Below are 117,500 nucleotides of genomic sequence, written 5' to 3'. Positions count from 1 at the left end.
ATAACCGACAGCAATAATAGACAAAAGTGCGGGAATGTTAATGGTCTTATTCATGATTTAAAGATGTTATGTTATAATATTTCCTGCACACTAAAGACTCATAGAATTCAAAGTGACATGCACATGAGTAATACACCATGTTGACTTCATAGTCTAAATAGCAAATGAATCAGGCTAAATTTGACACTAATGGTAGATTGACGTTAAAGTAAATTAAAGTATGGAGTTGTTTGCTACAGAGGCAGGTGTTCTGAATGAGAAGTCCTTCCAAAGCGTCTTACAATGAAAAAATTATGTACTTTGTATGGAACAACTAAATCTAGTTAATAATACCCTAGGATCGCTGGTGATCCCAGGGATTCTTCTTGGGAATTCTCAGCCGCAGAATAAGTGACAGCAAGCTACAATCTATAGTCAGCAAGTCAAGTGCAGTATTTCATTTGTTTTTTCCACTCACCTCAAGATGCCCGGTTCACCTCATCACAGATTTTTAGTAGGTAGTAACATGATACCGTACGCGCATGCTATTGGCTGACAGCACTTGGAAGTGCTGTCAGCCAATAAAGTTCTGTACCTATGCCTGGGGTGTCTCCAACCTTTCAACCGTAGGCAGCTGTGATAGGCCCCAACAACCCCCATGACCCGCAAAGTGGACAAAGCAGCTGTCTTATCTGGAATATGTTTTCTCATCCTCCTTCTGCCTCATCTGAATTGAGACTTTGATGCAGAGGGAAGAACATTAACTGTCCTCCATGTTCTTCACCACCCACTGAGACTGCAGTGTCACCTATCCCATAACGCTCTGTCACACAGATAAAGCAAAGCAACGGGGGGCTAATTAAGATTAATATGGGGTCTTGTGCTGGATGAGTCAATGCACATTTTCGTGTGAAAGCTGGAAAAGGGAGATAACCATTGGAGTGTGAGGCCACACCGAATGAAGTGAGGTATGAGAGAGTAATTCAGTACAGCACACAGTCATAAAGCTATAATACTGATGTCGCCATGACATTTATTTCATCCCCATAGACATATGGGGCAACATGCACATGGGCAACAAACTGCAGTTTTAATGTAAGATTATATTTGTGCAATTTGTCTGACTATAACTTTTCCAAAACTGAATAGACATGTTACTATAGCTACTGTATGTCTTCAGATGTTATGATGCATGTAGTTTATTCTTGTAATCATCAAACTAGCAAACAGCAGGAAAACTGCAAAAACAACAAGGTCCAGCTGACACCAACTTCACCTTCTTCAGAGAATTTTAACACCCGTTTGTTGTGTTACAGCCAGGAGATTCTCACCACACGAAATAGTGAGAAAATGTGAAAGTGAAAAGTTGGAAGCCTGTGATACTGAAAAAAAATGTTTAAAAAACATATAATAAAAAACCTGATTAAATATTGTTTTGGTTCTTAACAACTTTTTTTAGATAATGATTTTTCAGTGCTGATGTGGGCCACTTTTGTGCTATATTTCCAAAAGTATTAAAATATTGATGAGTCCCTTTTAACTTCAAAGTTTCTTGTTCAATGCCAAATTATTATTCTTGGAACTAAATCTTATGTCATCTTCCTGGCACGAGTGGAGCAGTATGTTCAGCCAGTGAAAGGATAACTGTATGGGAGGTTTGTTCTCTTCAGCTGAATAAATAAATGAATGAAGACCAGAAAACAATGAGCTTTAATGAGGCGTAGGAAGCAGGTATTCAGTCTGATCTCTGTTGTAAGATAACGAAACAGAAACAAATGGTCAGGCTGTAACTGTGAAGATGCTGCATGTCATGAAATCCAAATCAGATCGTATGTCAAATATAAAACTTGCTTTCAGCTTGTCTCGTTGGGGGTCGCTACAGTCTGTCATCCTTTTTACATTTTAGCTCAATACTCATATTTGTTTGGCAAAGTTTTTTATGCCGATGCCCTTCTTGCACCCTTACAATTATCTGGACTTGGGGCTGGTATACATTTGACGCTGGCCTGTACATCAGAAGGGCTGCATTGAACCCTGGGCAGCATGCGTGTTTAGCTGAGCTAAATCCTTGGTAATAGCTAATATTTCACATAGAGATACATAATTCACAATAATTGACGGAAATGGCCCAAACAGATGATCTGGAGTTAGAAACACATATTTGCAGTAATTTACTTTATAATTGACAGTGTAGACTCCGTCATATTTCAGCTTTTTCTTGCTTCTGCATCCAAAGTTATTGTGGGATCAGTGTCACATCCTGACAATAAAAATAAGGTACTTTTCCTAATAGTTCATTTTTTGACAGAAAGCTTTCTCCAGAGCACCATCATGCATCTCAGTGCATGACATTCATGATAGTGGTAACATGATGACACAATCACAATGTCTTTCTTTATGTAACTGTGTGGTGAAATTAGAGGAACTATTTATAAAACATTCAGAATGATATTTCTGTCTAATAACTACAAATTAGGTTCTAATGGCAGATTGATTCATTAATAAAGGAAGTGTCTTTGAAGCTGTTGTACTCTGCCACGTCTCCCTATTGTCCATCACTGTTTCAGGCTGGCAGCCACACAATCACACAGAGAAAGCTTTAGTATGGTTTCAGTTCACAGACTCCAGATCACTTCCCTTTTCTACACAGGGATTGACACACAGGCGTCAGACATTCACGACAGGCAAATCAATACTCATCTGAGAGGTGAACTGGAGAAGACCTTTTTTTGTGGAATGGCTCTGTCTCACTCCCATCACATCCTTCCTTGCATTAGGACCAAACAATATCCCTGAAGTGCAGAAAGATCCTTTGATGATGTAAGAGTGGAGAAAATAGTAAGTGTTCATTTCATTGTTCTCATGTTTCAGATATAAGGAAAACCTCTGAGAGTCACAGAGCATGACTGGGGTTTTGCATAATCACCTCTTGCCCAGAGTCATTGCAATGTGGTACACTTTGATGTGAAGGCAGCCACAGAGATCGTACATCTCCTCCAATCACATTGACTTCATAGTTACCCATTTCCCCAAGGAGTCTTCAACACACGGTAACACAACAGCTCATTATGTGCTGGAATATAGCCTGCCCTTGCTGGTGTGTGTTATACTTAGAAAACAGCTTTCCTATGCCTTTACATTCAGATATGACTTAGTGTTTAGCAGCAACACCCCTGGTTCTCACAATGAAATACTTTGAGTTGAACATTGCATGAAAATACAATGTATATACTGGTAATACTTTAGTCAAGAATGCTTCAACTTTGAGATTTGTGTTGCTGTCTATCAGGCGTTTTTGTATCTGCCCTTTAAATATCATCTTCAAACAGCCATCATGGTACCAATCAGACAGAGGGGTAGGATAGGGATCACAGCGCTCTGAGTATGGCACAGGAAATGTAGCTCAGACACACTGAACACAAACAGAGAACTGGCTCACATCATTGTTGTCCTGTTTGTTGTGTTGTTTGCCAGAAAGCAGACAGCCTCCATTTGGCAATTCTACTGATACGGAGGAAAAACGTGGCCATATGTTAGGAGACACGAAAACAATTAGCTTTCCTCATTTTATGGGTTAGGCAACACTCTCCTCCTCCCATATGTTTTATAATGCTGATGTAAATACCAGGAAAACGGTTTGATATACTGTGTTAGTCTGTATTAGATCCAGACAGAAAAGAGCTGCAGCAGCTGTGTTTCTACTCTACGAGACTAGAATCCCACATCTCATAACACACACACACACACACACACACACACACACACACACACACACACACACACACACACACACACACACACACACACACACACACAGCTACTTATAGGAATATGTTTCACAATTTCTCTGGTATATCATTTTAAAAGGGTATTTCCTTTTTGAGTCATGGTATTTTTTACCTGAGAAGGAATAATATTTATTGACAAATGCAGTTGAAAACTTATTAAAATTCAGAGAGAGGTGCTTCATGAAACAAACTGTAGATAGATAAAATATGCACTTAAAATGCACCTTAAATAAAAACAACACATGACAAATAAGCAGTGAGGAAACACAACTCATTCTTTAAGTCCCCACAGTAGAAATTGGTCATTTGTTGTTCACCCTTTTCAACCTGGGGAGCTAAAAGACAGATCAGGAATCTGACTTCTTATGAACAGATGAATTTACCCAGCCTCAGACGTTTTCATAACTCATACTCTGAGTGTTAAGATGTGATGTTGAACAAGGCATTTCATCCTAATGACAATCGCATACTGCTCATCGAAAGCCTTGGAATGTAAGGGAAAATGTGGACGTTGGTTTAAAGTCTGGTTGCTTAGTGAGAACCTCATGTGAGATTGAACAACGAGGTCTGGGAACGACATGAGGGGCTGTTCATTCAACCCGGTCATCTATGAGCATTCATCTCATGCCCTTTGTTATTCCATCTGAAAAACTGTGGTACCACATTTTAATTTGCAGAGGTTACAAAGGATAGGTAGATCAAATTTGTGACATTCTTAGCTCACCTTAGGTTCACAGCTTTGGAGGTAAAACATCCCTGTCCATTTTAAAAGGAACATGTTCAGGATTTTCATTTGTCCCACAAAATTGTTCCTTTGTGCCTCTATTGTAGTGTTAAACATTAATAAGCCCCTGCTGCACTGGTTTAGCTTCTGCTGTACCATTAACATACTTTGTAGTTTATTTTGAGTCAATCCCACATACTCTGACCTGTTGCACTCAAAACTCTCTGCAGCACCAAATGTTCACTGATGCTAAAAATTACAGTATCCTGCTGTTTTACAAGTGGAACAATATCTTTAGTCGTTTTAAATTCATGGATTTGAGAGAACATTAGCTACCTTTTACCAAACCACTTCCTTTAATTTCAAATATCTATATGTGTCAGCGACAGGTAATAGATACAGACTTTTATTACATTTTCTAGATGGAAGGCAACTCATCCCTTTGTTTCTTACTGCTAGGCCCAGTTAGCTTGTAAATTTATGTTTAAATTATGTATTTGCATCCCATCTTTTAAGATTTAAGAATCTCCTATACTCAAGTAAAGGAAAACATTATACAAAACATTATACAAATTATTGTTCGTGATAAGGTTAGAGATAGGATTAGGAGAGATAGGATTAGGATTAGGGTTGGAGTAAGGTTAGTGTTAGGGCTAGGGTTAGGATTACAGTGTTCTCGTTTACGTTCTTGTGTCTTTGACGCACATTTTTTGACAGGGACGCAAGAGCAGTGTGCATCCCTGGGACGCAAGCTTTAAATGATCTTACATTCAACAACAATTTTTCCATTTCTCGAACCTGAATTGTCACTATATTTTGATCTTGCACGAGTTTCTCATCTCGAGACACACCAGCATGCCTTAGAGTCCTGTTGGGGTTCTCTGTCTGTTAAAGTGCTTTGAAATGTCTGTTGCTGTGATTAAGCTCTATACAAATACAGTGGTACCTCTACTTATGAATGTCTCTACATACAAAATTTTCTACTTACAAAACGCCTCAACAGGAAAATATTGCCCCTAGTTGAAAGAAATTTCGAGTTACGAAAGATAAAAATACAGTATGGGCTGATACTCGCAGCTCCCACAGGTTCCTGAACGCAACGTTCTTATAGCTGCTCTGCCATTGGCTATTACCTAGCATCCTGGCATCCCATTGGCTAAGAATGACCTCTGTGAATAGCTAGATAGGTGTCTATGCAGCGTCCTCGTCCTTCGGCTCTCGACCCACGAGGTGTTCTGATAGTTTTACATGAATATATTAACTTTTAGAGTATTCACTATGGACCCCAAGAAAGTGACGGAGAAAAGAGGAAAAGAAAAGATGAAGAAAAGGTTTTTTTTGTCCGTACAAACAAAGCAAGAGATAATAGAAAATCATGAAAAAGGGATGCGTTTAGTTGATCTCGCCAAAGAATATGGCCGTAATGCATCTACAATCGCCACGTTATTAAAACAAAAGGAAGTTCAAGGAGTTTAAGGCATCGCATGGGTGATGGAGAAGTTCAAAAGGAGGACTGGAATTCACTCTGTTGTTCGGCATGGTGAGGCAGGAGCGCATGAACCAAAGAGGGCAAAAAACAAAAACAGCAGTTAAAAGGTAAATGACCGTCATTATTATTCTTTACTCTATTCTTTGTTTTTTACATTATGCACAACTCTCATTTATTGTGAACTCATCTAATTGTAACATGTATTTGTTACATGTTTTGATGCATTTTTGTGCTTTATAAAACATTTATGTCTGAATTTTTGTGGACTTGGAACGGATTAGGGCATTTCCATGGAAAACGCGTCTCTACTTACGAAATTTTCTACTCACGAAATTTCTTCCAGAACCAACACATTTTGTAACTAGAGGTACCATTGTACTGTAATAGTTGATTGATTGATTGATTGATTGATTGATTAATTGATTGATTGATTGATTTTCACTATGTTTAAAAAAGCTGCAAAAGTTGGAGAAAAGCAAATGACAATGAGTGCTTTCTTGATTAAAAAAACAATCAAAAGTTAATGAAGAAAATGAAACAAATACTACTAACAGATATCACTGAAATGTGTGTGGAGAAGGCACTATCAGCTTGGTGCGTTGTCCACAGGAGAATACAGTATATGAGGTAAAGGCGAGGAAAACTAGCGAGTGAAAAGCAAAAGTTAAAAAAAAAAAAACTGTATTAAAACAGTTTTTTAATGACTACCAGGCTTTATTATATTCCTTTTTTTCTTTTTACTTAAACTGTTATGATGTAATTAATAAAAACATTAAATTAACAGTTTAGTTTTTATATTGTACTATTGGAAAAACCTAATCCTTGCATACGCTTCTACCTTATATTCTGTTATTACTTTTGGGATCCATAAATGTCATGTTGGAATGCCCAAATTTTTTTGAAGCGCATCCCAGGTATGCACTACTTTCTTGAGGTAAAATTAACTCTGGGATTAGGATTATACAAACTGATACCAATTGATATGATAACAATGGACCCCTAGTGTCAGCAACTGGAATTTATTTTCCTTTATAACTGATCTGGACCTATTTTTCATCTAAATTTAACTTCTTGAATTTCACAGATACATGAAGTATTTTACTGAAGCATTTGCTTTCTAGATATATGTTAAAATCTTCCAGATCCTGGTTAGAAAGCAGACCTACAGCCATTCTGCATGGTGGTGGAACACCAAGAGTTTTGCCTGAGTATTGTTATTTATATTGGCTAAATATAATTTTTAATTATGCTGCTAAAATGTAAAGACATTATCCACTAAAGCCACTAAGCCATACACAACTTTTGACCATGGAAAAGAAAAAAAAAATCCCCATTTCAACATTTAACAAGTGAATTTAACCCAAAGGCTGTTAAAATTTGTATTGAGATTTATGATCTTCTAAGAATGGAATCTAATAACTCTGATGATCTCTGACTATTTTATCCAGATCTAACATAGAAATGTACCACCTGTAACATGCTCGGATTACTTCATGAAATAAATCATGTAAACCTGATTTTTAACTAAACAACAGGACCCTCAATCAACAAATAGGGCAAATGTGACACAGAAGGGGAAGGGAAACATGAAAAAATGGAAAAGATGGAGAAAACTGAAGATACCCATCAATTAGCATGTTCGCACACAAAAGTCAGATTATTAAAATGTTATGTTTAATATGGCACTGTGAGCATGTCTTTATGATATTAGCATTTAATTTGAAACACATTTGTGCCTGGATACAACCTCACAGCCTTCCTCATAACAAGAAAGAAGAGGATCAAATTTATTTTAATAAGATTTAATTTTACATCAGTAGCCAAACAGTTGGTGATTTATGAGATTCTCAACCTTTACTGAGCAATTTTATCATTTGTTGTTCGGAATGGGAGTATCCTCTAAAACAGCAGAATGCTTTAATTAAAGCTGGTGCAGAATGCATGCACACACAAACACATTCATCTTGTCATCATCCTAATGCAAATGAAAATTAAAAGGAATGCATGCCACAGTAATTAGCATAAGTTAAAACATGAGAGTGGGTGGATGGAGTTATGTACAGAGGGATTATGGAAATTGGTCCCTGCCAGTCAAAAGGCAGCAGAGTTTCCATACATCACTGTCTGATGCAATCAACCCGTCTTTGTCCATTTTTCTTTCCAGCATTTGTTTTTTAACCTTTGTCTGAGCAGAACTGAGTCTCCCCTCCCACAAATGACCACACACCACACATTGTTGTCATGGTTACCAGGTTATGTCTGGCAAAATACAATTTGTGCCAGAGAGTTGTATTTATAAACTCATGACAAATGTTTCTTGCAGGAATGTGTAAGAGCTCATATTTTGGTTCCTTTTTGGTTTGTAATTATGAATGATTGTTTTGTTTTTGTGCTCAGTTTGTGTTGGACATACATATTCTTTAACAAATCAGGATTTTGTCATGTACTAATGTATACCAAATGTACATATAATCCCTAAAGATCAGTCTATTGCTCCTTGTACACAAACAGCATTTAACCTCCAGCTACACACATATTCTCTTTCAAGTAATGAAACAAGTCATAAATGTTTTCAGCTCTCTAAAATGTCATGTAAATCAGCAGGTTGTGTAATGTGTTCAACACAACCAGCCGCTGCCAGTGCAGGTGTCGTGAGTGTGTAATTAAGTGTGTGATTTAGCCTTTGGATTCACGTCACACAGCGCAACCTGACTGACACGTATGATTGCATAAAACTCTTAAAAGGTGACTCACTGTCGTGGCTCAGCACAGCTCAGGTACATAAGGAAAAATGGTCAAGTGTGTTTAAGTGATCCCACTCAAGCAATCGAACTGACACAAAACAAGGTCAGTGAGGTCACCGTGACCAGCAGGAGAGAGAATGGGAAGAAAACACAGAGAAACAGCACATAGATTTGTTTAGACTGAAATTAGACTCAATATCAATGATCCACAAATACAGAAACAAAAAATAAAAATGAAAACGTAAAATAAAACATTTTGAAAAATGTACTTCAATATGAAAGCAGCGTGGATAAGTGTATTTTCCAAACCACAAATCTATAAAAAAAATCTTTAAAGCTGCACAGATTTCTTCTCAAATGCATTAGAGGATTACCATGGAGGAGCAATGAGCGAACACCGATGTGTCATCTTTCCAGTCCCTCTCACTTGCCACTGTTTCCCCTCCATCTGCTAATCTATGCATTGTTACGAAGGAGGTAGCCGTGCTTTTCTCCTCAATCTGGAACGACATGAGCAGGCACAAGTGAGTCAGTATAGATAATTCAATCAATAGAAAACCACAGTCCCTTTTTACATCATCAGCAGTAAGAGAGGAGGGACACAAAGGGACTCCACATTCAGAAAACATTCATTCAACACTGCATTCTGCTGAAGAGGATCCACATGCTGTGAATGAAAACATCAAATTCAAAGGCTCACAGAACCGTCCCACTGGTCATATTTATTCAATGAAATGTCATGCTATCATTATTAATTGCATTCATATACTGGTGGAATTATATTCTATGAAATTATATAATCTGATTTGTGATCCCAGACTGTGAATCTATTTTTAAACTGTTGTTTTCCTGTTGTTACATCGTTAAATGTCCCAAAGCTAAAGCCATAGCCGGAGGGTCAACCAGGACAAAATAAAAACATCTGTCTTGGCCAACGAGAAATCCTCACCTAACTTTAGCCTTAGTTTCAGAAAATGCAGCTAGAAATAAACCTTTTCTGAGAAGGAGAGGACAAATTCCAGTCATTCAGGACTCATTAGTGCTGTGTTTTCAGCTACGTTGGCAGGAGGGTTGGGAGATCCCAAGGTGACACCCATGGGCAGGTCACTCCGTCCCTGTGGTTGAAACTAAAATACTCAACTGATGAACGCTTCACACATCCATTCATGGTCCCCAGAGGATGCATTCTACTCATGTGGGGATACCTGGACTTTTCATGTGTGCCAGTCTCATCGGATGCTGATCTGAAAGACTGCATAGGAAGTCCTGAAACATGGAAAAGGTGACAACATGGAAAGGTTTGACCTGAACCCTAAATGTACTAACAATTCAGCTGCTGTGCTCAAAGAGCATCACCAACCCACAGTATATGAAATGGGGTCCTGGGCCAAAAAAACTTTTTATTCCTTTAATTTTCAAAGTATTCCCCTGTAAGATGCTTGGATTAATATTTGGTTTCTAGCAAAAAGCATGAAATAATAAAGACATTAACATCATCAGTACTTTGTGTTACAACTTAAAATAGTAAAGTAAGATGAGCATGTTATCACTACCATTTGAGCATGTTACCTTGTTGATATTACCATTTAGCTCACAGCAGGGTTTTGTATAAGCAGAAGGGCAGAAGTGAACATTTGTGAGCAGCAGTATGGTTTCATGCCAAAAAAGAGTACTACAGATGCAGTATTTGCTTTGAGGATGTTGATAGAGAAGTACAGAGAAGGCCAGAGGGAGCTGCATTGTGTTTTTGTAGATCTGGAGAAAGCTTATGACAGGGTGCCCAGAGAGGAACTGTGGTATTGAATGAGGAAGTCTGGAGTGGCAGAGAAGTATGTTAGAACGGTGCAGGACATGTATGAAGAATGTAAGACAGTGGTGAGGTGTGCTGTAGGTGTGACAGAGGAGTTCAAGGTGGAGGTGGGACTGCATCAGGGATCAGCTCTGAGCCCCTTCTTGTTTGCCATGGTGATGGACAGGCTGACAGACGAGGTTAGACAGGAATCTCCATGGACTATGATGTTTGCAGATGACATTGTGATCTGTAGTGAGAGCAGGGAACAGGTGGAGGAGAAGCTAGAGAAGTGGAGGTTTGTCCTGGAAAGGAGAGGAATGAAGGTTAGCCACAGTAAGACAGAGTACATGTTTGTGAATGAGAGGGACCCAAGTGGAAGAGTGAGGTTAGAGGGAGAAGAGATCAAGAAGGTGGAGGATTTTAAGTACTTAGGCTCAACAGTCCAGAGCAATGGAGAGTGTGGAAAAGAGGTGAAGAAGCGTGTCCAGGCTGGATGGAACGGGTGAAGGAAAGTGTCAGGTGTGATGTGTGATAGAAGAGTTTCAGCTAAAATGAAGGGAAAGGTGTACAAAACTGTGGTGAGACCAGCAATGTTGTTTGGTCTAGAGACAGTGTCACTGAAGAAAAGACAGGAGACAGAGCTGGAGGTAGCAGAGATGAAGATGCTGAGGTTCTCTCTGGGAGTGACCAGGAAGGATAGGATCAGGAATGAGTACATCAGAGGGACAGCACATGTTAGAGGTTTTGGAGATAAAGTCAGAGAGGCCAGACTGAGATGGTTTGGACATGTCCAGAGGAGAGATAGTGAATATATTGGTAGAAGGATGCTGAGTTTTGAACTGCCAGGCAGGAGGCCTAGAGGAAGACCAAAGAGGAGGTTTATGGATGTAATGAGGGAAGACATGAAGGTAGTTGGTGTGAGAGAAGAGGATTCAAAGGACAGGGCTAGATGGAGGAAATTGATTCGCTGTGGCGACCCCTGAAGGGAAAAGCCGAAAGGAAAAGAAGAAGGGTTTTGTATAAGCACAACTGCACCACAGCTGACTTCTACGCCTCACATCCACCAAAATGTTTGTTAGACAACAGTTTAATGTCTACATTATCCTAATGTGTAGACGGTATTGGGACATTGAATCCCATCTAAAGTATTTATTTTTAACAACACTTCTGTTGGGATCTCTAGCACGCTGATATGGTAATACATGGGGCAGCTGCACCCATACCTGGTCAATCAGAACAACCAGAACCGTTCAGTTGCGCTCTGATGTGGGATCTCCCAACCCTCCTGAACTTTCTCATCCGTCCTTTCCTGAAGTTCTTCTCTCAAAAAAGCATGTTTCCTTGCTGAATCCAACAAACATACAAAGAAATCTGTGTTGTGCTTACTGTTTGTCAGAGACATCAGCAGAAGAATGATATGAATATACATGGTACACAGAAAACTCTCAGTAGATTGTAAATTATTTTTCCAGCAGTACTATTGGACAGAGAACAACAAGCCAGCGTTCCAATGAATAAATAATGATGCTTCAAGACTGAGGAACATATTGTCTCTTTCCTTTGCTTCCAACTCTGAAAGAAGTTACCCCAGAGCTTCATTAACGACCCCAAGTGCTGTCTATGGTGGAAACAAACAGATCTACAGTTTAGGTCTATTAATAATGGGTTACATATGGTTTCCAAGGAAAATATGCTGACAGCACTTTGTCGGTGAAATTATGTCTTTAGTCTTTTTTCCTCTGTGAGATACTTTCTTTCTTTGGACACAATGATCCTTCTTCCAATGTTGCACCACAGCTCAAATAATGAACAGGACCTGTAATGAAAGTATTTTATCACAGATTCTACTGCATCACTCAATAAAGCAAAGTATGTCAGCTTCAAATATATTTTTTCTTTTATTTGCTTTGGTGCATTCAGAACAAAGCCGGCACAGAAGTAATATGATGATAAATGTCTGAAATATGGATGAGAAACTACTGATAGACAGCTGTCTGTGGTAATGAGAAACAAAGCCTGGTATCCAGTGAAATCACTGGGGTAAAATGATTTAGTGAACACATTTACTAAAGAAGTCTAAATGCTGCAGCTTTCATTAAACAAAACTCAAGTGTTCCATTGCATCACCATACCACTATCTTAATTCATCTTTTTCAGACAATATAAGCATTGCTTTTATTGTCTCCTGAGAAGAAAGAAGACTATCTAAAATAAATGATGAAATATAAGTGATTATTTGAAGGGAAATTCTATAGTCAACATTTATGTATAAATATTTCAGAATTGCATTCGTTTTTATTACTCTGAGTGGATTAAGCGTTTTGACTATCATTTCTACACTTGTTTAGTATACTTTAGTAATCCCTGAAGGGAAATTAAGAGCGCACTCTAGTTTGAACACACACATGCATATATGTTGGCATGTACAGGCCCCTGTAACGCACACAAACACACACAAGGGGGCCTGTAGGTATGCAGGGGAGGTAGAGTGGTGGGCAGCTCCTACATGGTGCGCCCTAAATGAGCAACTTTGTAAAGAGGGATAGCACCTTGCTCAAGGACGCCTCTGCAGTGCTCCGAAGGTGAGCTGACACCTACCAGTGTCAGCTCATACTCCGGGTGACTGGGTGGGAGCGGAAATCAAACAGCCGATCTTTGGAACATTGAACAACCCGCTCTACCGCTCCGATTTTTTTTTTCCAGTCTTCTGTCAGAGTATTTTTTAACTAATAACAGGAGCAAATTATTTGGAATGACAGCCATCCATTAGGTCTGTGAACCCGTCCCTTATTCCAGGGATCACATTCCACACTTACAATAGACTTGGACACGGACATCTTTCTCTCATGAATGCACTAGGTCTATTCACTCTTCTTTCTTGGAGGGATTATGTTATTATTATGTCTGTACTATATTTTTGTTTTTAGTACCTCCATCTCTCTATGGATGGAAAATAAGCTGTATTAAAATGTCGTTTGAAATGTTTCGGGGAATGTTCCTGTGCATGCAGATCTAAGGCAACAGTTCTGCTTGCTTGCTATATTTTTAAAAGCTATCTCATTTACATGTTCCTGCGAGTACACACTCAAACACAAACATACACACGCAAGTACACACACAAATACACACACACACACACACACACACACACACACACACACACACACACACACACACACACACACACACACACACAGCTCCTCCGAGAGCTGCCACCTTACTGTGGCTGGGGAGTTTGAGTGCCCGAATGATCCCAGGAGCTATGTTGTCAGGGGATTTATGCTCCTGCTAGGGTCTTCCTTGGCAAACAGGTCCTGGGTGATGGGCCAGACAAAGAGCAGTACAAAAACCCCTATGGCAAGAAATACATCAAGGACCGTGGCGTCACCCGGTATGGCGCAACTGAGGCCCCACCCTGATCCAGAGGGAGTTTGCGTTGGGGACCACAGGATTTCATCACTGCTTTTTGCATACTATGTTGTCCTGTTGGTGTCATCAAACCTTGACCTTCAGCGTGCACTGGGAAGGTTTGCAGCCGAGTGTGACGCGAGTGGGATGAGGATCAGCACCTCTAAATCTGAGGCCATGGTTCTCGACCGTAAAAGGGCGGTGTGCCGTCTTCAGGTCGGTGGAGAGTCTTTGCCACAAGTGGAGGAGTTCAAGTATCTTGGGGTCTTGTTCGTGAGTGAGGAAAGGATGGAACGTGAGATTGACAGACGGAGCGGGGCAGCTTCTGCAGTGATGTAGTCGCTGTATAGGTCTGTTGTGGCGAAGAAGGAGCTGAGTCGTAAGACAAAATTCTCGATTTCCTGGTCAATCTACGTTCCTACTCTCACCTATGGTTATGAGCTTTGGGTCATGACCGAAAGGACAAGATCCTGGATACAAGTGGCTGAAATGAGTTTCCTCCGTAGAGTGGCTGGGCACACCCTTAGAGATAGGGTGAGGAGCTCAGTCACCAGGGAGGAACTCAGAGTAGAGCCGCTGCTCCTCCACCTCGAGTAGAGCCAGCTGAGGTGGCTCGGGCATCTGTTCTGGATGCCTCCTGGACGCCTCCCTGGGGAGGTGTTCCGAGCATGTCCTACCGGGAGGAGAATTCGCGGAAGACCTAGGACACGCTGGAGGGACTATGTCTCTCGGCTGTCCTGGGAATGCCACGGGCTCCCCCAGGAGGAGCTGGAGGAGGTGTCTGGGGAGAGGGAAGACACTGGAGTCCTTCTTCAAAGCCCTTGGAGGTCTGGGATGGTTGGTTGGGGTGGTCGAACTTAGTGATCAGATCCTTGTCCAGGATGTGCTGTGCTGACACCCACCAAATCCCTCTCAACCAATGAGATACTGGAGACTGCTCTCTAGACATCAGGACTTCAGGCGCTAATGGATGGCATAGGTGGGCCCCCCGCCGATCATACCAAGGAGGAAGGGGATGTGGGATTGTGGGGACCAGTGGACTGTCCTGGACAAGCTTAATCATAGAGACATAGAATGTGGGGTAGATTCACATGGACAGGGGTAACATTAACCTAATTTCTACATGGTTAATGATCTTTGGGGTCTTGAATAGCCCGGTAACCTAGGTGCCAGCTTCTTGGACTTCAGCCAAAGAGGTAAGTCCTGAGTGAAAATCCAAACCTTTTGACCCACTTGGTAGGTGGGGGTCCTGGTACAATGGAGATTTGCTGTGTCTAAGCAGCAGTCTGCAGAGTACTGGCTTGTGTCCGAGTCCTGTTGCAAATGATAGTCAATATAGGCCCAGAGGGTCTTGTCCTTTTCCATAAAGAAGCACCCCACACTACCTGTTGCCAGGGCATTGCTCATATACAGTATGTTTCTATAGACTTCCTGTCAGGGCCAGAAAACAAATACAAATGGCCTTTGGGTGGAGTATATCTGGGCTGCAGGTCAATTGCACATTCATATGAGTCGTGGGGAGGTAGAGACGTGGCCTTGGTCTTACTAAATACCTCCCAAAAGTAAACTGTGATATTCCACTAGGAGTCCCATCAGAAAGAAAGAAAGTCCACTTTATTATCCCTCAACGGGGAAATAGTCTTTCTCACGATACACTACAGTTGCATGCAGTTACATATGAGTTAGATCACGCATAAATACATAGTCGAATACAGGCCCCTGAACACAACTAACTGGGGGCCTGTAGGCATGCAATTAGTAACATCACACAGTAAGCAGAGGCAGAGTGATAGGTTGCGCATGGGGGATCGTGCCCCAAACAAGCAGCTTGTATGGGCGACAGCGCCTTGCTCAAGGGCGTCACAGCAGTGGTTGGGGGGCTAGCTGACACCTCCCACTGTTAGCTCACATTCCGCAGGATGTCCTGGCGGGAGCGGGACTCGAACCACCGATGGCTGGGCGATCTGTCTTCAAGGCGTCTGCTCTACCGCTGAGCCACTGCCACCCCAATGATCAGACCCGGGATAGCAGTAAGAGATATGGATTACATGTTCATGCATGTATGTTTAATATAAGTATATACATGTGTGTTTGTGTGCGTGAGTTACATAGGATGATTAGTGTCACTGGAAAAAAACAACGTCTATATTTGTGAGATAAAAGTCCGAATTCTGAGACGTCATCACAGCAACACCACCGGCTTCATCCTCATGTCTGGATCGGTAACGCCTCATCATGGATGACATGTTGTTACTGTATGTCAGGTGCTGGGAATAAAGCAAACACTTCACCTGCAAATTAAAATTGAAATGTGTGGTTTATTATTTTCTATTGTGTGAGCAATAGAGCCTGAAAATAATTTTCTTAGAAATTAAAATCTACTTTGTTCGGTGGCACCAGTTCTAAATGTTCCCAGTCTTGGGATCTCTTTCTGGTTGGATCCATTGTAAAGTCATTATGACGCAAACTGTCAGCAATCACAATGCTAATGAGATCAATCCAAGGGATATTGACACCATAGGCAGCACGCCGCGCTGTTTCATCCATTTTAACACATCTGGGACTGGCTGGTGTTTCGGATCACTCATTGATCCGGACCACTAGACTGTTTCAACTGGTGAATGGAGTGCCAGTGTGTCACCTGGTGAATGGGGCACTTAGTGTTTCGGGGAACTTGGTGTGCCAAACGTCATCAGTCACATGGTTTTTTCATGTTTGAAGCAGGCTCCGGAGCAGTGTTTCACATGGGAACGCCCACCGAGTCCGGGGTGTGTATCCGAGCGCCGGAACAAAGAGGACATCACTACCTGAGGCTTTTTGAACCAACTTCGTCTTTTATTCTGTGCTAGATTGTTTTCTACTCCTCCCACTTTCAGTCTTTTCAGTGTTTCCTGGATTTTGCTAAAACTATGAATGAGAACTTCTCTGGTGTTCTGCATATGGGTCTTTACCCCATCCTTGACAACAATCCATAAATAGATTTTCATGAAACTTGGCACACAGGTTGGGCATCTGAAAAAAAGATCCCATTTAATTTTGAACAATATTCAGTAGAAGTATTTAAGAATTTGCCTCATTTTATCCTGTGTTTTTTAAGATACTTGAAGGATTGTCATGAAAATAGATGACATTGACTTAAGCATGGAACAAACATATTTTGGAAAAGGTGAAAAGGTTGCATTATTACAGGATGTCTATTTTCTGTCATTTTTACAGAACACGTTTTTACTCTTGGGACTTGGTGGAGGTGGGCACTCTGACTGCTGTCCATTTTGAAACTCGCTCATTGGAAATGCACAAAGCAACAGTAAAACAGTAAAAACTGTTGCTTATGCTTGGAGAGTCCCGTTGGGTTTCTATGTCTGTTAAAGCGCTTGAAATGTCTGCTGATGTGATTAAGCGCTATACAAATGAAGATTGATTGATTATCACCCTGCTCCTGAAAAAGATGCAAATGTTGGAGAAAAAGCAAGTGACAATGAGTGCTTTCTTGAATAAAAAACAATCAAAAGTTAATGAATAAAGAGAAATAGATATTACTGACGGATACTATTCAAATGTGTGTGGAGAATGCTCTGTCAGCTTGGTGCACTGTCCACAGGAGAATACAGTATATGAAGTAAAGGCAAAAGGCAATCCATTGAGGGAAAAGCAAATGCGAAAAAAAAGTATTACATCTTTCTTTATATCTAAAACTGTTTTTTTAAATAACTACCAGGCTTTAACATTTTGATAAAACTAATAGATAATTTTTACAGTTATGTTATTAACAAAAAAAATTTAATTAACAGTTTGTTTAGTTTTTATACCGCTTCAAAGCAGTGATGTATTGTAATTGTGTCCACCAAATATCTTCACAACTGTTGCAGATAGAAAGGTGAAACAAAAAGCACATTACTCGGGCAGCAAAGGGGATGAAAATGAGATGATGACCTTGGCCTTGAGAAAAATACGTCAAGGTCACATTTCAACTTTTTATCTATAGTCAAAGCTAGTGTATAGCTTTGACCTATCCTGAAAGGTTAAAGCTATGCACTTGTCAGGTACTACCTTTAGGGTACCCTGACATACGCTTAGCGGGATGTTGCATTCTCTGACTGCCTTATTACTTTCAGGATGGACAAACATCATGTTGGGATGCCCAAAATTTTCTTGGAGCGCATCTTAGGGATTCACTACCGTCTTGAGGTAAAATGAACTCTGATAAATTAGCTGTACGCTTGTAGAGGACTTGACAGATTAATATAAATGAATTAAAACGGTGCTGTGTCTTATTCTCTTAGCTTGCCAATACTGTCATTTTGCTCCAGCTCCCCTTTATCACAGATCAAAAGTCATGTCATCCGTCAGTGATACATTAAATGTGGTGGGACACTGAGTGTCTCTATCAATCTCTATCATTCAATGTCTAGCTTAAAGCATGTGACCGTAATCAATTTAAGGCAACACCACATGTAATCTGCTTTATTTCTCCTGCCGCCCCTCAGGATCACACACCATGCCAACCTTATTACCTGAATGCACTGCAGGCTCATATTAGACTTGAACTAATTTAAGCAGCAGAGTGAAAGGCAACTTAAGGAGGAGGACGAGGAGGCTTGTATGCTTCATGGTAACAGCCTCAGCTTTAATCTTCTGAGACTGAAGCGTGTCACATGAGGCAGATGGACAAATCCATCTGTGGGTAAGCACTTATTTTGATGTGACACAAGAGCCACGATCCTACAGTTTTCCAACTAACCTTAAATGTAGTGTGGTTTTTGCTTTCTTATTTAAATAGAACCATCATAACTAAACATAATAATGCATCCTTGACACATTGTTTTAACATTACATTCTCTGTCGACACCTCTCTAAAAGTTTTGCAGAAAAATGTGAGGGCTTAACCTTCTTCTCTTTCAGGAAGAATTTGCAGCCAACTACAGAGACATTCGTACTCCTACCCTTATTCATCATGCTGCTGGCATGATGACAGAATCACAGCTGCCTCTATCGCCCTGCCTTTCCTGAATGAGGAAAGGCGTAATTAATTTTAGTTTATGTAATAGTCTAGGTGAAAGATACATCTTGCGGATGCACAGGGACACATCATCAGTGATGTTATTACCTAGGATCAGGGTTTCGGATCTTTCAACATCAGACCCCTTCAGCCCAGGCGACCCGACCGGGGTGATCAATCCCCGGCCTGTGTCCCAGCAGCGTTTGCCCACGGATCTGCCTTCTTAATCCAAAGCCATCTTGTGGCTTTCTCTGCGGCTTCAGTTGCGGATCTGATAGCCTTCCATTTAGCCTCTCCGACCAGTCCTAGCCGCGAGAACACTCTGCAGAGTGAACGCCCTGCGAAACCCCAGCAACCCACCTCGATGGGCTCGCAGATTGTTTCCCAGCCCTGCCTCCTGCACTCTTCCACCAGCTCCTGGTACTTGGCACGCTTCCTCTCATTGGCTTCGTCCATACGCTCCTCCCAAGGCACTGTGAGCTCCAGAATGATCAGCTGCTTGGTGGAATATGGGACAATGATCGTATCTGGTTGAAGCCTGGTAGATGCAATCCTGGGAGGGAACTTAAGTTGTCTGCCCAGGTCCACTTCCAGTTGCCAGTCGCTGGCAGAGGTGAGGAGGCCGGACTTTGCCCGTGGTGGTATGTTGGGCTTCTCTCCGGCTCTGTGGAATGTGATGGTCTTTGGTTTGTGGTGGCCTTTGCTGGTGTTGATGGCGGTGGCGATGCTGTCAGCAACTGCCCTGGGCATTGTCAACTCTGGTTGAAAGAAAGAAGCCAGTGCCCATAGCCCTGCTGCTATGGACCCCACCAGTGCCTTCTGCCTCAGCCGTGACTCAGCCACATCTGGGGCCATGCCTGCGTTCCATTTCCTGCCTGTCTGCACCTTGTTGCGAGTTGATGCCACCTTTGGATCTCTGGATTCTCTGTATTGTAGTGCTTCCCGTGTTCTGGACACCATGAACTCTTCAGTGAGACAACTGAATGGGAGCTGCAGGATGTTGCTGGTGCCATACAGAGCAGAGCTGCTCAGGCTGCGTGGTAGACCAAGCCATCTTCGCAGGTAGCAGCTGATCTTTCAGCTGCTACCTGCGAAGTGTGACTGTTGTTATCGGTACTGAGTACACTAGTAGAGGCCACAGGATCCGGGGCAAGATGGAATGCTGGTAAATCCAGGTCTTGAACCTCCCTGGAAGGCCAGTCCTGTCAGTCCGGCTAAGCCAGTCCTCAAGTTCTTTGCTGGTTACCTGGATGGAGGCAGAGTCTTTGAGGCTATAGTCAAAGTACTTCCCGAGGCTCTTAACTGGCTTTTCTGTGATGGATGGGATGGTGGCTCCAGCCAGTGAAAAATGGAACCTGTCCACTACTTTTCCTCTCTTGAGCACTAGAGACCTTGATTTTGATGGCTTAAAACTCATCCTTGCCCAGGTGATGAGCTTCTCTTGGCCTTGGAGAATCCACCTGCTCCCTGGTACGGATGTAGTGGTGACAGTTAGGTCATCCATGAAGGCTCTAATTGGGGGCTGGTATACTCCTGATGTTGTCACAGGGCCCCTGCACTCTACCTCAGCTGACTTGACTATCATGTTCATGGTGAGGGCGAAAAGGATGACTGAGATGGTGCAACCAGTTATAATGCCTTTCTCAAGCCGGTGCCAATCTGATGTACCTGATCCAGCGGTGACTCTTAGCCTGAAGTTACTGTAGTAATCCAGAATAAGGTCTGAGACTTTGCATAGGAACTTACAATTTTTAAAGATTATTATTACAGCATTTACACAAATTTTGAGATTTTGCCCTTAAATATTGATCTCATCGCTCCTCACAGAATAGTTTACATTAATAAATTTAAACTCTGTCTAGAGCACATTTTATGAAAAAGAAAAAGGTCCAAAAAACCTTTTTGATTTACCAGCCAAGTGGACTGATGAAATAACCCACCAAGCGTATTTTTTACCAGCCAAAATAAAGCATTGTCTTTTTGTGTTCATTGAGATAAAGTATTATATGTACGTAGAATACAAACTAAAAGAAGATTCCAGAGCAAAGTAAATATTTAAATAAGTAAACAAATAAATAAATAAATAAAGCAAACATGCAAGACTTTTTTTAATTACTCCATAATCTTTGGAGATAATCTGAGTGGGTCTAAAGACACCAACATGTTGAAGTTATGTCAGTGGCTACACTCATGGTCACGAGTGTTTTCTCATTTCATGGTTTGATTTCCAATGATAAACGAGCTGTGCCAATGCTTTCCAATCATCACTCTTCGACATACCGATCTCTAGGGACTCCTTTATAACCAAATCTCCACGACTTGTAAACTTGAAGGTGTGTCTCGTCCTGTCTTCTTTGTCCTTTTGTTTTAATTTTTCAGATTTTTCTACTCCATTCTCCATGGCTATATACATGCTACTAGCAGCAGACCTGCGTGAAATCATGATATACCTTCTCTATCTCTGGTTGGATGATGTGAACCAAACGAGTCAAGGCCAAAACCAGTCAGAGACGGAAAGAAAGAGCAGCTATTGCTTGACGCTCGTCTGCTGCTGTGTTTGTGTGTGTGCGTTTGTGTATGTGTTTAAGGGACACGAGCGTCCCAAAATGCCATTTGATGTATCTTTTGTAGAAACGTTTACCCGCCAGAGTGGCAGATAAACCCCACAATTTAGTTGTCAAAACAGAGATTTGAGTGTTTTGGAGCCTGGTAATACTTCAAAAATCCCTTAAACCTAAAAGCAAATTTTGTTGAGTGTCATATCAAGCAGACATTCCCAGTTCCTCCAAACTCCATCACGTCTTCAAACTCCATTCATGTCTTCTTTTCCAGTAGTTTGCTTCTTTTAGAGGAGAAATCCAGCACCCTGTTTCACTTCACAGAAGAGAAACTGTACTTTTCATAACCTGCACTCTTCCCCTGCCCCTCACTGCCTGTTTGTCACTCTCGTCAGAACCAACTCCTCTCACCTGTTGCTATCGTTGCCTGAACTTTGCAATCAATCCTCCATTTATAGCACTAACATACACTTCCTGTCGGATTGTTCCTTGTTACCCATGAAGGACTATCCAGAATTGCTTTGCTGCTTTTCTAGTTCAAACCCTGTCCCTTTACAATTATGTCGAGATGCTAGATTTCTGTCTCTGTCCTTGACCCCACCTCCCCCGCCATACCTTATTGGATACTGTCTGGTTTTCTGTTCCGCATCTTGTTGATCCATGCGAGTGTGTAATAAATGTTGTATGGACCTGTCTGAGAGTGGGCATAGAAATGCAAGGGGTTGCTGACTGTTCAGCATGAATTTCTCCATCCTCTTCTCCCTGCAGCCACATATCTTCACCTAAAAGGAAGTTAAAATGGTGTAGAACGGAGTGGAATACTGCAGTGCAGTGTGACACATTTCACTTGAAGGAGTGGCTTATATGAAAAATTACGTGGCTTCCTTTGATCTTCGTTCCTTTGACAATTGACACCTTTTAGGTATGGTCACCCTGGGCTTGCACTAGGAGGTAGTATGACTAAGCCACTGTGGCTCACTGTAAAAGAATTGAGCAAGCCACAAAAAGCCACATTCTGTGTCCAAGACAGCGGCGCAGCGTGCGGATGAACAAAGCTCATCGCAGGGGGGCGTGGGGGGATTTATTTATGCCTTAAGGAGGTTCCATCAGGGAAATTAATTTCTCCGTCGCACACCTAAAACACTCTATTCTCATTTTCTTTCGATCGATCGTCCTCGCCTTGTCGTACACCAATTTGCGGGTTTAGCTTGTAAAAATAGAATCCTTTTTTTTTCATTGGATGAGAGGAGGTCATGACGCGGGTGCATATTTAATGATTGGGAGCCTTTGGGTCACTTCGGCTTTTTCCATCGGCATGAGCGCCGATGAAGAAGAAAAGAAGAAGTTTTTTTTTTTTATTTTGCAAAAACACTTTAATCTCATTCAAACATTTTACAATTTTACATTAGATGAAAGCACTAGAGTGCTTCAGAAGAAGAAAATTTTTTGCAAAAAATCTTAATCACATTTAGAACATTTTACAATTTTTCATTAGATGAAACTTCAAAAACACTAAACACTCAAAAACACTAAACACCAATAAACAAAAGGAAATACAGTATAAAAATTAGTGCATTATAACAGGAAGTTTGCAAAAGTGAGGTGGTCATCAACTAAAGTGCATAGGACATACCAGATGTTCCTAAAGTTATTCAGGTCTTTTGTCATTTTATAGAAACCAAATTGTAGTTTTAAGCGACATCTGATGTTACAGCAAAAAACAGTAGCTGCTTCTTGAACAGTATTGTTTTCAATTCTCCTCTTCCTGGTCACATAAATTGCGAGTTTTGCCTCTCCATAGATAAAATTTGAAAGCTGCCACTTTCTCTGATTCGATCTATTGTACCCAGCACCGTAGATGAATTTCCTGATACTAAAATTTTCACTGAACAAATTAAAAACATTCGTTAGAGATGAGTGAAGAGCACTACAAGTCTCCCACACTCACTGAATGCATGAAAGACTGTTTCACGAAGGGGACAGAAGGGACACTGGCTGGACACCGCAGGGGTGAAAACAGAGATAAAAGCATTGGAACCGATGGCACCATGTAAAATCCTTCACTGGAGGTCGGCTGTTTTTTTCTTGAGGGGAGGTCTGTATAGAAGTCTCCACTGTGGGTCAGGTCCATTTCCCGTCATCCTGTTGGCCTAGGTAGTGGGTGCTCTGTCATACAGGCTTTTCTTGTTGATTACTTTTACACATTGTTTGTACAGTATTTTTTTGTTGGCCGTGTGCAGGCTGATTTGTCGTTCATCTCCGAGGAGAGGACCCTCCAGTTCTCCAAACAGGGGACTGATGTGTACCTCAGGGAAAGGATCTTTGCTGTCCGGCACAGTCCCTGTACTATAGTCCAGGAGGAGGCTTCTCTCCTTCCCGGAGAGTCTTTGCCTCCACAGTTGTAGCCCCCTCTGAGCCACCCTGGTGGACTGGATGTTCAGCAGGGAGCTCACAGCCTGGGCATCCGCCAACGCAGGCCCGGCGTTGTCCACCAGCTGCTGGAGGGTCATGGTCCTGGTTCTGCAAAGCGCTGCAGACAGCCCAGGTGTGGCTCCACTGCAGACATCCAGCCTGGCTCCATGCACTAGTGGTTCCTTCAGTCACCAGAACAGAGTCAGAGCTTTTTCCTGGGCTGTTTTTAAATAGGGCCCATGACTTAAAAACACCATGATAAAATGGAGGCAAACCATTTAACTTTAGAAACTTAGAACTCATATCAGACTTCAAGCACAACTCGGATACATGCCACATACAGAAGTACTCTGATGACACCGCGATAGTGGCATGTATCCGGGAGGGTGATGAGGGGGGGTACAGGGCATTGGTGGCTGACTTCGTAGAGTGGTGCCAACAGAACCAGCTCCAGCTCAACATCTCCAAGACAAAGGAGATGGTGCTGGATTTCCGGCGGGCACCTCCCTCTCCACAGCCAGTGATCATCGAGGGCAGTGAGGTGGAGGTGGTAGGAAACTATAAATACCTGGGACTGCAGATAGACAGCAAACTGGACTTGTCACTCAACTCGAACTGTGTGTACAAGAAGGGGCAGAGCAGGATGTACTTCCTGAGGAGGCTGGCCTCCTACAACATCTGTCCTAAGCTCCTTCTCGTGTTCTATCAGTCCGTAGTCTCCAGTGTGCTGTCATACGCCATTATGTGTTGGGGTGGGGGGGCCAGGAAAAGAGATATGGACCGTCTGAACAGATTCATCCGCAGAGCGGGCTCAGTGGTTGGGCTGAGCCTGGACTCTGTGGATATGCTTCTGGAGAGCAGGACCATGTCTAAAGTTAAGGCTATCATGAACAACACCAGCCACCCCCTGCACACCACCTTCTCCCAGCAGAGAAGCACCTTCAGCGGCAGACTGCTGTCACACAGCGCCTCCACAGAGAGGCTGAGGTCCTCCTTCGTGCCCCGTGCCATCAGGGGGTACAATGACTCTGTCAGGAGGAGCAGGGGGGAGGTGGCAAGTTTATATTTTTATATTTATATTTTAATTTTATAGTCTTTATATTTTAGTTATAGTTTAGTATATAAGTCCTGTTAGTGCTGCATGTGTCTGTTTGCGGTATGTCCTGTGATGTCAGTGTTTCTTTTTCTCCCGGTGTTTATCCAGTATTAGTTGTTATGTAATGCCTGAGCAGTGGATATATACAATTTCCTATGGGATTAATAAAGTGTCTGTCTGTCTGTCTGTCTGTCTGTCTGTCTGTCTGTCTGTCTGTCTGTCTGTCTGTCTGTCTGTCTATCTGTCTATCTGTCTATCTGTCTATCTATCTATCTAGAATCCATTAAAAACAGTGCAGCATCCAGGTCCAAGTTACTCACACGTTTGAATATGCAGCTGGCCACCTCTCTCCACGTCAGATCTGCTGGTCCGGTCAGAAACCGCAGGATGAACTGTAAACTGAACGTGGTTGTTCTACTAGCCAGGTGGATGAGGCCCTGTCCCCCCTCCTCTCTTGATAAAAAAAACACTCCTTGAGGCACCCAATGCAGCCCATCCCAGAAAAAGTTAACAAGTTTGGTCTGGATTTGGGCTACAAACCCTGATGGAGGGTCCATACAGGTCAAGCGGTGCCACAGATGCAAGGCCACCAGGTTGTTTATCCCTAAAACTTGACCTCTGTACAACATTCTGGGGAGCAACCATTTCCATTTCTTAAGTTTCCCTTCTATTTTTTCAATGATGCCCTCCCAGTTCTTCCTGGTTGTTGTCTCATTTCCCAGGTACACACCGAGATATTTGAGACCGTCAGTCTTCCAACACAAGTTTTGAGGAAGAACCGGGAAGTTGCCATGCCACTCACCAACAGCAAGAAGAAGAAGACGAAGAAGATATGCGCCGCCTAGTGAGAGAAAAAGTTTGCTTTCTTATGTTATTGCTTGGGGATTTTCGCGAGTCCAAAAAAGTTGTAAGTTTTAGCCTTTTTTTCCTAAAAATAAGAACGCCACTGTGGCTACACAGGCTAAAAACCTTGCAGCCACTCTGGAATTTACTCCGCCTATGGCGAAGTGGCGAATGGCTAGCACAAGCCCAGTCACCCACACAACAGCAGCTGACATGCTTCTGTCTGGCAACCATCACAAGACAGACACATTCTCGAGTCCCGACAACTCTCACTCATCCTGGGGTTCCCCTGGCTCCATCATCACAATCCCAACATAGACTGGTCCACGGTTTGCTTTTTGTCTGGAGCCTAGCCTGCCACCAGGTCTGTCTCAAGCAGGCGGCTACTCCACAATTGTCATCCTGTGTAATTTCTACCACCTAGTTCATATTTAGGAAGGAGACGAGTGGAAGACATTGGGGACATTTTCAGTACTTGTGCTTTTTGGGCTCACCAATGCCCCAGCTGATTTCCAGGCCCTGGTTGATGATGTTCAAGACCTGTTAGACAAGTTAGTTAGTCTTCATTTACCTGGATAATATCTTGATCTTTTTTAAAGATAAACATGAACGCTTCCACCATGTCCAGGTGGTGCTTCGGAGGTTACTTAAGAACCCACTGTCAGTGCAAGAAGTGTGAGTTTCACTTCACATCCAGATAGCATCAACTAAAGTATCCACAGGATGACAATAAGTCTTACATAGCTTTATCAAGGAGTTATTTGCTGCATTGCTTGTGGAGAAGCTGGTCATCACTGTCAAGAAGAACAACAGGTAATGAAGCTGTTACATGGTGCCCCCATGTGGTTGTGACCCCACAGTGTCTCACCTATGCAAACAGCATGAAATGCAACAGAAATGTTTTCACGAGGAAATGTTTTGTTTCTTGAAGATTTTACATTTGATTTGGTCCCCCTGTCGTCTGTCTGATGTGGAGAACCTTAAAATATAGTAGTGAAAGAGCTGCTCAAAGATTTTTCAGTTACCAGGTAAGAGGGTCGCCAGGACGGTTTTGCACATTGGAAAAATGTAGTCACACAAGATAGTCAGTTCTGGAAATAGTCATAGCTTTCTATGGGACACCCATTTTGTGATACTCCAGCCATTTGCTTTTCCATAATATTTATTTTTTCTTGCAACAAGGAGACCATGTGACTGCGTCATGGTTGAAGGGTATGAAGATGTAAGGAGCAGCTTGACTGCTATAATAGGATCAGCACCCCTCACACTCCCACTCACATCAGCCTTCATTACCACTAGCTTTGAGCAGGATTACTGCGTCTGTTGGTGATGCTTACTTACCATAGGGGCAGATGTTCTGGTCAACCCAGAACCACCTTGAAAGGAGACTCAGAATTCACAAGCTTTCTCAGGGTCACTTGTACCATCCTTTCCTTTAGTAGGGTTTTTTTTCTATTTTTCTATATTTAGGTTTCACAATTCTGACCTTTATCAAAACTGTCCAGACATTGTAATCAGTTTATTTCTCACAATGTTTTTGAAAATTTAAAGATATATACATATATATATTCCTACTGAGAGACAATGTTTTAAATTGAGAAAGGGCTGCTAAAGCATTTAATGTAATAATGAGTTAAGACAGAAGCAAGATTTAATCATAACAGTAAGGAATAAACAGATGTAACACATTTGTTTCTCTACCAATAATTAAATTATTGCTTCCCTTGTCTGCTGTCCTCCATCCCTTAGTAGTTGTGAATCCTCTTAGAGGAAGATTATGGGACTAAGATATCTACACTGAGAGAAGTAGGTGCACAGAGTGAGAAAGAGGAGAGAAGGAGAACAAGAAAATGAAGAGGAGTCCTTGGCCTGAAAAGGGCCAGGAATGGGGAAGAAGATGGTCTATGACTGGGGTGAGTCGGTCATTTACACAAATGCATAGAAAACATAGGAAGTAAGAAATGTATTTTGTAGTTTTGTATTTTGTATTGTATTCTCCTGTTATTTGTTCTAAACTGCATGAGTTTTAAAATACAAAAAAGAAGGAAAACCTACCTCACTGAATTTCACTGAAATCAAAACCCCAGTGTGACCTTAAGACCAGGTGAAATGAATTTTATTGCTTGACCTGAGTATATACATTACTATGTGGCTGAAGGTCTTCCTCATAATTAACCTCACTTCCTCAAATTTATGTCATCCAGCAACAGTGTAGCAGTCAAGGCCATGGCTCGACAGGAGCATAATGGACTCATTTCCTGAGTTTATCTTCCCGTAGGAAGCAGAGCCTCACCTGGTGAAGCACACACTCCAGTGTTCCACCCCCATTCTTTTTGTCAAGGCAGGGAAGGACTAACCGGGTGACAGCGATGTCTCTCGTGTCTGTAACCAACCCCCCCGGCTGGACTGTGTGCTCTGCTCTCTGTGTCCTCATTGTGTTGTTTCCAGAGGTGAGAGCAGATGAACTGAATGTCACCAGTCACAGCAATGGCGGGGGCTCCCAGTGTGGAGAATACACCAACCAGGTAATTACTGATAGCATAAACATACAGTGATGCTCTCTGAACAAGCTGCTGCAGGAGGGATGTATTGTCTCTTTAGAAATGTGTTGCATCTCATTGCGAGAGCATTTCTGCAGACTGATATTTCATTTCCAGTTGCATTCAAATTGTAGAATTAGTATGACTCCAGAAATGCATAATTAAACATGTGGTGGTGGAGATATAATAGCAGCATTTATATGAACATTACTATGAAAAATGTATGAATAGATATACTACAAAACAAGTTATTCTCAGAGTATTAAAAAGCATAATTACATTAGAATTATTACACAGTCAGTAATGATCAAGAAACAAGTCTCATGGAGTACAATCATAATACATGTAAACAAGTAAACAATAACTAGCATCATGAAAATATAGTTACTTTCAACCACTCCCTTACAATTTGCTGGTATACAGCTGAGCAGTGAAGAAGGACCTCAAGGTCATTTTTTTACTGACTCTTCCATGAACCATATGATGAGATGTAGTCTATGATGACAGCTGCCAACTGGTGTTCAAAATGATCTATTTATACTGTATCTTGTATTGGTGTCAGGGGCCCAGATTAGGTTAGGTTAGTCTCTTACTAACCTGATTTTTATCAGTTGTGAAATATTAAATATTTGAGCAATGATCATAATTACAGACGAACATGTTTAGTATTTATAAAACATCATCAGCAAACAGAGTATTCTTCTGCTATGTCACAAAGTCTGCGTGGCTAACAATGCTGACAAGTTAACGCTGAATAGTTATGGTTAACTAAAAGTTTTCTTTTTTTTTTGTGGAGTGGGAAACATAGCGCTGGGAATGTAGCTCAGCTGTAGAGTGCATGCTGCCCTGGGTTCAATACAATGATCAATTCAATGCAATGTGGCGACCCCTAACGGAGTTAGGGTTAGGGTTAGACGAGCTTTTTTTTAACATGTGGGGAACATGAATGGCTGTATAACAGATATTTCGGACAGCTAAAGCTAATTCATAGTCAAACTTTGAATGACCTGTGATTGCTATAGTCATCAATGAACTTATGTCAGCTTTAAGTCACTTAAAAAATTTACTGAGTGACCTACAAAGTCCGGTAAATCAGATGTGAAAGGATGGTTCTGCTTGTGGCTGGTTTGTTAAGACAATGAAGATGAATAAAAAACAAGTGCTGTTCCCAGGATGTCATTTGCTGTTTTGAAACGGATCAAAGTGATGGATTTTATACCAGGTGATGGAGGACGGGATGTGTCGACTGGTGGCCACGCTGCCCCAGATGGATGAACAGAAATGTCCAGATATGTTTCGCTGCACGGATGAGGTTTCCTACTGGCTGCACGAGAACGAGGAGAGGAAGCATCAGATCGCAGCGCTGAAGGAGACCATCTCCGAGCTGCAGGAGGAGCTGAGGAACCACCGGCACCGCATCAAGGTCCTGGAGCTACAGGTGGGATTTTCATATGGATTTAGCAGACTGGGGTCAGCCACCAGCAGCAATCCCTTCAACCACTTTGAGGACTTGCGTTAGTCCAGCTGGGGCTCACTGGATGCTGTGGCAGGGTGATGACCTCTCTTTACAGACCTCTAGACCTCTGCTGTGTCATTAGCACATTAGCATTAGCACTTCAGAAACTGGATCGGAAAATTATTTCATGGATTTCTTCTGATCAGAACCATAAAGTAGTCGAACAAATGTTTCTTGTTTGATGCAACATGAAGTAATTTCCCCCAAGGGCATAAATAAAGCCCAGTTCTACTATGTTTTCATGTAATATACTGTATGTTTTCTGATTGGCTGTAAACGTTTATGTCTTGCAGTTTGGTAGAAAGAAAAAAAAAACCTTCTGCTCTTGAATTTTAGCACAGGAACCACAGAAACATTAGCGGTGACCGGTTCTGAACTGTGACGTGGTGCCTGGTCACCAAGCTGGCTTCCCCCCAGCGTGTCCTTGACCCTAGTCTCTAACAGGATTAGTCGCCTCCTCTTACACGTGTTGCTTCGTATGTCTCAAGCACTGAGTCCAAAAGAACTACAGTCTCCACTCCAGGGGTCTGTGGCCAAGAGAGTTCATGCATCAAATGTGGTCAACATGAGAACAAGGCAAAGGATTTGTGGTAATCTATCTGTGTGAGGAATAGGAATAGACAACTGAAGAATCTGGCTTTGACTTTTAGAGGAGAGGACTCATCCTTTATGTCCTGAGACCTTGGAAAACTAAAGCTGTATTTAGTCCCTAGTTATTTCAAACCACGAATTATCTATACAGAACCATCCCAATAAAACACAATGTTTTAATGATTGAGGAAGAACAGAGTTATGGTGTTGACAGAGTGAAGAGAGGAACCATTTGAACATCTCCTTGGAGCAGCGCTTTCATGAGCTGGAGGTTCACTATAATGAAGCCACCACCTTGCTGCATCTACAGGGCACTCTGATCCTCGAACTCCAGGTATGACTTCCCAGTTCAGTGTCAGCTCTTAAAATTTGTCCAGAAACAAAACATCCAGACCTCTTTAAGCTGGATGGGTTTTGATCGTTCTATATTTCTGTTCAGAATCAACTCCATAATCTGACCCTTTTGGTGGAAAAAGTAAAAAGGAGCCCCGGTTGCTTTATCAACGTCGTCCAACCAAACCCACTGATGAGCGCTCAGCAAGCTCTGCACCCAGGTACACACTCCTACATGAAGTGTGTGCAGTTTCACATTCTTCCAACAGAGGGCACCCCACTCCCATTGATTTTGTGACACTCATGGCTGTCCCACGTTCCCTCCCACAGAGATTGAGCATGTGAGGAACTGTCCTATAGACTGCTCTTCCATCTACTACAATGGAGTGAGGAGGTCAGGTCTCTACGTGGTGGTGCCGTCTCTGGCCGGCATCCCTGTGGAGGTGTACTGTGATATGGACACAGATGGTGAGTCACATGCATAGCTGGATGGTTGGGTTAGCTGTATTGAAACAGAACTTCCTTGCAGGGAAGTATCCATTCTGCTGCAGTGTGACCACACATTACATTTGAGGTTTGCTGTTGTATCTGTATTCTCCCTTTACCCCTTCTAGAACAAGCGTAATTACCTCTTAGACATGTCATTTGCCTTCCCTTCCAAGCGTAATGGCTACATTTTGCCTCAGGTGGCGGCTGGACGGTGATCCAGCGGCGTGCTGATGGCTTGGTGAGCTTTGACCGCAGCTGGAGGGAGTACAGAGATGGTTTCGGTGACCTGCACTCAGAGTTCTGGCTGGGTAATGAACACATACACAAACTGAGCACCCAGGGAGACTACAGCCTCCGCATCCACATGGAGGACTGGAGCAACAAGCACAAACATGCCCTCTACCAGCGCTTCAGGTCACTATTATGCACCAGTGCACATATGGCTGACAAACACACAATTCACTTTTATGTTAGTGCACAACATGCACAGCCAGCTGTGTCTCTTGTATAATTCCCCAATGTTCCTCTGCATGTGTGTGTGTGTGTGTGTGTGTAGTGTGGAAGACGAGGAGCATCAGTACCGTCTGCATGTGTCAGGCTTCAGCGGGACCGTGCAGGACTCTTTTGGCTGGTACCATGACAAGCAGGGCTTCAGCACCCCAGACAGCGGCAACATCTGTGCTGAGATCTCCCATGGCGGCTGGTGGTACAACCAGTGCTTCTATGCCAACCTTAATGGAGTCTATTACAGGGTAAGTGTGCACAGCTCACCCCGCAAGTTACACATCTACGAAGGGTACCAATGAAGTTTAGGTTACTTGGACAAAAAGATAAAGAAATATTTTCTATTTGTCAGCTATTGCAACAACCAAAGCACAGAAAACAGCTCAAATAGCTCAGTACAACAACTTTTGCAGCTGTTTTCCCAAATACAATATGCTGCTTTACTGGCTGCTGCTTTCTTTAGCTTTAGAGATTTATTATGTATTTTTTCCAGCAAAAACCATATCAAACAAAACAGATTATAAATACAGATATCTGAGCTTTAATACACTAGCAATTCCCCAAACACAATGCAAGGTTGAAAAATCAAACCTTGAAGGACTAGCATGACCTCAGTCAGTGAGCATCTCCGCTAACACACTCACTACTCCGTTATACCAAAAGTCTGTTGTTCCTTGTGGTGCATCATTTTACTACCATGGCTGCAAATGTGATGCTTAGCCAGACACCAGCTTCTGGGGGCATTCCTGAATTCCCTCCAGTTATCTTCTAAGTAAGGGATTGAATCGGGGGACTGGGAGGGCCTTTAGAACATTCCAGGGTGTCTTCCAACTTGATGTCTGGTTGGGATCATTGTTCTTTTGGAACATCCACACAGGCTTCATTTTCCTCACATATGAGATGTTTTCCTCTGTGAGTTCCTGAACCTTGGTGGAATCTATCTTACCGACAACACCCTACAGGTTTCCAATATCTGAGGAAGTGAAGCAGTCCTATAGCATCACTGAGCCCCTACCATGCTTCATCCTCTTCACTCCCTCTTAACCTGACACTCTAGTGATTGGCCCAAAAATGTCCAATTTATTTTCATGGCTCCAGAGAACAGCATTTCAAAATGTTCCAAATGGAAGTTGTACTTTCTTCAGAAAACACAATATGGTAACTGGGTTGAATAATTTGTCACCTTACTCTGTATGTTTATTTCCCCTTGCAGGGGGGCCATTACACCCCTATAGGACGGGGTCCATTGGGACCTGATGGCATCGTTTGGTACTCCTGGAAGGACTCAGATTATTACTCCCTTCGTAAAGTCAGCATGATGATCCGGCCGCGCAACTTCCGACCCCGTGTGTCACCCTGACTCTCAGGTGGTCAGAAGTCAAGAAGGAAGTCGTTGGTCATGTCCTTCATGTTTTCTGTTGGACATAAAGATTCCATACTCATCCAGCAGCACATGCGTGAAAACAAACTGAACGTACTCTACAAGTATTTTTGGGACATTTTTCAGTAACTTGAAAGTGAGTGACTGAATTTTTTATTTCTACTTTACAAAGTTTAGTTTGATGCACTTTTTTGTTTTTTGCAACTCAGCCATAAAACATGGTGAAAAAATGGCTGAAGCGGTGGATGGGGGAGGGGTTCGGTTTGGACAGGAGGCCCTTCAACTGAGCACCCAGCATACAGTGTCCGTTTGCATATATATTTAATTCATTCTGAGTTTCTGCCAGTTATGGCTTTATTCCAATGTTTAAACCTTTGTTGAAATAAAGAAGTTTTAATATTACAAAAAAATATAAGGACATAATTATATTAAATACAGTAAAGACAAATCTTTGAATTGAATTTCAAGTCATGAAGGAACATTTGAAAACCACCAGTTGCACAGAAGAGATAACTACTATCAGTCTCCGAACACACTACTGTTGATCTGTGACATCCTACTAATGCTACACACACTCTAACTGCTCCACACTTCCATGGACCTTTGTCTATTAACAGGCTTATGCTAAAACATCAGGTTTGTGCTGAGCAGATAGGACAAAAACAAAGTCTGCAGATTTGTAATCACTTCCGCTGACACTCTTGTGCAACTTGAAAATACAATTCTTGTGTTTTACTACATACTGTATGTGAAAAACGAACATATGTGAAAATGAGCGTGTGTTTGCGACTTTGCCTGGGTTCGTTCTGTGAGCAGCACATCCAGCTGCACCTGATGGGGGTGAGAGCTGAATGTGGGGTAAAAAGAGCTCTTTCACTTCCTCCACAAACACTCTTTGACCCTTCGCACAGGCTGGCAACTCATTCTCATTCCCGTGCATCTCTATGCAAGAATCTGCCAACGAATAAAAGCTCTACTGTGAGAGTCAGAGGGTTCAGTGTCAGGCACCACGCAGAGTAAAATACAAGAACTCTTTCAATCCCAGAAAAAACACAATCCCAATAAGTACAAATCATTATTTAATAAATCAAACAGATTTCCTGCGCCTCTTTGAGTTACACTGTATTGCAAATATTTCTATACATAAAATAGTATCTCACTGGCAAGAATTGTCTGACAGGTCAGACAGAATACATAGAAATCTTATGCATCAAGTGATAAGAAAACAAAGTCAGATTATAGACTGATTGAAAATTTTGTGATGAAAAGCAAAAATAATGCATACATGATATAATCTGTGGTTCCACCCCAAACTGCTCTTATAGTACAGATGGTGGTATTTAATATCATCGTTATAATATAAAATACCAGAATCAGATTAAGGACAAGTATTACTGTATTCGGGAGAACAGAGAAATCATGTTTGGCATTGCCGCCACCAATGCTTAAAAGTATCAACCCCAACTTGAGCGTCATTTCACACACATTTAGTCTTCTCTCCTCAAATGTAAACGGCAGAGTTGTGGAACGCAGGCTGGGGGAAGATTGGTCAACCATTTCTCTTCTCCTAAAAGGGGCAAGACACGTGAGCAAGACAGGAAGGAGGTGGAGCTTCCTGTTAGCTTTTGAGGAAGTGCAGGATGAAAGGGGCCCAAGGTCCGCCAGCAGTGGACATAAAGAGGACACACTCCCTGCTTTGCCCCCTGCTCCAGAATTTGAGGAAAGGAATGCTCCGCTGCTCGCACTCTCTCAAATGTTAGCAGCTCTAACGTGATCATTAAAACACGCTAAATGTTGGCTGAGAGACACAACGTAAAGCTCTAGTTTGTTGTCAATCCTTCAGGAACTCAGGAATCAAATCCCCTGATGACCACTACTGACGGAGAGAAGGACGGCTTTGGTTTTCTGTTTCGGTATATCACTACATCCCTGTGAAGGCAGAACTGTGCTGCAACACGAACATCAATGCAACAGTATTGCTTGTGACAGAAAGCTGGTGTGTAAATAGTGTGTGTAGTTCTCTGCTGACATTGTTGGCTCTAAAAAAAACAAACGCTGTCTGATCAGCTGTTGCATATTAACATTCCAACCTCAGAGGAGAGGTGATGAGTAACAGCATGAGACCGCTGAGCAGTGAAGAACAGTGAAGGCAAGGGTGAGACCGAAGTGAAATTCAAATTAAAGGATGGAAAAAGAGACAATATTTGGGATGTCGAGCTGCTTCAAATCTTCTCTTCTTGTAGTGAAAAACTGAAGGACGTTGATTTCACATCGTAGTGAACTGACTGTGTGCAAGTCTCAGTTTCTCTGCAATCTGTCAATTTAGAAAAAGAAGAAAACTCATGAGAACAAAAGCATAAGAAGGTCACATGATGGTTTAGAGTCTTTGTATCTAAGCAGTGTTATTTCAATCGGGCCAACAAAAAGGACATTAAGGCCACACAAAGGACATAATCCAAAATACTGTGAGGTATGGTCAATGAACAAGTCCTCACCGTCTCGTAAAACTTGATTTGCTCCTCCAGGTACAGCTGCATGACCCTGTTGTAGTCATAGATACGATTGCTATGGAAGTGGTTCATCTCAGCTACAGGAGTCACAGAGAAACACGCAGATGTCATCTGAAATAAACTCCATCGCTCGCACGTTTCATAGTACGAATGCTCATGGACATTTCTTGTATTGTTTGGTTTGTGTTGTTTCAATCAGTCGATCAATCAAAAAACTACTCTATTGGTTACTTTATAGATTCTAGTCTTCTGGCTTGATTTGTGTACAAATATCGAAAGTTTGTCTTATTTTATTCAATTATCTTTTTTATAACACATACAAAAAGGTGCCAACGTAAATGTTAAAATGAATAAATCTTGGTAAATGTATTTTGTCATCAGTGAAGGAAATGCTGTATATTTGAAAGGATTTACAAGCAGCCATTTGACACGGCTGGTTACATAAAGAAAACATGACAATAAAAAACAGTGAACCACGTCAGTACAGCGGTGGAACAGAAAGGACTTTCAGAGGGGGTGATGCACAGACATCTAAAATCATTTTGGTGACTACTGATAGAAACATGTTGTGTGTTCATCCTCTGAACAGACTGACGACATCCAGTGTCGTCACCAGGCTGTTGTAATTCAAACATGTGCATAACAGTTGTGAAAACTGTCATCCGTGTGTCTGAGCGAGCGTTACCTTGTAGAGCATAAGACATGACGCTGACTCGTTTAGACATGGTGACTTTCTCCTGAGGGGATATTTTGTTGGTGGCCACCAGCTTGTCGCCCTCCTTTACTTTTTCTATGGCCGCCTGTAAGAATGAAACACAATAAACGCAGGTCCTCGAGTAGAATTCATCAATAAAACCCAGATAAGGTGAAGTCTTAACAGCAGAAGTTGTTCACTATACTCTTCTTAACTTTATTAAAAGATTATGTAGAAACTGCTAACTGGCTTCTAGGTATCAACAACCAAACTGAGTAACACTAATAGGACTTCAGGACAGACTTAAATGATCAGGAAACTTGAAAATATTTGTAACGGTGTCCAATCAAAAACAATCTACAGGAACTATAACAGGAAGTCTGTGACAAAGTCACTGAATCATCATTAGCTGTTGTCTGAATTCATATTAAAAGAGTTTCCGTGGTCAGATGAAAAATAAAACTTTGCATTTGAATTTTTTTCAATTGTCTCAGGTGACTTTTTTACTTATATGTGCAAAATAATACAACGGGCAATAAAGAATTATATGCAAAAATGCAGCATAATCAGTTGCACCTCAGCCAAATTGCCCTAAAACACATTGCATTAACTTTCCTTTTCAAAAAAAACCCTTGATATACCTTATGGACTCCAATGGTGTCTGGGAAGCATCCCAGTAGACCTTTATACTCATTGTTGGTCTCCATGAGGAAGTGCAGGTCCTTCTTGGGCTTTATAAAAAAACAGAAAAACAGATCCATTTGACCTTAAATTGGAACAAAGTTCAATCCTAAACAGGAAATTAGACACAGATTTGAAAGAATACCAGGAACGTTTACGCAACAAGAACAACTTCCTAAAATCTAGTTTTAGCGACAGCCTCAATCTAACAATAAAGGGTAGCTGCTGAAAATAGGGATCAATCTGAGTGAGAGGCCTTGGTTTCCACTGAGGATCCAGCAGAGCTCTACAATACACCAAAAACAAAAGCTACAGTAATACAAGAGGAAATAATATTACATAAACCAACAGTTATATCGGAGCCTCAAGTGTATCTGTAGAAGTGCCTGCAGGATAAATACGTTAAAAAAGCAAAAGCTTGATGGTGTCATACCACATTTAATAGTCAGAAGCCAGTATAACAGGTCTGAAGAGGCTTCAGGAAAAACTAGTGATAAGTCTTCCTGCGGCTTTTCCTCTACAGATACCCTTCAGGAACAGGATACAGGTTTAAATTGGTCACTAAAACACAAGGAGGATGTCAACACAAGGTCAAGGTTACTTTATTTATACCCGTAGGTAGAGCTGGCTTGGTCTGAAAACACATGGACCCCACACTAAATGAGCAGGAAACGTTCTCTGACATTATGTGGTCATTTCACTATTGGGAAAACGCATAACAATAAATGGATTAAATGTAAACTCCTGTAAAGCCACGTGTTCCTTTTTAGGTGATATTATGGTATGTTACAAGAAGACAGCAGCTACCTGCTCTGCCACCAGCTGAGCGATCTCCTCATACGTCTTTCCTGCTGCTGTCATGGCATCGGTCAGGGTGGCCTCGCCTAAAACAGGAGGGGTTAAAACAGCGTCCTCATTGTTGTGTCAATAAACAGTGTGTGTGTGTGTGTGTGTGTGTGTGTGTATTCACCTGTAGTCACCTTGGTTTAATATCTAGTTAAGCGTTTCTTGTTCATCTTGTTCATAGAGTTTATTTACACATACCGTATTTTCCGCACTATAAGGCGCACCTAAAAGCCAAAAATTTTCTCATAAACCCGTGGTGCGCCTTATAATCCGGTGTGTTTTATATATGGATTAGTATTCATATTAATATTGGTTAAAAACATGATCGCTGAAAAAAAGCCGGTAGTCTGGCCGCCAGTCATGCCGCACTCCGCCACCAGAGGCGCCCCCTCACAACGCACTCGGGCCCACGCCCCCTAACAACGGTAGTCAAGGGGCGTCACCGAACTCCCGGCTCTGACTGAGCTGCTTTCAGACGGTAGAGCAGACTGTAGGAGCACCGGTGATTACGTAGAAAAACATAAGGAACTTTCAACAATTCTATTAATAAAGTTTGACTGACTGATCTCAGTATTTCCTAACTATTTGGCGTCAGAAATAACCCACTTTAAACTCAATTGGTCTTAAAAATGCCATTGTGCTGTCCTCTGGAATCTAGTGACGGTCCATTCTATTAGTCTGTGGAAACACACGGAGAAACTGGCATAAAGGTGAATGAAAGACCCTCAAAGCTGAACTTCCAGCCTTTTCTGAAAGTTCAAGAGCAGAGTCACTGCTAGACAAAGGTGTCTGCTGTAATGCAATTGATTTCCAAATGTAGTGGATAGCTCTGGGGGGGCAGCAGAGGGGCGCATTCAGGCTTGTGTATTCTGTCTGCAGCGACGTGTTGTGAGATTCACGGCGGTGAGACACCGACGTTAAAGTCAGTTCTAGGAGTAAAACAGTGTCACATTTTCCAGTAAATTAGCAGCCTGACATTAAAAACTAGTTTAAAAATTGTTTAGGACACACAGCAGCAAATAACTGCACCTCACCTCCGACTGGACTACCGATCGATCGAAACAATGTTTAATTAATAAACAAAGACAAACGTTGGAGCTTAAATATCTGCTTCGAACTTCAGATCAGGAAATGATCCGCTCTGTTCGCACTGACTGCACTCGTAATGAATTTAACCAGTTTTTAATGTCTGGTAAAGTGATCAAGTGATCAGGTTTCCTTGATGAGGCTCAGAATGGCTTATTGACATAACAATAGGGGCCATTCAAAGGTAGTCAGGAAGTCATGAATGCAATCATGACTGCCTGAGCAGCGAGGCTCTATCTAGTGGACGGATTGCGCAACTACAGCCACTGTAGTTAATCAATTAAATTTATTTTTTGTGTGCGCGCGTTATAATCCGATGCGCCTTATATATGAAATAAATTATGAAACAAACAAATTATTGAGGGTGCGCCTTATAGTCCATTGCGCCTTATAATGCGGAAAATACTGTAATCAAGAGACAGTATCTATAACTCCTTCATTGGAGGTCATTACAACTTCTGTCATGAAATGGTGTTATTGATTACACCATTTAATGCGATGCCATATTTGCCTTCAGGCTGTACCTTGGTATCCACTGCTGGTGAAGACGGAGGACAGGTTTTGGAAAGCTTTGCCGATGCGCTGGTACTCCTTAGGCAACGCTAGAATAGAAAAAGAAAAAAAAAGGTGAACACAGAGCAGCTGTGTGAACGATCAGTTGACAAAAAACACACAGCACAATGAACCGTTCTTTGGCATAAACAGAAATTACATTACAAAGTGAAGGCGTGACGTGTGTGGTAAACATGTATTAGCTCAAAGCGGTGTGTACATACGGCCTGTACATCGCTTCCAGTGCTCGTTGCCCACTGTGAGGATTTCCTTCACCCCATCATCCATGGATTTGGTAAACCTACTAAACTGCTCGCATTTTTGTTCCCTGTCATATAACAAACAATAAAAAATGAATATAAATTTGGCCACATAATGAATGTTTTGCTTTTTGAACCAGGTACAGTATTTTATTAGCATGTTCCTATGAGCTCACACTTCTAGAGGGTCTAGGTCCGGCGCTTCAGGCTCGATTGTGGAGAAGATCATCACTCCTACCAGCTCATCCTTCTCTGCTTTCCTCTTCCCCATCTTCCAGTCCTGCAATAACCAATGGCTCATTTTAATTTAATGTCTCTATAATTTGAAATCACATCTGCTAAATGTAGATGCTGAAAAACAATCAGATCTACTTTACAACAAATGGATGTTTAAAAAAGAAGAAGGAAAGAATAAACATGGGAGGACGAATAGCAGACCTTCTCATCTTTGTAGGTGAGGAAAGTCTGGAAAACCTCACTGTTGGAAATAACTGGATGTCTGCACATCCTGGTCATCCAGCCCTGCAAACGTTCCATACGCATCTTAATGAACTCTTCTTCAAATCGACCTGGAGCGGACAAGAATGATGAAGAAGAGATTTAATGTTCACATGGCTGAAAGCAATTTGCTAGTCACAGAAGCGGGGGCTTACCCGTCACCTGCTTGTCCGGCAGAGAGGGGATGGGGATGGCTGAACCAAACTTGTCCAACAGCCGCTCATACAGCCAATCAAAATGCTTGTACCTGTGATTGACGGTGCGGTTTGTGGTCTGCAATCCAATAACATTACAGGGACGGTCATTAAGTTAACCATACAAAATTGTACGACATAGAGCTTTTGAATAAAAGCAGAAGATGAAGGCGTGCTTCAAACAGTTACCTTATTCATTACACAAAAAAACATTTTTACATGGTGTTGGCATGTGTCTCAAGTCCTGTTCATGTCATTCCACATGAACAACACTGATGGCTTGAAGCTACTGCACACTTACATTGGGTGTGAGGTGGTACTCGATGTAGCTCTTGAGGCCGTACATCTTTGAGCCTTTCTTGGGATCAGCCACCACACAGTCCAGAGCGGTTTCAGGGTAAAGCCACACAGGACCAACTTCCCCCATCTGAGAACACAACAAGGCTCAGAAAATGGTTGCTTTCTATTATACGGACACATAAACATAAACAGCTAGCTGTGATGCTACCACTTGTGCTACAAGAGGTAAAACTTTTATTACTATAGCATACCTGAAGAGAACTCATACTTGTAAATACTTGTAAATATGATCATGACCTCTGATATGACATGTGATGGTATACTTGTTAATACTGGAACACAACCTACATAGATGGATAGCTTCTCTTTGCCCTTAGCGACCTGCTTGCTCAGGAGATAAAGCTCTGGACCAGACTTGGAAAACCCAGGGAACCTGAACAGAGACAGATAGAACTGAACATTGGTCCTGATAAAACTCAAACTCCTCCCCCTCAGATAAAGCTTCATATTGCTGGATTCAACTTTTCGTGAGCAGAAACCTGTTTGTGCTTGAGTTAACACTATTTTACACTTCTAAACTGCCGTCACGGAGCCAACACTTTACATATGATAATTATTTCATTCCTGTCATAACCATTAAAAAGCTGAGGAGTGAATGCTGCATCTGATACATGCAGAACCACGCAACTGAACTCAGACGTCCCTCCCAAACAGTGATGTCACGCATCATACTGTCTCTCATCAATGTGGTTCTGCTTCTTCATTGTCAGGGAAACTCCTCCTGGTTACATCATGTATCTTACTTGATCTTCATTGAAGTTCCATGAGTTCCTCTCTGCATTGTTCCACCCTCTCCAGCTTCTGACTCGCCGTAACCTCCGCTAGACTTCATGTCATCCCACTCATCATCCCACTCATCATCCTCGGCTCCTGAGACCAGACACATAGTTAACATCACAGATCTTGTTCCTCAACAAAATAAACTGATGCACACAGGAGCTTTTGCTCTATTATATCAACTTAACACCAGCGAAAATACGGATATATAAAGGAAATCTGCATAGTATCCATATTTGCTTATTTCTTTTTGGGCAGAGATAATTACTTGAGGCATTTGTCTCACTAAAATTAGCTTAAGTGAATAATACTACCTCTAGCAAAAAGTATGGAATCACCAGTTTTGGACCAACACTCTCTCAGACATTTTAATATGTAGAACAAACTCGGATAAAAAGTATAAAAAAATAATGAAGTTTTACAAAAGTGCAACAAATAAAAAACATTGTGGTGGTCAGTAAATGTTACTTTTATAGAGCAAGTGCAGGGAAATAAATATGGAATCACTCAATTCTGAGGAAAAAAATATGGAATCTCTCCATTTTGAGTAGAAAATAAGGACACACCCCATCAATTTCCTTTCCTTAATTGGACACCTGCCTCAGATTACATCTGCTTGTTAGTCAGCAGTTAAAAACAGGGCAGTTATCACACCTTGGAGGGCTGCTGGACCAAATGGATTGACAAGAATCATGGCTCTAGCAAAAGAGATGTCTCTTGAGACCAGAGACAGGATTATCAAACTTCATGAAGAAGGTAACTCTACACATATGGTAGCCAAAGATGTGGGCTGTTCACAGTCAGCTGCACCGAAAATCTGGACCAAGTACAAACAGCATGAGAAGGTTGTTAAAGTCAAGCGTACTGGTAGACCAAGGAAGACATCTAAGCATCGAGACAAATAACTAGAGGCCATATGTCTTGAAAACAGAAAATGCACAACAAGACAAATGAAGAAATGGGAGGAAGCTGGAGTCAATGTATGTGACAGAACTGTTCAAAATAGTCTAAGGAAATGGGATTTTCATACAGGGAAGCTAATAGGAAACCATCACTGACGCTGAAACAGAAAAGAACAAGACTGCAATGGGCTAAGGAGAGGCAATCATGGACTGTGGATGACTGGATGAAGGTTATCTCCAGTGATGGGTCACGAGTCTGCATTGGACAAGGTGATGATGCTGGAACTTTTGTTTGGTGTCGTTCCAGTGAGATTTATAAAGAGGACTGCCTAAAGAAAACATCAAAATTCCCTACAGTCCTTGATGATATGGGGCTGCATGTCAGGCAAAGGCACTGGGGAGATAGCTGTGGTTAAATCTTCAATAAATGCACGAGTTTACATTGACATTTTGGACAGCTTTCTTATCGCTTCAATTGAAAAAATGTTTGGGGATGAAGAAATCATTTTCCAAAATGACAATGCATCACACCACAGAGCAAAAACTGTAAAAGCATTCCTTGGAGAAAGACACATCCAGTCAGTGTCATGGCCTGCAAATAGCCCAGATCTCAACCCAATTGAAAACCTGCAGTGGAAATTAAAAAAATGGTCCACAGCAGGGCTCCGACCTGCAAGAATAATCTGGCAACTGCAATCAAAGAGAGTTGGCACCAGATTGATGAAGAATACTGTTTGTCACTCATCACGTCAATGCCTCAGAGACTGCCAGCTGTCATAAAAGCCAGAGGTGGTGCAACTAAATACTAGTGATGTGTTTTGATTGTTATTTCTTTGTCTGTTTTTCATGATTCCATATTATTTTCCTCAGAATTGAGTGATTCCATATTTATTTCCCTGCACTTGCTCTATAAAAGTAACATTTACTGACCACCGCAATGTTTTTTCTTTGTTTCTTTCAGTGTTTCTGAATGCCAAGGAGTTACACTTTTGTAAAACTTCATTATTTTTTTATGCTTGTTTGTTCTACATAGTAAAATGTCTGAGTGAGTGCTGGTCCAAAACTGGTGATTCCATACTTTTTGCTAGGGGTAGTAGAGTAAAGCAGTAAATGATGACTTCAAAATGTCCATATTTTAATTGATTTCTCAGTCTGCCAGAAATTACATCCCTGTGAGTTAATTATATAAATACGCAGCAGTTATGGAAGTATATAAAGAACATTTGTGGGAGCTTAAAACTTCCAACCGTGTTCTAACGGTTGACTATGAGGTGCTTGAGGGTTCAAATGAAATCCTATCCTCCTTACCCCAGGACCAACTTTATAAAGAACATGAATATCAATGTTACATCTTTAGAATAAATAAACTGACAGGACATTAAGATGTAAAACCATGCAGATTATCACACATATGCATGAATACGCATATAAATATGCATGCATGCAGACACGATCAGCACGTTAGAACATCCCTGGAATGTTCGTGCCAGAAAGCTGGACTAACGACATACCTGCTTAGAGTAAAGAATAACTGATTTTCTGACACTTGTTTTACAAAATATAATATTCATAAACCATGGAAACATTTCAATGTCGAGAAAAATATTATTTACATAACAACAAAAGACACTGCACTGAAACCATCTTTTGAGATTGACACCTTTAGCCTTGGCTAAACTCATTCCTTTATTTTTTGTGTCTTGTTACCGGCCCTGTCAGTGTTAAGCAGTTTTTTTTTTCATCCATAAGTTTGTTTGAAAATAAAACTCAGTGTCAATATCTGAGGTATAAAATGAGATAAAAATGCAACTGCAATTTTCTGCTAACTATCCTCAAAACAAACCACAGATCATGAGCAGACATGCTGTGAGTCAAAAGATAAAAGTCATGATGAAACAAATTCATTAAATGCTACCAGTCTCATAGTATCTCAGTGTTGTCTCAACATTAGATGTGTCACAACTAGCAAATGTCCACATCACAATAAAATCAGCATGTCACGTTAGTAACTAAAGCCTCACACACATGCTTTAAAGAATAAAAAGTACTTTCTAAAAACACTATGCTGGAGCTTCTCTCACTAGTAACTTATTGCTAGTCCACACACAGTTAGCACAGGATACCTGTGTAATCAATAAGGTATGGGTACGGGAAGATGTCTTCGGAAGAGAGAAAGAAAAGAAAAGGTTGTTTAGTCCTCTTGTGCCGTTTATTTCTCCAGTTCTCTTTCTACAGTAATCGGTTTAGGTGAACTCATCCACCACCTGGTAAGAACAGAACGAGGGGAATATATTTTATGTTTTAACTTCATCAACTAAACTGATCTTTGGGAACACACACACCTGTCACACAGGTAACAACTGGGTGGAGGACTAACTGCACATGAATGGGAATGAAAGGTGTATCGCTCAGGGAGCATCGCATTACACAAAACACACGACTCTTTATTGGATGGAGCGACGCGGCTTCAGGGACAAAACTGTATTCTATTTATTTATGTGTGGCTGGAACTGGATTAGCATCACAAGATCCCAGGAAAACACATCCAAGAACTGTGAATCAGACAGCTGTAGCAAACATGAAGTAAACACACAGGTATCACCATTTACAGCTCACACAGAAATCTCTCTGTCAACAGCTAATCTGTTACCCAAAGTGCTAAAAACTGTGTGACATTCCCATGTCTGGGTGTTATCTGTTTTCTCCTTTTTTTAAAATATTGCTCTCTTTGTAACTTCACAAATCAGAAATACTAGACAATTTAAATGATCCTGTTAAACATCAGAATAAATCAATTAAAAAGCAGATGATCAAGGAAGAAGAGGCTTCATGTCCCATCATCTCTTACCCGGACCCTGGTAAGCCTGAGGGTGGCCCTGGAATGCAGAATTCCAGGGGTCAGCAGCACTCTTCCCAGTCTGGGTCCCCTCTGGATTAGATGCCCAGTTGTTATTGGAGCCCCCTGAGGGGTCCGCGTTCCACGTCGACCAGGGATCGTTACCATTGCTAGCCTGATGATTGGACCAAGAGCAGCAGAGAAATGACAGATCAAGTATGGAAAGGCACTGAGGAGCTGAAGTGTTTGAAGTCTGGCTGCAGACTGAAAGCCATGCTGTTGTAAACACATGAAGAGCTGACATCCAACCAGATTCCGCTGTGACAAAGTCATCCTGACTGAACGCGTAGATGGAAATACTGCTTAGCATGTAGAAACTAAAAATATCAGATAAACCACATACTGAAAAAAGACTCACGTTCAAAACGAACCGACACATAGCCGCGACCGCTCACGCCTTTTTACTTACAAGATAAAAATGAAAATACATGCCATGCTGGCAAGGCAGTTAAAATAAAAGGACCGTAATGAAAACTCCGAAGCATGCAACACGGTGTACGATTGAAGGTTGCAGTTAGCTCAGTTGTAACCCAACTAGCACAGAGTCAATAATAGAACACATAACTCACAAAGACATACGTTAAATGAAGTTGTAGTAACACAAAAAACTTACAGCAATGATACTGACACAAGGAACACGTTATTTTTAGGCACATATTTTGAAAATAAATGTGATTAAAACCACCGTGAAAACAATTTAAGGATTTTTATTTTTTTTTTGCAGTTCTGATCATGTACTCTGGTCTGATTGATGTGATCGTTTCATTTTCGGTGAAGAGGTTGATCTTTAAGCTTTCACAGATTCCCGGTGGTGCTGATTCACATGCAGTCAGACCCGGCAGAGAGGGGTGGGGTCTTTCAGAGGTGGGTGGTGCACCAGGTTTGACTGTAATGGAGGTTAAGGGGTGTTGGGGTTGATTTGTGATGTCTGTGGTGCGAGGTGAACAGAGAAGTCATGCAGTTGGCAGGCGGTAAGAGGAGGGGGGAGGGACTGGCAAAGGCTGACCAATTAGAGGAAAGGGGATGGGGCGGATGGCGGGTGAGGGTGGAGGGTTTAGTTTAATGCCACCGGCCTCATCCGCTACTTCCCATTAGTGGCGGTTACCTCATCAGGGGACGAAAGGTAGGGGGAGACGGGGGTGTCGGGGGTTTCCGGCTGAGGGCTTAAGACCCCAGCATCCACCTTGAGGGGAAAGAAGGTTATATCATAAAAAGGCTCCAGCGGCGCAGCTGTACACACAGTAGGGGGATGGGTTAGGACCAAGCTGGGTGTAGACGGGAGAGTGTGTGTCAGTGAGGAGAAAGTGAGACAGCAGGGGAAACAACGGCTAACACTTCCTGCACTGACTCAACCCCTGACTGTCCATATTAGTCCTGGTCCAGTCGTTCATTCACTACATCCACACACCTTCTTGCCTGCTAACGCTAAAAGAATTTGCTGCGTGTATTTCCTCCTCACTCAGCAGAACTGGAGGTAAAACTGTGCCAGTTAGAGATGACGATGATGACCGTGTTACTCAGCAGCTGCTCTCACTTCTGCATCTGTGAGTTTTGCACACGCTGCACAAACGTCAGTGAAACACTGCAATCACTCACTTCCGCTTTCAGCTCCCTTCTTTAATATCAAACGTTTGAGTTGGTGCTCGGGGGAACAGGAGTGTGGTAGTATTGCAGGGATTATGTTCACTGCCCTAGCACAGAGTTTTTATTTGAATGGCTGCATACAGATTTAGTCTACATACTCCAAGGTTACCTAAAACAGTATTTCACATCATGCCACACCTCAATGCTGTATGTCCCTTACCTGGTTTTGTGCTGGCTGTGGAGCGTAGGCATCAAATATGGACAGGTCTGGAGATGTTACATTTCCTAAAGATGGAGCAGGTGCTGAACTTCCTGCTGCCGGGGACGACCCGGAACTGATCTATAAATGTAATGATGAAGACACACAGGAGACAGAAACCGGACCGGTTCATTAATGACTTCTGCAGGCACATTCTGACATGGTAATCTAATCATGTGTCTTAGTGCTTCTTGACTTTGCATCATGGGTTTTTAACTTTCTGTTTATCCAAAGTGTCAAGGCGCTGTCTTGTGATATTGAAATGAGCATATTTAAATCTGCTTTAAAAGTAGTCAATATTAGGATAGCACACTCCCAGCCTCAGGCTATTTTCCTAGCTGAGCACATGCAGATCCAGGCTCCATTTTTACAAGGAGAGGGTACTGACATAGAACCTAGCTGCATGAAAAGCAGGATTTGCTTTGGGGTTTCTAACATAGGGGCAAAGTGATCAATAGGCTTTTACGATTAAATGAAGAATCTAAAACGGACAAAACTAACATCCACATCAGCGTGTTGTCTAAGTAAACAAATAGAGAATATCGAGCTCTCTTCTAAACAGCCAGTAGCTTGTTAGATGTTGCAGTAATCAGTGACGTACCAGACTGGATCTTTAAGCAAACACTATCTGTATCCCTTCCTGAATGGGCATCAGATCAAGACATATCCTCATTAGCATTAAAAAGAGGGAACATGTTTAAAACCACAAAGACCTAATTGACGGAAGCACTGAGGAAGTGAAATGTTTAATAGCCACTTGCATGATGATGTAATATAAATGGTGCATGTGAATCTTAAACTACAATAGAGGACAGCTCTGTAGCTTCATTCAGGGGGCATTAACTTAATCTAAACACTCCAGCCATGAATGAAGTGGTTGTCCTTCACACCTCTATGTAGTCTTCTGGTATCAGTCCAATATCCCCTCTGGAGTTCTGAGCTTCGATCCAGCCGCCTCCAATATTCTGAAACAGAGCGATTTCCAAAACATGTTTATCATAAATTATCTGCATTACAGATTCGTCCCAAATGTACGCTGAAGACCAGACTAGGGAGGGGGCAGCTCAAATGGAAATATGACAATATTCACATGCATCCAGTCAGCACGCAGAGATTTTTGCTTTCCACTTATTCAGAGCGCAAAAATTTAACATTATGAATCTGATTTGAATTTTGATGCATGAGGGATGATTGCTACAGTAACGACTGACTCCTTTGTCCAGTGAGTATTTGTTTTTTCTGAAACTCCAGACACGTCATGATGCTCCTGATAAAATGGAGTTGAGCTTCTTTCTCAGTTTTTTATTGTAACTGAAAGAGATGGAGTTTACCATTTACAGCATTTAACAGTCTAACTACGAGCAAACAGCTGACGGCAACCGGGTCAGCTCGTGTTTAAGTATCTATAAACACACTGAAGGCTTTCAGGACAAATTCTTTCACCGAGTTTATTCAGTGGAGAAAAACGATTCCGTGTTTTCCCTCTGCAGTAGCTCCATGTTGGCTAACGGCCCATTCTGATTAGCAAACTATGTGGGTCAGCACACAGGGAGCGACCTTTGAACTGTTGTGACTGGATGTAATGACATCATGCCTTCCTTCCACAGTGACACATGACTTGCGATCATGTGAGCTCTGCTTTTTACAGGATAAACGACAGTTTGACAGCAGAGTCACAGGAACAGTTGTAAGGCTTTAATTTTATTTTATATCTCAAATTACAAAGACCCCAAATCAACCAGTCTTTAAGAAAATGGTCAGAAAAGAGGAAGGAGGAGTTCAGAAATCTACCTGATTGGTGATGGTGACTGTCTCTCCTTCTTTCACCGTCAATTCGTTGTTTCCGATCTCAGCAGTGAAGTCGTATAGAACTTGTGCCTGAATACAATCAAAACACACAACACCAAAATGTTACAAGCACAGTTCAGCAAACAGCACATAAACGTATTGTTGAATCTGTTTTATGGGTGAGTGTACATATATTTAACGACACACACCCATTAGCACAGTCTTGTTTTGTTCAGAAGCATAAAAACCGGACTTGGCCTTCTGTTAAAGTGTTATGTAGCTTCATAGTGAACCATTTCAAGGTGACTCACTGATGTTTGTTCAGTCACTGTGGACAAATACCCCGGACATGTTGTCCCTTTACCTCCAAACAACCATTTCTGAGCAGTTTCTCAACAGAAGAGGACAGTGATGGGGACAAGTTTGATTACCGGAATTGAAATTTAGTGCATCAATGGCTGCACCAAACGTAACAACACTACTGTCACTCAGTACTATGAGCAGAAACACCTGAACATGTTGGATATTCTCATTTAGATGCAAACTGTCAGTAAGATGACAGAGTATGACCTGACATCATCCTTCAGTGAAGTTAGCTGATGGATTCAGGGCTTGTTAGAGTCAAACTGGCCAAACCAGTTCTCCTGGTTATATTATACTGACTATAAACCAGGCTCCAATTTCACTAAGACAAGCAGCATCATCACATTACAGTCCGGTAGAGGCAGCAGTCATTCGGTCGATATGGACATACAGTCAACAGAGAGAAGTTCTAAACAGAACTTCACATCTGTTTGCTCCGTCGTTTTCAGGCCTGTCTGCTCATTTATTATGAGAAAGTTAACCGATCAATTTCAGCAAATTCTCACCTAAAACTATACAGTTATCTATTATCAATGAATTGCTTGACTACAATACCAACCATGTCGTTTGTCTGTGATGAGCAGAGATCCGTTGAATGTTAGCCTGCCAGCTAATGGGATAGGCTAGGCTAGCTCCCAGGAGAGAAGCCACAACCCTGCAGCTCCTGTTGTCTTTGTTTAAATTTAATTTTTATTACATCCCCGCTTCAAAGCGGTGATGTAACTGTTAGCGTTTGTGTGTTCGACAGTTAGTCCGTTCGTCCGTCCTTCTGTCAGTCCTCCAAATAACTTTGCAGCCGTTGCAGATAGAAAGATGAAACCAATAGTGCATTACTCGGGCAGCAAAGGGGATGAAAATGAAATGATGACCATGACCTTGAGAAAACTAGGTCAAGGTCAAATTTTAACTTTTGTACTCCAACCAGATAAGATAAAAAGATGAGGGAGAAGGCCAGTGTGAGTAAGATCATAGATCAAAGCACTAGCTTTGATCAAAGCACTAGCTTTGATCAAAGCACTAGCTTTGATCTTTGACCTATGCAAGAAGGTCAGGGTAATTCTGAATTCAGGGGTGACGCGAGATGCTGCAGTCTGTGACTTCATTGGTTCTTGTTGGCTTTAGTTCTGTTTGGTCCTGGAATGACCAATCTAAAGGTTATGGCCTGATTTGTATTGGTGTTATTAAAGTTATTTGTAGGTATTTTTTTACTTGTTACATCACAGTGTTTGGATTTTGGCTGACATTCAAAAGTTGTTTCCAAATCTATGGGAGAAACTTTTCTCTGCGCTCACCTTAACTTTGATGTAAATATGCACTCTGACAAAGAGGATCCTTTTGTGGTCCAGTATGCAACACTGATGTGGAAATTTAGACCCAACGGACTGTTACACATACATACAGCAAAACCGGAGCATTGTTAGGTCTGAAACGTCCCTGAAACATTAGTTTGTTGAAAGAAAAGTACTTGTATTTGCATATCTTTAGGGAGACCCAGGAAAGCTTCATATGTGCTGATTGGACAGAGCACAGCCCGAAATGTGGTGAAAACAAATAGAATAAGCAAACTGAAGCATTCACAATATAATCTGTGTCAACGACAGATCTCAGCAATCGCTTAGTAAGAAATCCAAACATATCTGTACTAGAATTCTGACTTGTAGTAATTTTAATGAAAACGTTCTACACTTCATTTGTCACAGAGCCATAGTGTTATCAGTCAGTATCAACAATTAGTTACTCCAAGAACTGTCAATCATAGATATCTAACTACTCATATGCGCATATCTGTAAGTCAGCTTTGACATGTTCCAATATCAAATCACATTATGACATTTCCAACTACTCTCCCAGGTCATCATGTTAATCCTTGATATCAACACCTACATTTTTACTGGCGGAAAGGAAAGTTGTTTCTATGAATTAATGTTGTCACTTACCATCTTTATTGTAGAGCTCAAGTATACAGATGGAATAAGAAAGGACCGGGCTGGCCCACATACACATGATGCCTTTTTACCATGACTGAGTGACGCTTAAGCAAAACATTAGAATAATAAACATAATTAATAAAAGCTCTGACATGTAGAGGACATGCAAACGAAGTTGACACATCAGGACGCAGCTGTAGATAAGGCTGACATATCAGGAATGATTACTTTTAAGAACTGAAATGGGAATCTTATTTTACCACGTGAATAATAAATGATAAATATCGAAAGTCGTTATCTTATTGGCGGAAAAAAGACTGATATCAGTACTTGAATGAAAATATCTGTAGGATCTTAGACAACATTTCTACTGGTGAAAACTGGCTCCGGGAGATACTTATCATGAACTGTAAGGATTGTAAAGCCATCAAACTCTTGCTCTTATCCACCAGTAACACCAATAAAGACCAGATGACTGCAGGTCAGCAGTCACAACTTTGTTTTTCAGAAGCCAACTGAGCTCAGCGACCAGAAAACTACAAAGAATACATTTCCCAGCATTCCGCGGGCTAGAAATGGCCCACACTGGAAAGGTAGTGAAGTGTCACAAGACTCGGTTTGTGAGACACATTTTCCACAGGCAGCATAAACTTTCGTGTCCCGTTTGAAGCGTTCTAAACGCGCTGAAAGAGTTCCTTCCACGCGTGTTGAGTGGAGTTCTGAAAATGTTTTGGTCTCGATACGAAGCTTATCGAGTGAAGGCTTCTCCTGTGGACCGACTGCTGTACGTGGAAGTTTCACTCCGAGCTTCGACGCGAACACATCCCGCGTTACTCACCGACCCCACGGCTGTCAGGAGGATCAGGTCGGGTTAACACAGCCACGCTGACGATTGTGTTGTGTTGTGTGTTGTGTGACTTACCTTTACCGCCATAGTGGGTGAACTGATCAATCATTACAAACACAGGCCCCGAGGATTCTCAGCTGGACATGTCCCCACGCTGCTGTCAAGTAAAAGACAAGAAAACACGGTGATTCCTGTCACCGATAAACACACTCCGACCCCTGACTAAAACCTGTTTGCTACACTAAAACACGAATCCAGTGGAAATAAACACGGCGGAAGTGAGGATTGACTGGTTTCAGTGGGGCTGAAGTTGGGAAGGCGGAGAGCAGCTGACAGCAGAGGGAGTGAACTCAGACCGGAAAGGTAGTGGTCCGATGTGGCCCACAGCAATTAGACCGCACCGTGTCACAGGCTAATGACTGCATTCACTCCAGCTTCAAACACGCGAAAAAGTTGACAGTAATAATAATGTTAAATCTGTCACATTGAAAGTTTACCACTGTTTAAAATGTTTCCTCAAAAAAAGATGAAAGTTGCAATAAATGAATTCATCATCTTTTCATTGTTTGTGCTAAGGCGCAACTGCAGTTTGCTACATGGGTGGAATTTCTGAGAATAAAGCCACGATCTATTGACAACATCTTTAACGAGTGGGTCGACAGCTGAAGGGCGGGACTCTGAGCCGGGCTTCGTGACCGGATGTCTCCCTCTGCTGGCCGGTACCAGTAATTACCTCCACAGGACGGAGGAGCACAGCCATAGAAGCACTCCCCCTTTACAACGACTTAATGCCCGGACATTATCAGTTCGACTTTTATTTTGTCAAGTATATAAATAACAGACACACTGTCTTTATTATTCTTGGGCTATGGGGTCGATGACTAAATGCACTTGGGTAAAAAAGAATATTAAATTTTAACATCAGCTTATCATATTTCATCCTCAAATAACTTAAAGAAAGTTCAGTCGATTCTTTATTGCTCTTCTTGATTTACCTGAAAGCCTACTCAGACATACATTTAATATATATCATTTGAATGTCACAAACAAATGCTTAGTTAAAACACACTGTTTTTAAGTTTAAGTTTTTATATCCCACTTCAAAGCGGTGATGTATTGTAATTGTCAGTGTTTGTGTGTTCGTCCGTCCGTTAGTCCACCAAATATCTTTGAAACCGTTGCAGATAGAAAGATGAAACACAAACCACAATACTCGGGCGGCAAAGGGGATGAAAATGAGATGATGACCTTGACCTTGAGAAAAGCAGGTCAAGGTCAAATTTCAAAGTTGTACAGTCAGGAACCAGATAAGATAGAAAGACAAGCAAGAAGGTCAATGTGAATAAGGCCATAGATCAAAGCTAGTGCTTTGATCTATGCAAGTAGGTCATAGCACTAGCTTTGATATTTGACCTATGCAGGTAGGTCAGGGTATAGTTTTGAATTCAGGGGTGTTGCGGGATGATGCAGTCTGTGACTGCCTTGGTTCTAGTTTACTTTGTAACTGTGGTCTAGAGTCTAGACAAACCAAATGTCATGTCTGGGTAGTCCCACATTTAATGTCAACAGGTTCTCCCATCATTATTATTGTATCAGTACCAGTAGGGTGCTACACTGTTGGCTGCATTTTACAAGGGGCAATAAGTTATGAATAGCTTTCAAATCAAAAACATATGACAGCTATTTCCAGGTGAAAGGGCAACATTTTCTTAAATTATTGCCTGATTTCTTGACACCTTTCAGTTCTTCACTCCAGCAAACCAGACCTTATTCTCACCAATTTACGGGCATTTAATTTCTTCTGTTTTAGGTACATACTACAGCAAATCTTACGGTGGGCAAAGTGTAAGAGCCCTTCCATGTTCCGTGACTGTTGTATATTTTTTGCTAATCCCTCCTACAGGGCTCTAATAAAAGGGTCTTTAATGTCTTTAATCTTAAACGAGAGGACGGATGTCAGTACGGTTGAGTGTCTGTTGAATTTGTAGCACAGGGTTTTAAGTGTGGCAAAGTGCACATCCAGTGAAATCAGTTAATGTGTGCCTGTTGAAGGCTTTTTAAAATTGTAATTTTAAGTTTAAGCTTGCAGAAAGTTATATTTAATAAAGTGCAGAATGAAGAAAAAGAGAAAATCTGAGGTTAAGACTTATTCCTTTGATTTTTTATGTGTCCATACAGTATACCAAATGGTTTCCAGACTGAGGGTAAACCTGTCATTCCTGCTCCCTCCTCATCACCTCCTCATATATCAAACACCTGATGCCAGCAGTGGTCTCATGAGATCAGGTAGAATGGGTTGATGAATGAATAGCTGAGATTGGATAGCATTTTATGTAAGTAGGTGAAATCTGCAGTCCACCTGAATACAGCAGGTGGACTGAGAGAGACAGAGGGAGGACATGAATGTGCAGAACCTTGACTGAGATTCTAAAGCCAGCGAAGAAGGTGAAGTTGAAATTTAACACTGACAATAAGTTTTGTTTCCGGAAAGGTGTTTTGTTGTCCACTGTGGACAAAGGCTGCATGACAGCGCACTTTTTGCCTGTATCACTTCAGTTCCTCTGGCAACGCACCCGTGTTGGAGGCGGGAAGAAACTATTTAACAACTCTGAAGACAGTTTGAGGCTCAGCTCGAAGATCTTCAACTTCACAGAAGCATCATGCACTCTCTTCTCTGCTGTCTCTTCTACCTGTTCTTGGTCGGAACTAAAAGATCAGAGGCACCCGACCCCAACCTGCCGTTCATGTTGTACCTGGACCAGAACGAATTGGTCTGCATTAAATGGGGCTTTGATGAGCTTCGCGAGAACATTACAATTTTACTGGTAGTCAATACAACAGGCTGGGTGGGTTTGGGCTTCAGTCCGAACGGAGGCATGCAGGGCTCAGACATCATCATGGGGGGCGTTCGATCCGATGGAAGCTACTTCAAAGTAAGACTTTAACAGATATTAAAAATACATATGTTGGTTTATGTTTATTTCATTCAATGGTTCTATAATTTGATTTTGTTTTCCAGTGTTCAGCATCAAACACAAACACCATGTTAGTCCAAATAATCCTTCTGCGTTCATAAAAGTCTGGTCTTTGTGTTTGTTAGGATTATTATGCCACAGGAAACTCTATGCCCTTGGAGGACACCCATCAGAGCTACACTCTTCTGGATGCAACTGAAATTGATGGCCAAACCAAGCTGAGATTTAAGAGATCCATCATTTCATGTGATACCCAAGATTTTTCTATCACTGTAAGATATTTTGTCTTCCTAATTCTCATTCTAAAAAGACAAAACTCTATTATTGCTTCGTATCGCAGATCAAATTCATTTGTTAAATAGATTAAAATCAACTACTTGTGAGGCAAATACTGAATCAGTTTTGGTGATTTATGAATGATTTGCTTTTAAGAGGCCTTCATTGGTTCTGGTTTCATTCGTACATTTTGTGTAATAAATGGAACCCCACAGAGGTTACTGTTTCCATGTTAACGGTAACACACCTAGAAACTGATCCTTCTCATTGAATAATTACAATTCACTTAAACATTGTTTGTTCAGCACCATGGAACTTTAACCTGAATGAGGAGCTCAGGTTTCATCCTTGCATTCATGTAAATCTCATATGGTTTCTTTTGTTCCATTCTTTTTCTGCCATATCCAGTAACAGCCATATGGAGACAATGACAACAGCAGAACTTGGCACGCAAGATTTTATTAGACATCAAAAACCTCACATCTTATTTGTGTTTGGAAAGCTGACTGGCATTTGTTGTTGGGACGAGGAGAAGGCAAAATATTTTAATTTATGTCAGTTGAAGAAAGACTAGTTTTTCAAAATAAAGCATGAAAGTCTTCAGTTTTAGGAACACAGGAACACACTATGTTGTTTGACCGAAATGGAAGCTCTGTCATGCTTTTGCACTGCATCATATTTTTGTGAAACTTTTTTTTTTTTTCCAAATCTTTTTCAGGCTCAATCCATTAAAGTGATTTACGCCTATGGGACAACGGACAGCATCTCTTACCATCAGGGCCTTAGAGGCACGAAGGACGTCAACTTACTGAACTTCAGGACCAGGAGTACTTTAAACAACCACAAATATTTAAGCGCTACAATGGACAAAGTAAAAAAAAAAAAAGACATTATATAGTTGTGACAAGAATGATTCTGAGAATTTTGGGGCAACATTTTCACTGTTTCTCATTGTTTGCTGCTATTCAACTTAACTATTTAAGTGGAATATCTAACAGGAGACCTGAAATACATTACAGTGTCTATTTTTTTCTACTTATAGGCAATTCACTATTTAGGGAAGAAATTGAAAATCAAAATCTTACATTTTTAAACTGAGGGGAATACAGGTTTTATTTTGTTCACTTTTTCAGGTTCCTGTTGCCGCTCTTGAGACCTACTATCACTGTAGGATCATGAAGCTTCCAGCCTTAAATGCAAAACATCACATATATTTGGTAATCCTTCTTTTTTCATATTATCACAATCACTCCTCAGTCATCTTCTGCAGAAACATCCATTTAATTTTAGTCATTGAATATGTTTGACTTGGGACTACTATCAACTTTTGACTCAATTCAACGGTAAAACAAGTATGAAAAATGCATTTACTATTAAATGAATAGTACTATGTGACATGTCAGTAATTGTTTGATGAATATGAAGAGTAGATGTGATCTAATCTAAACTGTGTCAGTACTGTTGTATGAACTGTCTTTTGTCTTGGCCTCAGATTAAACCATTGATTGAACACCCTGACATCGTTCATCACCAGCTGTTGTACCGCTGCCCCCCATTCGTGACAGAACCCTACAACGGGGACTGCTCCAAGAGCGAGATCGGGGGTGCTTGCTTCCATATTGTGGCTGCTTGGGCAGTGGGAGGAGAGGTTAGGGGTCTTCAAGTGTTCAACCCTGATTTTCTGATTACCTCCAAGACAGCCAAGGTGTCTGAAGCTGATATGCAGTTTGTTCTTAAAATATCAGGATTTTGAGTTTCCAGAAAATATGGGTATCCCTGTCGGAGGTGAGACTACAGATGTATTCTACCGGCTGGAAATCCACTACAGTAATGTGAAGACAGGTACATGCATCTTTAACATTTAATTTCTTTGTGAGGTTTTTAATCACATAATTGCTCTTTGCTTTAAGTGCTACCAAAAAAATTTGCATAAAACCAGCACTGCAATACTTGTGAATTTGCAGGGGTCTCAGGGGGTGGATCAAATGAAAGCAGCAGAGGACAGTACATCATATTTAGTTTCCAAAACATAATTGCCTTCATATATTTACATTGATCAAGTCAATACCTTGATGGCATCACCATGGTAATATTCCTGGCCTCGACAGTTTGACGTTTTTGCATTCTGAGCATTTTAATTCCCTTTAAGTTGACTTAGACTGGTATAAAACTGATAGTTGCTCTCTTTAATTGAAAAACCTGTGGTATGGCCTGTCTGAACAATAACCATGCATGGAGCCATCATAACACAATGCTGTGCACTGTATAAGAGAGTACTGGAGCTCACATTTCCTTTTCTGTATTCTTTAGGTACAATAGACAGCTCAGGATTGAGACTGTACTATCGCCCTCTTTCATCAGACGTCCAGCAGCATGACATATATGACGTAGGCATCTTGGCCACTGGCTTAATCCCAGGATTCACTTTGCCGTATAAGATTCCTCCAAATGTTGAGCGATTCCACACCTTTGGCCTGTGCAATACCTCTCAAATGTTTGAGGTCTGTATCATTTCGGTTTGAAGAAACTACAGCAGTGGTTGTGACAGACAAGTTAGGATACAACCTTTTAAGTTTTATACAGTATCTTTATTTTTCACCCAACAGCTTTTGGATACACAGCCAGATCTTAATGTATTTGCTGTTGCGTTGCACACTCACTATACTGGGATAGAAATAGAAGTTGTACACGTAAGGTGAGAAAGACCGATTGTTTGTTAATTGGTATTTACAATTAAGAGTAAAATAATTGTGCTCTTTTATGTAAAACAATAATGAATTGTTGGAAACTACAGATCATCTTAATGAGTTTAGGTTAGTAGTGTTTTGGCCTTTCCTTCTCTTTTCTCTCACTGTAGAAATGGAAAGATGATTGACTACATAAATGTGGATAGAAATTACAATTTTGAACTGCAACAGGCTGTTAATTTGGGATCCATCAAGACCATCAAGAAGGTAGGTCTCACTTTCCTCCATGGCCTCATATTATGCCCAACTATTACGAGTCTGGTTCTTGTTAGTGATAGCTGTTTAGGTTGTTAAAACAATATATCATTACTTAAATATGAGAATGCCATATGACTTATCCCCCATTACAGGGTGATGAGATTTTAGTGGAGTGCGTCTACAGCACTGTCAACCGCACCAAAGTCACTAAGGTGGGTAATTCTCTATGACCTGGAGTCATTACACATTTAATGTGCTCCAAATCAGTGCTGTCTGAGAAATGTGTTAAACAATCAAAGTTAATGCTTTGATAGAAAATTTAAAAGCTCAGTAAAACAGCCATCAGTCAAGTGTGTAGAGTTTAAACTTCACACCTGAAGGATATTTCCGGTCAGTGAATGTATATATGGAATGAAGTGGGCTGATTGATTATCTCCTTACTGTAGCTGTGCAATAAACTAATATGGGCCACTGTAGGCTAAACAGCATCGACCACGCTGTCGCCACACAATGAGGTGGTCCAGGTTTGAGTCCTGCTTTGTGCAGAGTTTGCATGTTCTCCCATGTTCTCTCCGGGTTCCTGGTCTTCCTCCCACCTCCAAAAACATGCACTTTAGGTGAATTGGCCGACTTCAAATTGCCCGTAGGTGTGAGTGTGTGCTTGAGTGGTTGTCTGCCTACATTTGGCTTCGCGGTGCACTGGCATCGCACCTGGGGTATACCCTGCCTCACGCCCCCAGTTCAGCGCCCCACAGTGTCCGCGACGGCGGAAGAAGGGGGTATAGAAAATGGATGGATGGACCTGATGGAAAAATTAAAATGAAGGCCTGTATCATTTATTGCAGTGGAGGTAATATCACAGTAAATGTTACTTCTGAAATAGTGTTGTATGACTCAACTTGTTCAACAGTAATAAAACCAACTAGACAAGAGAATGCACACACTTACCCTAAATAAGAGTTAATTCCATCACACTCATCTATCCACATGGTCTTCCTTGCTTTTAATGTGTGCCGTGTCTTCACAACTTCTTCCTTCAGCAAGGGTTAGGAAGTTATGACGAGATGTGTTTGGCCTTCTTGTTCTACTACCCAGCAATCAATATCTCAGCCTGCCTTAGCCATCCAAACACAAACCATCCACTGATTAGCGAAAGCAACTGGTAAGACTAGTGGCAGCCAATCACAGAATAGCATAATGTTTCATACATGGGTAACCCCTTATCCTCTGCAAATGTCTCTTTGCTATTTTATGACAGGATGTTTGAGGGGAATCCAACTTTAACACAGGAGGACATTAGCAAATATGAGACTTTATTGATGACCGTACCACAATTTCAAAAATCACTTGATGTCAATGTAAGTAAAAGTCTGACTACTATTTCTGCTTTATTTAAATGATATTTAAGATGTCTTAAGTCATTGTTTCACTCGTTGTCTGTTTCTCAGATAATTTTTGCCATGAAAACATTTTATTTATCTTCATTTTCACCGTTAAAAGTTAATCAAATATTTCTTTCACCTGGAGCTAACCCTAGTCTTAACCTAACCAATGAACAATAGTTAAACTTTTAAGATCTCACACCATTGTCTTACATATTCAAATGTTGGGTTTAATTCTCATCACGATAATTTTGTCTTCTTTGTCTATCATTTTATCCTGTTTGATAAAAAATTTTTAATTCCGCTTTATGCGTCTTCCCATTTTTTTTCTTCTGTTCCCTTATGTTTACATAAAGCAATCACTATGAACTTATGTGTGTATTTGCATGTTTTAACTACATTTAAACTCTATGTCTCATTCATCTAATGACAGTCAGAAATCTTTTCTTTTTTTTTTAAATTTAACACAGTGTGTGACTATCATTGTACTGTTTTCAGTGTCATGCATGCTTTGTTAAGAGAGACATTATTATACATTATACTTGTTATTTTATTTACAGTTCAATGTGTCATTTAATGAAGATGGAAAGATCAGGACAATGAAGGAAATAACTCCTGTCACCTGTAACCCCCCTCCCAACGCATCGAGCAGACCTGACACTTCCTGCATTTTAAACACAGCAGGAATGATACTTTTGCTGCTCTGGACTGTAATCATATGATTGATTGAAAAGCAGGTCCAATTAGCACAATCTTGATAGGGAGAGGGCCAGATGAATAAATGCCCATTGCATCCTATTTTGTATATTCAGATTTATAGGAGAGGTGGTATGCTATGTTCTTTACTTTTTTAGGAGAGGTGTTATGCTATGTTCTTTACTTTTTATTATCTTCATTGCATATCTTTATCATATCATATCTAATGCTAGGTCGTAGGTTCTCAGACAGACATTTACTGTAGTATATAGTTTAAATTTTCATTAGTTTGACAATTGAACACTTGTATCCCCATTGTATACTGTACCATTGATCAAAATATACCTTCGTAGAATTTAGGATAATTTTATTATTTAACTGTGTGTAATATGACTCCAGTCAATGCATGTGGAATGCTTAACACACTTTTAACACTACTTTTCTCTATTTTTTAAATGAACCACAAACCTTTTGCTGTGTATAAATTGGCAGACTTAATCATTTACATTGGAATGCATTTGGAATGCTTTCACCCTGATAACTTTGTTCAATCATTTACAATGGAATGCATTTGGAATGCTTTCACCCAGATAACTTTGTTTCTTTCCGAACCATGTTTTTTTTTGTCCTGTACAATTGTGGAAAAAAATTGTCAAAGTACCTCATATTTTAAATCTATAGTCTTCAACGCTTTTTATCCATTTTAATTTGCTCTCACTCCCTTTCAATACAGAAAAATCAGTCTTTTGTGAAATATGTAGCTAACTATGATCTATTATTGGCTATTTCAGAACTAATAAAGACATTGACTTTGTGTATTGAGAATTGTGTTATTTATTCTTGTGAAGACATAAAAAGCTAAAGATTGTATTAAAGATTTATAATCTTTTATTTTATAATTGGATTCTGTATTATCATTCGCTTTATGAATAACTGAACATCATCAGTGTCAACGAAAATATAAAATATTAACCAAATTGTCAACATCAGTGAAAGTAAAAACAAAGAAAAAAGCTAACTAACCTAAAATTCTGCTCCTAAAATTCCGAGTGGGTCTATTTTTAACACGTTAAGCGCTTAGGTCGACACTATATTCACGGTTTGCCTTCGGACTGCTGTTTTCTGAAGTTTGCGGTTGTCTTCTTCATCTCGCGAGAGTTGGCCTGTCACCGCTCTGTTGTGTGGTTGTCTTCTTCATCTCGCGAGAGTTGGCCTGTCACCGCTCTGTTGTGTGGTTGTCTTCTTCATCTCGCGAGAGTTGGCCTGTGACCGCTCTGTTGTGTGGTTGTCTTCTTCATCTCGCGAGAGTTGGCCTGTCACCGCTCTGTCAGGGAATGAATGTGGACGGCTAGAATGCTGATAGCTTTGGCAATGTTGTCACTATCAGAATGATATCGCAGCGGGACAGAGGAGAACTTGCTCGGTTTTATACTGTCACGGATCCGAAAAGACATCCGAAAGGCTATACTGTGTACAAAGTCACCGCTAGGGTAAGTGAACGGAGGCTAGGCTCGCTAGCATTCATGCTAATTCGTTTTGTTGTTAGCTATAGCTAGCTAAAGCCTGAGGGCTGCTGTTCAAGCTAATATGATACAAAAACAAGCAACGCTATTAAAACGCTATTGATGATTAGCTGGTAGCTGTTAACAGCACTAATGTTATTAATATAAGTATTTAGATTTTTTTTATACCGTACATTATTTTTATTCAGAGTAGATAGATTTACAAGTTGTCAACTTCAGCAATATTAACCATAAACAGACAGATTTAATCCAAGCGATGTTAACCTGGTAAAGGCTAACCAGCTAACGCAAATGTGCATGTAACGTTAGGATGGACGAATATTAAGATGGTTTTAAGTATTGTATAGCACAATTAAATCGGTTTTCTCTGCAAAATTGACCTGAGTCCTTTTGGTTATGTTTTCTTTTATGCTATTTTAAGACAAATTTCCCAGACAAATGCTTTGAAACAATAAACTGACCTGACCTGCAAGAACTTGAAATGCACTTAAATAAAATGACTCCTTTTTATGTCTGCTTAATGTCAAATTAAAAATATTTATCAGCTGTTTGCAATAACAAAATCTCACTAAAACGCTTTAAATAATACAACAGCCATTCGTTTCCTCCCACATTCACTGCAATGGGCTATTTATAATGACTGCTACATTATCAAAGTGATGCAAATCCCTGAGTAGCATCCTGTTGAGGAGCACACATTTCCAGGTTAGAGGTTAGTAAAGCTCTGGCAAGCCTTCATAGATTTATTTTGATAATAGATTTCCAAAGTATTTCCTGTAAACATTTAGTTTTACATAAAATGCCCAAATCCAAATGGGTACACCTCTGCTGACCCAAAAGCACAAGAAAAGGCCACTCCATTATTCTGAATATCCTCTTCATAAGATATGGAGTGGTGCAGTCATCCCTTGCAGACCCCTGAGCACACCTCAGTTTCAGAATGATCTTAAGGCTCGCACAGTTGCCCTGCCTGAATCTTACAGTGTCTAAAATCTCAGGTGAGATTTTAAGAAAGTGGTTGTACTATGATATGCCAGAATTTTGTATTACAGACTTAAAGGTGTTTGCCCGAGAGGAGTGGGCTAAGAGTCCTCAGGAATGCTCCCAGAAGCTGGTGTCTGGCTTTGCAGTATGTTTGCAGTCATAAAATGGAGCGCTACAGTCTACAGGGATGTTCTGTATAATTGGGTTCAATAATTTTTAGACTCCCGTTGCCCACATGTTTATGTCAATTCTCATTCATCGAGATCATGGTAATCCTTGAATGTTGAATCGGATTTTTCTTACTAGAACTCCAGCAAATCAGTAACATCTTTTTTTATTTGGGGGAATAAATAATATCTATTGATATTCTTATTGGAAACACCTGAAAATGGCATATTTATTTGCCAGTAAATGTATTATACATACATTGGAACTTGAATCACAGGTTTTTCGGCAATGCACCTCCGTATCTTAAACATTTGTATTTTTTCCCCAAAGAGGAAAATGCTGCCAAATGTAAGAAGAAAAGTGAAACCAGAAGTCCTTTACAGTTTTGAAAATAAAGCTACTTTTCATTTACATCTATATAAGATATATAAGTACAGAAGAATACTGTAAGTTAGTAGATGAAATTAGTTAACATATCCCATAATGCAACACTCTCCTAGTTCAGTAGATTAGAGTTTCTCTCTCCCCCTGCCATCCTGCTGGAAGTGATGACTGTTGGCGATGTCTCCTCCTCACACTCAAGATTTCTGTCATTGACAACAGAAAACTCATTGTTCATACTTGTGCCAGCCTCACAAACTGACCGCTGATACTGCTATGTATTCATGTTTACATTTTCCACACAGATAATCTCCAGGAAGAACCCAGAGGACGTCCAAGAGGTAAGAAATATTTTTAATGCTGTTTGTGATTGGACAAAGAATATCCCTGCAAAAGATGAATAATTGTTCCTTTATATTTTAAGAGAAAATTGGTTGGAAAATTCAAAGATAAATCTAATAACACATTTGTCATTCCAGTATCACACTACCATATAAAAAATGTTTAGAGGCTGTGCGAGCTGTATAAAGACCTACAAGTCAACATCAAGAGACTTGTTTCACTAGATGCCTGCACTTATTAATGTACTGAGGATTCTTTTCATTCCATGTTCACTATCTGTCAGTAGTCAGACTCTGGATGGGATACAAAGACTGAATATTCAGAGAAGAATGCCTGTAACTGTATCTTCACCTGGAACAGTTATTTTGTCTTTTAAAATATTTTACATACATAATATGTGATTATTTCTCTGTGACATTATGTATGTATGAGCACACATAAAAACAGACAACCTGGCTGTCTTACATTTGACACACACTGAGGAATGCAGTCTATCCAGGAACCGGTGCTAATTTAACACGCATGATGTTGATTACTGCTGTGCATTTGATTAGTTAAAGAGAGTAAAACAATTTTCCTTGGAAACACACATTTGCAGTACTGAATTGTTCTATTGTTTGGGAGTGGTACTTATTCCAGATTTCCTCACAGCTGCAGGCTGGTAAATGTTTTTCCAAACAGGAATAGCAACCCGCTATTGGGGCATTTTGTTTTGATTTATCCCCCTAGATATTTGCGTAAAGGTTCACACATTTTTGATTCCAGATTTTGAATGTCCAATTCCTCCGCTGGATCCACCCTGTTGGAAATGATTCTATCCTCTTTTTTTTCTAGATAATAGTGTGGAAGAGATACAGTGATTTCCGGAAGCTGCATCAAAATCTCTGGCAGCTTCACAAGAAAGTCTGTTGCCAGTCGGAGCTGTTTCCACCCTTTGCCAGAGCCAAAGTCTTCGGTAAGAAATTTACCCTCTGCTTTCCCATGTTGAATATTTTCTCTGTTAAAGAATTTTAGTGCTTGCTTTTGAGCTAATTCAAGGTCTTGATATTTTATTGGTATTTGTGATCTTCTCTAAAATGATTACTGTATACTTATATTTTATAAAAAATGTTGCAGCACAACACTATTAATCTTTGACCTTTGAAATGACTGGAGAAATCAAGAAGCCTCTGCCCTCTGAAGCTTCTCAATCTGAGAGCATTACTTGTACTTGGTCATATCAATTAAAGGCAGCCTCGATGTTTGTGAGCATCATTTCATCACCATGTGTTCGTGCAGGTCGTTTTGATGACTCAGTAATAGAAGAGAGAAGACAGTGCTCTGAGGACCTGTTGCAGTTCTCCGCTAATATCCCTGCTCTCTTCAACAGTCAGCACATCCAAGATTTCTTTCAGGTACCATACATAAACATGAGAAAACACAAACATAATCCCAGATAGAACTTGACTTCTATGTTTTTAATTCTTTTTAAGGGAGGTGAAGTCCACGACGGCTCGGAGCTCATCGGACCAGCGGAGCCCTTTTCTGACTTTCTTGCAGACAGTTTGTCAGACTGTAGCTCTGATGGTAACGTTACACACATTAACTCGTCCTCAGAATCAATTGTCTCAATTTGTAGACAAAATAAAATTATTGATGTTAAATTGATGCTGGCTCAGAGATGTTTGAATGTTTTTCAGTTCAACGAGACCTCAGTGGTGCAGAAGATTTGACTATCACATCGGAGTATGGAGGTGAAGTTGGTTTATGCGTATAGATAACTTCCACTCACTTTGAAGCCCAACTTAATTTTAGTTTTTTGGTCAGATACAGACTTGTCATCATATCTGTATATATCTGCCTTTTTTGCGCTATTTTCCTCCCCAGGCCCATCCAGTGACAGCGATCTGACCTCTCTGGCTGTGGATACAGATTCATTGACTGGCTTGGATGATGGCATGGCTTCAGGCCACACGTCCCCAAATCAGCCACAAGGGGGAGCTACAAACATTAGCAGCAACTACAGTCCTCGCTTGTCGTCTTTACATGAACGCCGCACCCCATCTCCCGCCCCAGTCCCTGCTTTCTCAGTTCCTAACCCTGAGGTCAGTTGGCCAGGCCGATCACCACTCTTCACTGGCGGTCTGACCAAAACCAATACCAGCAACCCGAAGGAGGTCAACTCGGACTACCTGGATAGAGCCAGTGGTCTGATCTGTTTGGCTCTACAGAAGGAAAAAGAGCAAGATTTCCAGGCAGCTTTCACTTACTATAGCAGCGGAGTGGACCTGCTACTGCAAGGAGTACAAGGTCAGTTTGTGAGAGAGCTGGTTTCAACCTATGTCCCCTTAAGACAAAATATACACTGAAGATTGTTTTCAGGTCTTTTGGAGCTGACCTATGCAGAGGTTTACTCTGGTTACACAAAGTTTTTAAAGTGAGACAGTTATTCAGGTGCAGATGCACTGTCTTTTGCTGTTATACTTGACTACACGATTGCAGTAGTGAAGCAACTCATTTATTGTATCACAATGATAGGATTTTTTTTTTCTGCCAAAGTTTTAGGCTGTTTAATTCCTTGCAGGAAATTTTGGCTGTTTTGTTTGCGGCAAATTATTTCACCGATAAAAACAAAATCTCTCATGGTCCAGAGATACTCCAGGGTCGTTTGACCGGCCATTCCCATAGAATAACCACATATTCTTTTAGTGAAAGTTGTGTTGGCAATGATAGTGTAATCAGAATCCACAGTAGAAGATAACCTTCAGAAATTTTTGAAAATGAATCAAACTTATTGGCTTAGAATGACAGGAGCTAAAAATGATTCTGCTTTTACTCTGTTTACACGGACAGAAGGGAAATGTGAAAGTGAAACTTTATTTAAAAAAATTTGAATTCAACTTGTCAATCAAAGATAAATTTTGGATGAGCCATCTCACCCACTACTTTCCAGGAGAACCGAGTCCCACACGCCGAGAGGCGGTGAAGAAGAAGACTGCAGAGTATCTGATGCGGGCAGAACAGATATCCAGTCAGTATCTGAGAAACAGCATGGGCCAAGGGTCGACACAGACCGTGGTGAGTGGGAGGAAAGTTCCACTGGTCTGTCTATTATTTTTTCATGTTATTTATTTTATTTTTTAAATATTTGAAGTGAATATTAGAGCCTTTTGCTTTTAGTACCACTGAAATCACCACAAGTCTGTATTTAAAAAATCAAAACTGAGGAGATTTGAAAACTGTTCACCCAAAATTTAATTTTATATTTGCAGGTTATATATGCACTGTAGTTGACTATACAATCAGATGTTACGGTATAAAATAAGCGCCTCTGTTTTTCAGTACATGCTATGTCTGTCTGATGTCGGGGTATTTAATGAACAGGACTGAACCGTTCCCTCCAGGGTTTTAGGGAGCAGTGCTGCGCGACCACCAGCAGGGGGGGCCAGCAGAGTCCCTCCGAGGAGCTGAGAACTTACAGAGTGTTGGGAGTCATCGATAAGGTCAGTTGAATGTCCTGCAGCTGGCAGACATGTGTGTGTGTTTTCTTAGTGATTCACTTAGAGTCACAATGTCTACTTTGTTATTTTGAGGATAAAGGACAAAAAATTGATCAGTTAAAAGAAATTGTTTCACTTTTGCGTAATTTGGTTCTGAAATATTATTGCAAATCCATGAGGTCAAAGAATTCCCTAAAATCATTTCTTGTGGGTCTGAAGGATTCTGATTTATTTAATAATCGCATCAGCCCAGATGAATGCAGATGGCATCCATCTTCAAATTTCTCCTCCTTGTGTCCTTTCTTCGTAGACCATCTCATTTTATCTGAGGTAATAAAATGTAATAGATTTTCTGGATGGTACGTTAAGGGCTGAGTGTGTATGTTTAGCGTCAGTTATGACTACCACAAGGTCAGTTTAGGTTCCTGGTCCTCTCAACCAGCTGCCGGCGAAGCAACTTCTCCACTCAGCCATGAAATGACTTGGCAAGCAGCTTAGAGAGCAGCACACAACATTGAATCAATGATGCTTGTCCTCCACACACACAAAACCCCAAGGAAAATGTTGACACAATACCAACATGTGTTTCAGCACAGAGGTGCAGGCAAAATAATACACAGTATGTACGAAACAAATCAGACACACCAAAAAATAAAAACGAGTGGGAATTACTCGGTCCTGACGCGACGTGTCTTTCCTCTCCTCTTTCTCCTCTCTTCCTGCTCCTGCTCTTCGTTTTTAATGAGGACAGAGGGGACAGATGGAGAGATCTCCTCACCCTACTGCCCCTCTTCTCCACCTCCCCCTTCCCTGATGTTTGTGTCTTAATTATATTAGCGCACTGGCTAGCACTGCCACTCTGTTTACTCACAGCTCCATTCATATCCATTTAGCCTGCACCTGTTTGGTCCCCGCCAGGGTCACATGGAGAGAACGCACCCGCAAAACATACACACACACTCTGTCACACACATCCACACACCCACATATGCATCCTCTGTCCTCTGACACAGTCAGAGATGCTAAAGAGCAATAAAGATGTCAGAGAGATGGAGGGAAAGAGATATTAAGGAGACACAGAGAAGGTAAAGTAATTAGTGTGGAATGAAGACAAACCTCTGTGAGTAATCACTACGTCCGGTATGAACCATTGATCATCTCAGTAGAGACGTATCTGTCAAAGAACACATGCTTCAAACACTCTTCTCTTAATGTGATTGAACTGTGGTGCGATAATTTGTCTCTTATCCTTTTTTGTGCATTAAAGTGTTTCAACTCCAGCTTATGTTCAAAAACTGAAAAAAACTCATTTTACACAGGAATATCCGTTAGAGAAAATAAAGGAATGGCCAGAAATTCAAAATTTTAAAACTCTTAAAATCAGAAAAAGCATTCATTCATTCATTCAAAGTAACAAATATCTGATATTTTTGAAGAGGAAAGGTTTTTAAAGTTTAAGTTTGAGTCAGTAAATAAATAATGAAATGTAAGGACTACCTAGTTATTTAAATCCTTCTTGATTTTCTTCTCCTTCCGTTGTGATTGTCGCCTGAACTCAGTTTGGTCAGCACAGCATGATCCGAAGTGCTAATGCCAATTTTTCTCACATAATTTAGAAGCCTGCATTTATCTTGCAGTGACCCTTGTGTGTGCTCTGACCCTGTCATTGACAAACACTGCACAGTGGGACACAACCACTCCATCATTTAGACTTTAATTCATACCCGGCAATTAATGGCAGTCTTCCATCACAGGTTCTTTTGGTCATGGACAAGAGAACACAAGAGACGTTCATCCTCAAAGTAAGTGTAATATGTGTGTCCGTGTGTGTGTGTGTTCATCGTGCATCCTTGTCCTGACTGTGAAGTGTTCCATAGGCCTGTGTGTGTGTGTGTGTGTGTGTGTGTGTGTGTGTGTGTGTGTGTGTGTGTGTGTGTGTGTGTGTGTGTGTGTGTGTGTGTGTGTGTGTGTGTGTCAGGTGTAATTGATTCTAATGGGCCTGTCCCTGTCAGCTCCTTTGCTCTCAAGTGTGAGACGTGTGCCAGATGCCAACGCACAACTCGGGCACAGACCAGTACACACACACATACACACACACACACACACACACACACACACACACACACACACACACACACACACATATTCCCCTGCCTACCCACTCTAGCGGCCAATGTGAACTTTATAGTTTGGTGCTGATAGATTTGTGGGACTCTGCTAAAGTCACGTACTGTATGTGGCTTGATGAATCCAGTGACTTTGGGTTGCCATGGGGAATAGTTGGCACCTCTGTAATGAGAGGTTTCTCCTTTGCCACACTTTTTTTTTTGGTCATTTATTCTACACACAAGTAAATGCTCACCTTTTGTCTCCTGCTCTCAGCCCCTATTTATATACATGAACCCATCTTTTTTCCTCCTTATCCTCAAGTCCAATATTGTTCATGCTTACGCGTCCTTGACGCTCATCATTCTCTCCCTGATCATTGCAGGGTCTGAGGAAGAGCAGCGATGCTGGACTGACCAAGAGGACGATCGTCCCTCAGTCCGTTCCCCACATGGTCCAGCTGAGGAAGTTCATCGTGTCTGAAGACACCGTTTTCCTGTTGCTGCAGTATGCCGAGGGTCAGACTCACATCATACTCATCAGTTTCATCTTCCCTATTGTCTGCTTTACCTTCGACACACTTTGTCCTCTTTTGTCTGATAGTTCCCACCACACTCTCTGCCCTTGTTCCACGCAGATGTTTGATAGAGATGGGTGTGTGTCACAGGTCATTATTCTGAATACCAGGTGGCGCCATACTTCATTAGCTATGCCAACACCTGGGCCTTCTTACTTTCCACTTACTCTGGGATGTGTGTGAGTGGGTGAGTGCGTTCAATGAAATACAGCCATATTTTTAATGCCCTGTAACCTGTTCAATCTGGTGCCTTCTAAAAACCACCCTGTGGTAATATTAGTGGGTAGTATTGAATATGATACAGGGCTGTTCAACATGATCTAATAAAGCCAATCAAATGCTGGAAAAGGCATTATTTCAATAGACTTAGGTCCCTGTTCTGTAATTCAGAAAGTCCAGGGCTGCTTCTTCTTTTATAACATGCTGTTAGCAGCTGATGAGTTGGATGAGGACAGTCGGGCAGACAGAGGGAGGCAGCGACCTGAGTGACCATGGACAAAACAACATGTGGATGGTTTTACTTTCTAAGCCATCGAGCTGCTCCGCTATCATCATCACCGTCAAATCCCTATCCATCCTCATCACACGCAACAGATGCTGACTTACAATTGCTCACACTAAAGGAGCCTGTGTGTATGTGTGTGTGTGTGTGCGCGCGTGTGTGCATGAGAAAGATTTGACCTAAGAGGCACATACAACCCAAACCCTATTAAGCTAAACTGGGTTCAGTTATAACTGGTTTTGTTTGCCTTGGTTAGACATAGTCAATTACAAACTAATGAGGATATAACTAGGGAGACCCTGAGAGCTTGTTTTTGTTGGCAGGAATCTGAGATACCTGTCTCTGAGTGATGAAGCTAAATAACCCAGACGTCTAGGTAGACAACCAGGCAGGAACCTCCAGACTCCTTAAAGGCTCCAAAGGTCCTAAATTGTCTTTACAGCAACTGGTGCTTAAATCACTTACAAATGACTCTGGTAATGTGTAGCACTAAAGCATAATTAAACCACGATTACGAGGCCCTAATTTGACTCAAGGCACCTCTGGAGGGAACCTGTGCCTACATTAATTACGTGGTGATTGTTTTTGAATACAGTTTTATGTCTCATCAAAGGAGCCATTTGGGGTTATCTTTATCAGTCTGTACATCTCTGCAGGACAGGCTGTTATGTGTGAAAAGAACACTGGACAGTAGTCAGTGAAATCCAGAATATGGGCCTCAAAAGGTGTGCCTGTCATAATCGGTTCCTTCAGTCTGTTTAAGGGAGGCACATGTGAACTTAGGAGACCTTTGCATCAGTTTGTCTTGGACTTGTGCGATGTTTCAAGGGATGTTCTGGACAGGTCAATTTTGGATGAGTTGTTTAAAGCTTTACCTCTAAATCCCTACAGGCGGATCATGCATAATGAAAGGTATACAGACATTTTTATCAGCCTTAAAACACATTGTTGGCCAGCAAACAACTTCAGCAGCTGCTGTGTGTGGGCCAGGAACTTCTTTTGGGTGATGGAAACTACATTATGGTCTGGATACTAAATTTAGACCAAGGTTCCACAGGTTGAAACGCAGCTGAATTTTCTGACTTCCTAAAACATTTGTGGAAAGGTTCCTGCTGTTGCAATGTTCCAGAAGTTACTCTAAGTCCTCATTTGTTTTATTACTACCCTTTTATAACTGTAGGAGGGAACCCCACCCTGTCTCTTTTGTCTCTAACACTCGTTTCCTTCACCTCTAGGCGGGAAGCTGTGGTCTCACATTGGAAAGTACCTTCATGATTCCAGCTTGGAGGAGAGCTTCGACATACCTTTCCTGCAGAAGAGCCACACAGTAGCAGTACATTCTCCTTTACCTGCTGTAACACAGCTGGATATAGGTTCTAGCAGTTCTGGGTCTGGAACAGCTGCTTATTCAGATTCTGTCTCAGCACTGCAGAAGGAAGAGGAGAACCTCGTAACCTCTCAGAAAGGCCTTTTATTTCCGCAAATTATTGAACAAACCGGCACTCAGTCAGATTCTGGAGCTTCTGAAGATGAGTGCACCAACAGCTATTTGACACTTTGCAACGAATATGGGCAAGAGAAGGTAGAACCAGATGCTTTGGAAGAACAGGGAGAGAAGAGTGAACAGGATGTGCTGTCACTGGACGTGCCAATCGCAACAACCACCACTTCCTCCCGTAGCCGATCACAGCTTAGCAATGACAGCCTCTCTTCACCTCTCAGCTCTCAGGAACTTGAAAATGAGCAATACCACAGCGAGGGACAGGATCAGAGTGAGGTCTTCAGTCCGCTGGCATCCCCCGCTGGGCTCCTGTCTTTGGATCAGTCCAAGCACACACCGATGGAGTTTTTCCGAATTGACAGCAAAGACAGTGCGAGCGAAGCGACTTGTCTCGACCCAGGAGAGCAGTTCCCATCTCACAAACAGATCCCACATTTTTCTGCTTCTCACATGGGTTCAGATGTCCCCGAGGATCAGCCAGAGCTGGCTCAGGAGGTCAAGGGCCTCAGCTCAGACGTTTGGGGCTTGGACTGTGGTGATAAAGACTCCAATGAGTCTGTCCCGGTAATCTCATTTGAAGAGGCACTGTTTGAGGATGAGGGTCACCCTCCAGACCTTTTGGTCAACCTTCCTGTGATGAGTGGGACTGTCCACTCTTTAAAGGAAGAACTAGAGACAGGAGAGTGTCCGGGCCTGGAGACTGCAGCTTGCCCTCCAAAGTTTATCCAGCCTGATGTTTTACAGCTTCCCAACCAGCCGGAAGAAGCTGAGGAGCAGCTATCGGAGCAGGATCTGCCATCTTTGTCTACAGCCTCTGCTGTTGGTGACACTGGTGTCACGTCCTCTGCTCCTATTAACTCACTCTGGGATGACTCCAGCTCAGCATTTGGGAAAGAGGTCTCTGACAACATGATGGTTTTTTCTGCTTGCCAAAATAATAACCCTCCTCACGACCTTCCAGTAACTGGCTCACTTAACGAGAAAGTAGAGAGCAGTCCAGGAGTCAACGCAGACTTGGTTCGGCAAATCAGTGGCACCAGTGCAGCGTCTACCTCAGCCGCGAACGGGAATGACGCCTGTGGCCTGGTTGAGCAGTTATTAGGTCTTGATGGTGAATCATCAGGACTTATTAGTAATACAGATGGCAGAAAATTTGATAAAGAAGTATCACAACTGTTTGCAGAGCTGGATGAGCTGTCACTGGCTGCATCCCAAGCTCTTATCCCGGAGGAGTTTGTCCGCTGCTGGGCTGCAGAGATGGTGATGGCCCTGGATTCTCTGCACCAAGAAGGCATCGTTTGTCGTGACCTAAATCCCAACAACATCCTGCTCGACCATCAAGGTTAGGCCTCTATCATCATTCCCACCTTTCCCATCGCACAGTGCTGTAAATGAAGGTTCCTTTGAGGGTGTTTTATTTTTGTGATCTGAGGCTTGTAGTTTTTCCAAACTTTGTGCACAGGGAGGCCCACAGAAATCCAAATATTTGCATCTCAAGACTCATCAATCCTATATCTCTAAGAGATGATAGTGAGCTACCGAGATCAAATTTAGAACAATATCTGAGTAACAGTAATGCGTTCCAGGGAATTAAAAACTAAATTCTGCGATATATGTTATTATATACGGTTATTTTATTATTTACAGTAATTTGAACGTTTATGAGCCCTCCCCAGACTGATTTTAAACCACCTTATTATCCGTATTACTTTCTCTCACACTCTTATAGACTCTTTAAAGCACTTTTGTATTAAAGAAACGTCGCAGGAGGAACCGTGAGTTGGAACACAGTACACACACAGATGCTGTCAGCCAATAGCATGTGCGTACAGTATCACGTGACTACCTGCTAAAAATGTGCGATGTAATGAAGCCGCACATCTTGAAGCGCGAAAGAGCGAGGGATTACTGTATTATGAAACAAAGATCGAGCCAAAACCTGCACGAAAGGAAGAAAACAAAAGTGTCCGGTTACACTTGTGATCCCTCAACAAACAATTGAAACAAGTCAGAGAATTCATGCGTATTTACTGTAAATAGTTCAACAAATCCTAGAGACTCTGCTCATATTTCCTACACAGTGAGCGTAACACTACGTCCCTCTCTAGTTGCTCACTAAGGACACCGTGTTTGCATGAAGTCAAGGTCTCTGCTTCCCAGATAGTGTTTGACTTGTGGACTGTCATGACGGTCAATCATGATGTAGTCTATTTACTACAATGAAGTCGCTCCCAGAGACACAAGTGTTGTTTTACCAGGTCACAGATTCCCCCCTCAACTTCTTTTCTTTTTTTTTGGTCATCCTACAATAATCTCTCTCTACCTCGTTATCAACAAGCATCTAATTAGCTGAGTGGCTGTTTTCGTCTCCCTGGTGGTAATTATTGTTCTAAAGGGTCCATCAACGGCGTAGTGTGGTGCATCAGTCTGGCTAGCCGGGCTAATGGCCACGGCTACCTAATGACACCATTAGTTCTAATGATAGCGTTAACGGGTAGCCGCTAAACAGGAGTGATCGAAGGCGCTGTGTGCTTCAAAAGCCTGCAGAGGGATTTAGAGAGGCAGGGGAAGGAAGCGCTCTAAAGGAGAGGAAACTTCATGAACAGGAGTCGTAGTGCAGCCAATGAAGAGAGGCAGGGATGAGATGAATGTTTCACACTTTAGAGCATGAGATGAACACTGTGTTCTGTTCTTGTCTCCTCAGGTCATGTTCAGCTTACCTACTTTAGCAGCTGGAGTGATGTTGAGGAGTCGTGTGACAAAGAAGCCGTTGCCAATATGTACTGTGGACCAGGTGAGACCAACACGTTAGAGGTACTTATTTAAAAACTGATTGCGACGAGACGGTGCAGAGCTTTTGAAAACTTGAGGTGGAAATCCAAAGTTTTTCAAGTCAAGATTCAAGACGTTTCACCTCTCATTCAAGAGTCTTCTTCAGTAGAAGAAGCCCCTTGAATGAGAGGTGAAACGTCTTCAAGAAACTTTCTTAAAGTCCAGTGGATTGACTTAAACAAATTTGGATAACCATGACCTACACAGACATCTTGAGGTGGAAATGTATCATCTGAGGCTACCAGATGCAGGAAGTCATTTTTTCTTGTATGATTGCATCAGTATTTGATGGTCTCACTTTCAGTATAATCTTAATGCAATGTTTTACAGCAGAAAAGTGTTCTGCTGCTTTGTGCTTGGGCTGAAATTTCACAAGTCCACGAGAATTTAATTTAAAGTCACGTCATCCTGTATATAAGCTTTATGAATCTGATGTAGCACGTAAAGAACTGCATAACAAGGACCACCAGGAGCTTCATGACATCATAGCCATCTGATGGGCGTTTTGGCACACTTTTGATTTTTAGTGTCATTTTTTAATGAAAAAACATGTTAACTAGAATTATTTATTACTTTTCAGTGAGTTTTTTAAGGATTATATGTTGTATAATGGCAAAAGTAAGAGGAAGCAACACACTGTAACCCCGGTTTAGAAAAAAAAGTCCATAGAAACCAACATTCAGACTATTGAGTTACTTCTTTATTTATCAAGCACTATTTTTGGTATCAAGCATTGAACCAGCGTCGGCCTAAAAGTAATAAGTATTATGCTTTAGGATTGGGGATTATGTAGGGGGTCTGGAATGCAGAGATGGATTTTTTTTTTTTTTGACTGCAGTTGATGCTCAGAGGGTCTCTTCTCCTGTAGAGGGCGCTGTTGGGCAGCAGTCGTGTAGTAACGCCATTTGTTTCCATCAGGACGCTTGTGGCAGCCCCGGCATGCTGTTTACAAGCTGCCTAAAACAAACTGCAGCTACACTACGGCTCCATGCCCCTACTTAGCACTTTTGTACGTGTGTGTTTACATGTGTGTGCTTTTGTGTCGTGTGTGTGTGTGGTCATAAATTTGATATCTATAGGCAGATTTGTTTGCTTTATGTGAAGGCTCCACATCTGTGCTGTTGGATGGATTATGCATGATGTGTTTAATTCTTAAATATTCAGGATGGATAAGAGTGCTGGTAAAACTCTGTGACGTACCTGGTGACCCTCCAACCCATTCACTGTCATATTCATATTGTCACTCATTCATTTGCTCTCTCAAGCCAGGAAGGTCAAATCCGACTTAAATCCTCCTTGTGACTAGAACATACAGTATACCACTCTTGTAATAAATCTGAAAGGAACAACTGCTTTATCTAATATTCAAAGTGTGCGTTTTTATTCCCTTAGCAACAGCTTGTTTAAAGGCCCAATAATGGGCAAATAACAGCCAGCAGTAGATGATGTGAAGACAGGGAAAACGCTCAGAGAGTGTTATGCACGATGTGGCCTAAACCTGAATGCTAATGCTAACTGCATATGTTTGCCACTTAAGTAACTGAGTAATTAATACAGCAGTAAATATGGGCCGTCAAAGAGTTTTGCACATAATAGTGTGTGGATAGAAGAAAACAAGCTCGTGTGAAAAAATTGTTTTTAAAGACTGATTTGAAAAAAATTGTCCTGCGTCAGTAATAGTAAAAATGTTGGACTTCAAACAATGATAATTGTACCCAGTGGGTATTTTTAACACTTTCTTCAAGTGTTAAGTTTTATGTGAGCAGCTGGAGGGTACAGGATTCAGAATGATGTGAAACGGATAATCAAACACATATTCGGATGCAAGGCATTAAGATTCCTTTTGGTTCTTAATATGACAAATTATATAAATCATTAATTAACATTTAAAAAATGTTACTGGGTATCAAAAAACAGCTTCAGCTCTGTATAGTGCAGTTGTCGTTGGATTTGAAGACTGATTCAAGTACAAGTGTCGTGACATACAGTGGCTGTGTTTGATGGGAATCGCTGCAGTTAATGAAACCCGATGTATTTGTGGTAATATCGCAAAATATAAATCACTTTGGTTCATTTTGAATCACATTAAGGTGGCATTTACATTCAGCTTACACAAATAATTTCAAAAAACATTGAAGCTCTAAAGATCCCACGTGGTTTTAATTGCTGGGGATGTAAAGCAGGAGCTGGACTGACTTCAGCTGTGTGTGAAGGGTCTCATCAGTGGGTGTCGTACACCCCAGCAGCCAGCAGGGGGAGTGGGATCCTGCTGATGAACTGCCTCCATGTCTTCTGATTGCTACCTGACCACTGGTATCCTGGTCTTTCTCTTGTATCCCTCATCTTTATTTGTTTTTTTGTTACGTGTGTAAGTTACGTGTTCATAATCAAAAGACAAGGGCTATCAAATTCTGTTGTCTTTTTCCGATCGGCAGAACTCAATATTTTTGACATACTTATATTATTAGATCACATTTTTCCCTCCTTCTTTTACTTTATACACACACACTCTCTCTCTTGGTCTCACTCAGAGGTTAGTGAGTGTGTGTCTCTCCTGCCCTTGTTATGTATTGCTGTTTATCCAGACAGGGTCAGCTCTGGCGATGGCTTCATTTCTGATGACAGATTTATGACTGTTTGCCAGAAAGCTAGCAGGGGGTCTGCTGTGACCGTGTGTGTATGTGTATGTGTATGTGTGTGTGTGTGTGTGTGTGTGTGTGTGTGTGTGTGTGTGTGTGTGTGTGTGTGTGTGTGTGTGTGTGTGTGTGTGTGTGTGTGTGTGTGTGTGTGTGTGTGTGTGCGTGTGTGTGTGTGTAAAAGAAGGACGGAAACATGTTTTTAAAGTGCACACATTCACACCCAAATAACACGGGTGTGGAACATACTGTCGCAGGTTGTTACACTGTTTTTTTTCTGAGCCTCTGTTTATTTACTTTCTCACCATGTCATCATAATTCGTAAACATCCAGGAGGTTATATTGTATTTTCTAACCGTGACAAAAACACATACATTACTGACCGTGATCTGACCCAATTTAAATAGAGATTCCAATAGTTTATTGTCTGGAGGACCTTTCCACAACAGTTTCATTATTTAATTCTGTAACAGCCTTACCTTTCCTGACAGTGGTAGTTACTCACCTTGCAGGAAGCAGTCCCCACCTCATGGTCTTCCACAGCCTATGGACTCAGTGAGAAGGGAGCGGGCGAACATTGGTTATTAAGAGCACGTATTTTCACCTCATCTGACCTGCTTTGACGTTTGGTGCCCCCGTCCTCCTCAGAAGACGCCCCCCCCTGAGACGGACAGTAAAAACAGTTTGCCTTCCTAGGCATCATTTGAAACTGGGACTGTTTTAACTGTAGCTCAGATATCTACATGAAATAACAGTTTTATTGCTCTGCAACTTAAAAGAATACGGGTTGTGAAAAAGTTCTCATCCCCTGCATCACCTCTGGTTCTGTTAAACAAATGTTGGACGTCAGATGAAATCATCTTTGCTCCAGAAGAAAACCACTAATGAGACATTTCCTTTTTTCATAGATAAGACGCAATAATATATTTGGGCAAGTTCCTAATGAAATAGACTTAAATATTTCTCTGGTGCTGGTTTGTTGCCCCAGCTGAATGAGGTGAAGTGGTTGATAATTATTATGAGAGGGAAGCAAAAGGCCGTCATTACCTAAGAAATGGGAAATTCAGCATTGTTCCCCTCTGAGTGAACAAGTGTGTTACTGACGGCTCATCTTCACTTTCAACCGTTTGTGTTTTTCTTTTTGTGCTTTTTTTCCCCCCATTTACCTGTTCAGTTATGACATGATCTGACAAAGATAAAGTTTAGTTCCTCTTCTGACGGTGAGCTGACAGCTGCAAGCTTTGAGAAGGTTTTCATGGGGTTCATTATTTGAATAGTTTCCTTTCTCACGACAAATGAAACATGGGATTGTTACGGTTTTATAATTCATACATTGTTTTTTGACTACTCTTTTTTATTAACTATCAGCATCATTTCAAAAGTGCGCACACACACACACACACACACACACACACACACACACACACACACACACACACACACACAGTCTTGGATCATCCCCCTTACTTCCTACTTGCATTCACTTTACTTCTGCTTTGACCCATGACTGCTGGTTAACTTTTTAAGGAAGTGTGTCTGAGAGGAGAAGAGAGAGTTCCTCATGGGCTCCAGGAGAGGAGACGGGACTGAATTAAGATACAAAGCAGGGGGGGGGAACTGAGTGGTTGAGGGGAAATAGAAAAGACGACCTCAACTTCAGCTCACTGTAGCATTTTTCCTCATGATTCTGTTTTTCGCGTGCTGTTCAGAAAAAGTGAGTGGACTTCTGGTAAGGTTTACGATGGGCTTTGAACGAGTGGGGGCCCGTAGACGCTGTTAATCCTCACTTCCCATCCTCTTTCTATCTCACTTTCTCCCCGCCTCGCTCTGACAGAGTGGTAAGTGTAGCCGGTTCCACTGTACTCTCCCTGCAGCTCCTTAGACATTAATCCATTGTGATGACATCGACCTTGCTCTGAGACGCGTGTGTGTCTGTGTGTATGTGTGTGTGTGTCCAGTATTTCCCCTCCAGCTCATAACCACGCAGGTATCACTGGTCCGTTCAATGACGATCTTCTCTCCTTGGCTGTCGAAACAGCAGTCGTGGGCAGCCCTAAAGACTGTTTGCTCACTTGGCTGCGTGTCTGTCTGTGTGTGTGTGTGTGTGTGTGTTATGCGTGTATACAAAATATACAGTCCTCTCTAACCTTAGCTGTAAGAGAGCCGCGCTAGCCCGTGGGGTTCCCAGCAGCCTCCAGGAGAAGAGGGATCTTTGTCTCTGATGCTCCCCCAGCTGAGGAGCCTGGTCTCTGGGCACACGCAGCCATGACCCTGGGTCCCGGCCCTCTGGGTAGACCAGAGCAGAGGAAAGCTGAGCGGCACAAGAGGCCATCTGGTACCCAGTGGAGCCAGCACACACACACACACACACACACACACACACTCGCACACACTTGACTTTAGCAAACGAGCATCACGATTGGTTTTTCTGTCTTACTTAAACGCATACTGTGGCGTCCCAGCTGCTTTCAGGCACAGCGGGTTGATGCTTCTGACGTCCAATGAAAAGCTCACCCAGAGACGGGTTGCTGTCTGTTAGTTTGTACGTGTGTGTTATTTCTGATTCTACTTCAATTCCAACATTTAACATTTTACAGTGAATGAATTGATTGAGATATTATCACCAAATTCATCATTCATTAATGTGATGATTAAGGGCTAATAAATTCAGATTTTTCAGGAGCTAAAAGAAAAGTTCAGAGTTAAAGGAATAAGATTAGTCAGTTTGTTCTCAGTTGTTTCTGCTATATGCTTCTTGGTGTGTGTGTGTGTGTGTGTGTGTGTGTGTGTGTGTGTGTTCGGAGTGTGCTTGCGTTTGAGGTCAGGTCATGCAGATGGTGTGAAGTTGCAGCAGACGGTTTCCTCAATTTAACTGCTTTTTTATTATGCAAATCACCCTTTTATGAGACTCACTTGTTTGTGTGGGTCTGTGTGCGACCGTGTCTGTGTTTGTGTGCTCACGTTTGGATTGTGTCAACTCAATGAAAGTTTAAATAATACAAGATGTCAGGCTGACAGTGCTTAGAGTGGAGACTTTTAAGAACAAGATGCATTAAATGATGGAATCACGTGTGTGTGTGTGGGGGGGGGGGGGGGTGATGCCTCCATGCCTCAAGTTCTTGCCTGTGTTGTGATCTAACACACAATTTGTGTATCTTCTCAGTGATTATTTCAGGCCTTCCCTCTATTTTGCTTTGTTTCAGAAGTGGGAGGGATTAGCGAGGAGACGGCAGCGTGCGATTGGTGGAGTTTGGGTGCCATCCTGTTTGAGCTTCTAACGGGCACGGTGAGTCCGAAAAAAAACAACACAAAATCCGTTTGTTCCTAAGGTGTTGTGGGATGTCTGTAGGTGTCTTGGCTCGCAGTCACACGCTGCATGGCGGTGCCAGGTTGGGTGTGATTCTGTGTCTGTTTGTGTATGTCTGCCGAGTTGGTCGTTCCTGGTGTGTGTGTGTTGTTGGTGTGAGGTGCGTCTTGGCTGCTATCTCTTACTCCGCTTCTCGGGGAGTGCCAGGGGTTGTCGGTGTGACTTTCTCCCCCAGCCTGAGCTCCATCTGCCGGGCCGGGGGTCACCTCTCCCCGGACCTCCTTGCTGGCTCCTGGAGCAGCTCTGGGTTTTGAGCACGCCAAATCAGGGTCGGCTTGGAAGGTGAAGACCCCGGGCAGCTCTCAAGGTGCTGGAAGTCGTCCGGTTCGAGATCGGAACGTCTGAGGGATGATTTTTGTTTTAAGACCGGCTGGAGAAAGTAAAGAGCTTATTTGTTTGGAAGACAACACAAACATGCACAAGCTAATCATGAATCACTCCTGTTTTGCAATACATATACATGCAAAGTAGCACAGACACAACACTCAGCACAGGTGCACTGAGCCTGAGCATCCCTCTTTTTTTCTTTTTTTGTCTTATAATTTGAATAAAGTTTAACTGAATGCTAGTCGTCATATTTTCATATCAAGTAGCAGTGGTTCCCAGCAATGGGCCAAAACAGGAGTCGGGGGCTGTTTTATTTTGAAGAGCACACACCCACTTACCTACAAAAACGTCAGTCACACAGATGTATCCTTTGATAATTATGTGTGTGTACAGTCCTGGCATGGATACACACACCCAGACACACACAGTGTCTTTTGATCCTTGCTGGATAAGATCTTGCCTGGAGCAGTCTTGACTGCGGCTAGGAATCCAGCCAGAACTCCTGCAGCATGGATCGGGAGGGAGAACGGGAGGCAACAGATCTAACTGATGGAAACACACACATTCAGCACTCTCAACACAAACACTCTCGCTGCACGCTGTACTGTCTCTTACCACACACACACACACACACACACACACACACACTGTTCTATTGGGGAGTTTTTTTGTTCAACTTTGCAGGTGTAGTTGCAGTTGAAGATGTGCTGTTACAGCATCCAGTGATTACAGTCATTATTGTCAATTATTTTAACAATAGTGCTCTGTTGTGGGACTAGAAAAGCACTTGCAGGTCTTGTCCTCTCTCTCACTTATGACATTATTTTCATTTTTTCTTCGTGAGTGCAACGATTCCTTGTAATTTCCAATTCAACCGATTTTCCTCATTTTCAGATTTTCCTCCAAACAAAAGAAAAAGGTTTCATACGTACTGACTCTTTGCCCTTTCATTAAAGCTGCTCCATATAATTGAAGTAAAATGTGCAAACACGCCGTTCTGTTGGTGACACACAGCAGCTCCAAGAAAGAGCAACAGTAATAATGATCAGTGTTGTTTCAGGTGCCTGGGCTCCCTGGCCTCCTCCTATTTGTTCAGTCCTGGTGCTCTCCTGTCGACCTTTGCTCTGCGGGTGTCAGTCTGTCTGTCCCTTCAGCCCTCCGTCCGTCAGCCTCTCCTTGTTTTCATTGATAGCTATCTGTTCTACACGCCAATGGTTGCTCCTAAAAGAAATGTATTTTTTTGTCCACAATAAGTCTATTTACCTGTGAGTGCTGGAGTTTTGTTTGTTTTACTTATCTCTTCTTTCCACCCCTCCTGCCCTTCGTACAGTCTCTGCTGCGCTGCCACCCGGCAGGAATCGGTCACCACACGGCGCTCAACATCCCCGAGTCTGTTTCAGAGGAGGCCAGGTCTCTGCTGGAGCAGGTGAGCATCCAGGATGTGTCAGCAGCACCTGTGTGAACGTGTCAACAAACAAAACGCATCAATAATCCATTGATTTTTTTAAAAGGGCTTGGAAATGAGGAGATATAACATTAAAGTGAAAGTATTGTAGTTTATATCTAACAAAGTTTCCACTGTTTCTCACTGTTTGTTGAACAGAAATTGTACCAATGTACATCTGTGATATTTAAAACACTTGTTTTTGGTGGATCTTGTCCAAAAGAGGAATATGCACATAAATAATGATTCTCAGTAATAGTGGTTTGCATACCCTGAATCACACTATCGTTATATTTGAAAGCTAATTGGAAATCCTCAACAGTGATGAGGTTTAGATGGTTATTGATATTATTATCATGTTTTTATCTCTGTGTAATGACATTAATCAACCATGAATTAAATGACATTGTGCGGTAAACCAGTGGACATGCAGACAGTAAGATAAATCATTAAAATAACAGTAATCTGATGATCTGACTGCATTTTCTTTGACCTAGCTCATTAACAACGCTGTGTATCGTGTGTGTGTCTTTGTGTGTGTACAGCGTATTATATTTTAGTCCATCTCCGTTGCTGAAATGCTGCTATAAACCCGTTTTAGTGTGTTTTTGGTTTCATCTTCATACCTGTTGAATTTAAAGACCACTCTTTGTTTCTGTCTGTCTTCTTGTACAGCTGCTCCAGTACAACCCAATGGAACGACTGGGGGCAGGAGTGGGAGGTGTGGATGACATCAAATCTCACCCTTTTTTTGCCAGAGTGGACTGGTCCAAATAGACGCTGTGCATTGTGGGACTGGAAAAAACAAGAGTTGCATTCTGGGGGGTGACTGTGTTGAATGGACTCCTGTCAAATTGGACGCAAACAGATCAAATTTGTACTTGCCTGGCTTTTCACCCACGTGTACTTGTCCTATTTATTTATTTTTGTATGGAATTTGCCAAGAAGCAGTATTACCTTCGTGGTGAAATGCTATGTCTTTATCTCATAGAGGGTTTACTGTGACCGTTCCTGTGCTGGGAACACACAGACATGTTCTGGCACTGAGCGATGACCCACTACGACTAGTCACACTCCACTCACACAGTCACTGTGAGCCAAAATAACAGGACACATTTCTTTTTACTTAACAAACAACTGCACATTTGTTTTTCGTACTGACACAGTCCAAATCACTTTTCTTATTCTCCATGTGCAATACTGAGTTTGAACACTTTTATCATTCCTCATGGGGCAGAGTTTTAGTTTTCTCACTCCCAGTTCAATTTTCTTTGTCTTCTCATCGCCTCCTTTTACTGCCATCCAGTCCATGCACACAAACACAGATGAACACTATGCAAGGCAGGTGAGGAAAAGACTTTGAATTAAAGGGTATTATTGTTTAGTGAACAATTGAATTAAGTGAAACAGGGTTAGTTTACTGGCGTGTGAATGATTTCATGTCAGATGGAGGCATGACATGTTTGAATCCAGCCCTGCTCCAGATTCTAGTTTTTTTCTGTTTTAGGAGACTGCACTATAAAACGCTGCATTTTATGCATGTAAAAACATGATTCAAGTCAAATATTTAATACAGTGAAAATCTACAAAAATCAAATAAACGTGTGTCTTGTACATATACATGAGAATAAGCGAGAGCTCCACTCAGATCTCTCCAGCCAGGATCATGTCAAATCAGTTTCCGCCTCAAGCAAATCTTATTTATTTAATTGTGTTTGTTTTGTGCTAAATTGCCGCAAAGATCTCAATGCTGATTTTATGATGTAAATAAAGACACATGACACACAATGAACAAATAATTCATTACAGGCGTTATATAACATTTTGTATCTCGAACAAGTAGACAGATAATCACTCCGTGTTAAATGCTGCACAATGTTGTACTCTATTGCACTGCAGATAAATTCATGTTAGCTGAGATGTACAACTCTGGAGAAAGTTGATGGAAGTTAGTTCATACCTGAACCCCAAGAAAAACCTCTGGAATGTCAAGAGGAAACCATCAAACAACACTGAGCTGCTTGAATTCTCTCATCAGTGGCATAAAGTCACCACTGGTACAGGGGAAGTCAAGATGGATGACAGCTGTGATTTAAAGTGACATATATGAATTAAACGTGTTCACTTGACTCCAAAGCGTAAGCAGTGCATCCAGAGGAACTATCATCGTGCATTGGTCCTTTGATTTCTTCCAGAGCTGAACATTTCTCCATCGTCTCAGACGTGAACATCAGTGAGGTCACATTTTGTGTTTTCTATTGAATGCTGACTCTTCTCCGCGTGTCGGTCAGCGCATTCTGGTTCACAATAAAAATACCTGGATCATTGTGTGTGGTGATGTTGTGTTACTGATTCAGTGTGTGTGTGTGTGTGTGTGTGCGCGTGTGCTGAGGCTATGGCCCTCTTATGAGCAGGAATGATGATACTCCTGGAAAGCCACTGTCAGTCCTGCTGAGTGTCACCATGACGGTAATACGAGCTAACAAGAATACACACACACTTAGCATGATAGCACTTCTTCACACACACAGCCCTCCGGGGTTACAGTTGAGGTATCTCCAGTCTGACCAGTGTATGCATTATTTTAAAGAGATTAAGTGATAAAACCAAGAGTTTTTAGCATTGTTTTAATTTGCAGAAACTGATTTTCTGATTGATTTGCGGGACCTGTCTTCAGCTTGATGGTAGATGATGATGGTTATTCCAGAGGGATCATGGCATTAAACATGTTCTTTCCTGAAAATGTATTTAAAAGCGACTTAATGATCTCGTGATATGTTCACATTTTGAAGTAGGAACAGGGCTGAAGAGAAGGTGAAAACATCCCTGCTATGTCTCCGTGATATGAAATGAGACATGCTCACCTTCACACACACCACTCTAGGAGTTATTAGCGGAGTTTGGGTGTGTTCCATCACTGCCACAGGGTCAAGAGTCTGGGCTGATTAGTGCTCTTCATAAGACCTGTCTCTCATTACACACACACTCAGGGCGAGAGGTTCACTTCAGCTCCGAGAAGAAAGCTGTCAATCTAACTCATGTAGATGTGGGATTAGCCTTCAGTGAGTTCACAGTAACTTCAGAATACCTCCAGGGGTGCTCACAACTACCCCACAGGAGGAGGTTTGCCCACTGAGGGTTCAAGGATTCTGATATTGTCAAGTTAGGATGTGAACTCTTTTCTGCTGTGATTCAAACATGACACTCCTTTGGTATGTCAGTAGACCGGTGGCTGGAAAGATTTATCTTGTAACAGAAGTAGTATAAGTATGTGATATTAAAGCCCTCTTGGGAAATATGACTAGTTATGCTGCACTGATATTTGTCAGAAAAAAAAATGTTCAGCTAAAAGCCAGCAGGTTTAGTAAAACGAACCAGAGGGTAAAAACTAGAACGGACCCAAAACAAAGGCAACCGAATTAATCTTACTAACAAATCAGAAAGGCACAGATTAACATTTTAAATGTCCACAGCCTAAAATTTTACAAATATATTGCAGTGATCATCTTACGCTGAGCAATGTCAGAACACCTTGACTAATACTTTCAAGTTGACCAGATGTGTTGATAAAACACTACATTTATCATGAAAACTCCCTGTAGTAAATATCTATGAAACAAGTACTTGCGCTTTCTGAATAATCCTGCACTTCTGTCTCAGTAGAGTAGAGAATGAATGCTTCATCCCGTGATGTGGTATTTTCACAGGTTGTACTTAAGCACAGGATCTGATACTTTATCTACCGCCGTCTGGTGTACACACACACAAAGAAACTAAGATGCATGTGTGTGTGTGTGTGTGTGTGTGTGTATGTTTGTGTGTGTGCGTACGAGGCCATAGGCAAGCATCCGTCTGGTCAGAGGCAAGATTAAGAGGACACGCCAAGGTCTCCCATGATGCAATACAGGCCTCTCATTCTGAGGCCTGAAAGCGTCACTCGGGCCTGCAGGCTGAATTGACCCCTGAACCCGTCCTGCAACTTCCTGGACCTCCCTCTCTCTTCCTCTCGTATCTTTTCCCACCTCTCTCTCTCTCTTTTTAAATTTCCCTTCGCCCTCGCGCCCATTGCTTTCCTACACAGGCACCAGCGAGCGGGCAGCAGCCAAATGGCCTGCCCTCTGCTTCATATTGCTGTTGGTCAGGTTTTGTTTTTGTCTTTGACAGTTTGACTTTAGTTCACAAAGCCCAGGAGGACTCCTGCAGCCCAGGGACAGACAGACACACGGACACACTCACACTGAGCCAAGCTGAAGAGTTCCACTGTGGAACCCCGGGCATCTTCTCCAGCTTCTGTCAGAGCCATGATGTCATTATGAAGAGACACAATGCCTCTTCATTATGCTCCCGTAGACACACACACACACACACACACACACACACACTCACACACACACACACACACACACACACACACACACACACACACACACACACACACACACACACACACACACACACTCACACACACACACACACACACACACACACACACACACACACACACACACACACACTACATGGTCAACAGCTTGAGAAGAAGCACCTGTAAGTAAGGGTATAAGACAAATTCACTTGGTCCCGTCCTCTTATAAGATGGGTTGAGTAGCTGGTGGGTCCAAAATAAAGAGGAAGGGTCCTCACCAACACGCAACACGGAAGAGCAGGTTCGTTAACATTAAAATAGGCTCCAGCAGACCCGTGACCCCTAAGGTGTGTAGCCGGCTGTAGGACGAGGTGTAGGACATCATCTCGTCTACAAGAAGATGGATGATCAGCCCATGTGATGAGACACTCTACGAAACAGACGATACAATAGATTGAAGCTGGTCAAGAGGAGAATTTGAGAATGTTCTACACACTTGTAAACTTTAGCGATAAATGTGGAGCAGAATCCGTCATCCGCTGTGCGGTGAACCACTTGCCGTGAACGTCATATTTTTATTCTTTCATTTTATTGTCTTGATTTGAATGTGTGTGTGTTTTTTGTGATATGAAAAAGAAAATCATTTGGACTGAAAATATCATCGTCATCGTTATCGTCATTATCGCCATCATTTTACGGTTTATAATTGTTGACGCAGAACCATTTCAGGGCAGAAAGAGAAAGAGAGAGAGAGACAGAGAGAGAGAGAGAGAGATTTGATTTTGATTTTTAACATCACTTTTATTCATAAAAGTCAAATTACAAAATAATCATGTTGACACAAAATCTAGGAGATTCACATAAAGAGGATTTTCAATAAAACAGTGCGTTTTCTGAACAAAGAAACATCTAACCTTTTCACGTTTATCCATCTAAAAAAACAGACAAAATTAAGAAAAAAAACCAAAACAATTATCCGTTCTCCACAATCAACTCTTCTACAATCATATCTTTTACTTTTTTCCTTTTTTCCTTAGTTTTTTCTATAGACAGAGAAAGAGAGAGATTGATTTGATTTTTAAAATCATTTGCAAAAGCCAAATTACAAGATAATCCCGTTCACACAAAATCCAAAAGATTCACGTAAAAAGGAATTCACATTTCAAAAATGTAAATATGTAGGAAAAAATACGTGAATAAACCCAACCACTGACTGAAGACAAGCTCCTCACTCAACACGGAACATAAAAGAGAGAGAGAGTACGGTTAAACACCGGCTAACCCCGCTAACGTCTCGGGCCCCCCATCCCGTCGCGTTACTCGAGGTGTCTCGCAGCGTGACGGCCCTTCGTCTGGATGTGGTGGATATTTTTCCTGCTCTGAGGGTTGATCTACCTCACCTTTGCCGCCACATTGGATCTCTTTACAAAGCTTACATGCCCGTGTGTGAGTCATAATACGAGAGGCTCAGATGGTAAAGGAGTCCAAACCAGTGCCCAAAAGACGTGTCACTCGTAATACCTCCCTCCAGACTCGGGGTGTCTCCTTTCGTTTTGCTGTGGGCCCCTGTGATCCGTGTGGAAGGGCCGCGCGCCGGGGCCGAGGCATGCCGTTAGCTGCTCACTAACGTAGCATTAGCTGCACCGACATCTCAGTGGGCCTTTGCTGTCTCAACTGTTTCCTCACGCTCGGCTACACACACCTTCTGTGGCTTCACACCGCTTGTTAGCTGACGACCCCCCCCGTCATAAGACCGATGTCTGTTTCTTCCCTTCCCCCTGACCAGGCCTCCTTCTCAGCCTTTATTCTCCCTCCCCAGTTCTCCTCTGATTTACTCCATCCACTAAGGGCCGGGGAGGCCTCAGCAGGATCTCCTTTTGCTCCCACACACTTTAAACAAACATATTGCGGCAGCTAAAGGACAAAAGCACTAAGAAAGGACTGATAAGGAAAAATGGCAGAGTGAGTGCCATCATGTCCCCGTCTCGTTTCTTTGTCTGGGGTGGTGGGGTTGCCCACGGGCGAGCTGGAGGGAGCGCGACGCTTGTTGAAGAGAGTTCCAAGGAATGCGGCTTGAATGCCGCCCTGGGAGTGAGAATCAACCCGATAATCTGTCTGTTTCTCCCAGGCGTTAGTCCTCCTCCCAATGAGACACACTCTGTTACCACACACACACACAACCCAAGTCAGAGTCCCAGCCAGACGACGTCTCGCTCGCCCCTTGGGGGGAGGGGGGGACGCAAAGGGGAGGTTCAGAGGGAGACGGGGGGGTGGCTGGGGAAAAAGTAGATTAAGGAGGTGGATGACATCTCACACATCCTGACAGGGGGTATGAGACAGAAACAAGTGGAGGATGGGGGGGCGCGAGGGTAGACAGGAAATGAGTGAGGGAGGGGAAACCAGGTGACTTTAATGAAGTGAGGCTGACCTCCAGTGAGCGAGGAGGAAGATGTCAGACTAGGTTTGGGAAGCGGCAGAGTTAACAGGACTCCGTGACATCATGTTGTCTGAGGCAGCGCAGGGGGAAGTGTTTGAGGATGAGGGCTGAGAGGGGGTGAAGGGTGGTGTGAGGATCCTTGGAGCCCTGGCACCTTATGGCATGGCCTGCAGTCAAACAGATGCTGCAGACCATGCCAGCCTTCAGCAGGGCACAGATGAGACCGTTTAGAAGCAAAGGAGGGACGTGCCTCGTCTTATGAGCAGAGCAGATGTGTGTGTGTGTGTGTGTGTGTGTGTGTGTGTGTGTGTGTGTGTGTGTGTGTGTGTGTGTGTGTGTGTGTGTGTGTGTGTGTGTGTGTGTGTGTGTGTGTACCTGTCTCTCAGAGAAAGAGAGCCTGAGCTGTTTGTTTAAGTCATGCTAATGAGCATCAGTTGTCTTTGGTTGATTACACATGAAGTGAGTTCAGACTAGTGAATTAGCAGAATATCATTATGGGAGTGAGTGGGGATGGGGGTGGGGGGTAGTATTTAATAAATTAAGATACTGTATATGTGAAACCGTAAGGAAGGTCTGACAGCCTGAAAGTCATTGAAAGGAATACCATAATAGTGTTTATGAGTCCACCAGCTTCATGAGTGGCTTTAACTTGTCTTTTATGCTCTTGAACCACAGTTAGGACCTAAAACTAATCTTTGCTGACATTTTATTACACATCCCCACCTACATATTTGAATAAGCTCACTTGAAAACCTCACGCTGTCACGCTTCCGGCGTCTACCATGAAGTTCAGGCTCTTAGCTCCGGTCTTCACATTTGTCCATGTCTCTCACTTACGGAGCCGTTTTGGCTTCGTCAAACATAGCGGTTTGTATTCTTTGACTGTGATGGACCTGACGTTGTCGTGTGGGGAACCCCGATGCTTTATTCACCAGGATCAAACTCATAAAGCCGGCGTCTACCTGGATGGCGGGACCATAACGCCAAAGTGGCCTTTGTCTTCGCGTTCGTCACACACACACAGAGCCGTTACGGCTTCATCGGATACAGCGGTGTGTATTCTTGTGACGGCGAAGAAAAAAAGAAAACAAACAAAGTCTGATATTATTGTTTCATCGTGGAATTTCCACGGCTTCCTGCTAGCACACTATAGTTTTTTAACTTGTCTTAATTTTTGATACAAAATCTCCAGAAGTTTCTCTCGACAAAATTAAATATTTTCCTATAGAGGGGAAAACGTACATACAAATGATCACACAAATTGGCAGCAGATGGAGGATGACTTACATTTCATCTGTTTTTCTGTTCATGGCCCAGTGCACTAAGCACACGTGCATGTTTTAAGGATGGTGGGCAGGTTGTCATTACTTGAGAATCTGTGCCTCTGTTTGGGAAAACTACTGGCTCTAGTGGGTGGAAGCATGAAGTAAGTGGAAGAAGAGCCACATCAACTCTCTCCTCACTGTCTATTTTCTCTCCTCCCTCTCTATTTTTTTCAAGTGTAAGTGATAATATCCTCCCTTTTTCTAACTCTCACCAGCTTGAGTGATTTGCTAAGGTGGTGTTTTCATGTGTGTGTGTGTATGTGTACATATGTGTGTGTGTGTGTGCGCGTCTCACATTAGCCTTTTTCCATTAAAGCAATTTCGCCGCCCATTGTATTCCTGAAGAGGACCTGGGAAGTCACTAATGGTGCCTTGCGTCCACACTTCTGCGCTCACACACATACACCCGCTACACATGCACACAGCAGAACATCTCTCAGCGCGTCCTATCATCACCTGTCGCCTGATTGCTGTAAAACACACACATTAGCATAGAATGAGACACATTATCACTCCTGATTATGGGACGCTAAGAGGTTTCACAGAAAAAAAAGGACCTCGCACCTTTTCTCCACAATGCCTGCTGCTAGTGAGATAAATGCATGTTGTCCAACATCTCTGACGCTACTGGAACAGCCTGAAGACTCTGCTGATGGATTTAATGGCCTCTTGTTGTCCGTGCTCATAAATGCTCAGATTTTTCATATCAATACTAATTTCTTAAATTCAGATGGCGCTGTGATACGGCTGCCGCCATCCAAACATAATCTTTGTATGTTCCAGGGTGTTTTGAAAGAAGACTGAAGCGTGTGTGGCTGGCTGGGGATTTCAAAAGGTTGTTGAATGGCGACAAATCTACGTAGGAAAGCATCCGCTATGCGAGAGGCGGCGGCGCATGGTTAGCAGGTGGTCCTCGCTTCCCTTCTTGATGAGTACAGGAAGTGTCAGTCGTTTACAGCACAGGACACTTGTTTCAGGCAAAGGTCAGCGCTCTATTCTTTTTGCTCTGTTTTCTTAAGTCTGGGGTCCCTGAAGAGGTCCCGCCGTGGTTAAAAGGCTTCGCTCATTTCATGGGTGGAGAAGCAGCAGGAGGAAGACGAGTCGCTGGTGTCATTGATGAGTTGGACTGTTTTCTTTCAGCCTTTCTCGGGGACTTTTCACCAGCATCCTGGACATAAAGGAAGGAGCTTGTCTGGGTCTCCATATAGCCTGGTGGGTCACAGGCCATGGGTGTAAAATGGGAATTCCCCCCGCACCCCTGCTTCTGGGTTCAGTTGGCGGTTTGGAAAACTCAAGACTTAAAGACTTGACATAAGATTTGTTTTTTCTAGAAAAATTTAGCAGGAAAGTCTGTCGGGTCTTTTTTTGGACAGTGCATAGCAAACGAAAGGACAGCAGCTTGTTAGCTCAACATAACCAGCTATCCTGGTTTGTACAAAGGTTACAAAGTTCACCAACCAGGATCTCAAAGTTCTTTGGTTAAAAGTTTGATTGGTTAAAATGTCACGTTGTGGTTTATTAGAAATAAACATTTTGCCCTGCTAACATTCTACATGGTAGCTCATTTAGCTGCCTCCCAACTTCAAATATGTCAGTGTTTCATTAAAGTGGCCAAAAGCTTCATGTTGGGCGGGATTGTGACCTTGAAGTAACCAGAAGAATCACTCAACAAAAATGTGAAAGTTTTAGAGTGAACACTGAAAAATTATTCAAATATTAAGCCTTTAGAAAAAAAAACTGCTGGGACAGAGGGAAAGCATCAGAGTGATTTTAAAAGCAACAGAGAAAGAGAAAGAGTGTGAATTCAGATTGTCTTGGCACTTTGAAACTTGTCCACCTATGACCACAACACACATACACACACACACACACACACACACACACACACACACACACACGTTTGTGAAAATGACATAATTGTCCCCGAGCACACAGCCATGCAAATAGGGAGGATGGCCTGTGTTGCCATCCGTAGGTCTCTGCCATCTATTTCCATTATTCTAATGCACTGCAACTGATGACCTGCTCTCACACAATTAGCAGTCAGAGAGTTAGAGAGGCTGGAGAGAGAGAGAGAGAGAGAGAGAGAGAGAGAGAGAGAGAGAGAGAGAGAGAGAGAGAGAGAGAGAGAGAGAGAGAATGTGTGTGGTATCTGAGAAAAGCCTTTTTCTGCCCTCATCTTTCTCCCCTGATCTCCTGGCCTGTTTTTTAATGGCGTACCAGGTCTAACATATGGTAGCTTTTCCTCTCTCATTTTTTGCTTGACTTCTATCTCTCTTCATCCATTCCTGGAGGAAGAGTGGGAGTTAGTTAAACTTAGGAAGAGGGTTGGAATCGAGGTGGAAATGTTTATGTTTCCATCCACCCCACTCCCTCCCCTACCAGCCTTAATGTCTTGCTTCCAGTGAATGTACTGTATGATCTTGGGAGAATGGGCTGTTGATTCTGGTCTGTTCCTTGGCTCTCAGTCCCATGGTCTTGGCCCACATCTGATCTCTGCGATTGGATGGGGGGCTTTTGTGGTAGCTGATGGGACAGAATTAAGCCAAGTGGCACACACTGAGCACGCTCCATGGCGGGCAGATGGATGGAAAGAGAAAGAGCTTTGATTTTTCATTGTGTCCCAACGTCTTTTGGGTGTGTGTGATACCCCCAGATCACATCCACCATCCAAGAGCTCTATTCTTCAATCAGTGGCCACCGCTTCCTGGGTCCAGAGACACGCCCCTTCAAGATTTCATCTGTGTATCAGGCCACAACTGGGTTGTAAGCAGCTTACAGGAGAATAACTCTGGGCAAGATGCAGTAGCTCAGTCTTTGTGTAAGGTTCTGTCACATACACTGTCTTTTTCCAGGAGTAATTTTTGGAGTTATTAGATATATTTTCTCCACAAAAGTTTTTACTTTTGCATTTGCATCCATGATTATCATTAAACACATTTTATCCACAAAACGATGCACAGCAGATCACTTTAAAATAGGGGGTTTCTATTTAAATTAGGTCTGTGGATCAGTGCACTTGCAGTTGTGTCCAGCTGTTGACAATGAGCTTGTACGCTCAAGAGATTTGGGAAGTAAACAGATGCCCAAAATGTCTGTTTAAATATATTTTAAAACCGATTAAAAAGATATAAAGGGGTTAAATGACTGAGGCGGACAAAGTTCCCACAGATCATATTTAAGCTGTTACCTTTGGAGCACCCCATGAGTCCAACCCCTAAAGCTTAGCGTCAATGAGATTTACAACACCAGCGTGTAGCGTTTTTTGACCCACTGCTTTTTGTATGCATAGATATTTAAGTGTGTTTGGGTGACTGTGATGATTACAGCAGATTACTTACACCCATATAAAAACAGGAATTATTCCCCGATATGAGGTGCTTACAGGGCCTAAAAACATCAAAGATAATCATAAGGGCAAGAGGAACATCACTCATATCATCAGGCAAACACAATTTTTCAAAATGACACGTTAAAATGGAGTAAATATGTCTGGCCTGCCTTTCTTCACTCCCCAACCATCCCGAAACGAGTCAAACTGAGCCGGTGGTGATGGCACTTAACTGCTTCTCTGATCTGAACATGAGCACCGGGGCTTTGGAGTTTTATTTTGTGGAGAGAAAACATGTCAATGGACCCAAATAATCTGGAACTGCAGCCAGGACGTGTCGACGAAATGCTTTCCACCCTCTACTCTAGCAGAACCTTTTGTCTCCTGGTCGGAAATCAGAGCCACAACAAAGGAGAAGAGAGACCCCGACACAACGTGGTGTCACGGTGTCTCCACTACGGGTTGGGTGATCTACTTAGAAGGGCCAAGGCAAGCCCACAGAAGCCAGATAGATGCCTGAGCAGGCTGGCTGAGGACCAGACACCCTTTAAATCTGCTACTATGGCTAATCTCTAATCTAGAGATTTACCATCTCTGTTCCGCTTTCCATTTTTTTCCTCCTTTTCTCTCTTTCTATTTCTCTACATCTATAAATGGAGCAATCTGTGAGTATTTCAAAAATGCCTTCATCCCCAAAATGTGTTATTAAAGACTGCCTAATTCCCTTCACATCCCTCATCTACTCTAGCCCCACCCCGCTGAGCAAGCACAACACACACACAAGCTCATCTCTTTCTGCAGATGGTCACATAATGCACAATCAGCCAAACAAGGCGGCTGATTTTTAGGGTGAAATGCTGGACTCCCTCTGACTTGGAGGGCATCCTTGGTGGACACCGCTAGCTAGAAGCCATTAGATGTTAGCAGGGAGCGGTGAGCCAGGACTAGCACCAACCAATCCTGAACTGGATGGAGCTCCAGTTTAAAACTGGGGGGGGGGGGTTTGAACAGTATGTTTGAATCGTAGAAAGACATGCAGAGCACCGCACACCTCACAGATCTTATAACCACACAACTTTACAAATGTTTTGTTTGCTATTTTTATCAATTTCAAAGTCATGTGATTATTTTTAAAACAAATGATCCCCATTGTTCCTGATCTTTCCCCCTCAAGTGGTCCACACACATAGGCATTTTGAAACTTGCACGAAGACATGACGTGTCATAATAATTAACATGGAAATTTATACAGTCCTCTGTTTTCTACTAAGTGAAATAATGGCATTTTCACTCTTTCTTATACAAGTAATTCTGGATTTTCAGTTCATTGTCATCGAGCCTTCCTCCAGGACTGGTGAATGTTCGCTGACACTAATGTGGCTCAGGTCAAGAGAGGAAGGGTCCCACCTAATGCGAATCTTCTTCTTCACACTGCTCTTCACCACCTCCAAAAACAATGCTTCCCTCCTCACTCATTCCCGTTTCCCCATACTTAGGCCCTCGCAACAATTATGCCTAATCACAGGGCCTCAATAGGAAGCAACCCGGGCTTGTTTGTGCCTCTGCAGTCATTAAGGGGAGGGTGAAGAAAGGAATTAATGACTTAATTGAGGAGGAGAGAAAAAAAAGGGAAATCACACAGACTCCGGGAGTGGAGGGGAGAGTATGAATGGGGCGCCTGGAACGCTCCTGGAACAGGGGATTGTGGGATTGCTGAAGTGTGTCAAGATTTTGGTCATCCTCCAGAGCAGATGGCGGCTTGTCGTTCGCATACCATCTATTCTCCTCTTTGTCAACCCAGAATGGCTTCTTTTGTTCCCCATTGCATTGCTTCAAAAGTTCATGGGGAGAGAGAAGGAAAAAAAAACAACAACACAACAAAACTGAAACATTGGTCCAGTTTGGTCCAGATTAAGAGTCTCTCTCTTTCCTAAAGTTTTGACCAAATCAAAAAGGATGCTGTGTATAAAGTGTTAGCGTGCCAGGCTTGGCACATTGCTGCTCATTCCTCTCTAATGTGGCTGGGTCCCCTCACTGCCAAGCCTTCGCTCCCGTTCCACAGACTCCTGATTACTGTGGATAAACATGCAGGAGGAGATCCCTCTCCTCTCCTCCATCCACACCAACTGAGACTTGAGAGATACCCTACCTCCAGGAAATTCTGGCTTGGCTCAATCTCACAATTTCTCTTCCCATCCAAGATTTCAAACTGATAAAGTAATTAAGATGAAACTGATAGCATCTTGACTGATATGCATCACGACTGATGCATATAAACTCGAAAACGAGGACGGACGGTGCCCCATTAATCCTTGAGGTCTACGGAGCTGATGACAGCAGGTGGAGGTCCTCCTAAGAGTTTTCCTTTTTCATTGTTGTGTCCTGATTCTTGGTAACATTCCTTCTGTAAACAGCAATCGACAAAACAACCGAGGCTTATTTGGAAAATGGATAGCACCTTTGCAGGGCTGAATAATTAATGTATGCTAATGCCAACAATGTATTAGTTATTCAAATGTGATCCTTTTAGACAACAGCAGTGTTTACCCTCTGTTTCCCCCTCTGATCGTCCACTCTGAAAGGGAGCACATAAAGAGAAGAAAGCAAAAGAAGAGGGTAGAGATGAGTGTATGTGACACTAGTAGACACCAGCCAACACAACAAAGAAACACTGAGATTAGCATGACAGAGAATACCGGCGCTTCACACATTAATACACAACATGAATTACAGCCATAACCCTCAGGGGCCCGATGCAATATTCATCTCCTCTACCTCCTCCTTCAATCTTTCTCTTTTCACATCTCTGTGTCGCTTCTTTTTAAAAAAATATTCTCTCTTCTCTCCAGCATTCTGTTCCAAGCTGGTCTTCTCCTTCTGTTTCCCACCCCTCTGCTCTTTCTCAGCAGACGTCTGAAGGGCCCTTCATCGCAGAGGAGATGGAGACTGGTCCTACATGGGTCAGGGGCCACTGTGGGGATGGAGGGGGGTGGTTGGCTCAGGAGGAGAGGGCTCTCTGTCTGGAGGATGGAGGGATGGAAATGTGTCTGAATGTTGAGAGAGGAGGGCCCCCCATTGATGGAATAAGGACCAGGTTGGCTGTACTTGAGAACTATGGTTCTCTATGGCAGGGGGTGAGACTAGAGAGCCAGGTCACACATTAGCATGCGTTTTGTTTGCGGCAGAGTCCGTTACTCAATTGTATCACCGAATATCCCGAGGGTGGGGGTGGGGTGGGGGTTAAATCCTCCGTCTTGTTTGCCGATCGGTATTTACACAGCATGTTAGGCTTAGGTAAAGCATGTAAATCTTTCAAACACAGGGGACTGGTTAAAATGTTACTGACCCATGCTGCCAATAAATATATACCATATGAAGTCAAACTTGATGCAGTGGTAGCAAAGGAGTTTCAGTCATCACAGTCATCAGACTCACATTGTAATGTTATGAAGAAAATGGTTCCTCCTTTTCCTTGTTCAGTTTACCCAAAATGCCACTGCACACACTCATCATCCCAACTGACCCTTACAAAATGATTATGACCATACAAACATACCATATGGAAATTTGAATCACACTAGCATCTTGATTATATTGACAACCCTTTAATTCGGATCCATCCCAAAATTGGATACCCCACCTTCCTCCCTGTACTACTGTAATCTGTAAACTAGTTTGTATGTATTTGACAATGATCCAAATAGCTCTGTATCATGTAATATTCCAGAAAGAGGAAAAAATCAAGACTCTGACCCTTCACCAGTATTAATTCCAAAGTTCACTGGTTTTTCTTTGTCACATTTCCAATTTCTTCACCAAGTTTCATCAAACTCCATCTGGTAGTTTAAGTAATATTTAAGTCAAAAGTTTCTTCCCTGTCACATGCTCAACTCTTCTACAAAGTTAGACAAAACTATGTTAAATAGTTTTTGACACACGGAAAACATTACCTACTTGACAAAAGAATTAAAACCTTATATATAGAGAAATAATTGCAGAATGCATACAAAAACAGGAAAGCAGTAGCGAGAAACTCAATATCAGTAATAGAAAAACAAAATCTAATCTTTAACCCTGACTTCTCTGCTAATTTTGTAAATTGACCTCATCATGAGGTTATCTGCTATCTAAATTACAATACTCCAAGAGTGTCTACGGTTGTGTGTCGCAGTTACACTTTTTTCTCGGATCTTCAAAACATATTTTCCTGTCGGCTCTTGTTCCATTCGAGAGTTAACGGAGCCACGATCCCCTAGAGCAAGCTCCTCATGGCGATTTAGTCTGGGAGTGTCTTTGAACATCCCTTGGAATGACTCCCGTCTGCTCAAAAGATCAATACATCTGTGAAACTACAAGCACAGTTGAGTTTATCCGGCTCCCTTTCCTCATCAAAGATGGGCTTGAATTAGGTGCAATTAAGGCATTTCCAAAGCTACCATAAAACAAAAACCACATGATACACGAGCAGTGGCTTCTCCCTTGCAATAATTGCCCAATAACTTCACACATTGTCACTCAGCAGCAACAAGGTCAAAGATGTGAGGCTGACCTGTATTTAAAAATGTATATGCCAATCACGACAACAGCATCCCACTTAGGGTCTGTGAAACAAAGTAATTTAAACACTGAAAGATACAGACCCCCTCCTCGGTTTCCCTTTTTGATCATATCAGTAATAGAGTCCTTTGTTTGATAATGAGAGCTGCTATTTCTGATTGGGAATAATAATACACTTTTTAATACACTTTATCTGTGGGGCTTGAATGGATAACAATGCCACATGCTACTTTCAGTGTCACATGAAAACACACTCGTGTGTGTGTCTGTAATTGCGGTGATGATATTGAAGTGGCCGGACAGCGTGGTGAGGCGACATGGAGAGGAAAGCAAAGGTCCTTGGAGTTATTGTTGTATGTAACAATGAAGTCGATTCGGAGGATCAATCATACACTTTGGTTAATCAATAAAATCCTGGCTGTGTTTAACCTGAGATGAGATTGTTTTCATGCTAATATTGTAGAATAATAATTAAGGTAATGACATGGAGGTATTTGCATGTGATTTAAGAGAAAATGTTTTGTGGTGCTGAGTAAAACTGGTTCTCATTATGAGTGACTCCTCATGTCCTTGGAGAGGTTGAGATTACAACTCACCGCAATAATTTAAGTGTAAATGTGATAAACTCGCAGTAATTAACTGGCAGCAGCTTCTCCTAAAGTAGTTTAACAGTTTCTTACTATTTTTTTAAATGACATTAAATTACTACTCTAAATATATTTCAGTGATAAAGAAAAATTCAAAGCATTCCCATTTGAAATTATCATCAACACTTCCAGAATATGCTAGGGTCCAACTTTGGTGAAAATATCATGCGATTAGTTTATGTGTAATTTGGACCAATTAAAAACAAACAAACAACAAAAAAACAAAGAAGCAAAGAGAACTAATCACATAACCTTGGCAGAAGAGACAAGTGGATGGCTGCTGCCCCTCTAGAGCAACAGGTGCCCCTACTGACCTGCTGAAGTGTCTTTTCCATTAATGAAAACAACATCAATGGAATTCCTTGAATAAGAATAATTTAACAATTCAAAAGCAACTAAAACAGATTTTAGAGGATAATGGTTTGATTTTTCCAAATATTCTGCTCCCGAGGGAGGAGACATTTTCAATCTATTGACATGGATGTTTGTGCTAAACGTAATGAAATTTGTGTACAGACTAAAACTTTTATCACAGCAGAATAACAGGAGGACAGAGTTGAAAGTTGAGATTTACAAGAGCATCCCTCTAGATTACTGCTGAGAATTCACTGTTAATTTACATCACTAAATAGTGCAGCAAACACTCTATAATAAAGGCAGTAACTTTGGACAGTCATTGGTTTTCAGCCAAAGTTGCTTTAAAGGTTGATGCTTAACCAGTTTTTATTTTACACTGCAACCTGTGAGAATGATAAAAGTGAAAGATGAAAAACTCTGCACCAACTTGACAACTTTCCGCTGCTCCTGCTGCTTGCCAACTTCAATGACTCCACCTGCAACTGCCAAAACACTGATTCACAGCCTGACAAAACTGGCTGGTGAAAAACGCACATTCTTAACTCAAAACAGTGCTGATGCTTGAGATAGAATGTCTCTCCTTTGTGGGATGGATGATAATAGGTAAAAACAAAGAAGTGGGGTGTAAAATGCTTCAGCTGAGCATGATTACAGCTGTGACCATCATTAGGCAGCCTCTTTAATGTAATTGATGGAGTGGATTCTCATAGCAGACCTCAATAGACTGGGCAGGGTCCCCTCGTTATTTTGGACTCATCTGCATTTGGTGTGTGTGTGCGTGTGTGTTTATAGTGTCTATGTGTGTGTGTGTGTGTGTGTGTGTGTGTGTGTGTGTGTGTGTGTGTGTGTGTGTGTGTGTGTGTGTGTGTGCACAGACAGGAGTAGAGCCAGAGTGTGCAATAATTATAACTTCACACTCTTCAGGCACTTAGAGAAAAGAGCAAAACAAAGTGCGGTAATCAGTGTACACACAGACTGATCAGCTATCAGTGTTTGTGCTTGTATGCTTGTATGCTTGTATGCGTGTGGTTTCGTGTGTGTGTGTGTGTGTGTGTGTGTGTGTGTGTGTGTGTGTGTGTGTGTGTGTGTGTGTGTCTGTGTGTGTGTATGGGGAGGTACATTGTAGGAGCAATTGTGCAAATGCAATCTCAGTGTTTCTGTGTGTTTGCGCACACACAAGTGTGTGTGCAGCTACTATGAACATGTGAGTCTGATATGTAAGTGTGTGTGTGTGTGTGTGTGTGTGTGTGTGTGCGCGCGCGCACGCATGCACGCATGTATGTGTGTGTGTGTGACAGAGACTGTTTGCATTTGCTCAAGGATCCTGACCCTTCAGAAATGACACGTTTTCTCTATCTACCCCATCCTTTCCCCACACATTAGGTGCTTACAAAAGACAGAGCACTAATGCATCATCTAATTGGCCTAGGCTCCTGCCTCTGCCTCTCTCTCCATCACTCTATTAGCTCAGTAATTACCCATATGCCTCAGCGAGGCGGGCGTCCAGATAATGGTCGCCTCAAGGGCCCTTGAGCGCGGCAGAGAGAGGCCGCAGTCTGTCGCCGCGGGAACACAGCAAGCTCTCCAAACTATCCCAGCACCGCACTGGGAAAAACACAATGGGGAAGGAGTTTGGCAACTTCATCCCATCACCAGTCTCTACCCAAAAAATAAAGAAGTTATGAGTTGAGGAAGAGGAGAGACAAATTGAGGGTGTTCATACTTGATGGTGTCTATTTAGATTCTATGAGTCTTTATGCAAACAAACTCCAAAGATACTTACCCCAAACAACATACCCCAGATCTTTGTTCACACCAGTCTTTAGCAGTAGTTGTGTGTCCTACATGTTGTCTTATTAGAAGGATTATACAATCAGAACTAAAGACCGACTATTGGATGACACTAACTGACTCGGAATGCTGTAGACTTACGTTAGCTTTTACTGAATCGGTTGTCATGTGAGTGTTGCATCGAGACTCTTCCTCTCTCTATCCTTCCTATCTTCATTTTATAATTTTATGGTCTTTAAGAGTAGAAAAAAATCTTCCAGTTGTTCATCCTCAAACCCTTAATTGTAATCTCGTAATCTGTCATAGATTATGAATGGCCATCCTCACCCTATCCCTGGATGATGCTTTCAAAAAGACTACAACAAAGAGCTTCTTAAACAACTCCCTCAGCCTTTGGCAGCATATAATATGGATTACAGAACACTCTCCCACTTTCTCTCTCCACCTCCCACTCTTGCTCCCTTCAATCTGGGTTATGGTCTCATCCCTTCATCCTGCACAAGGCAGATTTTATGACACTCAAGCTGAACATTATCTGTTTCTAAATCAGATAAATATATAAATAAAACATCCAGCAGTAATGCTAATATATGTCCTGAGAGGGTGTAAGGCTTCAGATCTGTGGACTTAATCTCGGTTTTGGGGAGGTATCCTCCCTTGGCCATTCAGAGATTTGCGAGATCACTGTCAGTCCTGGGCCTGCTGAATTATCTTTGCTCATTGTGTTAATCTGTTGGCACGCAGATTGTGGTGGACTAAGGTTCAAGTGGGAAGGATTAGGGGAGATCTGAGCAAAGCTGATGCAGGCAGCCTTCTCAAAACGCTCCACGCATTTGGGCCCCTCTATGAGTTTTTTTTGCACACTGACCATAGGGAACACTGAAGCATGCTCTCTCTCTCTGTCATACACACTCAGACACACAAATCGCCTTCATTCCCCCCTCTCCATTCCGCATAATTCCCCTCTTAAAATCTCCCCTCAGACCATCCACTGTGAGTCCAGGACCCAAAATGCAAAAACCAGTGGCCATGCCCACTCCACAAATCCCAAAACCTTTTAGAGCTACTTGACAGAGAGAAATCCATCTGGAGAGGATATCCACCATCCATTACTTAGAGACTAATGTCTAGTTTTAACTCAGCAGTATTTATTTACATCACATCTAAATAGGCACATTTTTATGCCCCAAACTCTTCCCAGTAATACCTTATTAAGATGCTTAGAACGCAGATTCTGAACACAGGCAAGGATTGGAACTTTGTTAATTGTTGGTTGTCAGTTCAATAACCCAGCACTTAGTGTCGGACTCTCCATGATTATCTCTGGAGAGTGATAAAATCACTTCAGGTAAATGAGTGATTGGACTGGAGGACCGCTGAAGTACAACTTAGCAGTCCTTTAGCAGCTTCTGTTTGCTAAATGGAGCCATGGAGTTGGAAGTATGAAGAGGCTGGAGGGGTCACAAGGGTCCATATGGGCCAGCAATTGGACAACTCTCGGAGAGACGAGCAACCAATCACATCAATCACTCTTTGCAAATCCTCGACCCGGAGATCCAGCAGGAGAGCCACAAATTCATTTCCACCAATCACTTGGCTTCACTGAAAGCTAATTGAACAATTCTTATCTGTCAAATCATTTTATTTGGTTTAAGTTCCCCATGGCAGCAGTAACACTGCTGGAGATGCACTTGTCTATATGGAAATGAAATCTAAAAAAATATCATCCTGTGGACATCGTTGTTGTTGTCCAGGAAAAATCGACAGTTTAGATGGACGTGAACTGACAGATTGCTTCAGCTATTGAACCAAAAAACACACATTACTGAAAAAATACAGTGATCACATGTACTTTTATGGATTAATAAATAATACCCTCTCAGGAAACACATTGAAACTCAGTGATCAGGGCTGCATCTGCAGACTTTAATCAACCTGATGAGTTTGTCTTACTATCCTGGTTTATTAGAGACAGAGTCCTTGTGTTTCTGCCTGCCTGCATTGATTAGGTTAATAAGCCCCTAATATGAGACCAAAATATTTTAATTAAGGAATGAGTCATTTTCCCTCTCTTCACTTTATTTGTACTCTGGCCCTTAAATTATCTTCCAGATAACAAAACTTCCAGTGCACTTGTTTTGTCGTTGCTCCAATTAAAACAAGCAGACTACTGGAGAAAGTCAACCAATAATTTCTTTTTTTGCATTCGTGATCCATGAATGAACAATAAGGACACTAATAAGATCTGATTAGCAGCAGCCACAGGATTCCTTGATTGATTCTTGTCTGACATTGTTTTCCATAGAAGTAATGAGGTTCAACTCGAGACACTAATGCAGCTGCCGTGTTTCATCCCTTTGTTCTCTCCATGCGCTTTACTAAATGTTCTATAATTACTACCAATTATTATTGCCCATATTTTAAAAACATATTTCCCAAATCCACCTTGGAAAGAAAGTAAATAGATGGGGAAAAATATATAATGCATAAGAGAGTGGAAATGTGAGACAAACACTTTTACATCTGGCAGAGAGGTTACAACCAGAAGCAAAAGCCTGATGGGCATTAATGTCAAATAATTAAGGCAGAAGGATTCATAAGGGAAGGATCTTATTAGTGGGCGAAAAACAGAATAAGACAGACCATTTTTCTTCTGCTTAAGCCTCTGGATTACTCGACCTTTGGTGGCAGAGAGGAACAATGTGGCTTTTACAAACCCATTTTGGAGAGAAGCGGCTGGATGACAATTATATGCCTCTAAGCTGTTTAATAGGTGGATGGAAAGAGGTCTTTAAGATCCTCATTTAGCACCGGCAATCTGGGCCACAGTGTTAGGGATGTCTCAGAGAGAGAGAGAGAGAAAAAGAGCGTGTGTGTGTGTGTGTGTGTGTGTGTTTGAAGAGGGTTTTAGGATGAGTCCCACATAAGATGGAAATAAAGGATGGACACAGAGACAGAGAGTTTTAAGCCTGCTAAGCAGATCAGTGTCTTTGTGTGCGGTCAACACACAGACTTGAAACTTTCCTTTTGAGTCCTACTGTCTGGAGCTAATTCTTTGTTCTTTATTGCTTTTGTAAAGAGATGAGAAAAAGGCTGAGATGAGCCATTTATTAAGTACTTACACATATTCTTTGTGCCTCCACACTTGCAGAAACACTTTGCTGCATAAATGTTACGTATCAAGGGATAAAGTGTCCCTGAAGCTGAGGGATCAGATCAATATGAGCTGTGAAACACAAACTGATGACTCATGATATTTGTCAGACTTTTTAAGTGAGGGAAAACCCAAATTAAAACATGAAATGTTAACTATTTCTGACCTCTTAAAGCAGCCTGTTTGTGTTTACAGATTGATTAAAAATACAGTCAATAATCTGTTTTCCCAAACGATTTTTAATCACCCTTTCAAATATTTGTGCCGTCGCTAGTGTGGAATCGTGTCCTTTAGGATTTGAGATGGCCACAAACAACAGGAGACAAAAAAAATCACTGCCAGAAAAAAGATCAACAAACAGGCGAAGCATAGAGACAGAACAGTTTGAGGATGAATGCTGCTAATCCTGACCTCAGCTAATGCTAATGCAAATGCATGTTTATCAAATATGTAATCGACATTAGTTGGAAAAACAAGGATCTGCCAGCATTCTGCTCTTTGTTCCGTGATTGTGGAAGAGGGAGATTAAGATGGGCTTTAGCGATGCTCAGATGGATGGAAGGAGAGAGGGATGAAGGGACGGGTGGATGCACTTATGCTCACTGTCAAGAAGAGAAGCGAACGTTCGCAGTCAAATCTGCTCCCACTGTTTCATTTTTGTGCTGAGAGGAAATACGTCTAGGCAGTATTTCAATGCCTGATTGCAATTTTTGTCTCTGTGAATTTTGTAATTTCGATTTTTCTTTTAAATGATACACTTCTTTCAATCAGATTTTTTTTCTTAATTTTCGGTAAGGACAGTTTCACTTTTATGTCCACATTTGGAAGATATACTGCTGCTCCTTTGATCTCTGGGATATATATTTGATTAATGTACATAAAATATCCTTACATACTTTTAAAATGTGTATTTAATAAAACATTTGCACAAGAATGAGATGATTTATCGTCTGTCTCTCTGTCAGTTTAAATGCCAGCAGTCTTTTAGGGTAACAAAAAACACGCTATGCACATGTAAAGCCCCCACATGAAAACAGGATCTCTTCAGTATTCAATTCGCACAAAAAAATTGAAATTCTGTTTGGCAGATGTTTTTTATTGAATCACCTCTCATACATATGAAGATACTTTGGTTTCATGCATTTTCTCAGTTCCGACAGTGACTGATGGTGTGGTTCTTATCTATTACGAGGTCAGCTAAAAAGATACTCTTAGTTATTTATACGTGATGTCACTGCATTAACACAACACAATCATGTGATGCCCTGCATGTAGAGTTTTGGTTTGATTTCAAGCATGTCAGTAGATTTCTTGTAATTCACTTCCAAGAGTCAACATCATTAGATAGCAGTCCCAGTAAACACAAAATGTGAAGAAATTGATGAAATTATTTTTTTGTATTCATTAAGAAGCCAAAATTCCTTATCTGAGGTAGATTTCTAAGTAGAACTAAGATTTTTACTCATCAAGATGTTGTACTATATATGTTCTAATAAAGACTTGAAGTTCTTTTATCGATCTTACATGTTAATACTGACAAGAAGTCAGTGTACTGTATTTTTTGACACACTTTTGATTTTAAAATGTTTAATTCTATTCATGTTTAGACCAAATAATTTTCACCATGATAATGAGCTGTCAACAAATATCTTTTAATCATTTTTTTGTTGTTGTTTTAAATCTTTACATATTCCCCATAAAGCACCTGTGTACAGTTTGCCAGTGTTTACACATGAAACACATTCTACACCACATGCTGTCCTGCTTTACGAGAGATGTGGCTGTCAGGAGTGTTGCAGGGCAGTTTTGGTGGTTAAGTGTTTACAGGATGACACAGGGGCACAACTCCTGCCCGGTTGTGGCTCCCCTGGGCACCCGTAGAAACAGAGGTAACCTATTTTCTTTGGCAAGGTTGAGCCGTCGCACAAGGGCTGTGCCTTCCTCCTTTCGGCTCTCTTTCCTTGCTGACACCGTGTTTTCTTTCTCCACTTCACCTTCCCGCCTTTCTCTATTAGTCAACTCTTCATTCACTTCTTGCTCTTTCTTTCTTTTCCTCCTTGCTTCCCTATTCCCTCTTGGTCTTGTCTTTCTTTTCCTCCCTTTATCCTCCCCTCCCTCCCCTGTCAGGGGGATAAAGGAGAGGTCTCGCTGTGCTCTGTGTTTGCCTGCTTGGTTGCAGGGTTTGTTGTTAGAAAATGAGGTCATTAGAAGACGCTGTGACCTAACCAAAGGCATTTGTTCTGCACGCTGTATGTTTTTTTTTTTTACACATTGTCTCTCTGTATAAATATAAATTTAATGGAACGACCACACGCTGGGATCAATCCTGTCTTTTTTTTTCTTGATTTCTTGGGACTCCTCCTCATCTCCAACCCTTCCCTAGATCTTCTTCTCACCATGAGGTTTTGGTGCATCTTGCGACTGGGTGGCGCTTTCAAAACCTCTGGGTCTTCTCTCTGTGGCGGAAAGCCAAGTTCATAATGACACCTGTGAGCCTTGGCAGAGCTCCTGGTTTACAGTCGCTGTTAGGATTTTATGTCAAACAAAATGCCAACATACATCGCTCTCACTGTACCTACCCCCCCAAAATGACTCCAACCTACTTTCTCCTGCACTGAAAGTGGCTGCAGCTCCTTCTGCAGTCACATGCTACTGTAAGCACCGACAGTGAATCAAGCTTCCTCACAATTTCAACAGGTTTTAATTATCGGTGAATGTCAAGGATGTCTGCTGGACCCACCTCATTTCTCTCAGAGGCAAACCCATTTCTTGTGTTGTGTAACATCGTACCCCATTGTCCAAGCGCACTCATAAATATACTTCATATGCAGCATCTCTGAAGTATATTCCATTGTTCCTCAAGTGGGGAGATGAGTGTTGCTGCTCTCTAAATGGACATTGGCGTATCTCCTGAAACAATACCGTTCCCCACACCACATTACACACACGCATTTAAAAATGCCAGTCCTTGACCACTTACGCCTGGAAAGAAAATTACCTGAGCACAAAGCGCGAGCTCTTGTCTACACCCTAAAACACATCATAGCACTCTTGTCATTGCAAGTGGAGGGTCTATTATAAACAATTATTTTAGCCCTTCACAGACAGTTTGTTCTTTGTGATGCATTATGTTTTTGAGCGAAGAAGTATGGGCAATAATCAATGGAGGAGCCGTGCGGTCAAGGTAAGGCTGATCTAAACACATACAGTTGTGGGAGGGGGAGGTGGGTGGTGTGAGAAAGATTGTAATGTACAGCGTGATGTATGCAGAAATGCTGATTGTACAATGATGTTGGAGTTCCAGTCGCTCAGGCCATGTCCACATGGTGCCGGATCATTTTGTAAAAAAGCGACATTTTTCACCCCACATACAAAAAAATTTGCATCCACATAACGTTTTCAAAAAATCTCCATTCAGAGGTAACCGCAAAAGTGCGTTGATCAACACGTTTATAGGCAGAAGAACTCTGAGAACGACAGGAGAGAGGACCGGGACGCGTGGAAATTCACGCCGTTCCTCCTGGAGGACGACCTCCATCATAGAGTTCTCCCACCAGCAGGCAGCGTGACCCGGTCCGACCCAGAACTGGCGTCGGCGACTTTGGTGAGAAACGTGAATGAATGAATGAATGAATGAATTAATTAATAAATGAACTTTATGATTCATAAATAAAGAAACAGACAAACAAATATTCCAGCGCCAAACATGTTTATCAACGCGTCTTTGATGTGGAGCTGTTATACATCAGAAAACTCTGTCCATTCTCTTTGTATGTATAGACACACGCATGACGTCACAGCGGTTTTCATCGCAGGGAGACGCCCCCTGGATAGAAAAAATTGCGGATACAGCATACACACGACAACGCAGACCCAGCATTTTCAAAAAACTTCACTTTGGCCAGGGTTTTCAAAAAGTTTTCAAAAAACTTGTTTTCTCAAAGAGATCCAACATCATGTGGACGGGGTCTCAGGTAACACTGATACTTAGTGATGTCTGAATCTACATGAGATGCACTGAACCCCTTTTGCTCTTTGTTGTTATTTAAATGAATACCTCCACCAGAAATGGTCTATCTATCAATTCCTACATACTTCCTTGCATCCTATGTGTTGATGTGGATATGAGCACAGCAGGGAAGTGAAATAGGAGCCGTTAAATAAATGAGATTTGAAGACTTGTGTTTGTTGAGTTTTTTCCACTATTCATGTCAGTTGTTTCTTTTGTGTCTTACAAACATTTGCGTTTTGGCTCAATTCTAGCTACACTGTCCATAACCATTTTAGGTGGTGTTGCTGTCTTGTCCGTATCCGTCACCCCTTCAAAATTTTATTAAATAAACGTATTACATGTAGGTATGAGGAGCAGCCTGACCAGCATCCATGTTTAACACCGAGTGTACATGTTGTCATGTAATATAGCACACCTGATGTAATGTACAGACCAATAAAATACCAAGAGAGGTGTAGACCGAGGTTCATGTCCCTTTCGAAGAAAGACCAACCAAGTAATTTTTGCATTTCACTTACAATGAATCTTTTCCTTTTAATACAGTATGAGACATCGGCAAAATGGAATTAGTATTTGAGAGCATGAACACATTGGACCAGCATCACCTGTTGTTGCAGTCGTGAAAACTACAACAAAGAAAAAATGAGGAATAACTTATTTACGTTGGCAAGACTAAATATATTTCTTCGGCCCCTACAATGAGTTGAAATCATGCAAATATTAGAAAACTGGATAAAGGTTTTGATCTAATTGTTTTTGCTATGACATGTTTGATATTTAATTCTGGGGAGTATCTCCACATCTCATGGTCGCAAGTCCTCTGGGATAGGCTCCAGCAACCCCTGTGACCCACTAAAGCGTAGGAACAGGGACAGAAAATGAATGAATGAAGGAGAAGTAAACTTTAATGATCCCTGTAGGGAAATTATTGTGTTTTCACTCGTGGTTAGTAATCATGTGCAATATATATATATATATATATATATATATATATATATATATATATATATATATATATATATATATATATATATATATATATATATATATTGCCCTTGAAATAACCGAGAACACACAAAGGGCCTGTAGGCATGCAGTAAATACAGGGAGGCCGAGGGACAGGCAGCCCCATCTTTGGTGCGCCCTGAATGAGCAGCTTGTGGAAGGTGTCCATGCCTTGCTCATGGACACCTCGGCAGCGCTTGGGAGATGAGCTGGCACCTCCCACTGCCAGCTCACATTCCCAAGAGTGAATGGTCTGGAGCGGGAATTGAACCATTGATCTTGGATCATTGGATGACCCGCTCTACCGAATGAGCTACTGCCGCCCCAATGAACACTGGTGAGTCCAGTCCAATAATCATCCTGATCTTCAGCTCTTCAGCATTTGGCTTCATCATCAAGCTGTTTGACGTTTTCTACAGAGGTTCTATGAACCAAATATACATGTTGCGTGGACTTTTCCTTTAGGTTGAAATTTACTTCAGTAACAATTATCAGTTCGTTAGAAAAACAAGACGCCTCACATCAGTTGTCTTTTGAGATGTATGAGGTCACCACATAATAGAAAGAGATCAAACATGAGTGAGAGGAAGGGCCCATAAAGACTTGATGGGGAAAAAGGACAAATACAAGAGACACAAAGAGAAGGAGGTGTGAGACGAGTGGGTGGACACTGGCCATAGTGGCAGTGGGCACAGGGGCTTAATGAGAGGTGAGCCAGAGGAGAAACAGAGCAAGGACAGACAGAGAAAAGGTAGAGGGGGAGGGAGAAGGAGGGAGTGAGTGATAGATGGTGCAGGAAGAGAGGGGGAAGAGGAAGAGGCAGGACTTGGACAACATAAGCAGCTAGCAAAAACTAAGAATAGATACTAGGTACGAAAAGTGAAGAAACAGGTGAGGCAGACGGGATAGAGAGGGCAAGATAGAGGAGACACCGGAGGGAGGAGCAGGAGCAGGAGTGAAGTTAGAGCCATGTTGTTCCTTTTTTCTCTACATACAACAATAACAGGCTGGCTCGGTGGCGCTGTGGTTAGTGCTGCCACCTCACAACACGGCGGACCTGGGTTCGAGTCCTGCTCTGTGCGGAGTTCGCATGCTGTCCCTGTGTATGTCTTTGTGTGTAGCTCCACGGTGCACTGGCATCGTGCCCGGAGTGTCCCCCGGCTCACGCCCTATGCCGCCGAGATAGGCTCCGGCTCCCCGTGACTCGCTGCGGCGGATATAGCGGTGGTGATCTGAAGATGACTGACAATAATAACACAAAAAACTCTTTCATGGAATTTTTTCAAATTAATCCTGAAAAGCTTTATACGTATCACGATTTATTAAATTTTGTTTAAAAAAAAATCCAAACCTAGTATAGAGCAATACTTAAAATTAGGAGACAGTAAGTGTTTTTCATGTATATATAAAAAACACTGAATCAGAATGCTGTATAATGATGCCAGGACAGCTGTAAAATGCAGACATCAACAGACAATAAACAATCTTTTTTTTATAAATTGAAAGTCAACATCTCTGTAAATGAAATAATTGTAAGAAATAATTATATTAAAAATTTGATTCAAGTAACTTCACTGATGATGTTTATTTTGAAATATAGCGACTTACAATCAGTACATTCAACATAGGAGAAATACTGATCAATTCCAATAAGAGGATGAACAATCAATCAGTAATAACTGCAATAATGAGAATTAGTGGTTGGGGACCCCTAATCTAGGGGTAACGGGAGACAATGACACCTGAAGTGTGTTACGGATGTTCAGTCTACTTCACAGTTTGGTTTTCTTTTTGGTCACTGCACAAAATCCCGCTTCACAAAGACAGGAGGTTGGAAATGGAAGCAGGGTTTTCATACTTTTTGCGTGATCTCATTCCGCACAGACATCACTTTTCAAAATAAAACATCTTTCGACTGGTAATCAATAAAAGAAAAGAAAGTCAAAAATCTGTGTCGCCCGGTACCTAATGTCCCACGACCCGACCTGGTGGTTGGGGACCACTGACATTGACGAATGTAACAGAGAATCCGGTAATTTTTCAAAATAAAACATCTTTCAGACTCCGAAATAATAAACAGAAGTAATATAAATTATTATTTCTTCCTGTGCGGCCCGGTACCAAGTGACCCACGGACTGGTCCCATTCCGTGGCCCGGGGGACCCCTTCTCATAACTGACTGTCTTCACACTCAGTGATTGGCCAGTCACACACAGTGTTCGCCCCTCCCTACAGAAACACATCACTGGTTTTCTTCAGCTTACCTGTTTAAGGTTACTTACTTAACGTGAACTTGTTTCTTGTTTTGTTTTGTTGCACGTACGCGGTGCATTTGACCAGACAGAGGTGAAAACTGCTCGTGTCCCATCGGTCACCGTCTCCACTCCAGTTGTTTTTGGGTTTTTTTACCTGCCTGTCCTTAGTTTGACACTTTCTCACTTCAGTTCAAATTGATAATTTATATAATGTATAGATATTTTCACTGTTACATAGCGTGCGCGCGCGCACACACACACACACACACACACACACACACACACACACACACACACACACAAACTTGTGCTCTCTCTTTCTCTCTTTCTCGCTCTAAACATTTTTTCAAAATGAAAAAAAAAAAGGAAAAATATAAAGTTGTGTTGACTATGACAATTCTTGTTCATGCTTACTTTGTAGTTCATAATTTCCTATTTCCTCTTGCACAATATTCATTAATGCACTAAATGTTCATAAAAACCTTGTTCTGTAAATAGTTCTCCTACTTTTCACATTAATTTGAATCCCAATTTTGAGGCTGTTCTGTAAATAATTTTAAAATAAACAATAAATGTAGTGACTTCTGATCAATCCATATCAATTTCAGACTCAAAATAATGTACCGATTTAAGCCCCATCAATTTTCGGTCAAACCACACCCACTTTCGGTTTAAGTCCTGCCCATTCTGAGTACAGATACGGATGCAGATCATTTAGATGGTTAAACAGATACAGATAGTGGTGTAGTTGTCCATATATACATGTATATATATTCCGAAATTAATTGGTTCCGGAAGAAATTACGTAAGTAGAAAATTACGTAAGTAGAGATCGGTTTTCCATGGAAATGCCCTAATCCGTTCCAAGCCCACAAAAAATTCCGACATAAATGTTTTATAATACATAAAAATGCATCAAAACATGTGACAAACACATGTTACGATTAGATTATTACACAATAAATGAGAGTTGTGCATAATGTAAAAAACAAAGAATAGAGTAAAGACTAATAATGACGGTCATTTACCTTTTAACTGTTGTCCTCATTGTTTTTTGCCCTCTTTGGTTCATGCGCTCTTATCTCACGATGCCAAACAACACAATGAATACCAGTCTTCCTTTTGAACTTCTCAAACCACCCACGCCATGCCTTAAATTCTTTAAACTTCCTTTTGTTTTAATAACATGTCGATTGTAGATGCATTTCGGCCACATTCTCTGGCGAGATCAACCAAACGCATCCCTTTCTCATGCTTTTCTATTATCTCTTGCTTTGTTTGTACGGAAAAAAACACTGTTTTCTTCGTCTTTTCTTTTCCTCTTTTCTCCATCACTTTCTTGGGGTCCATAGGCGAATACTCAAAAAGTTAATACAGTATATTTGCCCAATATAATGACGAGGACCCTGCATAAACACCCGATCTAGCTCCACACAGAGGTGGAGTGGCATCCCTCTTAGCCAGTGGATGCCACGGAGATACTAGGTAATAGCCAATGGCAAAGCAGCTATGAGAATGGTGCATTCAGGAACCTGTGGGAGCTGCGAGAATCAGCTGATAGTGTATTTTTACCTTACGTAAGTCGAAATCTCTTTCGTAACTTGAGGCAATATTTTTTCCTGCTGAGAAGTTTTGCAAATAGAAAATTTTGTAAGTAGAGACATTCGTAAGTAGAGGTACCACTGAATATACATGTATATATATCCAGTGGAAATTCCACAAGAAAACAATAATATCAGACTTTGTTTGTTTTCTTTTACTTCTTTGCCGTCACAGAAAACACACCGTTATGTCCGACGAAGCCGTAACGTCCGTGTGTGTGTGTGGGACAGATGAATGCAAAGACGAAGGCCGCTTCGGTGTTAGGCCATCCAGGTAGACGCCGCCTTTTTGAGTTCGGTCCTGGTGAATAAAGCATCGGGGCTCCCCACACGACAACGTGAGATCCGTCACAGTCAAAGAATATAAACTGCTATGTTTGATGAAGACAAAACGGGTCCATAAGTCGGGGCTAACTCGGCTAGGGGCCCGAACTTCCGGGTAGACACTGGAAGAGTGACAGCTTAAGGTTTTCAAGTGAGCTTATTCAAATATATAGGTGGGGAAATGATTAGAGCTGATAAAACTATTGTAACGTAGTGAACCTGGTGAAATAAATGTTAGCATGGCGAATAAAATAATGTGGTTGTCTCAATGTGCTGAAATACTGTATTAAACATGTTGAATTCAGAATTAAACTGTTTTATTAGGAAACTAGCAATAATTACGTGACTTATAAGTTGAAATCAAACATGATGCTTCTCAGCCAATCGAATCTGTTCATTCTCCTAATCACAGGTCACAAGCGGAAAACGTTTAACTTACAGAGACAGTCTGTTGTTACTTCTGGTTGCTTTAGAAAACTTTGTCTAACTGGATTTCCTTGCCGTTTTCTCTGTACATGCCGTCTGTGATGTTCCTCTCTGGGGTGAGAGGGGTGTACCATTCACCCACCGGACTCACCAGGGTGTCAATAAACAAAGAGATCCACTCCTCACACAAAGGAAAATGACAAGCTGAAACTTGGCTTTGTCCCAACTTGTGAAGGAGTTTGGGACAGCAAGCCGCCACCCGGACACCAGCACCCTATAAAGGTGATGTATGAGCATGGGATGGATGTGCCCTTGTCAGAGCCCTGTGTCTGAAAATACTGATGGATGGAGGGATGGAGCGGACAAGACGAAGGAGGAGAAGGAAAGCAGGTGATGGGGAGAGGACAATGATGAAGCATGGTTGTGCTGCGACGCTACATCTCAGACAGCTGTTTGGCGACGGGGGCTAACAATATGTGTGTGTCTGTGTGCGTGTGGAGGGTATAGGGGACGTATGTGGAAAAGGCTACAGGAGGATCCTGCAAGCTAGCTGGACCATGTGTGTGTGTGTGTGTGTGTGTGTGTGTGTGTGTGTGCGTGTGTGCGTGCGTGCGTGCGTGCGTGCGTGCGTGTGTGTGTGTGTGTGTAATTATGCGAGGTGAACATGAAATCAAAAGAGAAACTCTGTGCCTTTTATTTTTTGGTAGCTTGTCAAAATCTGTTGGCTTGGTGCAGGAAAGGCAGCATCTCCGCTGTCTGTATCTCATGTCCTTCAAGGCCTGGCTGTAGCCTCCAGGCAAGCCTCAGGCTCCAAGGCCTCCCTCCGTGTGGCAGGGTACCAGATCGGATAGACACACACGGCTGTGGCCCAAGGGCCTTCCCTCCACCCAGAGAACGACACTCAAACTCCTCAGAGCCAGATTCAAGCACAATGGTAAGTGATTATGTGTGTCAATTGTTTCTGTGTGTTTGTGTGAGAGGGGGATCAGCCGTTTACCCTCTTAGTAAGGTGGGCTTCTGAGCAAGACACATATATCAGGGATTTATGTCACAGCGGATCATGGCAGAATATCACAGCAGTGGCCATTAATCACACAGCGAGCCCTGCTCATCATCAGCCGGCCACAGGTTACAGTGTGTGTGATGTTTACGTGACTACAAATCAAGAACAGGACACAATTGAAGAGGGATTCTGCAATGAAACTGACCAGTCAGGTTTAAGAAACACATATCATCTCCGTTCAAATTTCCATGAGTACGTCTCTAATCCATATTAGTCACAGATGCTGACCACCAACTAATCCAGAGCTCTTTCTGTAAGTCAAAATAATTTATTAGTTTATCGTTTATCCATTCTGCCGGAGCAGCCCTGATCAGACTCGCTGCTACTGCTAAGAGTTAGGATGTGAGGACATGGAGGAAATAATCAAGAAAATCTGAAACTTCCTTCAAATTTTATCAAATCAAGCACATATTTGTGGTTTCCTTTTCATCTCCTATTCCTCTCACTTTCTCACGTCCTACAGGATCTGTGTGTCCATTGGTGGAAGGAGCACGATACTCACCGTAAGGCAGGAGAAGCAGCAGGGCTTAAACCCAAAGTCTATTTACTGGCTTTTTCCACAGCTCTCAACAGGTCTTTTTAGACAGAAGTAGTTCAATCGCCATGGAAATAGTTCATCCTCACGTGACGAAAGCCTGGAATCACTGACATATATTAAAAAAATAACTAATAAATAGAAATGATTGTTTACATTACATTCATACATCATGGAAAGTCGAAAAAATGGCAGCAAGATGGAAAAACTGAAGTAAAACATTTGAGGGAAGATAAGTGCACCCTGGGTAATAACGGGGTGGGGAAAAGGGCGAATGGGGCAAGTTTAAATCAGACGAGCAGGAGGTAAAGTGAGGAGTATGTTGAAAGGAGGAGAAGCAAGAGAGAGGTATGGCTTGGGAAAGTGTGTGTCTGTGTGTGTGTGTGTGTGTGTGTGTGCGTGCGTGCGTGCGTGTGTGTGTCTGTGTGTGTGTGTGTGTACAAGTATATACATATATGTGTGTAATGTGTGTACAAAATGCACTTGTGACACAGAGCGGTATTGACAAGTGGAGCTGATGCCCCTGAGAAAACCTTCAGAATTCAATCCCATTGATTCCCACAGAGGAGGGGAGGATGCTGCCTCTGGTGCACCCCCTGAGTCATCACACACACACACACACACACACACACACACACACACACACACACACACACACACACACACACACACACACACACACACACACGGTACTTAAATTCAAGCACTTCAAGTTTTTTCTAATAGAAATTCAGGCTAAAAACTTTTTTTCTGGCATTTTTAAAACAAAATAAGTATTATGAATTTATCTTCAAATAAATGTAAAAATGAGTGAATGTCTTACATTTCGCCTTTTCATAGGCCCAACAGAGACACACTTTTGAACCCTAATGCCAGTCATTTCCACAGCTCTCACAGACTTTATTCCGGAGCTACAGCTTTGTGGAAGTATGTCTGATAGAATGAATGCATCCACATTATTCCGCATGTACATGTCTGTGTGCATCGTGTGTGTGAGGAGAAGGAAGTGATAGTGGTGGGTGTTGGAGGGGTGATGGTAACAGCTTTAAGGGGGTGGATGGGTGGCACAGAGTCTGTGTTGTATGACCTTGGTCACTGCTGAGAGGACCTAGTTTCTTGCCAAGCCAATCAATAAGCTAAACAGGCGGAGGATGGCTATTTGGGCCATGGGAAGCCAAACTCAAATACTGATAGGTTATCTGCCTGTCCCAGCACCACTTCTGAGCAAATATTGGACCAGCACATTTTTCACGGTGACTTGCATTTGGAAAAAAAGAAAGAGAGTGAGAGAGGAGTGAGGGGGGGTGCTGAGAACAGACACGGATGAGTGGGTATGTTACAGAGGGCAAACTCTCCCTCCTCCCGCCATGTCTCTGTCACACCCCCTCTCCTTACCCCCTAAACCTTCAGCCAACAAGTGCATCTCTCTCTTCCCCTCAAGTGAATAAAGCAATGTGGCAAAGACAAGCACTACGGAGAGTTTAGAAAAATAGGTTGTTTGAATAAATTATCTGCTATTCTATAAAGCACCTGGAAACTCTGTTAAACAAGTTTCTAGTAAGGCACTCTATAATTGTTTATTAGTGGCTTATTGCTCTGAGTACAACAATAATAGATGTTTCTTCTTTATTATTGAAGTGCCAGGATTTTAAAAAACAACCCT

General features: G+C 41.9%; 5 protein-coding genes across 9 annotated transcripts; 3 read left to right on the top strand and 2 right to left on the bottom strand.

Moving 5' to 3' along the window:
• Positions 1-19,097: 19,097 nt before the first annotated feature.
• LOC137613879 (uncharacterized) lies at positions 19,098-21,336 on the bottom strand. Its single transcript, XM_068343334.1, is given in 3 exon segments — positions 19,098-20,021; positions 20,023-20,645; positions 21,204-21,336. Coding segments are annotated over 3 exon segments (1,680 nt in total).
• Positions 21,337-27,624: 6,288 nt separating this feature from the next.
• On the top strand, positions 27,625-34,119 carry si:ch211-203k16.3 (angiopoietin-related protein 7). The gene is made up of 9 exons (XM_068343368.1): positions 27,625-27,745; positions 28,111-28,357; positions 29,595-29,810; positions 30,694-30,813; positions 30,919-31,033; positions 31,143-31,280; positions 31,499-31,715; positions 31,858-32,053; positions 33,019-34,119. Exons 2-9 carry the CDS (start codon positions 28,202-28,204, stop codon positions 33,163-33,165), a joined length of 1,305 nt encoding a protein of 434 aa, XP_068199469.1. The 5' UTR covers positions 27,625-27,745; positions 28,111-28,201; the 3' UTR covers positions 33,166-34,119.
• A 133-nt stretch (positions 34,120-34,252) lies between these two features.
• On the bottom strand, positions 34,253-52,531 carry snx9b (sorting nexin 9b). Of its 2 annotated transcripts, XM_068343361.1 has the most exons (19): positions 52,287-52,531; positions 49,077-49,163; positions 48,176-48,250; positions 47,247-47,366; positions 46,548-46,625; positions 45,395-45,557; positions 41,611-41,737; positions 41,156-41,240; positions 40,809-40,934; positions 40,469-40,586; positions 40,254-40,384; positions 39,992-40,095; positions 39,780-39,883; positions 39,528-39,605; positions 37,879-37,955; positions 37,032-37,121; positions 36,382-36,496; positions 35,682-35,773; positions 34,253-35,500 (listed from the first exon to the last, which is right to left on the bottom strand). In XM_068343361.1, exons 1-19 carry the CDS (start codon positions 52,296-52,298, stop codon positions 35,453-35,455), a joined length of 1,830 nt encoding a protein of 609 aa, XP_068199462.1. In that variant the 5' UTR covers positions 52,299-52,531; the 3' UTR covers positions 34,253-35,452. The 2 variants fall into 2 exon arrangements, with proteins under 2 accessions (XP_068199462.1, XP_068199463.1); XM_068343362.1 differs by lacking the exon at positions 46,548-46,625 and having other exon boundaries at positions 52,287-52,528.
• On the top strand, positions 49,170-61,277 carry moxd1l (monooxygenase, DBH-like 1, like). 4 transcript variants are annotated; one of them, XM_068343367.1, is made up of 15 exons: positions 49,170-52,229; positions 54,390-54,497; positions 54,703-55,144; positions 55,312-55,458; positions 56,181-56,333; positions 56,596-56,679; positions 56,955-57,110; positions 57,208-57,304; positions 57,773-57,963; positions 58,069-58,157; positions 58,320-58,416; positions 58,560-58,619; positions 59,448-59,569; positions 59,666-59,765; positions 60,350-61,277. In XM_068343367.1, the coding sequence occupies exons 3-15, from the start codon at positions 54,872-54,874 to the stop codon at positions 60,509-60,511; spliced, it is 1,731 nt and encodes a 576-aa protein (XP_068199468.1). In that variant the 5' UTR covers positions 49,170-52,229; positions 54,390-54,497; positions 54,703-54,871; the 3' UTR covers positions 60,512-61,277. The 4 variants fall into 4 exon arrangements, with proteins under 4 accessions (XP_068199468.1, XP_068199467.1, XP_068199465.1 ...); XM_068343366.1 differs by having other exon boundaries at positions 54,390-54,656; positions 54,768-55,144; XM_068343364.1 differs by having other exon boundaries at positions 54,390-55,144.
• A 531-nt stretch (positions 61,278-61,808) lies between these two features.
• rps6kc1 (ribosomal protein S6 kinase polypeptide 1) lies at positions 61,809-84,972 on the top strand. Its single transcript, XM_068342979.1, has 16 exons — positions 61,809-61,975; positions 63,847-63,882; positions 64,718-64,838; positions 65,162-65,277; positions 65,356-65,449; positions 65,563-65,616; positions 65,750-66,172; positions 66,816-66,940; positions 67,267-67,365; positions 69,117-69,164; positions 69,854-69,986; positions 71,783-73,390; positions 74,753-74,842; positions 80,720-80,802; positions 82,541-82,636; positions 83,330-84,972. The coding sequence occupies exons 1-16, from the start codon at positions 61,874-61,876 to the stop codon at positions 83,429-83,431; spliced, it is 3,330 nt and encodes a 1,109-aa protein (XP_068199080.1). The 5' UTR covers positions 61,809-61,873; the 3' UTR covers positions 83,432-84,972.
• The last annotated feature ends 32,528 nt before the right edge of the window (positions 84,973-117,500 follow it).

Source organism: Antennarius striatus, chromosome 19 (assembly GCF_040054535.1).
Source record: "Antennarius striatus isolate MH-2024 chromosome 19, ASM4005453v1, whole genome shotgun sequence".
Lineage (NCBI taxonomy): Eukaryota > Metazoa > Chordata > Actinopteri > Lophiiformes > Antennariidae > Antennarius > Antennarius striatus.
The sequence above is the reverse complement of the archived record's forward strand: the minus strand, read 5'-3'. Positions and strand labels throughout refer to the sequence as shown.

Coding starts and splice junctions, on each gene's coding strand:
- moxd1l (XM_068343367.1), top strand. CDS start 54,872: ATGCACTCTCTTCTCTGCTGTCTCTTCTACCTGTTCTTGGTCGGAACT. Junction 57,111..57,207: donor CTTGGGCAGTGGGAGGAGAG/GTTAGGGGTCTT, acceptor TTAAAATATCAG/GATTTTGAGTTTCCAGAAAA. Junction 59,766..60,349: donor AAAAATCACTTGATGTCAAT/GTAAGTAAAAGT, acceptor TTTTATTTACAG/TTCAATGTGTCATTTAATGA.
- rps6kc1 (XM_068342979.1), top strand. CDS start 61,874: ATGATATCGCAGCGGGACAGAGGAGAACTTGCTCGGTTTTATACTGTC. Junction 66,941..67,266: donor AAGGGTCGACACAGACCGTG/GTGAGTGGGAGG, acceptor CGTTCCCTCCAG/GGTTTTAGGGAGCAGTGCTG. Junction 69,165..69,853: donor AAGAGACGTTCATCCTCAAA/GTAAGTGTAATA, acceptor TGATCATTGCAG/GGTCTGAGGAAGAGCAGCGA.
- snx9b (XM_068343361.1), bottom strand. Junction 48,251..49,076: donor CAGTCACCATCACCAATCAG/GTAGATTTCTGA, acceptor GCTCTGTTTCAG/AATATTGGAGGCGGCTGGAT. Junction 37,956..39,527: donor CACCAGCAGTGGATACCAAG/GTACAGCCTGAA, acceptor CTCCTGTTTTAG/GCGAGGCCACCCTGACCGAT.
- si:ch211-203k16.3 (XM_068343368.1), top strand. CDS start 28,202: ATGTCTCTCGTGTCTGTAACCAACCCCCCCGGCTGGACTGTGTGCTCT. Junction 29,811..30,693: donor TCAAGGTCCTGGAGCTACAG/GTGGGATTTTCA, acceptor TGGTGTTGACAG/AGTGAAGAGAGGAACCATTT. Junction 31,716..31,857: donor GCCCTCTACCAGCGCTTCAG/GTCACTATTATG, acceptor GTGTGTGTGTAG/TGTGGAAGACGAGGAGCATC.